Source organism: Triticum urartu, chromosome 2A, assembly GCF_056163025.1.
Source record: "Triticum urartu cultivar PI428250 chromosome 2A, HENAU_Tu73, whole genome shotgun sequence".
NCBI classification, from domain to species: Eukaryota; Viridiplantae; Streptophyta; class Magnoliopsida; order Poales; family Poaceae; genus Triticum; species Triticum urartu.
In genome coordinates, this window is record NC_141874.1 from 101,729,341 (window position 1) to 101,873,519 (window position 144,179).

The 144,179-nt window shown below is 44.7% G+C and overlaps 3 protein-coding genes, 1 non-coding gene and 2 pseudogenes across 6 annotated transcripts in view; 1 reads left to right on the plus strand and 5 right to left on the minus strand.

Annotated features, from left to right (window-relative positions):
- Positions 1 to 560, minus strand: part of LOC125536084 (uncharacterized) — a 3,262-nt pseudogene extending 2,702 nt beyond the window's left edge. Inside the window, exon 1 of the transcript XR_015615032.1 lies at positions 1 to 560. This exon is cut by the window's left edge and continues 1,911 nt beyond it. The product of XR_015615032.1 is annotated as an uncharacterized LOC125536084 (transcript).
- Positions 561 to 1,476: 916 nt separating this feature from the next.
- LOC125536085 (spindle/kinetochore-associated protein) lies at positions 1,477 to 4,075 on the minus strand. Of its 2 annotated transcripts, none has more exons than XM_048699210.2 (6): positions 3,907 to 4,075; positions 2,354 to 2,578; positions 2,180 to 2,275; positions 1,976 to 2,101; positions 1,853 to 1,892; positions 1,477 to 1,771 (listed from the first exon to the last, which is right to left on the minus strand). In XM_048699210.2, the coding sequence occupies exons 2-6, from the start codon at positions 2,477 to 2,479 to the stop codon at positions 1,713 to 1,715; spliced, it is 447 nt and encodes a 148-aa protein (XP_048555167.1). In that variant the 5' UTR covers positions 2,480 to 2,578; positions 3,907 to 4,075; the 3' UTR covers positions 1,477 to 1,712. The 2 variants fall into 2 exon arrangements, with proteins under 2 accessions (XP_048555167.1, XP_048555168.1); XM_048699211.2 differs by having other exon boundaries at positions 2,354 to 2,591; positions 3,907 to 4,073.
- A 4,186-nt stretch (positions 4,076 to 8,261) lies between these two features.
- XK-2 (xylulose kinase-2) lies at positions 8,262 to 12,710 on the minus strand. The gene is made up of 11 exons (XM_048699208.2): positions 12,381 to 12,710; positions 11,022 to 11,673; positions 10,810 to 10,898; positions 10,436 to 10,500; positions 10,222 to 10,277; positions 10,018 to 10,138; positions 9,562 to 9,636; positions 9,265 to 9,318; positions 9,087 to 9,181; positions 8,824 to 8,998; positions 8,262 to 8,698 (listed from the first exon to the last, which is right to left on the minus strand). Exons 1-11 carry the CDS (start codon positions 12,440 to 12,442, stop codon positions 8,457 to 8,459), a joined length of 1,686 nt encoding a protein of 561 aa, XP_048555165.1. The 5' UTR covers positions 12,443 to 12,710; the 3' UTR covers positions 8,262 to 8,456.
- A 7,212-nt stretch (positions 12,711 to 19,922) lies between these two features.
- Positions 19,923 to 67,629, plus strand: LOC147984092 (uncharacterized; annotated as a pseudogene).
- A 63,572-nt stretch (positions 67,630 to 131,201) lies between these two features.
- Positions 131,202 to 131,275, minus strand: TRNAI-UAU (transfer RNA isoleucine (anticodon UAU)). Its single transcript has one exon. It is a non-coding gene; the product is annotated as a tRNA-Ile (tRNA).
- An 8,394-nt stretch (positions 131,276 to 139,669) lies between these two features.
- LOC125541143 (uncharacterized) lies at positions 139,670 to 141,156 on the minus strand. Its single transcript, XM_087539677.1, has 5 exons — positions 140,958 to 141,156; positions 140,692 to 140,865; positions 140,242 to 140,607; positions 139,948 to 140,157; positions 139,670 to 139,858 (listed from the first exon to the last, which is right to left on the minus strand). Exons 1-5 carry the CDS (start codon positions 141,108 to 141,110, stop codon positions 139,670 to 139,672), a joined length of 1,092 nt encoding a protein of 363 aa, XP_087395803.1. The 5' UTR covers positions 141,111 to 141,156.
- Between the last annotated feature and the right edge of the window lie 3,023 nt (positions 141,157 to 144,179).

A 144,179-nucleotide genomic window follows, 5' to 3' on the forward strand; every position in this document is an offset into this window, starting at 1 on the left:
CTGCATCATGATGAATGTTGGTGTTCTTCCTCCTACTATCTCTTTGTCAGCAACCAGCAAACGACCCTCTGGCCTCCCGCTATCTTCCTTGGTTTCTTGCCTTGCCTATCCTTCTACCCATCCACCCAGTGTGTCTAGTCTTCTCCAAGTATTAAGCCGTCGCCAAAAGTGAATGTTGGCGGTTGTCTTCTGTGTCAAAATCCAGTCAGTTTCACCTCAACCTTTGACTGTTGTGATCCTTTGCTACACTCATCCCAGTTCGGGCAGATGTGGCTTTCAGGTAGTTATAAGGATCTGAAATGGCCACCAATACACAAATTTGCAGTTTCGAACAGATATTCACATAGTCCTGAACGTCGAGGATTGGACATGAAAAATCATTTGGATCACAAAATTTAAATATCGTAAACAATGAGCTCTTATTGGATTACCTAGTCTTCTTTGCAGAAAGATAAAACTTCGCTGGAACAGCAAAAGCTGGATGAGGTTGGCCAAAATAGCTTCTGCCCCCATCACCTGCACAGTTATAAGAAGAGAAAATTTTGTTTTTGCCACTCTAGATTTTGCCAATTTTCCTTATGCCACTCTAGATTTTGCCAATTTTCCTTATGCCACTCTAGATTTTGACATTTCACTTTTGCCACTCTTAGTTTTTGATAATTATCACAATTGTCATTCAGTGGCAAAAGCAAAATAATTTTGTTTTGTTTTTGCTACTCTTACCTTTTGACAATTATCACAAATGCCACTCTGAAAATTTTGCTTTTGCCACGGGAATGACAATTGTGATAATTGTCAAAAACTAAGAGTGGCAGAAGTGAAATGTCAAAATCTAGAGTCGCGTAAGGAAAATTGGCAAAATCTAGAGTGGCAAAAGCAAAATTTTCCCTAAGAAGAACACTTCATTAAAACTGAAAACATGCTAAGCTGGTTGATACTATACTAATGAAATGAAGCACAGGCAGCACATGTCTTCCAGCAAAACTAAGGCGATCATTTTTACCGAACATGGAGCAGGCATTCAACAAGCAGGTGCAGGAAGTAGACACAGACATTTGCACGATCATTGTCATTGTATCAGTATCATTAGACCATCCATAATTGATTTTTCCCTAGCAGCACATTATGACATCATGCCACAGCATTGCCGGCTTTCTCCCGCACCACAACAGATGTTCTCACCTCACTTCATCCGCCACAGCCAGGCATCCAATGTATCACCAACTGCCCTTTAACAGTTAAGCCGCATAGGCATGCTCTTTCATCTTTAAAGGACAATTTCTCAAAAAAAAAAGGTTGGAAAATGGTCAGATTCTAAACCATGCCAATGACAACATTATCTTAATCACATTAGGATTCACGCAATTTAGCTTTTGAAAAGGCACAAAGAGAACAAAACATGAATTGCCATGTTTCTTCCATACTCGTAAAAAAGTGAACGACGCTCACAAATCTCTCTTTTTTTGTGATTAGAGCTGATGAGTTAAATATAATGCATGATGAGCCAGCTAGAAAACTGTGTGCAGAACACTGGACGTAAATACATAACAGGAATAGCATCCCAAACCAAGAAATCAACACTGTTTTTCTCATATACACTCAACAAGACGCTAATTGACAAGCCCGTCGCAATCTGCTAAAAACGCACACAAGATGGAAGGAAAAACTTCCAACAGAGAAATTGTTCGATGCTCAAGAAGTTTTCAGTCTCTCTAAAGGATTGCGGAGAAGAGGATCTGGTTGGTGTCTTCATTCTCCCCATCCGGACCCCCTGCAAGTGAAACCACGACCAGTTGGAGTGAGTTCCCCATCACAAAATCCAACGAACTGCTGCAAAGCAAAGAAAACCTACCTGCCATTGGCTTCAGCTGATCAGTCCACTCGTCGATCACCTGCAACGTAAACAAAGAGAACAGATTCATCAGATCTCTCACGACCTGTAGCTAGATTGCGGGTTTTTTGGGTGGGGGGTCACCTGCTTGAGGCTGGCGCAGGCGGCCTCCTCGTCGTCGGTCATGAGGGGCAGCCCGGAGGAGGCGAGAAGCCGTTGTGTGGCGCTCCGCTGCGCAGCCAGGCTCGTGCGCATCATGTCGATCAGCTCCTGCACACGCGCGCAGGATCACGGGATCAGTAAACCTAGAAGAAGGTGTGGAGGATTCGAGAAGGGGATCTGACTGACCTGCTTCTGGGCGAGGAGGTCGCGGCAGAGATCCTTGAGCGCAGCCACCTCCTCTTGCACCCGCTTCACTCGCCCTACCAGTTTCGCCGGGTTTGCCTGAATGAAACCGTCAGCCAGATCCTGTTATGGAAGGAAGCGGCTAGAGAGGAGAGGAAGGGGAGTTTGATTACTAACGTGGTCAGGGTAGGAGGCACGGAACTCGAGGTCGAGGCGGCGCTGGACGTCGGCGAGGGTGTTGCTGGCGCCGACGAGCGTCAGGTACACGTCGTTCACAGCCGGGTGGCGCCGATCAGCAGCCATGATTTGTTTGGGTCAATGGAAGTGAAGGCAGGGATCTCTTCTTCCAGCCACTGCTAGCGCTTGGCTTTTAAACTGGGGATGGAAGGGGATCCCACTATCCTGCAAGGAAAACCTAAGCTATATTAGTTAGTAATGACACAATTATATCATTTCATCTTTAGTTAGAAAAATGAATGAAGTTCGGGCGTTATGATTCTACTGTACCAGAACATAAGGAAATCCCAAGATAGTATTTAGTCGCTGCTAGGTCAAAAATACATTTCTAGCACTACGAAATTGTATATTAGACAGTATCAGGGAATCACAAATAGTACTGATTATAGTAAGCAAATCCAATACCAAAGGTAAGATTTCACAGATGAGCTTTCGCATATATGAACTGAAGAACTATAGCAGAAATTGCTTTTCTTGCAACTGTATGATGTAATGAATATCATAGTTAAAAGAACACATTACATTGCATTAAAACCTAAGGTTGATTGTTAAGCTAAAGCAACACAGCAGCAACTTAGAAGAATTCACTAGCTATCCAAAGGCATTTAATTTGTACCAAATGCATAGCTTCCACAGTGCCCTTTTATGAAGAGAACCTGTAGTAGAGCACCCCAGTTGCATCGCACTAATAATCATCAGCCACAAACCAACAATAAAGTTCCTAGAGGAACCACCGATTGAAAATGTTGGCCAGAATCCAGCCGAGTATCCAAGTCAATTAGAATTGACTGTAAACCAATGATTTGCACAACACAAAAAATACAACAAAGCCACGGCTTGATACAGCAAACAAGAGAAAAGTGGCAAGCAAAGTCACTGAATAATCCAGCAATTGGTAGCTAGATCTGCATGGCTTAAGAGTGGACATTCTGAATTTGGCAATTAGCAGATATCTTATGGAGTTATGAATTTCAAACCAGATGCTCCACTACATCCATTCCTTGTAGATACAACCTATAACTCGATACATATCAGACACTCACTTAGATCTGTCGCCGTACCCAAAAAATGGGACAAAATGACCACCCAAGCTCGGCTGGAATTAATCCACAGAACTAGTTACTTGTATCCCTGAACCAAAACATAACTGTCCAAAGGAATACGCTAATATCGACCACAAACTTCTTACACGAGCCAAACAAACGCGATTAGAAACCTAAACCTGTACAAATCACTTCTCACGGTCACAGGTGCGACTGTTTGAGCATACGTGCATCTGCGGATGGGGCAACCAGTAGCCACCCCGCTCCGACCCCCACCCCCCACCGAATCATCGGCCCGTCTAGCGCGAGACAGCTCCAACTCGGGCCACCGCAAGCCGGTGAATCCCTCGATTCCGTAGCCTAGCTAGGGTTTTCCGGCGAATCCAATTGGAACGGAACTAAGACGAGAATGCAGAGGAGGGGGAGAGGAGGAGGAGGAAGCTCGCTTACCGATGGGGGCGGAGCGGATCCCAGGAGATCGCCGGGGAGAACGTCTTGGTTTAGCCGGGGACTCGGCGGGCGGGAGGAGGGAATTCGCGGCTCTCCGGGGTGCCGTTTGCCTGTGGCGGCTCACAGTGCGCCGCAGAACGAGCACTCGTTTTGAATGGGGGAGAAACACCCAGACAGAAACAAAATATGTTTATAGTCTTTCCGATTTTTCTGAAATATATACTCCTTCCTTCTGTACACTAATACTCCCTCCGTTCCTAAATTAAGTCTTTTTACTCCATTCCTAAATTAAGTCTTTTTAAACATTTCTGTGGTTGGATGGTTAGAAGGACTGTGGTATCCCCAGCCCATCAAGGTTTAAATCTTAGTGCTCGCATTTATTTCAGGATTTCCGGCGATGCACATTCAGTGGAAGGAGATGTTCCCGTCAACGACGAGGTGCCTACGGTGACTTCATAAATTTCAAGATGATATGCCGGTTCAGTCTTTCGGAGGTGCTCATAAGGGTAGGGTGTGCGTGTGTGCATTCATAAAGGTGAGTATATACGCATGTATATGAGCGCGTTTGTATTGTGTTCAAAAAAATGAACTATAACATACGGATGTATGTAGACATATTTTAGAGTGTAGATTCACTTATTTTGCTTCATATGTAGTCATTTGTTGGAATCTTTAAAAAGACTTATATTTGAAATGAAGGGAGTACTTATAAAACTTTTTGCAGTTCAATTTCTAAGCCATTTTTTTCAAGGGTGAAGGAGTTTTTATTCCAGATTTATAGAGTTATAGTGCACTGGCAACAATTCCTCAATGCATGAGGGTCCTTGGTGTAAGAGCATCTATAGCCACATCGGATCAGCCTCACTTTCCTCTTCCTCCTCCTCCTCCTCTGAAGAGTCCGGAGGTAGGCCGGACGCAATTTGAGCGGCGCGCCTGGCTCGGATCTCCTCTAGGAGCTCCAACCCCCGCTCCAGAGTGAGCATGACGTACATGGTGATCCGTTGTCGGGCCATAACTACCGGCGGGCGACGAGTTCGAGCGGATTGGACGGTGGCAGCGTGGATGAGAGGGAGGATGGAAATGAAACTGGATAGGGTTGCGGTTCCGCCATCCGGCTTAAATAGCTGGATTTGGAGTCTTGGGTGGCGCATCGGAGCGGCGGCATGAATGCATCCTCACCGACTGTTGTGTTTAGACATGTGTCTGTGTGGGTCCTGCTCGTCAGTCCGACCTGGCGGATACGACCGAGGGCGACCGGGTCTTCTCATAGTCGTTGTAGATATGGGCTGGATATGAGGATTGTCGGTCAGCTCGAGCATATAGAGACGGTATTTGGAGCCCGGTTCGGGTTGCAATTTTGTGACTGCTCTCTGACTGGGTCATCCACCCAGACATATAGGGGTCGTTTGAGGAGCCTCGCTGTAGATGCTTTAACCACACGGCGGTGGTAATACACTTAGTACGACTATAGTTTGCCAGATGATTGAACACTCTATTTTGTTTTCTCCTAATTCTTTGTGGAATAAACTTCATGTCAACCATCAACGATCTGATCTCCGCGGTAAGATGCCCATATGCCAACCAAGCCAATCCATCGCTTGATATGGATAGAGTCTTCTGAAGAATCCGATTAGACAATGACTGAAAGGCATGTACGTTGGATTTGAAGTAAGAGTCATCCCTTGCATCAACGCATGTATCTCCGCTTCTAAGGCATCATTGCAATTGAACATAAAAGTGATAAGCCACAAATAGCGTCATCCCATCCTGACTCCTAAAGATCATACATGTCGTAGTTGTACTATCCGGCACTGAAAAGGAGCCATCAACTGAAAGAGCAACCTTACCCGCCGGTGGGGAGGCCATGGAACGTTGGGTGCATGGTCTTTCACCATCGGTGCAACCCAATCAAGACATGTAGGCATTTTCCCCTTCAAAATATATTTCGTGCTATATTGTCGCAAAAGACGACCGATCAACATCGCCGCCCATGTGACGCAAGGTCAATGCAATCGATGTGGTCGAACTCTCAAGGTTGCCGCCTCGACCTCCATTGCTCTGTTGCGCCATGCATAGTCCACCAACACACCACCTTTTGGTATCGTCCCGACATATAATCGCTCACCCTCAAGCTGCAACACCGCACGACCTAGTCACCCACAACCCAAGTTGAATAGGGCAACCACCCGCATACCACGACCGTCACACAAACTCTTCCGGGGCCGCCGCCCCGACATAAAGTCAAATTGCCCCCTCTGGAGTGCAACGACCGAGCCGACAACCCCGCCTCACTAGTAGAACAAAATTGACACCCCCACCAATGCAAACCACCACCCTACCTAATAGGGTTGTCGTCACATTACTTCCCGAGATCGCCACCTCGGCGCACAACCACCATCCAGGGCCGCTTCCCCGACATCCACATGCCTCGACGCAAGAGAGGCATCGGGCCACAACCAAGAGCTAGCTCTTCATGGCGACACCCCCAAGAGAGAAACAACGTAGGCATCGTTGTTGCCCGCTTGAGAAAGACTGGAACTTGGGTTTTCAATCAAAGAGCCCAAGCCATTTGTGAACGTGAGGAGGCAAGCACTGGCGGAGCTACGGCAAGGCCGAAGTGGCCGTGGCCCGCCCAGGATCTCTGTGATTTTTCGTTCATATAGGGCTCATTCGGTTTGGAGGAAATCAAAACGTAGGAATTAGGAGTAGTATAGAAATATGATAGGATGGCACTTGCCATCCTAAGAAATTGACTTGCCTCGTTCCTACGCGTAAAATAAGCTTTGAGTGGATGCATCGGTAGGTAGCCCATGAGCCTGGTCTACTATCGGACACTGCCTAGGCCCCTAATCCCTTCTAAGCTCGATTTAGTGGGAGATTCGCACAACCCAGCCATAGAGAAGTACTAATTAACTACTGGCTCCAAGGAGCAGCCGAGCAACAGCGGCATCCCTAAAGCAAAAAACAAAAAAGCACCAGCGGCCGCTTTGTTTACCGGCTGTATATATCTGCTGATCTAGTTAAAAAATTGCTGAGGACTGACTTACGTCTAATGAAATAGCACGATTCATTATATTTTTTCAAAAATGTGCACTTGTTTGTCTGGCCCGCCCAACTATTTCTGTGTAGCTCCGCCACTGGAGGCAAGGTTCCACGATGGTGCCTCTAAGAAGGGGAACAACGCCTAAAGGCACCACTACCGACTCAAGGTCTGAGCATGGCTTTCACCCGGGATTCCTCCTCTCCAGAAGAGCTTGCATATATTGGAACTACCTCCAAGAAGGGGAATAACGCCCAAAGGCGCTGCCCCAGACTCATGGTTAGGGCATGACTTTCACTTGGAACCCTTCGTATCCCATGAGAAGAGCTTACATATATGGGAACTGCATAGAATGCCCCTCATGACCCTGGAGCCGATGGAAGAAGGGTAAACTAAAGTTGTTGCCCGAATGTTGCCATCTAAGGACATCTCCAACGCTGACCCTCAAACCGGACACCGCATCCGTCTGCGCACAGGGGGATTAGTCCGTGAACAGGAATGCGGGAGCCGGCCATTCAAAGCTAGCCGCATACATCCACCCCAATGTTTTTTTTTCAAACCACATACTCTAAATAGCCACATATATAGTTTCAGGTTAGCTAAAAAATGTTCAACTTTTTATATGCAACAGTATGCAAGCATTCGCAATGCGGCTGCGCATTTCTCGCAACCAAAGAACCCAATCCTCTCTACTACATCCTTCTTCAAGATGAAGATTAAAGGAACGGGCGTCATGGTAGAGACGATCAAAGACATTTTTCCGCATCCGGTCAGCAAAAATTATCAACGGATAGGTATCAGGGGCAAAGTATAGGCCCTGTTTGGTTCGGCTGTGGATTTCTAAAAGCAGCTGTGAAAAATCTGCTGTGAAAAAACAGCTATGAAAAATCTCATGTGAAAAAGATGTAGGTCATTTGGCAAATCAGCTGATACAGCTTTTTCAGATTTTGACCCGCAACGGAATCAGATTTTGGAAAGCACGTCCTGGGCTGCTTCCGCTTTTAGTTCAGATTTTGGCAGCGGATTTCTGAAATCGGATTCTGCTAGGTTCGCCCTTTGGTTCAGATTCTGCTGCGCGGTAGCGGAATCCGTTAATAAAAGCTGAACCAAACAGGGCCTTGCCGCCTTGGTCATCTATCAGTGTCAAATGGCCGCTTAAACCTCGAGGCCATCATCTCTCAGACCGAAGAAGCGGGCTCGTCGGAGCACACCATGTCTTCCCATGGCTAACGTCACTACTTAGTTCAAGTGCTGGTGTTGCAAGGCGAGTTGTAGCATATTTTGTGCACTTCAAAGAAAACCGGAAGAACTCATCTGTAGAAACATGTGACAGTTTTTCATAACGAATGCATCACAAATTATCCGTTCACAGGACCACGGCACATTCTTCACGGCTGACGCGCACGACACCAGCGAGCATTAACAGTTGATCCAATGACTTTATTATATGTTTCCTATAATCCCTATGCTCAAATGGCCCCAGCGCCATATGATATGTCCTAGTATATCTCTACGCACGCCCAATCTTCTCCACCAGGCGTCTCTCGATCTCCATCCTCTTCTTCATGAGCAGCGTGTACTTCTTCAGGAGCTCCCTGCCCTCCTCCCCCGGCGCCGGCACCGCCAGCTTTGCGCCCAGCGAGGTCTTCTCCAGGTTGCCCGTGTACATCCGGGAAATGGGAACAAAGCCTCCTTCCTCCTTGCACAGCCACCCGTGGGCAGCTCTCAGGGCTGCGCCCAGCGAAGCCGAATCTGCCACAGTTCCACAAGCACTATCAGTTTTCCTCTGTTCTGTCGCTTTTCTTTTATTGCGTTGGTGGATAGAGTTACGAGTTTGTGTAAATTTTACGCATGAACAACAGAGAGTTTCCACATACCGGGTCTCTCAACTGTGAAGACGGGGCAGCCAAAGATTTGCGCGATCAACTTGAGGATGCTCTCATTGGAGGATGCCCCACCGGTTGCTATGATCCGCTTTGGTGGGTTGGGCATGCCAAACCGCTCGGCATGCCCTCGCATCGACAACATCTGGCCCTCGACGATGGCACGGACCTACGCGCAAGGAATCACAAGTGTGTGACTCATTTGTTTGCCACTAGTATCATACATAGTTAGAGACAGATAAGACCATTAAGCATACCTCAGATCGTGGATCGAATTCTTGCACCTCATGCTCCGTCAGATTGTCAGATGAGGCGTCATTAAAATTCTTGACAATGTATCGGTGGAAACCAACTGCGTCAAACAAGCAAATTTGTGTAAGGTTACAACTTACAAGAGAAACGGATGAAATTTTGATAACACTACTACATGATTACCTGGAAGAGGAGGCAGGATTTCATGGTCTTTGTAGTAGAATCCTAACTTCCCATCTATATGAGAAAATACAGATGGATTTCATGATGTCAGAAACTTAGAATCACACTTCATTCACTGTCAGTTGTGACAATTAGCATGAGGAAGTTTTTAACCCATGATAAACTACAGAAAATTAGCAGGCCTGAAGACAAATCATAGTTGATGATCCATTCAAATTTTTAATTTATACATGCTAAAAATATTGGCAATAACATATTGGAACAGAAACAACCAAGACAACTTCTGCAAGAACTTACCATTCAGAGGGGGTGTTTTCTCTATATAGTTGTTGAAAACATCCCACGATTTTTCTGCGCACTGATTCCGCACATCTGAAATAACATCGGCAGTAGTGTCAGCGAAGTAATAGTAGTAAACCATAAAGTGTGTGGACTTTTGGCTCCCAGGCTAGATGGAGCCCAGAATTTTCAAACATTACAAACCCATATTTAGAACTTCCCATTTTTTGTGAATTCCACATGAACATGCAGAAACTCCCTACATACTTGTAAAGTTTTATCAATAGATATTTTTATTTGTGCGTACATAGCGAGCATCTGCATTTACATGTATTTTTTTCCAGATTTTAACAGAACTCCAAAATGATTTTATTTTTGAATTTTTAAAAGCTGGGCTCAATGGATCCTGGGATCCCATTGTAGTTTCCTGATGCCATACATCGCAATACAGATAGAAGGATAACAGTTTTGTACCTTCCCGGGTCAATGAACCATTTTTGTAACATAGCATCACCATGTAACCATCCGGTTCAACAGGGTTGGGAAAAACATGGCCTTCAAGGCTTGGTTTAGCTTCGGCAGTAATCCCAAAAACCTAAAATACAATTAGGACATAAGTATAACAGCAGCTTGAAAAAGAAAATACAACACAACTGATACAGGATCCTTGCAACTCACTGTGTCACTAGTACCAAGGCTGATTGCAAGATCGCCAGGTGTATTCAGTGTCAAACCTACAATGCAATGGTCCAATGGAACGTTAAGATGAATAGAGGAAAGTAATAATCACTTGCTGCTAATTGGGCTGTGATTGTTAAACGATATAACAGCTGCATTGGAAATGACAACACCAGCAATTTGTGAAAGAATCAAAGAAACGACTGTGAAGTACCTGCAAGGCTATTGGGATTGTCACCTGACCACTGAATAACCAAACAGTTCTTGTCAAACTGATGCCTGCAAATGCATATTGCATCAATAAACTTATGGGATGATACTGCAATAATCTTCATTGCTTCTGCCATTAGGATGGCACTTGTTAAGACCATTAAGCTAGCTTACCTGTTAATAAATTATTTCTATAATCTAGGGTGCCTAAAATACAATTAGTAATAGATTCCCTTCGACAGCAAAAAAGAGGATTGACAGAAAATACTGGAGTTCCAGAGTTGCAGGTGTACACTTAATTGACAAGTAGCATAAAAAGAACATAACCATATTTGTACAGATGCACCACACGAGTGCAGCAGTAAAACAAGAACTCACCTTTCTACAAAATATGAAGAAATCCGACCTGCAGCTGCATATGCCGGTGCCAGATTTCCCAACTTCTGTTCAAGATCAGGAGCAGTAGCCTGGAGGAGGAAGTGCACAATTTGATATTTTATTCTTAGAGAAATGTGAAATTTGTTTAAATACTTTTCATATTTAAGCCATTCAAGAAATCTGGTGTGTAGCTAAACAGACAAGGGGTGAACCTCTAAAACAGCTTTTGACCAGGTCCTCTTGTTTATATCCATCAAATTCATCCCAGCACCATCAGTTTCATCAATACTTGCATAGCATCCAGCAAGGATGGATGCCATGAATGAGCTCACCAAAGATATTCTCTCGGTATTTTCATAAATATGGGGTGCTGTTTGGTAGATCTTCCGTATCTGGGGCCCAGTGAATCTCTCATAGGCACGAGACCCTGTCAGCTTAGATAACTCCAATGCTCCTCCGACAGCATTTTCTATTTCTCTGCATTGCTTGGTAGTGCTACTGTCCATCCATATTGGCGAGTCCATGGTAGAAAAGGCATCCTTAAGCTGGGATGCCAAGCTCTTACCAGGATCCAGGGAAGACAGTACAGCTTGACCGCCCTTCTTCCAGTAAACGCTGCCATGTTGTTGCCCACTCCCTGAAACGGCCACAACCTTACTGAAGTTGATCTTTGGTTTTAGTTTCTCAAGAAGCAGTTCCAAAGCCTCAACCCACATTATGGTTGGTGAATATATACGGCCGTCATCTGTAGGATCTCTGTAAACCCCACCCTCGGTTTTGTAGTGCGGTAATTCAGAGTCAAAATTAACAGTTTCAGAAGCGACTATTATTAACTCATTGCTGAGCACAGTAGCTTTCACAGACCTGTAGCATAAGATTGCAGAATTAGATCCCACAATGGTGGTAAACTGCACAATTATCATGATAAAACAAGAAAAAAAAAGTAAGCACATCTGAAGCAAATGGTGGGTGCATTGTCGGGTAAAGCAAACAAGGCTTTATCAGCATGCGGGATCTAAATGAAAAGAAACAACATGCCCAAAGTACACCCCTCGGTCTGTTGCCTGTGTGTGGTTTAAAAGGAGTGAGGAGCATAGGTGATTAGCATGGACATAGAGCTGAACCCAGAACCTGACACATAAGTGTCTGCATCTATAAAACCTCATATCTCATAATTAGATCTTCACACCAGCTATTCTCATTGACATTTCAGGTTTTTCTGGATTCAATCTAGTGAGGAAACCTTTCAATTACGAACTAAAAAAAAAAAAAAAAGCTCTACCCCTGCGTACCACTGTCTTACATCTAACATCTTCAGTTAGGCACCACAAATACTAGAGAACCAGATAATCTTATCACCAAAGAGTACAATTCTACGCAACAACATTTCTCTTCCACAAAAGGCAGTTGCAATTCAACCTCACACCTCCTCGATCGGCCGCATCATCCCCATCGACCAGAACGAGGATCAACATTCGATCCGCACGAACAAGTTACAGAAGACCTCGCGTCCAAAGCCAAAAGCTACTGAAGAAAAGACGCAAGAAAAGGGGTAAGGAGGGAGGACTCACTGAGTGGAGCTGTCCAGTCCGAGGAAGAGGGCCCCATCCGGGAGGGAGCTCCGCCCGACCATGGCTGCCGGCGACCGGTCCGCCTCGTCGGCGCCCACGCGATCCCCTGCTCCGGGTGGACACGACCCGGGAGGGAAGGAATCAGACGGATCGGGGAGGAGGAGCAGGTAGCGCCGAAGTGGACTGATCGACCAACAAACAAACAAATATAACCCGTAGGACTTGCTGGGATAAGGACGATGTTATCCAGCTAGGATGAGATCAGGGAGCGGCCATGCCGGAGCCATTCCGTTTCGGGTCGCGCGCAAGGATCGCTCGCGTCATCATTATCTACTCATCCCTGCTGCTGCGTTCAGGTTTCAATATTTTCCCGAGGGTGGGCATTTCTTTCTTTTCTTTTTTCTTTTCTGGGCGGGTCTCACGTGTAGGTGACATGTTTTTACTAGGAATTTTCATTTTTCTCGGCTGGGTCCCATTTGTAAGCATATGTATGTAAGAGACTCTAGGAGAGTTGTCTTGTCTGCCTGGTCGCTATAATAACCGCTATTAATAAGACGATTTTGGCCGAAAGGATACTCAGGTATAGTAGAATCGTCATAATTTATGAAGCGTCCTCCATATATGGACTCTCAATCGTCATATATGGCAGCGTATCATGGCGCCTTTTGGTGGTCATGTGTGATCTCGTTTAGCGTGAAGAAGACTTCAGGTGGCCCCAGCTTCACGTAGGATGGCAGAAGATTGAGGAAAAAATGTATCATTGTCGAGCGGATCCCACGATCATGGAGGCAACAAATACCTAATTTTATGTTTGTGCGTTGCCTCCGCAACCTTCATATTCATATGAAACATGTTCCATATGTGATATAAATGTTGTTAATGTGACGACTCTGCTAGAGTTGCACTAAGAGAAGAGAACAAATAATTTTAATTAGATGCCCATCTGTAAGGAGGGGGCAAAATTGCCCTAGAAATGTAATGTGACAATTAAAGGATTTTGAGTGACGGACCGAGACGACAAGAAAAACCATAGGAGCACCTACATTGCATATTTTTTTCTTGCCTCTAAGACTGTCTCTAACAAAAAAAACTTAGCACCAGAAGCTAAGAAGTTGCCTTTAACGAATAAAATATTAACATCTCAACATGTAAACACATACAAGTGGAGAATTTTGCCATCAAATGGCACTACTGCAGAAAGGGCCTAAGATGACACATGTATTGCACATCATTTGATCAAACTATGTGCGATGCACGAATTGCAAATGATATGAAAATAAACTCCTGCGACAAAAAACGAAACGTGTGCGACGACCCATCTATCGGGCAGTTTTTGGTATGCAGACCGTGTGTGACAATGGCACATGGAAAATTGTCCTCGTGCGTGTGCGATATGTCATCACTAGACCATTAAGGTGCGCGTTGCCACGCCAGTCTATTAAAATAGAACTATAAAATATGAAAAAAATATTGATAGTAGAATCTTTTGGTATATTTGGACCATAGCAAGGAAATCAATAAAATTTGAGCAATCCTGCATTTCAGCAAATTATACATAATGCCTCTGGACAAAAAAGTGACAGAAATAAGATGAGGAATCATCTCACATATTAACGGAAGATACCAAGACGAATTGATTTAAGTCAGGCCCTAGCATGCATAATCGCATGATTTATTTAAGTAGCTGAAGTAAGAGGAGTAGGGCGTTTTGGTGCCCATGCTCATCTGCATCCTGTTAGAAAAAAAATTGTAAACAATTCAAAAAAAATCGAAAAATTCCAAAACAAAATTTGTGAGGTAGAAAATTTGATGCGTGAGGCCTGCTCCAAGTTTCAAGTTATTTAGACATCTGAGCAGCTCTCGGTAAAAAAGACAAATCGGACCAAAATAGTACATAAACAATAAACATTTTTACAGACCCCCAATTTATCTCTTTTGCTAAGAACTCGTCAAATGTCCAAATGATTTGAAAATTGGAGCGAACCTCACGCATCAAATTGTCTAACGCACAAAAAAAATGGAATTTTTTGAATTTTTCTAATATTTGTTTCGATTTTGTTCGTCAAGGCGGGTGCAGAGATGGATTTTCCAAGTAAGTGTGGTTTTTTTGGGGGGTAAAACATATGTGAATGGTATTGGCATAGTTGCACACGAGAGGAACAATGTGCAAATTGCTAATATATCTAGGAGGGCTATTAAGTTGATAGATCCAACTGAATGTTTGAGACAACTCATGTACACTAATGCTAATTTTTTAACTGCTGAAGTTGATTGTTGATACATAGTGCAACACGAAAACTACACAAGTAGCGCCAAGCTCACAGTCATATGCCAAAGGAGAATTACAAAGAACGCTAGGGATCAAACATAATGGAAGGTTAAAAGGCAAGGGCTCCCCGTACAAAAGCAATAGAAAAGAAAATCAAGGTTAGAATTCTTACTTGATGATGGGGCACTTGATTCCTACGTCCTAAAAAATAACCCACTGGGCACTGGTCAACCCCGTCACCACTTCCGGTTGCCAGTTGGGAATCTGCTTTTTTTAGGGGGATGTCGGCAATTTGCTGTTGCCAGTTGGTCTCTCTACGGGCAGAGCAAGAATTGCGACCCACTTAGTAATTTCTTGGCCCGGTTGATTAGAACAAGCAGCGGCCCTTACACGTTAGGCAATCGGGATGCACAGTGGAACAATTGAACGATCTGTTCCACTCGTAAGCTAGATCGACGGTTGACGAGGTCAAATCGCTATGAGGCGTCGTAGCTTGCTGAGTTATACGGTTTAGTAATAACACAGACGATTTCTGGATTCGTAATTGTGGGTGTTGATTGGCAAACACTTTGCAAAAACTAAGTGTGTGCAAAGTAGCGCACACGGTCGACTACAAGATTACGTGTGTGTGCGTGATGAGTTCAGAGGTGCAGAGACGAGTTTTGAAGGACACTCGTGTGCGATAATTATAGATAGGCATACGATTGGTTGTTGTGAATTGTGTGCTCTACAGGGAGCACAATCGAAGAAAACCAATTGTGTGCCATAATGTGAAAGATCGTTGTCGATTTAGTATTATTAATCATTTGCGATTAGATCGACAAGAGAAACACATCCCTGATTGGTAATTAAATCAAGTGCATTACATATTAAGGTCCAGATATACAATAGGTAGAGAGTATACAGTCTGCTTTAATCCTTGTTGTCGTCGTCGTTGTTGTTGTTGTTGTTGTTGTTGTTGTTGTTGTTGTTGTTGTTGTTGTTGTTGTTGTTGTTGTTGTTGTTGTTGTTGTTGTTGTTGTTGTTGTTGTTGTTGTTGTTGTTGTTGTCGTCGTCGTTGTTGTCGTTGTCGTCGTTGTTGGATGGCCCCGCGACAAACATGTTGGCGAGGACGCTTCTTACCGCTGACCATTGGCTTTTCGTCACTATCATCATTGTTCCTCGTCCTCCTTGCTCCACCATTCCTTCTCCTCATCATCGTCTTCTTTGTCCTTCAGCGGCTCCTTGTTCATCTGGTCATCGTCCGACGACTCGGGCGGCGGCGTCCCTTCCGTAAACCGGATATAATCAAGGTTAGGACTCGATGCCGGACTCATGGAAGACGAGTGCGATGATTCCGAGGTTGATCTTAGAGTGGGCGCCTACTGGCGGAACTGTCGCTCGCGAAGAACGACATGGCTACACTACGTACAAACCGCGAGAAAGCTAGATTGCAGAGTGTCTGTAAGTGTGTAGTGGCAGGGCGGCCGGCTGGGATGAAGATGGTGGCGACTGAAGTGGGGATGAAGAAAAGAGCAATGACAATTAAAGCAGGGGATTGACGGATTATATGAAGGAAATATGCCCTAGAGGCAATAATAAAGTTGTTATTTATATTTTCTTATATCATGATAAATGTTTATTATTCATGCTAGAATTCTATCAATCGGAAACTTGATACATGTGTGAATACGTAGACAAAACAAAGTGTCCCTACTATGCCTCTACTTGACTAGCTCGTTAATCAATGATGGTTAAGTTTCCTGATCATAGACATGTGTTGCCATTTGATGAACGGGATCACATCATTAGGAGAATGATGTGATGGACAAGACCCATCCGTTAGCTTAGCATAATGATCGTTTAGTTTTATTGCTATTGCTTTCTTCATGACTTATACATGTTCCTCTGACTATGAGATTATACAACTCCCGAATACCGGAGGAACACCTTGTGTGCTATCAAACGTCACAACGTAACTGGGTGATTATAAATATGCTCTACAGGTGTCTCCGATGGTGTTTGTTGAGTTGGCATAGATCGATATTAGGATTTGTCACTCCGTGTATCAGAGAGGTATCTTTGGGCCCTCTCGGTAATGCTCATCACTATAAGCCTTGCAAGCAATGTGACTAATGAGTTAGTTGCGGGATGATGCATTACGGAACGAGTAAAGAGACTTGCCAGTAATGAGATTGAACTAGGTATGATGATACCGACGATCGAATCTCGGGCAAGTAACATACCGATGACAAAGGGAACAACGTATGTTGTCATTACGGTTTGACCGATAAAGATCTTCGTAGAATATGTAGGAACCAATATGAGCATCCAGGTTTCGCTATTGGTTACTGACCGGAGAGGTGTCTCGGTCATGTCTACATAGTTCTCGAACCCGTAGGGTCCGCACGCTTAACGTTCGATGATGATTTGTATTATATGAGTTATGTGATTTGGTGACCGAAGGTTGTTCGGAGTCCCGGATGTGGTCACGGACATGACGAGGAGTCTCGAAATGGTCGAGAGGTAAAGATTCATATATAGGACGATAGTATTCGGACACCGGAAGTGTTCTGGGGGTATCGGGTACGTATCGGATCACCGGAAGGGGTTCCGGGCACCCCCCCGGCCAAGATATGGGCCTTATTGGGCCTAGGGCGGGAAAGACCAGCCCCTTGTGGGATGGTGTGCCCCCATATGGGCTGATCTAAGTGGAGAAAGGAAAATGGGAGGAGGAAAGGAAATAGAGGGAACAGGATTCCCCCTTCCTTTCCCCTATCCCCTCTTTCCTTCCCCCCTCCGGAGATAAGGAAAGGGGGAGGCCGAATTGGAGGAGGCCCCAAGTAGGATTCCTCCTACTTGGGGTGCCCCATGTCTGTCCCCCTCCCCCTCCCACCTATATATATATGTGGGGAGGGAGCGCCTAGAACACACAACAAACATTGTTAGTCATGTGCGGCGCCCCCCTCCACAATTTACGCCTCCGGTCATATTCACGTAGTGCTTAGGCGAAGACCTGCGCGGATCACTTCACCATCACCATCACCACGCCGTCGTGCTGACGAAAATCTCGACCCTCTGCTGGATCAAGAGTTCGAGGGACGTCATCGAGCTGAAAGTGTGCTAAACTCGGATGTGTCGTACGTTCGGTGCTTGATCGGTTGGATCGCGAAGATGTTCGACTACATCAACCGCGTTAAGCTAATGCTTCCGCTTTCGGTCTACGAGGGTACGTGGACACACTCTCCCCCTCTTGTTGCTATGCATCTCCTAGATAGATCTTGCGTGATCATAGGAATTTTTTTGAAATTGCATGCTACGTTCCCCAACAGTGGCATCCGAGCTAGGTCTATGCGTAGATGTTATATGCATGAGTAGACCACAAAGAGTTGTGGTCAATAATAGTCATACTGCTTACCAGCATGTCATACTTTGATTCGGTGGTATTGTTGGATGAAGCGGCTCAGACCGACATTACATGTACGCTTACGCGAGACTGGTTCTACCGACGTGCTTCGCACACAGGTGGCTAGTGGGTGTCTGTTTCTCCAACTTTAGTTGAATCGAGTGTGACTACGCCCGGTCCTTGTTGAAGGTTAAAACAGCAAAATCGTTGTGGTTTTTATGCGTAGGTAAGAACAGTTCTTACTAAAGCCCGTAGCAGCCACGTAAAACTTGCAACAACAAAGTAGAGGACGTCTAACTTGTTTTTGCAGGGCATGTTTGTAAGTGCATCTAGTGCCCCTTAGTGATTTTGGTGTATTGAAGACTTATAGGTTAAGGATCTAATGTGTTTATGAGTGTACACAGGTCTATAAGTCTATGAGGAGTTTGATATTTACAGAGAAAGTCGACCCCTAAAAATGAAGTTCTTCGACTGAAGACTTTGATATTCTGAAGACTTTCTGAAGACTTTGAAAGTGAAGAAATTGGTGTAACCTTGAAGACTTGGTATTCATTCGAGGAACATGAAGCGTGAAGACTTTTGTTTTCGTAGTTTCATTTTCTCTTTCTTGAGTCATAGAAAACACCGTACTGTTAAAGGGGGTCGAGGAAATACTAAGGAGAAAATTTCCATGTGATGCTCAACTCAAATCCTACACCTACCAATCCCTTCGAGTGAAGCCATTGGAAATCTCATACAGTTCGTCAATTTCTTCAGTGACAGAGACGCAGTTCTTCTGGTCACTGAGGACTTTGCTCTGACTAAGGAGTTAGGAATTCGCCAGTGCGAATTGCCTACACTGTGAGGAACATGATAGCCCTGAGGAATTTGAACCTCAAATTTCCGACCGTTCCTGTGCTACGCGCCAGCTGTCCCAAAATATCTTATCCATCCAACGGTCATATCATTGAAGGGCATTTATGTCTTATCATGTCGGGCTGCTCCCTAGGCTATAAATAGCCGCCCCCTACAACCACTAGCTGGTTGGCTGCTCCGCGAGAAACTGACACTTGTCATTTGAGAGCATCCCATCCTCCGAGGACTTTGAGCGAAAATCATCAAGTGAGGAAAATCCAAACCCAAACCCAAACACCTAACAACCCAAAGTGATTGAGCATCACTGAAGAGATTGATCCTGCGTGGATCCGACGCTTGTTACCTTTGAAGACTGTGCTTCTTCCAGACGGTTAGGCGTCATGGTCTGGAGCATCCAAGAGGAATTGTGGATCGCCGAGTGACCGAGTTTGTGAAGGTTCGGAAGTCACCTGAAGACTTACCACGAGTGATTGGGTGAGGACTGTGTGTCCTTAGCTCAAGGAGAATACGGTGAGGACTGTGTGTCCTCGAGTTTAAATACTCAGCCACTCCAACCAGATGTACAACTGAGACAACAGTTGGAACCGGTCTACCAAATCATTGTCTTCACCAAGCCTGCTGGTTCTATTTCCTCAACGCTTTCAATTCCTCATTACTGTGTTGTGTGTTTGTTCATATCTGTGTTTGAAGACTTTGACTGAAGACTTTCTTAATTTCCTTAGTTCAATTTCTTCAGTCTGTTTGTCTTCATCTTGTGCTATCCTGTGTTTACGCTTTCTGTACTCTGTGTTGATCTTCATTTCATCATGATGACCATGCATGTATTCTGCTATGTTTACTTCTGAGTACTTATTCCGCTGCTAGTATTTCTTCGCTAAGGAATTTCCTCACTAGCAAATTCCTCAGTGAAGAATTTCATAAAAATCGCCTATTCACCCCCCCTCTAGTCGATATAACACACTTTCAATTGGTATCAGAGCAAGGTACTCCCTTGTTCTGTGTGATTTTGGTTTAACCGCCTGGAGTTTTAGTTATGTCGACCGCAGGTATGATCAAGGTCTCTGCTGGGTGTCCTACCTTTGATGGGACGGACTACCCCTACTGGAAGAACAAGATGCGCATGCATCCTGAGGCAATTGATAACGATCTCTGGTACGTTGTGGAAGATGGTGTTCCCTCCGTCTCACCCTCACTGAACGCTACTGATGTGAAGAGATTCAAGCAACTCGATTCCCAAGCGAAGAATATCATATGTGGCCATATGAGTAAAGGACAGTATGGTAGAGTGAGTGCTTTGGAAACTGCTAAGCTTATCTGGGATAGGCTGTCCAAGGTCAATGAAGGAGTTTCAACTTAGCGTGACTCTCGAGTTGATGTTCTTAGCAATTTCTTCAACCGCTTCAAAAGACTCGACAATGAAAATGTTCAGCAAACCTTCGATCGCCTCACTGACATCTCAAATGAGCTTCAAGCACTTGGTGCCACTGACATCACCGACCATGAGGTGGTGAAGAAATTGCTGAGATTGCTTGATTCCTCATTTGATACTCTGGCACTGATGATACAAGAGCGTGCTGATTACAAGTCACTTGACCCCGCTGATATCCTCGAGAGGCTAAACACTCATGAGTTCCAGCTTGCTGAAAAGAGAGATCTCTATGGTTCGAGCTATGGCAGATCACGTGCACTGAAGGCCAAGGCAGTATCAGAATCTGAAGATGAAGACTCTGGTAGCAGCCTTGGTGACCCTGAAGAACTGAGTCATGATCTAGCACTGCTTGTGAAGAAATTCCAGAAGTTCTCAAGACATGGTCGTTTTGGAAAACCCTCAAGGAGCAATGATTCCTCATCCAGTGACTATAAGAAGAGGCTTTATCACAAGTGCAAGAAACCAAGACATTACATTCAAGATTGTCCTCAGTGGGAAAAGGAATCAAAGAAGAAGAAATACAAGGATTACAATTCTGATGATGCAAAGAAAAAGAAGAAGTCTTCAAAATCTGCATCGTCAAAATCCTCAAAGTCCTCATCTCACAAGAAGAGCAGCTCCAAGAAGGCTCGGGCATTCATTGGCAAGGAAATGGACTCTGAAGCTGAATCTGAGGAACAAGAGGAAGAGGAGGCTTCTGAGGACTCTGAATCAGGTGTGGCAAGCCTAGCCCTTGCTACCGCATTCGTCAGCAAGTCTATCTTCAACTCTGAAGAAAATGATCTCACCAACAAGGCTGATGAAGGCAACAATGACTACGCTCCCACCTATTGCTTCATGGCAAAGGGTGCCAAGGTACCTAGATATACCTCCTCCGAGTCTAGTGAAGATGAATCAGATGACAATCTTAAACCTAGCTACTCTAAACTTGCTAAGATTTCTGTGAAACAACAAAAGGCTTTTGAAAAGGTTCAAAACATGCTAGACAAAAGTGATGATATGTTGGGTGAAGAAATGGATCGCACTAAAGCCTTGACTGAAATTCTTCAAAGAATTCAGACCAGGTTTGACAACCTTCAAGGTCATCATAACACTCTCTTGTCTGATCATGAGAAGCTTTCTTATGAATTTCTTCAAAGAAAGCAAGATCTTGAGAAGCTAAGAGTGAGTTATGAAGATCTTCAGAAGGAGCGCGATTCATTACTTGCTCAACAAATCAACGCTGCTCAGGAAGAATTTGTTCCTCCATGTTTGAAATGCATTGAAGAGAATCTGCTAATTCTTCACCTGAATGTTCAAATGCTTCTAATGTTACAAATTCTTCACCTGCCTCGGCTATCACTAATTCCTCATCTGAGGACGTTGCTAGTATCACTGACGATGCAGGGCTGAAGGAATTGTACATGACAGGCATGTACAAAAGCCTCAAAGGGCATCAGACTCTTTGTGATGTGCTTAAAAAGCAGATCCTCAACAGGAACCCTAGGAAAGAGGGTATTGCCTTTGAGAGGAAACTCAATGCTGATGGTACATATTGGAAGCCTGAGCAGTACCCCAAAACCTCATGGGTTGCTGCAAAGGGACCTCCAGTTGACCCATCTAATTTATCTGGCTATACATGCGAATCTTCTCATTCTTCTGATGAGTCAATTGACTCCAACTATAAACTGTTCAAAAATCAGAATGGTGAAGTATTTGCTAGATATGTTGGCACTAACTGCAGGAACGGTTCCCCTATGAAGAAAATCTGGGTTCCCAAAAGGTGCCTTGAAAGTCTTCAGGTGAATGTCCTCATGACAACACCTGTAAAAATTAGGAACCCCAGATCAAATTCTTCATATGGATCCAAGTCCTCATACGGACCAAATTCCTCATGTGGATCAAATTCCTCAAAAGGATCAAAGTCCTCATATGAACATCATCATGCTAACAACTCTGTTTCGCAGGGAAGAGCCAAGGGCTATGAATATGAGCATTATTCTTCTAATCATTATGTTCATAAGTCCTCGAAGAATTTCTCTGCTTATTCATATGCTTACCCTAACCTCTCTTATGTGAAACGAAATGGTTTGGCCTCTATGCCACCATTCTCATATGGAGCTCGCAGAGTGATGAACTCTTTGCCACCCCTTCAGATGTGGGTGGTGAAGAAAAGGAACTAATCTCTTATTCAGGGTCAGGTCTCCAGACGTACTTTAACGTCTAAAGAATTTGCTGGGGACCTGACAAATTGCCTGAAAGGACGCAGGCTAATTATGAAGAAATGAATTTTCATTTCTCACGTCCTCACACTGCTTTATCTGTCTTACTGCTTGATGAAATTGATCTGATGAATTGTGATATCATATTCTTCACTGCTGAAGTATATGAGGTTCGTAAGTTGCACTAATTCATCTGCAGGATGATCAACCCAAAGCCACTGAGTGGGTCCTTGATAGTGGATGTACAAATCACATGACTGGTGACAAAAATCTGTTGATGGATGCTCCCTTATCGTCATCACATCTGAAGCATATCATCTTCGCTGACAAGAGCAAAAGTCAGGTATTGGGTCTAGGTAAGGTTGCTATCACAAAGGATCGACACATGGACAAAGTCATGCTTGTTGAGTCCTTATGATACAACCTTATGTCTGTCTCAATGCTTTGTGATCTTGATATGGTTGTTTTCTTTGGCAAGTATCGTTGTGTTGTGATTATGGAAGCTGACAAATCCAAAGTCTTCGAAGGCTTTAGGAGAGGATACTTGTATATTGTTGATTTCTCTGCAGATTCACAACCAGCAGTGTGCCTACTTGCAAAAGCTTCAGAAGGATGGCTATGGCATCGACGACTTGGTCATGCAGGCATGAGGAATTTGCACACTCTTGCGAAGAAGAAGCATGTCATTGGCATTGAGAATGTCAAATTCCTCAAGGATCACTTATGCGGTGCCTGTGAAGCTGGAAAGATGACCAAGGCCAAGCATCCAGCGAAGACTATCATGACCACTACTCGTCCATTCAAATTGCTTCACATGGATCTCTTTGGTCCTAATCATTATTCCTCTGTTTCAAATGAAGCATCTCAATATGGCTTTGTTATTGTTGATGATTACTCTCGTTACACATGGGTACACCTTGTCTCTTACAAACATGAAGTGCAGGAAGTCTTCAAACGATTTTCCTCGAGGGCTTCAACCAACTTTGGTGTGAAGATCAAGCACATCAGAAGTGACAATGGCACTGAGTTCAAGAATTCGGCTCTCAATGAATATCTTGATGAACTTGGTATTACTCATGAGTTATCTGCTCCTTATGCTCCTCAACAGAATGGCGTCGTGGAGCGCAAGAACATGACTCTTGCTAAGATGGCTCGCACCATGCTTGACGAATACAAAACCCCTCGTCGTTTCTGGGTTGATGCAATTGATACTGCGTGCCACATCATCAACAGAGTATATCTTCACAAATTCTTCAAGAAGACTGCCTATGAACTCCTCACTGACAAGAAACCCAATGTGAGTTATTTCAAAGTCTTCGGTGCTAAATGCTGGATTAGAGATCCTCATCACAACTCTAAATTTGCACCGAAAGCACATGAAGGTTTTATGCTTGGTTACGAAAAGGACTCGCACACCTACAGAGTCTTCAACAATGCTCTTCACAAGATTGTTGAAACTGTAGATGTGCGGTTCGACGAAACTAATGGCTCGCAAAGAGAGCACCTACCTTCTGTGTTAGATGAACCAGCACCTGAGGATTCTATCAAGCACAAGGCTACTGAAGATGTTATTCCTACTGAAGAATCTGCTGAAAAATTCATTCCAGAACGTGAAGAACGTCGAGCTGATGCACCTGAAGAAAATGCCGAGGAAATTGATGCTGAAGAAAATGCTGATCAAATTCCTCAACGTCAACCAGCTCATCCTCGTGTTGCAAAAGAAGTGCAAGTGGAGAAGATCATCGATGACATTAGAGCACCAGGTCCTCTCACACGCTCAAAAGCTTCACATCTATCTAACTTTTGTGGGCACTTTGCTTTTGTCTCTATCACAGAGCCCACTAAGGTAGATGAAGCATTTCTGGAGCCTGAGTGGATTCAGGCCATGCGAGAAGAATTACATCAGTTCAAGCTCAACAACGTCTGGTAACTGGTCAATCGTCCCGATCCTCGCAAGCATAACATCATTGGCACAAAGTGGATCTACCGCAACAAGCAAGATGAAAATGGTGTTGTGGTGAGGAATAAGGCACGACTAGTAGCTCAAGGCTACACACAGGTTAAAGGAGTTGATTTCGATGGAACTTTTGCACCTGTTGCTAGACTTGAGGCTATTCGCATATTGCTTGCTTATGCTAACCATCATGATATCATCTTATATCAAATGGATGTGAAAAGTGCATTCCTCAGTGGTAAGCTTGAGGAAGAAGTATATGTTGCTCAACCCCCAGGTTTTGAAGATCCAAAACATCCTGACAAAGTCTTCAGACTTAATAAGGCCCTCTATGGCCTCAAGCAGGCCCCACGGGCGTGGTATGATACATTGAAGGAATTCTTCATGAAGAAAGGCTTCACACCTGGTTCACTCGATCCCACTCTCTTTACTAAATCTTATGATGGTGAACTGTTTGTGTGCCAAATATATGTTGATGATATCATCTTTGGCTGTACTGACCAACGTTATAGTGATGAATTTGCCTATATGATGAGTGAAGAATATCAAATGTCTATGATGGGAGAGTTGAAATTTTTTTTAGGTCTTCAAATTCGTCAACAGCGAAATGGAATATTCATATCTCAGGAGAAATACCTCAAGGATGTCCTGAAGAAATTCGGCATGCAAGATTGCAAAGGCATCAAAATTCCTATGCCCACAAATGGTCATCTATGCACTGATGAAAATGGTATTGACTTCGATCATAAGGTATACCGCTCCATGATTGGCTCTTTATTGTACTTATGTGCATCTAGGCCAGATATAATGCTTAGTGTTTGCATGTGTGCCCGATTTCAAGCTGCACCGAAGGAATCACACCATAAGGCTGTGAAGCATATTCTTCGATATCTAGCTCACACACCAACACTAGGGTTATGGTATCCCAAGGGCTAGGATTTTGATCTCATTGGATATTCTGACTCTGACTATGCTGGTGATCGTGTGGACCGCAAGTCAACATCTGGTACTTGTCATTTCCTCGGACGATCCTTGGTCTGTTGGTCCTCGAAGAAACAGAACTGCGTATCACTGTCTACTGCTGAAGCTGAGTACATTGCTGCTGGTTCTTGCTGTGATCAACTGCTATGGATGAAGCAAACACTCAAGGACTATGGCGTCAACGTGAAGAATGTGCCTCTCCTCTGTGACAATGAGAGTGCCATCAAGATTGCTCACAACCCAGTTTAGCACTCGAAGACAAAGCACATTCAGATTCGTCATCATTTTCTTCGTGATCATGTGTTGAAGGGCGACATTTCTATTGAGCATGTGAAGACTGAAGAACAGCTAGCCGATATCTTCACTAAGCCCTTGGATGAGAAGAGATTTAGCAAGTTGCGGTGTGAGCTAAATATCTTAGAATCTTCGAATGTACTTTGAAAAGGCACTCATCCTAACACTTATGCAAAATTGATGACTTAGATGCGCAACACATGAAGAAACGTTTTTCTTCAATCAATGAAGAATAACACTCTAAGTGTGAAGAAATTAATGAAGAATTTGATTCTCAGAACCCTACGACAATTGTATGCGGTGTCTGAAATCATCATTCTTATACGGTGGGTCACGCCACCACAAAAGTTGAAAATCTTCAATTTGAGTTTTCCTCGGTTTTTGAAATTCCTCAGTTGTTCAAATTCTTCAACTTTGCAAACTCTTCACTTGTTTCATAGTTTTTCTTCATTGGCTATATATATATATATGAGTTTATGTCCTCTACAGCATTCACTTATAGCTATTTCTTCAAGTTGGTTTTTCTGCTAAGTGAATGTGATCGGACCCTTCCCCTCTATGCTATACTCAATCCAATCTGTTCACAAATTCTTCATGTGCGTTCTATTTGAAACTCGTTCAAAATCTTCACTGGTCCTTGTCAGCTGAAGAAATTGCGAACGGAACGTTAAAACTAATCTTATCCAAATTTTCGGTTTTGCCGCTCAAATTGTTCCGCATCCCACGATGCATTATCCTATTCACCCACGATCTTACACGATCTCCACTACACAGTACGTGGGTGACACATGTCGTGAGAAGGAGAAAGGTCAGGGGCACGTTCGTCCCAAATCTTCGGGCGAACAGTTGAAAGCACAAGTGCTCCCCAGGTGGTTTTGGTAATTGATGTCAACATATCTCTTGTTGGACTAACACTTTTATCTAGTATGTTTCAGATAAGTTCAACAATGGAGTGGCATGGACTAAAGGATGTGGGAACTCCTTCAAGATGCTAAGGACAAAGGATTGGCTCAAGCTTCAAGATCAAGACTCTACATTTTACATTTTAGTGATCCAAGATCACATTGAGTCTTTAGGAAAAGCCAATACTATCAAGGAGGGATGAGGTGTTGCTTAATGAGCCTCTTGCTTCATGTGCTTAGTGATATGCTCCAAAACCCTCAGCTACTTTCCCACTTCCACATATGACCTAAACCCAAAGCCAAACTCGGACCTACCGATTCTTTCAATCCGGCGCCACCGAGTTTCACATGTCCTAGCCACTGCCAAACCCTAAGCAAATCGGTTCTACCGACAGGGATCTCGGTCCCACCGAGATGGGATTGTAATCTCTCTGTGTATGTCCATTACCAAAATCGGTCTCACCGAGTTTAGGCAATCGGTACTACCAAGATTACAATGCAAACTCTCTGGTTAACTTATTACCAAAATCGGTCTAACCGAGTTTAGTAATCGGTCCCACCGAGTTTGCCTGACCAACTCTCTGGTTAGCTTATTACCAAATCGGTCTCACCGAGTTTGTGTAATCAGTCTCACCGAGATTATGTTATGCCCTAACCCTAACCATATCGGTCCTACCGAGTTGCATATCGGTCCCACCGAAAACACTAACAGTCGCTAGGTTTACTAAATCGGTTCGACCAAGTTTGTTGATTCGGTCCCACCGAGATTGGTAAATTATGTGTAACGGTTAGATTTTGTGTGGAGGCTATATATACCCCTCCACCTCCTCTTCATTCATGGAGAGAGCCATCAGAACACATCTACACTTCCAACTCACATGTTCTGAGAGAGAACCACCTACCCTTGTGTTGAGCTCAAGATATTCCATTCCTACCATATGAATCTTGATCTCTAGCCTTCCCCAAGTTGCTTTCCACTCAAATATTCTTTCCACCAAATCCAAATCCTGTGAGAGAGAGTTGAGTGTTGGGGAGACTATCATTTGAAGCACAAGAGCAAGGAGTTCATCATCAACACACCATTTGTTACTTCTTGGAGAGTGGTGTCTCCTAGATTGGCTAGGTGTCACTTGGGAGCCTCCGACAAGATTGTGGAGTTGAACCAAGGAGTTTGTAAGGGCAATGAGATCGCCTACTTCGTGAAGATCTACCACTAGTGAGGCAAGTCCTTCATGGGCGACGACCATGGTGGGATAGACAAGGTTGCTTCTTCGTGGACCCTTCGTAGGTGGAGCCCTCCGTGGACTCGCGCAACCGTTACCCTTCGTGGGTTGAAGTCTCCATCAACGTGGATGTAGGATAGCACCACCTATCCGAACCACGCCAAAAACATCCATGTCTCCAATTGCGTTTGAATTCTCCAAACCCTTCCCTTTACATTCTTGCAAGATGCATGCTTTACTTTCCGCTGCTCATATACTCATTGCATGCTTGCTTGATATGTATTATGAATGTTGAAATTGTGCCTAAACTCCACTTAAACCGAAAAAGTTTAAAAAACTGCAACTTTAGCACTTAGTGTCTAATCACCCCCCTCTAGACACCTCTTCTCGATCCCCTCAATTGGTATCAGAGCTTTGGTCTCCATTGCCTTGGTTTAAACACCTTTGGAGGAAGATGGATGTGTCTACTTTAGGGAGTCTTAGACATAGAGTGCCCATTCTTGATGGAGAGTATTTTCATGAGTGGAAAAATGAAATGCTTGATATTTTCAATGAATATCATTTGAACAAGTAAATTGCTAGTCCTTGTGCACCTCATAGTGATCCTTTGCACCCTACCCTAGATGAAGATATTGACATGATTCACAATCTTAGAACTGTTGAGCTCATCATTAGAGGACTGCCCAAAAATTTGATTGCTAGTTTGCCTACTCTTAAGTGTGCCTATGCTATATGGAAATTTCTTGAGGAACGATTTCCCGATTATTCCTTGAAAAATTTAGATGAAATTCTCCATAAATCTATTGCCTTGAGTAAGATGAACTCTAGTGATCCTAGTTTTGGTGATTGTCTATTTGAGCTTACCAATCTCATGCATGCTAAAGGAAATGTTGTAATCATTAGTGATATCATATCCGAAGCTATAAGAATTCATAAAGGTAACCACTTTGATGATCATGTACCTAATGAATTACCCTCTCTAGGAATTGATCAATCACAAGATGATGTTGAACATGGATATTATGATGAAGATGATGATAGTGACTATGATCTTGATGATGCAATGAGACATTTTGGTCTTATGGCAAATCTTTGCGGCTACATGGCTGGAGGAAAGGAGTGGGTCCTTGATAGTGGATGTACTGATCATATGACCGGAGACGAAGATATGTTCAATGAGCTTGCTGAAAATGACGGCCCTCGAAAATATGTCACCTTTGGTGATAATTCAAAGGGTAAGGTGGCCATCTCACATGATAGCTCCATTCAAAATGTCATGCTCGTTGAATCTCTTGGATACAATTTACTTTCAGTTTCTAGACTTGCGGATTTCGGTTTCAATGTCTTATTCACTGAAGTAGATTGCCAAGTGTTTCGTAGAGACAATCATAAAATGGTCTTTACCGGTATACGTAGAGGTGATCTTTACATTGTCGATTTCTCTAAAAAGGCACAACCTAAAACTTGCTTTATTGCTAAATCCTCAAAAGGTTGGTTGTGGCATAGACGACTAGGTCACGTCGGCATGAGAAACCTTGACAAGCTTATTAAAGGAAATCATATCCTTGGAGTTAACGACATCATATTTGATAAGGATAGACTTTGCAGTGCTTGTCAAGCAGGTAAACAGGTTGGAGGAAGGCATCCCGTGAAGAACATCATGACCACAAGGAGGCCACTCGAGCTACTTCATATGGATCTTTTTGGTCCCAACGCCTACAAGAGTCTGTTGGGTTTCGTAGTAATTTCAAAAAATTTCCTACGCACACGCAAGACCATGGTGATGCGTAGCAACGAGAGGGGGAGTATGATCTACATACCTAGTAGATCGACAACGGAAGCGTTTGGTTGATGTAGTCGTACGTCTCCACGATTCGACCGATCAAGCACCGAAACTACGGCACCTCCGAGTTCTAGCACACGTTCAGCTCGATGACGATCCCCGGACTCCGATCTAGCAAAGTGTCGGGGAAGAGTTCCGTTAGCACGACGGCGTGGTGACGATCTTGACATACTACTGCTGCAGGGCTTCGCCTAAGCACCGCTACAATATTATCGAGGACTATGGTGGCTGGGGGCGCCGCACACGGCTAAGGAATAGATCACGTGGATCAAATTGTGTCTCTCTGGGGTGCCCCTGCCTCTGTATATAAAGGACTAAAGGGGGGAAGGCTGGCCGGCCAAGGAGGGCGCGCCAGGAGAGTCCTACTCCCTCTGGGAGTAGGATCCCCCCCCCCCAATCCTAGTTGGAATAGGATTCGCGGAGGGGGGAAAAGAGAGAGAGGGGCCGGCCCCCTCTCCTTGTCCTATTCGGACCAAGGGAGGGGAGGGGCGCGCGGCCCATGTAGGGCTGCCTCTTCTCTTTTCCACTAAGGCCCATCATGGCCCATTTAGCTCCCGGGGGGTTCCGGTAACCTCCCGGTACTCCGGTAAAATCCCGATTTCACTCGGAACACTTCCGGTATCCAAACATAGGCTTCCAATATATTAATCTTTATGTCTCGACCATTTCGAGACTCCTCGTCATTTCCGTGATCACATCCGGGACTCCGAACAAACTTCGGTACATCAAAATGTATAAACTCATAATATAACTGTCATCGTAACCTTAAGCGTGCGGACCCTACGGGTTCGAGAACAATGTAGACATGACCGAGACATGTCTCCGGTCAATAACCAATAGCGGAACCTGGATGCTCATATTGGCTCCTACATATTCTACGAAGATCTTTATCGGTCAGACCGCATAACAACATACGTTGTTCCCGTTGTCATCGGTATGTTACTTGCCCGAGATTCGATCGTTGGTATTCCAAATACCTAGTTCAATCTCGTTGCCGGCAAGTCTCTTTACTCGTTCTGTAATACATCATCCCGCAACTAACTCATTAGTTGCAATGCTTGCAAGGCTTAAGTGATGTGCATTACCGAGAGGGCCCAGAGATACCTCTCCGACAATCGGAGTGACAAATCCTAATCTCGAAATACGCCAACCCAACATGTACCTTTAGAGACACCTGTAGAGCTCCTTTATAATCACCCAGTTACGTTGTGATGTTTGGTAGCACACAAAGTGTTCCTCCGGCAAACGGGAGTTGCATAATCTCATAGTCATAGGAACATGTATAAGTCATGAAGAAAGCAATAGCAACATACTAAACGATCGGGTGCTAAGCTAATGGAATGGGTCATGTCAATCACATCATTCTCCTAATGATGTGATCCCGTTAATCAAATAACAACTCTTTTGTTTATGGTTAGGAAACATAACCATCTTCGATTAACGAGCTAGTCAAGTAGAGGCATACTAGTGACACTATGTTTGTCTATGTATTCACACAAGTATTATGTTTCCGGTTAATACAATTCTAGCATGAATAATAAACATTTATCATGATATAAGGAAATAAATAATAACTTTATTATTGCCTCTAGGGAATATTTCCTTCAGTCTCCCACTTGCACTAGAGTCAATAATCTAGTTCACATCGCCATGTGATTTAACAACAATAGTTCACATCACCATGTGATTAACACCCATAGTTCACATCGATATGTGATCAACACCCAAAGGGTTTACTAGAGTCAGTAATCTAGTTCACATCGCTATGTGATTAACACCCAAAGAGTACTAAGGTGTGATCATGTTTTGCTTTTGAGATAATTTTAGTCAACGTGTCTGTCACATTCAGATCCGTAAGTATTTTGCGAATTTCTATGTCAACAATGCTCTGGACGGAGCTACTCTAGCTTATTGCTCCCACTTTCAATATGTATCTAGATCGAGACTTAGAGTCATCCAGATCTGTGTCAAAACTTGCATCAACGTAACTTTTTACGACGAACCTTTTTGTCACCTCCATAATTGAGAAATATTTCCTTATTCCACTAAGGATAATTTTGACCGCTGTCCAGTGATCTACTCTTAGATCACTATTGTACTCCCTTGCTTAACACAGTGTAGGGTATACAATAGATCTGGTACACAGCATGGCATACTTTATAGAACCTATGGCTGAGGCATAGGGGATGACTTTCATTCTATTTCTATCTTCTGCCGTGGTCGGGCTTTGAGTCTTACTCATTTTCACACCTTGCAACACAGGCAAGAACTCTTTCTTTGACTGTTCCATTTTGAACTACTTCAAAATCTTGTCAAGGTATGTACTCATTGAAAAACTTATCAAGCGTCTTGATCTATCTCTATAGATCTTGATGCTCAATATGTAAGCAGCTTTACCGAGGTCTTTCTTTGAAAAACTCCTTTCAAACACTCCTTTATGCTTTGCAGAATAATTCTACATTATTTCCGATCAACAATATGTTGTTCACATATACTTATCAGAAATGTTGTAGTGCTCCCACTCACTTTCTTGTAAATACAGGCTTCACCGTAAGTCTGTATAAAACTATATGCTTTGATCAATTTATCAAAGCGTATATTCCAACTCCGAGATGCTTGCACTAGTCCATAGATGGAACCTTGGAGCTTGCATATTTTGTTAACACCTTTAGGATTGACAAAACCTTCTGGTTGCATCATATACAACTCTTCTTTAAGAAATCCATTAAGGAATGCAGTTTTGTTTATCCATTTGCCAGATTTCATAAAATGCGGCAATTGCTAACATGATTCGGACAGACTTAAGCATATATACGAGTGAGAAAATCTCATCGTAGTCAACACCTTGAACTTGTCGAAAACCTTTTGCGACAATTCTAGCTTTGTAGATAGTAACACTACTATCAGTGTCCGTCTTCCTCTTGAAGATCCATTTATTTTCTATGGCTTGCCGATCATCGGGCAAATCCATCAAAGTCCATACTTTGTTCTCATACATGGATCATATCTCAGATTTCATGGCCTCAAACCATTTCGCGGAATCTGGGCTCATCATCGCTTCCTCATAGTTCGCAAGTTCGTCATGTTCTAGTAACATGACTTCCAGAACAGGATTACCGTACCACTCTGGTGCGGATCTCACTCTGGTTTACCTACGAGATTTGGTAGTAACTTGATCTGAAGTTACATGATCATCATCATTAGCTTCCTCACTAATTGGTGTAGTAGTCACAGGAACAGATTTCTGTGATGAACTACTTTCTAATAAGGGAGCAGGTACAGTTACCTCATCAAGTTCTACTTTCCTCCCACTCACTTCTTTCGAGAGAAACTCCTTCTCCAGAAAGTTTCCGAATTTAGCAACAAAAGTCTTGCCTTCGGATCTGTGATAGAAGGTGTATCCAATAGTCTCCTTTGGATATCCTATGAAGACACATTTCTCCGATTTGGGTTTGAGCTTATCAGGTTGAAACTTTTTCACATAAGCATTGCAACCTCAAACTTTAAGAAACAACAGCTTAGGTTTCTTGCCAAACCATAGTTCATACGGTGTCGTCTCAACGGATTTAGATGGTGCCCTATTTAACGTGAATGCAGCTGTCTCTAATGCATAACCCCAAAATGATAGTGGTAGATCGGTAAGAGACATCATAGATCGCACCATATCTAATAAAGTACGGTTATGATGTTCGGACACACCATTACATTGTGGTGTTCCAGGTGGCGTGAGTAGTGAAACTATTTCACATTGTTTTTAACTGAAAGCCAAACTCGTAACTCAAATACTCTTCTCTACGATCAGATCGTAGAAACTTTATTTTCTTGTTACGATGATTTTTCACTTCACTCTGAAATTCTTTGAACTTTTCAAATGTTTCAGACTTATGTTTCATCAAGTAGATATACTCATATCTGCTCAAATCATCTGTGAAGATCAGAAAATAATGATACCTGTCGCGAGCCTCAATATTCATCGGACCACATACATCAGTATGTATGATTTCCAACAAATCTGTTGCTCGCTCCATTGTTCCGAAGAACGGAGTCTTAGTCACCTTGCCCATGAGGCATGGTTCGCAAGCATCAACTGATTCATAATCAAGTGATTCCATAAGCCCATCAACATGGAGTTTCTTCATGCGCTTTACACCAATATGACCTAAACGGCAGTGCCACAAATAAGTTGCACTATCATTATTAACTTTGCATCTTTTGGTTTCAATATTATGATTATGTGTATCACTACGATCGAGATCCAACGAACTATTTTCATTGGGTGTGTAACCATATAAGGTTTTATTCATGTAAACATAACAAAAATTTATTCTCTGACTTAAATGAATAACCGTATTACAATAAACATGATCAAATCATATTCATGCTGAACGCAAACACCAAATAACACTTATTTAGGTTCAACACTAATCCCAAAATTATAGGGAGTGAGCGATGATGATCATATCAATCTTGGAACCACTTCCAACACACATCGTCACTTCACCCTTAACTAGTCTCTATTTATTCTGCAACTCCCGTTTCGAGTTACTAATCTTAGCAATTGAACTAGTATCAAATACTGAGGGGTTGCTATAAACACTAGTAAAGTACACATCAATAAGATGTATATCAAATATACTTATGTTCACTTTGCCATCCTTCTCATCCGCCAATCACTTGGGGTAGTTCCGCTTCTAGTGACCAGTCCCTTTGCAGTAGAAGCACTTAGTCTCAGGCTTAGGACCAGACTTGGGCTTCTTCACTTGAGCAGCAACTTGCTTGCCGTTTTTCTTGAAGTTCCCCTTCTTCCCTTTGCCCTTTTCTTGAAACTAGTGGTCTTGTTAACCATCAACACTTGATGTTTTTCTTGATTTCTACCTTCGTCGATTTCAGCATCACGAAGAGCTTGGGAATTATTTTTGTCATCCCTTGCATATTATAGTTCATCACGAAGTTCTACTATCTTGGTGATGGTGACTAGAGAATTCTGTCAATCACTATCTTATCTGGAAGATTAACTCCCACTTGATTCAAGCGATTGTAGTACTCAGACAATCTGGGTACATGCTCACTAGTTGAGCGATTCTCCTCCATCTTTTAGCTATTGAACTTGTTGGAGACTTCATATCTCTCAACTCAGGTATTTGCTTGAAATATTAACTTCAACTCCTGGAACATCTCATATGCTCCATGACGTTCAAAACGTCTTTGAAGTCCCAATTCTAAGCCATTAAGCATGGTGCACTAAACTATCAAGTAGTCATCATATTGAGCTAGCCAAACGTTCATAACGTCTGCATCTGCTCCTGCAATAGGTCTGTCACCTAGCGGTGCATCAAGGACATAATTCTTCTGTGCAGCAATGAGGATAAACCTCAGATTATGGATCCAATCCGCATCATTGCTACTAACATCTTTCAACACAATTTTCTCTAGGAACATATCAAAATAAACACAGGGAAGCAACAACGCGAGCTATTGATCTACAACATAATTTGCAAAATACTACCAGGACTAAGTTCATGATAAATTTAAGTTCAATTTAATCATATTACTTAAGAACTCCCACTTAGATAGACATCCCTCTAATCCTCTAAGTGATCACGTGATCCAAATCAACTAAACCATGTCCGATCATCACGTGAGATGGAGTAGTTTCATTGGTGAACATCACTATGTTGATCATATCTACTATATGATTCACGCTCGACCTTTCAGTCTCCGTGTTCCGAGGCCATATCTGTATATGCTTGGCTCGTCAAGTATAACCTGAGTATTCCGCGTGTGCAACTATTTTGCACCCGTTGTATTTGAACGTAGAACCTATCACACCCGATCATCACGTGGTGTCTCAGCACGAAGAACTTCCGCAACGGTGCATACTCAGGGAGAACACTTCTTGATAATTAGTGAGAGATCATCTTATAATGCTACCGTCAATCAAAGCAAGATAAGATGCACAAAAGATAAACATCACATGCAATCAATATAAGTGATATGATATGGCCATCATCATCTTGTGCTTGTGATCTCCATCTTCGAAGCACCGTCGTGATCACCATCGTCACCGGCGCGACACCTTGATCTCCATCGTAGCATCGTTGTCGTCTCGCCAATATTATGCTTCCACGACTATCGCTACCGGTTAGTGATAAAGTAAAGCATTACAGCGCGATTGCATTGCATACAATAAAGCGACAACCATATGGCTCCTGCCTGTTGCCGATAACTCGGTTACAACACATGATCATCTCATACAATAAAATTTAGCATCATGTCTTGACCATATCACATCACAACATGCCCTGCAAAAACAAGTTAGACGTCCTCTACTTTGTTGTTGCAAGTTTTACGTGGCTGCTATGGGCTTAAGCAAGAACCAATCTTACCTACGCATCAAAACCACAACGATAGTTTGTCAAGTTGGTGCTGTTTTAACCTTCGCAAGGACCGGGCGTAGCCACACTCGGTTCAACTAAAGTTGGAGAAACTGTCACCCGCAAGCCACCTCTGTGCAAAGCACGTCGGGAGAACCGGTCTCGCGTAAGCGTACGCGTAATGTTGGTCCGGGCCGCTTCATCCAACAATACCGCCGAACCAAAGTATGACATGCTGGTAAGCAGTATGACTTATATCGCCCACAACTCACTTGTGTTCTACTCGTGCATATAACATCAACATATAAAACCTAGGCTCGGATGCCACTGTTGGGTTTCGTAGTAATTTCAAAAACTTTCCTACGCACACGCAAGACCATGGTGATGCATAGCAACGAGAGGGGGAGTATGATCTACATACCTAGTAGATCGACAACGGAAGCGTTTGGTTGATGTAGTCGTACGTCTCCACGATTCGACCGATCAAGCACCGAAACTACGGCACCTCCGAGTTCTAGCACACGTTCAGCTCGATGACGATCCCCGGACTCCGATCCAGCAAAGTGTCGGGGAAGAGTTCCGTCAGCACGACGGTGTGGTGACGATCTTGACGTACTACTGCTGCAGGGCTTCGCCTAAGCACCGCTACAATATTATCGAGGACTATGGTGGCTGGGGCGCCGCACACGGCTAAGGAATAGATCATGTGGATCAACTTGTGTCTCTCTGGGGTGCCCCTGCCTCTGTATATAAAGGACTAAAGGGGGGAGGGCTGGCCGGCCAAGGAGGGCACGCCAGGAGAGTCCTACTCCCTCTGGGAGTAGGATTCCCCCCCAATCCTAGTTGGAATAGGATTCGCGGAGGGGGGAAAAGAGAGAGAGGGGCTGGCCCCCTCTCCTTGTCCTATTCGGACCAAGGGAGGGGAGGGGCGCGCGGCCCATGTAGGGCTGCCTCTTCTCTTTTCCACTAAGGCCCATCATGGCCCATTTAGCTCCCGGGGGGTTCCGGTAACCTCCCGGTACTCCGGTAAAATCCCGATTTCACTCGGAACACTTCCGGTATCCAAACATAGGCTTCCAATATATCAATCTTTATGTCTCGACCATTTCGAGACTCCTCGTCATTTCCGTGATCACATCCGGGACTCCGAACAAACTTCGGTACATCAAAATGTATAAACTCATAATATAACTGTCATCGTAACCTTAAGCGTGCGGACCCTACGGGTTCGAGAACAATGTAGACATGACCGAGACATGTCTCCGGTCAATAACCAATAGCGGAACCTGGATGCTCATATTGGCTCCTACATATTCTACGAAGATCTTTATCGGTCAGACCGCATAACAACATACGTTGTTCCCGTTGTCATCGGTATGTTACTTGCCCGAGATTCGATCGTTGGTATTCCAAATACCTAGTTCAATCTCGTTGCCGGCAAGTCTCTTTACTCGTTCTGTAATACATCATCCCGCAACTAACTCATTAGTTGCAATGCTTGCAAGGCTTAAGTGATGTGCATTACCGAGAGGGCCCAGAGATACCTCTCCGACAATCGGAGTGACAAATCCTAATCTCGAAATACGCCAACCCAACATGTACCTTTAGAGACACCCGTAGAGCTCCTTTATAATCACCCAGTTACGTTGTGACGTTTGGTAGCACACAAAGTGTTCCTCCGGCAAACGGGAGTTGCATAATCTCATAGTCATAGGAACATGTATAAGTCATGAAGAAAGCAATAGCAACATACTAAACGATCGGGTGCTAAGCTAATGGAATGGGTCATGTCAATCACATCATTCTCCTAATGATGTGATCCCGTTAATCAAATAACAACTCTTTTGTTTATGGTTAGGAAACATAACCATCTTCGATTAACGAGCTAGTCAAGTAGAGGCATACTAGTGACACTATGTTTGTCTATGTATTCACACAAGTATTATGTTTCCGGTTAATACAATTCTAGCATGAATAATAAACATTTATCATGATATAAGGAAATAAATAATAACTTTATTATTGCCTCTAGGGCATATTTCCTTCAGAGTATCGGTGGAAATTCTTTTGGTCTAGTTATAGTTGATGATTTTTCAAGATTTACGTGGGTGTTCTTTCTTGATGACAAATCGCAGGTCCAAAAGATCTTCAAAAACTTCGCTAGGAAGGCCCAAAATCAATTTGAAGTGAAGATCAAGAAGGTTCGCAGCGACAACGAAATGGAGTTCAAGAATGCAAATGTGGACACCTTTCTTGACGAAGAAGGGATTTCACACGAGTTCTCGGCTACGTACACACCTCAACAAAATGGAGTTGTTGAGAGGAAGAACCGGACGCTCATTGAAATGGCAAGAACAATGCTTGATGAGTATAAGATGCCAAAGCACTTTTGGGCAGAAGCGGTTGAGACAGCTTGTCATGCAACAAATCGCTTGTATCTTCACAAGCTACTCGGCAAGACGGCATACGAGCTCCTCACCGGAGACAAAGACCCTTCGGAAGCAATTCAAGACTTGTCCGTTGGCAAGATTCGTCCAAAGGAAATGAAGGAGAGTACCTCGTCCGTCCAAGTGGAAGCTTCTACATCACGTCAAGGTGAACCAAGAGTTGATACGGAAGCATCCACAAGTGGGACACGTCAAGATGAAGAAAACGAGGAAGTACACCAAGATGAACATCAACAACCTCCTTCTCCACCACGACAAGAGAACAACAACGTCAACAATGAAGAAGGCCAAGAAGAAGAAGAACAAGATGAAGAGGATGTTCCACCCCGACCCAAGCAAAAGCTTACACGAGTTCGAGCAAGAATTGCCAAAGATCATCCCGTCGAGCAAATCTACAAAGATATCCAAACCGGGAGAATCACTCGCTCTAAAACTCGTTTAGCTAACTTTTGTGAACATTACTCATTCATTTCCAAAATTGAACCTATGAAGGTTGAAGAGGCATTGAAGGATCCAGATTGGATAAACGCTATGCATGAAGAGCTACACAACTTCGAGAGAAATCAAGTGTGGACATTGGTCGAGAAGCCCGACAACAACCACAACATCATTGGTACCAAATGGGTGTTTCGCAACAAGCAAGATGAAGATGGACAAGTGGTTCGCAACAAAGCACGTCTCGTCGCCCAAGGCTATACACAAGTTGAAGGTATGGACTATGGTGAGACATATGCTCCAGTTTCTAGACTTGAGTCCATTCGCATCTTACTTGCCTATGCTAATCACCATGATATCACCTTATACCAAATGGACATTAAAAGTGCTTTTCTAAATGGCAAAATTGAGGAGGAATTTTATGTTAAGCAACCTCCTGGCTTTGTTAATCCTAAGAAACCTAATCATGTTTACAAACTTCACAAAGCCCTTTATGGTCTTAAACAAGCTCCTAGAGCATGGTATAAATGCTTGACCACGTTCCTTACTGAAAAAGGCTTTGAAATTGGTAAAATTGATTCTACTCTTTTTACTAAAAGGGTTGATGGAGAACTATTTGTGTGCCAAATTTATGTTGATGATATCATATTTGGTTCTACTAACCCTCATTTTAGTGAAAAGTTTGGAAAGCTAATGTCGGAGAAGTTTGAGATGTCTATGATGAGTGAACTCAAATTCTTTCTCGGTTTTCAAATCAAGCAAACTAAGGAAGGTACATTTGTCTCTCAAACGAAGTACACCAAAGACTTATTCAAGAAGTTCAATATGCAAGAATGCAAAGGTATGCCTACACCCATGCCTACTAGTGGACATCTTGATTTGACCAAAGATGGTGAACCGGTTGATCAAAAGGTTTATCGCTCTATGATCGGTTCATTGTTATATCTATGTTCCTCACGTCCCGATATTATGCTAAGTGTGTGCATGTGTGCACGATACCAAGGTGCTCCTAAAGAATGTCAACTTAAGGCTGTGAAAAGGATAGTGAGATACTTAATTCATACACCAAATTTTGGCATTTGGTATCCTAAGAGGTCCTCTTTTGATCTTGTTGGCTATTCTGACTCGGATTATGCCGGAGACAAGATTGATAGAAAGTCCACTTCGGGTACTTGTCAATTCCTTGGTAGATCTCTTGTGTCTTGGTCTTCCAAGAAACAAAACTCAGTATCCTTATCCACCGCCGAAGCGGAATACATTGTCGCTGGTTCATGTTGTGCTCAATTACTTTGGATGGCCCAAACTCTTAAAGATTATGGGATCTATGTGAAACATGTTCCGTTGCTATGTGACAATGAAAGTGCTATTAAGATTGCTCACAATCCCGTGCAACATTCTCGAACTAAGCATATTGAAGTTCGTCATCATTTCATTCGAGATCATGTTGCCAAAGGGGACATTAACCTTAAGCATGTTCGCACCGATAAGCAATTGGCGGATATATTCACTAAACCACTTGATGAGAAAGTGTTTTGCAGGTTAAGAGGGGAATTGAACATCATTGATGCTTCAAACTTGGAGTAGGAACTCCATTTGATACATGCGAGGCATGAGCCTATGACTAATCCTTGATATTTCTCTTATGGTGCTATTCATATGTCTTGGATATATTTGCACCTTGCATGTTATCTAACCCGTGTAGGTACTTGGTTGAATCCAATTCTATGAGATTGCAACTCACTCACATCTTGAGCAATCTCTACATCACCAAGTCTCTACACAATGGTGGTTAGAGACAAGGAAGCACGAAACCATTCAAACATATCCTTTGGCAAATTCTATGTTGAGTCTCATGATTGTCATTTTGGATACACAAGTGCTCTTCCTTGCAAGACTAACCCATGTAGGTAGATGAACTCAAACTCTAAGTGGTGCTCCCAACTCTTGATGAACTACATCAACCTTGAGCAACCCACACAAGTTCAACTACATGAGCAAGATCCACACCACCAACCAAGGTATGTTATTCCATCTTAGAGGAGCTTTACTCCAAGTCATGAGTCAAAGCAACTCGACAAGATGTGAATACATCAAGATGCTTAAACGAAAAATGGTAACCCCATTTTGAGCTTAAACGATGAGTATGACCTATGATCAAGTGCTCTCACTTGACTCCTAAGTCAATATACTCTAACATAGGTGACTATGTCACCGCCCAACTCTAGATGAAGTTCTCTTGTGTCCTTTTCTGTGTCATTGCATTTTTCCCTTGCACATTTGTTTCCCCTTTCAAAAAAAACTTCATCTAGATCTTTTATTTTCTTTTCTTTTTGTTTTTGTTCTGCATTTTCTGCATCCAATTCATTGCAAATCTTTCAGATGATTCATTGCAAATCTTTGTGAGATCTTACTTGTTTAGTGAGCTGAGGTGACAAGTGTTTTTCTCTGTGATGAACTCGGTTTCACCGACTTGTAGTTTTCAGTCCAACCGAATCCTTTCGGTACCACCGAAACATGCCACTCGGTGCCACCGATTTCACAACAGGAAAAACAGTTTGCCACTTGTTCTATATTTCTTCTGATCCAGCTCCACTCAATGAATCTTGTCCTCTACAAGCATCACAGTTTTATCCATTGCTTTGTGCTGAGTCTCAAGGACCAAACCCATTCGACAGATTCCAGAAAGCCATTCTTGGAAATTGATGTCAAAGGGGGAGAAAGAGATCACATCAAAGCTTATCACCTATCAGGGAGAGAGTATTAAGGGGGAGAAAGAGATCTCCAGGGGGAGAGAATACTCAAGGATCCCAGATGCTTGATGTTCAGAGAGATGCCACATGTCTTTTTGGGGGAAAGACATGTTCATATGTGCTTATTTGCATTAATCTCTATCCATTTGTATCTTTTAGCTCTGATTCTCTGTTCCCTATCTTCTCCCAATATCCCATACCAGATTCAGGGGGAGCAAGACATCTAAGGGACATGAATCATTCAAATTCATTGCATATCTTTACTCTTGGGGACATGTCTAATCCAATGTGGTCCCTTGTACTCACTCTCTACATGTCATCCCAGTCTTGGTATTCTTGTGGTTTCTTTTGTTTGCTCTGGCTAGTGGATGTACCTGTGTTATCTAACCTTGTTTGTGCAGGTTCATTCCATCCTAAGCCAACTCAAGACTACAAGGTAAGTATATGCATCAGAATCATGAGTATGAGGAATTCCTGCTTATGTACATATTGTTTGCAAGAAGGACTCATGAGCATGAAGGCATTTTCCTTAATTATCTTTTGCTCTGATGCACATGGCCAAGATACATGTAACACATTGCCTACTCTGTCATGGTTATGCTCTCACATGCTTCTATATTTCATATTCACATGATTGCATACATGTAGGGGGATCCTATGTTTGTTACATGTCCTTCCAAAGCTTTACTTGCTATTCTTTATATCTTTATCTAAAGCTTTGATGTATGTTGCCATCAATTACCAAAAAGGGGGAGATTGAAAGCACAAGTGCTCCCCAGGTGGTTTTGGTAATTGATGTCAACATATCTCTTGTTGGACTAACACTTTTATCTAGTATGTTTCAGATAAGTTCAACAATGGAGTGGCATGGACTAAAGGATGTGGGAACTCCTTCAAGATGCTAAGGACAAAGGATTGGCTCAAGCTTCAAGATCAAGACTCTACATTTTACATTTTAGTGATCCAAGATCACATTGAGTCTTTAGGAAAAGCCAATGCTATCAAGGAGGGATGAGGTGTTGCTTAATGAGCCTCTTGCTTCATGTGCTTAGTGATATGCTCCAAAACCCTCAGCTACTTTCCCACTTCCACATATGACCTAAACCCAAAGCCAAACTCGGACCTACCGATTCTTTCAATCCGGCGCCACCGAGTTTCACATGTCATAGCCACTGCCAAACCCTAAGCAAATCGGTTCTACCGACAGGGATCTCGGTCCCACCGAGATGGGATTGTAATCTCTCTGTGTATGTCCATTACCAAAATCGGTCTCACCGAGTTTAGGCAATCGGTACTACCGAGATTACAATGCAAACTCTCTGGTTAACTTATTACCAAAATCGGTCCAACCGAGTTTAGTAATCGGTCCCACCGAGTTTGCCTGACCAACTCTCTGGTTAGCTTATTACCAAATCGGTCTCACCGAGTTTGTGTAATCGGTCTCACCGAGATTACGTTATGCCCTAACCCTAACCATATCGGTCCTACCGAGTTGCATATCGGTCCCACCGAAAATCACTAACGGTCACTAGGTTTACTAAATCGGTCCGACCGAGTTTGTTGATTCGGTCCCACCGAGATTGGTAAATTGTGTGTAACGGTTAGATTTTGTGTGGAGGCTATATATACCCCTCCACCTCCTCTTCATTCGTGGAGAGAGCCATCAGAACACATCTACACTTCCAACTCACATGTTCTGAGAGAGAACCACCTACCCTTGTGTTGAGCTCAAGATATTCCATTCCTACCATATGAATCTTGATCTCTAGCCTTACCCAAGTTGCTTTCCACTCAAATCTTCTTTCCACCAAATCCAAATCCTGTGAGAGAGAGTTGAGTGTTGGGGAGACTATCATTTGAAGCACAAGAGCAAGGAGTTCATCATCAACACACCATTTGTTACTTCTTGGAGAGTGGTGTCTCCTAGATTGGCTAGGTGTCACTTGGGAGCCTCCGACAAGATTGTGGAGTTGAACCAAGGAGTTTGTAAGGGCAAGGAGATCGCCTACTTCGTGAAGATCTACCGCTAGTGAGGCAAGTCCTTCATGGGCGACGACCATGGTGGGATAGACAAGGTTGCTTCTTCGTGGACACTTCGTGGGTGGAGCCCTCCGTGGACTCGCGCAACCGTTACCCTTCATGGGTTGAAGTCTCCATCAACGTGGATGTAGGATAGCACCACCTATCCGAACCACGCCAAAAACATCCGTGTCTCCAGTTGCGTTTGAATTCTCCAAACCCTTCCCTTTACATTCTTGCAAGATGCATGCTTTACTTTCCGCTGCTCATATACTCATTGCATGCTTGCTTGATATGTATTATGAATGTTGAAATTGTGCCTAAACTCCACTTAAACCAAAAAAGTTTAAAAAACTGCAACTTTAGCACTTAGTGTCTAATCACCCCCCTCTAGACACCTCTTCTCGATCCCCTCAACAGTTTTTCACTGCCTCTATAAATACCCCTCGCCCCTTCCTCACTTCTTTTACTCCGCTCGATCTCTCTCCCGCTCGAGCTTCTCAAACCCTAGCACCGTCGCTACTCCATCGTTGCCGGTGAGGAAGAGCTTCACTGCCTCGACCTCGTCGCCGTCATACTCGCGCCGACCGCGGAAATCTTCACCTCCACCGCCGCCGTAGCCGTCTTCCTCCGCCAAGTTAGGGCGTGGAAGATCTACACCGACGAACTCCACTGTTTCACCTCTCTGTTCGTCGTGTTGTTCATTCAGGGTAATTAAAAGTTACTTTTATTGCCCTCTTTGATTCAAAAGTTTTCTACAAAATCTTCAAAGGTGTTTTATTTCTCAAATCCTCACACACGAAACACCTCACAAATCTTCTGTTCTTGATTCATTTCTCTAAGCATCATTTTCTTCAAGATTCCTCAATTGTGTGGATCTTCGGTCTATACAACTCTGGAACCTAAGACAAAACGCTTAGTGAAGTTTCTCAAGACTCATCTGGTTAAATTCCTCAAACTTGTTATTTTTGAAAAACCTTCTGAGAACGCATATGACCTCTCCAAATTCCTCGCAACTATACTCTGTTCACAGGTACTCATGTCCGCTGCTGAATCACTAGGTTCTCATCAACTTAACTCATTTGCAGCGTTCCTCGAAGAAAAACTGCATACTTCTTCAGAGAATTCGATTGTTCAAATTCCTCAGCTGAAGAACATGGCAGATGGTAAGAAGCCGCAGAAAGGAGGAAAGAAACCTGAAGTTATGACTGCGTTTGAAATCCCTGAGGATATATATACTGAGTACTGCACACCTGATGAAGCCAAGTTTGGCAAAGAGAACAAAAATCAGCGCAAGGTGCGCATTCAGAGGATAGAACGGAGATGGGCACGTGAATGGAGGGAGTACAGATATGTCACTCCAAAGTACATGAAGAAATTTGCTCTCAACCCTCCATGCCCAAGACTACCACTGGCACCTGGCCAAGTGGCTGATCCCACTAGCGTCAAACGCGGTGAGGACTTTCCTGAAGAATGGGCCAGGCGTCAAGCCAAATTGGCAAGACAAGCCAAAGAAGCAGTGAGGAAGTTCAATGAAGATTCTGCTGCTGCTGCCACTGAGGCCTCTGTCAAGCCGAGGAAATCAATGGCAAAGAAGCCTGCTCGTAAGCCAAGTGCTTCACCAACAGTGCCCTCACGGCCAAGTTCCTCTGCTATGCCCTCACGGCCAGGAACTTCAAAATCTTCAAAGCAAATTCCTCATGCTTCTCCTGCTCCACCAAAGTCCTCAGCACCTCCTCCACAATCCTCAGCTGTTCCGACAAAGTCCTCAGCACCTGTGCATCTGGCCTCGTGCCAAAGGACTGTAGGCATCTCTATTGCCTCTGGTGTCTCAGCAAGTTCCTCAGCTGCGCCAAATTCTTCATCTGGCCCAACTCTGCTGAAGACTAAAGCAACTACTGGACGAGGTCCTCGGCCAAGTCCTAAGAAGAAATAGGTCACCTTCCAAGAGCCACCTGAAGATGATGAGGCTGATGATGATGAACTTGCAGAAATCACCAGAGACCGACAAGTTAGGGCCGCTAGAGCCAAAGGCACACCTGTGCCGCTGCTGTTGGATCCAAGAGCGATCCTAGACTACATTGATCTCTGGCACAAGGACCCAAACACTCCTATGCCTGACTTCAAGTTGACACCTGGCCAAAGTCACATGCTGACTCATTTGTAACACCCTCTATGCGACTATATCTCCCACGTGTCGAGGCACGACTTAGAGGCATAATCGCATTGAAGGCATATGTTGCAAGTTAGGCAATCTTCACAACATCCCATGTAATATAATAATGAAAGGGTAGATAACATAGTTGGCTTACACTCGCCACGTCAATCAAGTACATAAATAACATTACATCATCCAAACACTCATGGCCCGACTATGGCGCCAAAATAAAAGAGAACCCAACATGCGACACGGTCCCAATCACCACCAACTGGGCGCCACTACTGATCATCGGGAAAGGAAACATAGTAACATTGAGAGTCTTCGTCGAACTCCCACTTGAGCTCATACGCGTCTCCTGGAGCAGAATCATCAGGCCCTGCATCTGGTGTAATAGTAATCTGTGAGCCACAGGGACTCAGCAATCTCGCACCCTCGCGATCAAGACTATTTAATCTTGTAGGTAAGGCAAGGTAAATATAAGGTGGAGCTGCAGCAAGCGACTAGCAAGTATGGTGGCTAACTTATTCGCAAAAGAGAGCAAGAAGAGGAGGCAAAGCACGAGTGAGAAACTAGAGAACAACCTGCGCAAACATTACTCCAACACCGTGTCCACCTCCCGGACTCCGCCGAGAAGAGGCCATCACGGTAACACACTCAGTTGATTCATTTTAATTAAGTTAAGGTTCAATTTATCTACAACCGGACATTAACAAATTCCCATCTGCCCATAACCGCGGGCACGGCTTTCGAAAGTTCAATCCCTACAGGGGAGTCCCAACTTAGCCCATGACAAGCTCTCACGGTCAACGAAGGAATAGACCTCCTCCCAAGACGTTCCAATCAGACTCGGTATCTCGGTTACTCAAGACACTTTGACAGGTTAAAACAAATCCAGCAACACCGCCCGAATGTGCCGACAAATCCCGATAGGAGCTGCACATATCTCTTTCTCAGGGCACACTCAGATGAACACTACGTACAACTAAAACCAGCCCTCAAGTTGCCCCGAGGTGGCGCTGCAAGTGGCTCTATTTGGACCAACACTCGGAGGAGCACTGGCCCGGGGGGGGGGGGGTTTAAAATAAGATGACCCTCGGGCTCCGGAAACCCAAGGGAAAAAGGGATAGGTGGCAAATGGTAAGACCAAGGTTGGGCATTGCTGGAAAATCTTTAATCAAGGCGAAATATGAAGGGGTTCCCATTATAACCCAATCGCGTAAGGAACGCAAAAACCGGGAACATAACACTGATATGACGGAAACTAGGGCGGCAAGAGTGGAACAAAACACTAGGCGAGAGGCCGAGCCTTCCACCCTTTACCAAGTATATAGATGCATTAAGATAACAAGATAATATAATGATATCCCAACAAGTAAAATAAATGTTCCAACAAGGAACGGCCTCCAATCTTCACCTGCAACTAGCAACGCTATAAGAGGGGCTGAGCAAAGCGGTAACATAGCCAATCAACGGTTTGCTAGGACATGGTGGGTTAGAGGTTTGACATGGCAATTTGGGAGGCTTGAAAACAAGTGGTAGGCATCGTAGCATTGGCATAGCAAAAGAGCGAGCAAACTAGCATAGCAAAGATAGTAGTGATTTCGAGGGTATGATCATCTTGCCTGCACAGTTGTCAGAGTTGACCGGATCCTCAAAAGCAAACTCAACGGGCTCCTCGTTAGCGAACTCATCTCCCGGCTCTACCCAAACAATACAAACAAGCAACAAGGATACAATCAACCACGTGCAAACTCAAACAACACAATGCAAAGATGATATGCTATGCGGGATGCGATCCGGGATGCAAAATGCAAGATATGACAGGAAATGCATGAACCTGGCCTCAACTTGTAAATCTAAGTGTGCCACTGGAAAGATGATATGAAATCGCTTGAAAACGATATAAAGAACGCCGGAATCGGAGTTACGGTTTGGAAATGGCAAGCGATTCAAAAATGACACCGGTCTGCGATTTACAGCAAGTAGGCATCTAAATGCAATGAGATGAACATGCTACAGCACCCAAACATGACAACAAAATACATGGCAGGGATGCATACAAGATGCTTAGCAAAAGTCTAGGACTGAGCTACGTCCAATTCACCCATTAACAGGTTCAAACAAGCATGGCAAAAATGCATATGACAAACAGATCTCAGACTTGGTGAAATTAACACTTGTCTGGAATTTCAGATCAGGTAGCCCTCTTCGGAGCAACAAAACTACATGCTACAGGATCTGAACATGGCAAAGTAAAGCATGGCATGGAGCTAATCAAAGAGCTTAACAAAAGTCCCTTAGTGACCTTGAGCCAAAAGGGATCAGAAAATACAATTGCAAGCATGTGAACATAGCAAAAACATAATCAGTTTTCATACTTAGTGAAAACTGGCACATGCTGAAATATAATTCAAGTAGGCATGTTTACGAGCTCGATGCACTCACTACGGTGCAAGTCATGGCAAGACAAGCATACACCCATCAAGAAGGCACAAAATGAAATCTAGACATGGCAATAACAATAGCATAGCATGCATGGATCAACTACAACATCACCGGCAAAATTGCAAACAAGTTGCCAATCTGCCCAGATTCACAAAGTAGCAAAAGTAGAGCTCGGTTGACTCAAGCTAGGGTGCTCCATAATTGCAAACAAAGACATGGATGGATAGAGCACTACAATATTAACAAAACTCCCTTAATGATCATCCTCAAAAGAGGTACGGATCACTAGGAAACAACAAGAACATATGACATCATGAGATAAACAGCTCCAGGACTTAGTGAAATCTCTAAGTCCCTGAAAACATAATTAGCAAGTGCACCACTTTGCAAGCTTGCACTAGACACCACACACATCACAAAAATACATGGGTTGCACCTCTGGAGAGATGACAAAACCCTAAACAAAACACATGTAGAGCATCAGGGCATATCATGCACACATTAATCATGGCAAAAATGACAAAAGTACTAAACGGAGTAGCAGACCTGACAATTAACTCAAGTAGCCCTCTTCTAACAGCATTTCGGGCATCAAGATGAACTCAAATGAAAATGATGCAATGGAATGAAATGATGTACTCTCTGAGATGAACATTTTGATATGCTATATGCATGAATCGGAGCTACGTATGCAAAGTTACGGAGCCGTGAACATGAACACTTGAACTGAAAATTTCGGGACTTAGAGAAAAAAAACGACCTAGGGTTTCACTGTTCACAGATCTGGGATCCGGGCACGGATCACGAAGTTCGCCGGAATCCTCAGAGCTCGCCGGAGAGGACCGGCCGGAGCTTGGCGGCGAGGAGAAGATGGCGGGGCGGCGCGCTCGGTCACCGGAGCGCGGCACGGTGGCTGGGCGGCGGAAGCGGCGCGGGGAGGCGGCGCCGGCGCGAGGAGGCGGTGTCCGGCGGCGATGGCGCCACGGCGGCGCGCAGGGCGCCGGTGATGAGGTCGCTCGGGAGCTCCTCTCCCTCGAGCTTGGCGCGGAGGGGCGGCGGGGGAACGGGCCCCGCGGGCCGGCTGCGGAGGGAGGCGGTGAAGTGGGCACGGCGGCGGCGGCGAATGAGGAGGCGACACGTGGCGGCGGCGGGGAGGATCTGGACAATGTCCGTCGGTGCAGTTTTGTCCGGCGGCACGCGATGAGGTGGATCTAGGGTTTTTCGGGAGGAAGGGGAAGGAGATTTCGGAGAGGGTCTATTTATAGGCCTAGAGGGAGCTAGGAGAGTCCAAATGAGGTGCGGTTTTCGGCCACGCGATCGTGATCGAACGCTCTAGATGGTGGAGCAGAGTTAGGTGGGTTTTGGGCCAAATTGGAGGGGTGTTGGGCTGCAACACACACGAGGCCTTTTCGGTCCCTCGGTTAACCGTTGGAGTATCAAACGAAGTCCGAATGATACGAAACTTGACAGGCGGCCTACCGGTAGTAAACCAAGGCCGCTTGGCAAGTCTCGGTCCAATCCGGAAATGTTTAATCCCCACACACGAAAGAAAGCTAGAAATGACCAACGGAGGAGAACAAAGCGCCAGAATGCAAAACGGACAACGGGGAAAATGCTCGAATGCATGAGACGAACACGTATGCAAATGCAATGCACATGATGACATGATATGAGATGCATGACAACGACAAAAACACACGGAGACAAAGACCCAAACCCGAGGAAATAAATATAACTTAACGCCGGAAACGACAAGAGTTGGAGTACAAATTGGGAAAGTTACATCCGGGGTGTTACAACACTCCACCACTACAAAAGGATCTCGTCCCAAGATCTAGGACTGAAAGAACGCCGGGTACTCAGAACAGAGGTGATCCTCGCATTCCCAGGTAGCTTCACGATCGGAATGGTGTGACCACTTGACTTTGAGAAATTTGATTGACTTGTTGCGAGTCTTGCGTTTAGTCTCTTCAAGAATAGCAACTGGGTGCTCACGATAGGAGAGATCTTCTTGGAGCTCAATGTCCTTGAAGTTGACGGTGCGGTCAGGAGTCTTGAAGCACTTTCGAAGCTGAGAGACATGGAACACGTCATGAACATTTGCAAAGTTTGAAGGAAGCTCGAGTTGATAGGCGAGGTCGCCTCTCTTGCTGACAATCTTGAAAGGTCCCACGTATCTGGGGGCAAGCTTCCCTTTGATACCGAAGCGATGAGTACCTTTCATAGGAGAGACACGGAGGTAAACATGATCTCCGATCTCAAAAGCCAAATCACGGTGCTTACTATCATAGTAGCTCTTCTGGCGGGATTGGGCTGCTATGAGGTTATCTCGAATGACTTTGCACATTTCTTCTGCCTCTGTGATTAAGTCATTACCCAAAAGCTGACGTTCACCGGTTTCAGACCAGTTGAGAGGGGTACGGCACTTTCTGCCATACAGAATTTCAAATGGGGCCTTGCCCGAACTTGCTTGAAAACTATTGTTGTAGGAGAATTCAACATAAGAAAGACAATCCTCCCACTTCATGCTGAAGGAGATCACACAAGCCCTGAGCATATCTTCAAGAATCTGGTTGACACGCTCGACTTGACCGCTAGTTTGAGGATGGAAAGCTGTGCTGAAGCGGATGTTAGTGCCCATGGCCTTCTGAAAAGAATCCCAAAACTTCGAGGTAAAGATGCTGCCACGGTCTGAAGAGATCACTTGTGGAATACCGTGCAGAGAGACAATACGAGAGGTATAGAGTTCTGCCAATTGAGCTGCATGATCGACTCTTTGATAGGCAGAAAATGAGCCACTTTGGTGAGTTTATCGATGACAACGAATATAGCATCATTGCCACGCTTGGACTTTGGAAACCCAGTCACGAAGTCCATTTCAATGTGGTCAAACTTCCATTCTGGAATGGCAAGAGGTTGGAGGAGACCAGCTGGCCTTTGGTGTTCTGGCTTCACTCTTCTGCAGACATCACATTCATTCATGAATTGAGCAATCTCGCGCTTCATTCGAGTCCACCAATAAGCTTGCTTGAGGTCCTGATACATCTTCGTGCTCCCAGGGTGGATGGAGAGGAGAGAATTGTGAGCCTCGTTCATGATCACTTTACGGAGGTCACCTTTGGGTACCACAATACGATCCTCGAAGAAGAGAGTGTCCTTGTCATCAAGGCGGTAGCACTTGTACTTGGACTGATTCTTGGCAATCCCAATCTTCACCTTTTTCACCATAGCATCAAGAAGTTGAGCTTGGCGAATCTGGTCTTCTAAGGTAGGAGAGACTTGCAGGTTGGCGAGGAAACCTTGAGGAACAACTTGCAGATTAAGTTTGCGGAAAGCTTCGCAAAGCTCGGGTTGATAAGGCTTGAGAATCAGACTGTTGCAGTAAGCTTTCCTGCTCAAAGCGTCAGCAATCACATTGGCCTTGCCTGGAGTATACTCAATACTCGGATTATACTCTTGAATCATTTCGACCCATCGAGTTTGCCTGAGGTTGAGATTAGGCTGAGTGAAGATGTACTTGAGACTCTTGTGATCAGTGAAAATGTCCACTTTTCTTCCCAATAGAAGATGTCTCCAAGTCAAAAGAGCATGCACAACTGCCGCCAACTCGAGATCATGAGTGGGGTAGTTCTTCTCATTAGGCTTCAACAGGCGAGATGTATAAGCAACAACTTTCTTCTCTTGCATCAATACTGCGCCGAGACCTTGGAGAGAGGCATCACAAAAGACCTCGTACGGCTTGGATTCATCAGGCGGAGTGAGAACTGGAGCAGTGATCAATTTCTCTTTCAAAGTGTTGAAAGCACTATCACACTCCGGAGACCAAACGTACTTTACGTGCTTCTGGAGAAGATTAGAGAGAGGCTTCGCGATCTTAGAAAAGTTTTCAACGAATCTTCGGCAATAGCTTGCGAGACCGAGGAAGCTATGGAGTTGCTTTACGTTCTGAGGAGGTTCCCAATTCACAATTGCAGACACCTTCTCAGGATTCACGGCAATGCCCTTGGCAGAGATGATATGACCAAGATAAAGAACCTCATCAAGCCAAAATTCACACTTGGAGAACTTGGCGTAGAACTGATGTTCTCTGAGCTTATCAAGAACCAAACGCAAGTGCTTGGCATGATCTTCCTTATTCTTGGAGAAAACCAGAATGTCGTCGAGATAGACCAAAACAAAGTCATTGGTGTAGGCATTGAAGATGAAGTGTTGGAAATATGCCCTAGAGGCAATAATAAAAGTATTATTATTATATTTCTTTGATCATGATAATTGTCTTTATTCATGCTATAACTGTATTATCCGGAAATCGTAATACACGTGTGAATACATAGACCATAATATGTCCCTAGTAAGCCTCTAGTTGACTAGCTCATTGATCAACAGATAGTCATGGTTTCCTGGCTATGGACATTGGATGTCATTGATAACGGGATCACATCATTAGGAGAATGATGTGATGGACAAGACCTAATCCTAAGCATAGCACAAGATCGTGTAGTTCGTTTGCTAGAGCTTTTCCAATGTCAAGTATCTTTTCCTTTGACCATGAGATCATGTAACTCCCGGATACCGTAAGAATGCTTTGGGTGTATCAAACGTCACAACGTAACTGGGTGACTATAAAGGTGCATTACAGGTATTTCCGAAAGTGTCTGTTGGGTTGACACGGATCGAGACTGGGATTTGTCACTCCATATAACGGAGAGGTATCACTGGGCCCACTCGGTAATGCATCATCATTATGAGCTCAAGGTGACCAAGTGGTTGATCACGGGATCATGCATTACGGTACGAGTAAAGTGACTTGCCGGTAACGAGACTGAACAAGGTATTGGGATACCGACGATCGAGTCTCGGGCAAGTAACATACCGATTGACAAAGGGAATTGTATACGGGGTTGTTTAATCCTCGACATCGTGGTTCATACGATGAGATCATCGTGGAGCATGTGGGAGCCAACATGGGTATCCAGATCCCGCTGTTGGTTATTGACCGGAGAGTCGTCCCGGTCATGTCTGCATGTCTCCTGAACCCGTAGGGTCTACACACTTAAGGTTCGGTGACGCTAGGGTTATGAAGATATGTATGTGCAGTAACCCGAATGTTGTTCGGAGTCCCGGATGAGATCCCGGACATCACGAGGAGTTCCGGAATGGTCCGGAGGTAAGGAATTATATATAGGAAGTGCTGTTTCGGCCATCGGGACAAGTTTCGGGGTTATCGGTATTGTACCGGGACCACCGGAGGGGTCCCGGGGCCCCACCGGGTGGGGCCACCTGTCCCGGGGGGCCACATGGGCTGTAGGGGGTGCGCCTTGGCCTATATGGGCCAAGGGCACCAGCCCCTATAGGCCCATGCGCCTAGGGTTTCCATGGGGGAGGAGTCCCACTAGTGGAAGGCACCCCTAAGTGCCTTGGGGGGGGAGGGAAACCTCCCCTTGGCCGCCGCACCTAGGAGATTGGATCTCCTAGGCTGCGCACCACCCCCCTTGGCCCTCCTATATATAGTTGAAGAGAGGAGGGATTTCATACCTCAGCCTTTGGTGCTTTCCCCTCTCCCCGTTACGTCTCTCCCTCGTAGTATAGGCGAAGCCCTGCTACTGTGACGCCCTGCATCCACCACCACGCCGTCGTGCTGCTGGATCTTCATCAACCTCTCCTCCCCCCTTGCTGGATCAAGAAAGGAGGAGACATCATCCGTTCCGTACGTGTGTTGAACGCGGAGGCACCGTCCGTTCGGTGCTTGATCATCGGTGATTTGAATCACGTCGTGTTCGACTACATCATCCCCGTTCTTTGAACGCTTACGCTCGCCATCAATAAGGTACGTAGATGCATCTAATCACTCGTTGCTAGATGAACTCCTAGATGGATCTTGGTGAAGCTGTAGGAAATTTTTTTGTTTTCTGCAACGTTCCCCAACAGTGGCATCATGAGCTAGGTCTATGCGTAGTTCTCTTGCACGAGTAGAACACAAAGTAGTTGTGGGCGTTGATTTTGGTTCAATATGCTTGCCGTTACTAGTCTTATCTTGATTCGGCGGCATCGTGGGATGAAGCGGCCCGGACCGACCTTACACGTACTCTTACATGAGACTGGTTCCACTGACTGACATGCACTAGTTGCATAAGGTGGCTAGCGGGTGCCTGTCTCTCCTACTTTAGTCGGATCGGATTCGATGAAAAGGGTCCTTATGAAGGGTAAATAGCAATTGGCATATCACGTTGTGGTCTTTGCGTAGGTAAGAAATGTTCTTGCTAGAAACCCATAGCAGCCACGTAAAACATGCAAACAACAATTAGAGGACGTCTAACTTGTTTTTGCAGGGTATGCTATGTGATGTGATATGGCCAAAAGGATGTGATGAATGATATATGTGATGTATGAGATTGATCATGTTCTTGTAATAGGAATCACGACTTACATGTCGATGAGTATGACGGTGACAGGATGATCATGGAGCCCCAAGATGGAGATCAAAGGAGCTATATGATATTGGCCATATCATGTCACTATTATTATTTGATTGCATGTGATGTTTATCATGTTTTGCATCTTGTTTACTTAGAACGACGGTAGTGAATAAGATGATCCCTTACAACAATTTCAAGAAGTGTTCTCCCCTAACTGTGCACCGTTGCTACAGTTCGTCGTTTCGAAGCATCACGTGTTAATCGGGTGTGATAGATCCTTACGTTCACATACAACGGGTGTAAGACAGTTTTACACAGCAAAAACACTTAGGGTTAACTTGACGAGCCTAGCATGTGAAGACATGGCCTCGGAACACAGAGACCGAAAGGTCGAACACGAGTCGTATGGAAGATACGATCAACATGAAGATGTTCACCGACGATGACTAGTCCGTCTCACGTGTTAATCGGACACGGCTTAGTCGACTTGGATCGTGTAATACTTAGATGACTAGAGGGATGTCTAATCTGAGTGGGAGTTCATTAATAATTTGATTAGATGAACTTAATTATCATGAACTTAGTCTGAAATCTTTACAATATGTCCTGTAGATCAAATGGCCAACGTTGTATTCAATTTCAACGCGTTCCTAGAGAAAACCAAGCTGAAAGACGATGGCAGCAACTATACGGACTGGGTCCGGAACCTGAGGATCATCCTCATAGCTGCCAAGAAAGATTATGTCCTACAAGCACCGTTAGGTGGTCCACCCGTCCCACAGAACCAAGACGCTATGAACGCTTGGCAGACACGTACTGATGACTACTCCCTCGTTCAGTGCGGCATGCTTTACAGCTTAGAGCCGGGGCTCCAAAAGCGTTTTGAGAGACATGGAGCATATGAGATGTTCGAAGAGCTGAAAATGGTTTTTCAAGCTCATGCCCGGATCGAGAGATATGAAGTCTCCGATAAGTTCTTCAGCTGTAAGATGGAGGAAAATAGTTCTGTCAGTGAGCACATACTCACTATGTCTGGGTTACATAACCGCTTGACTCAGCTGGGAGTTAATATCCCGGATGACGCGGTCATTGACAGAATCCTCCAGTCGCTTCCACCAAGCTACAAGAGCTTTGTGATGAACTTCAATATGCAGGGGATGGTAAAGACCATTCCTGAAGTATTTGCTATGCTGAAATCAGCAGAGGTAGAAGTCAAGAAGGAACATCAAGTGTTGATGATGAATAAAACCACTAAGTTCAAAAAGGGCAAGGGTAAAAAGAACTTCAAGAAGGACGGCAAGGAAGTTGCTGCGCCCGGCAAGCAAGCTGTCGGGAAGAAGTCAAAGAATGGACCCAAGCCTGAGACAGAGTGCTTTTATTGCAAAGGGAAGGGTCACTGGAAGCGGAACTGCCCCAAATACTTAGCGGACAAGAAGGCCGGCAACACCAAAGGTATATTTGATATACATGTAATTGATGTGTACCTTACCAGTACTCGTAGTAACTCCTGGGTATTTGATACCGGTGCCGTTACTCATATTTGTAACTCACCGCAGGAGCTGCGGAATAAACAGAAACTGGCGAAGGACGAGGTGACGATGCGCGTCGGGAATGGTTCCAAGGTCGATGTGATCGCCGTCGGCACGCTACCTCTACATTTACCTACGGGATTAGTTATAAACCTTAATAATTGTTATTTAGTGCCATGTTTGAGCATGAACACTATATCAGGATCTCGTTTAATATGAGATGGCTACTCATTTAAATCCGAGAATAATGGTTGTTCTATTTATATGAGAGATATGTTTTATGGTCATGCTCCGATAGTCAATGGTTTATTCTTAATGAATCTCGAGCGTATTACTACACATGTTCATAGTGTGAGTACCAAAAGATGTAAGGTTGATAATGATAGTCCCACATACTTGTGGCACTGCCGCCTTGGTCACATAGGTGTCAAACGCATGAAGAAGCTCCATGCAGATGGACTTTTAGAGTCTCTTGATTATGAATCATTTGACACGTGCGAACCATGCCTCATGGGAAAAATGACCAAGACCCCGTTCTCAGGAACAATGGAGCGAGCAACCAACTTATTGGAAATCATACATACTGATGTGTGCGGTCCAATGAGTGTTGAGGCTCGCGGTGGCTATCGTTATGTTCTCACCCTCACTGATGACTTGAGTAGATATGGGTATGTCTACTTAATGAAACACAAGTCTGAAACCTTTGAAAAGTTCAAGGAATTTCAGAGTGAGGTTGAAAATCAACGTGACAGGAAAATCAAGTTTCTACGATCAGATCGTGGAGGAGAATACTTGAGTCACGAATTTGGCACACACTTAAGAAAATGTGGAATAGTTTCACAACTCACGCCGCCTAGAACACCTCAGCGTAACGGTGTGTCCGAACGTCGTAATCGCACTCTATTAGATATGGTGCGATCTATGATGTCTCTTACCGATTTACCGCTATCTTTTTGGGGCTATGCTTTAGAGACTGCCGCATTCACTTTAAATAGGGCTCGTCGAAATCCGTTGAGACGACACCGTATGAATTATGGTTTGGGAAGAAACCTAAGCTGTCGTTTCTAAAAGTTTGGGGATGTGATGCTTATGTCAAGAAACTTCAACCTGAAAAGCTCGAACCCAAGTCGGAAAAATGCGTCTTCATAGGATACCCTAAAGAAACTTATGGGTGTATCTTCTACCTCAGATCCGAAGGCAAGATCTTTGTTGCCAGGAATGGATCCTTTCTAGAGAAAGAGTTTCTCTCGAAAGAAGTAGGTGGGAGGAAAGTGGAACTTGATGAAGTATTGCCTCTTGAACCGGTAAATGGCGCAACTCAAGAAAATGTTCCTGAGGTGCCTGCACCGACTAGAGAGGAAGTTGTTCATGATGATCAAGATACTTCTGATCAAGCTCCTACTGAAATTCGAAGGTCCACAAGAACACGTTCCGCACCAGAGTGGTACGGCAACCCTGTCTTGGAAATCATGTTGTTAGACAACGGTGAACCTTCGAACTATGAAGAAGCGATGGCGGGACCGGATTCCAACAAATGGCTAGAAGCCATGAAATCCGAGATAGGATCCAGGTATGAAAACGAAGTATGGACTTTGACTGACTTGCCCGTTGAACGGCGAGCCATAGAAAATAAATGGATCTTTAAGAAGAAGACAGATGCGGATGGTAATGTGACCATCTATAAAGCTCGGCTTGTCGCTAAGGGTTATCGACAAGTTCAAGGGGTTGACTACGATGAGACTTTCTCACCGGTAGCGAAGCTAAAGTCCGTCCGAATCATGTTAGCGATTGCCGCATTCTATGATTATGAAATATGGCAAATGGACGTCAAAACGGCATTCCTTAATGGTTTCCTTAAGGAAGAATTGTATATGATGCAGCCGGAAGGTTTTGTCGATCCTAAGAATGCTAACAAGGTGTGCAAGCTCCAACGCTCGATTTATGGGCTGGTGCAAGCATCTCGGAGTTGGAACATTCGCTTTGATGAGATGATCAAAGCGTTTTGGTTTACGCAGACTTATGGAGAAGCCTGCGTTTACAAGAAAGTGAGTGGGAGCTCTGTAGCATTTCTCATACTATATGTAGATGACATACTTTTGATGGGAAATGATATAGAACTCTTGGACAGCATCAAGGCCTACTTGAATAAAAGTTTTTCAATGAAGGACCTTGGAGAAGCTGCTTATATATTAGGCATCAAGATCTACAGAGATAGATCAAGACGCCTCATAGGTCTTTCACAAAGCACATACCTTGATAAGATTTTGAAGAAGTTCAAAATGGATCAGTCCAAGAAAGGGTTCTTGCCTGTTTTGCAAGGTATGAAATTGAGCTCAGCTCAATGTCCGACCACGGCAGAAGAGATAGAAGAGATGAGTGTCATCCCCTATGCCTCAGCCATAGGTTCTATTATGTATGCCATGCTGTGTACCAGACCTGATGTAAACCTTGCCGTTAGTTTGGTAGGAAGGTAGCAAAGTAATCCCGGCAAGGAACACCGGACAGCGGTCAAGAATATCCTGAAGTACCTGAAAAGTACTAGGGAAATGTTTCTCGTTTATGGAGGTGACGAAGAGCTCGTCCTAAAGGGTTACGTCGACGCTAGCTTCGACACAGATCTGGATGACTCTAAGTCACAAACCGGATACGTGTATATGTTGAATGGTGGAGCAGTGAGCTGGTGCAGCTGCAAACAGAGCGTCGTGGCGGGATCTACATGTGAAGCGGAGTACATGGCAGCCTCGAAGGCAGCACATGAAGCAATATGGGTGAAGGAGTTCATCACCGACCTAGGAGTCATACCCAATGCGTCGGGGCCAATCAAACTCTTTTGTGACAACACTGGAGCTATTGCACTTGCCAAGGAGCCCAGGTTTCACAAGAAGACAAGGCACATCAAGCGTCGCTTCAACTCCATTTGTGAAAATGTTCAAGATGGAGACATAGAGATTTGTAAAGTACATACGGACCTGAATATAGCAGATCCGTTGACTAAACCTCTCCCTAGGGCAAAACATGATCAACACCAGAATTCCATGGGTGTTCGATTCATCACAATGTAACTAGATTATTGACTCTAGTGCAAGTGGGAGACTATTGGAAATATGCCCTAGAGGCAATAATAGAAGTATTATTATTATATTTCTTTGATCATGATAATTGTCTTTATTCATGCTATAACTGTATTATCCGGAAATCGTAATACACGTGTGAATACATAGACCATAATATGTCCCTAGTAAGCCTCTAGTTGACTAGCTCGTTGATCAACAGATAGTCATGGTTTCCTGGCTATGGACATTGGATGTCATTGATAACGGGATCACATCATTAGGAGAATGATGTGATGGACAAGACCTAATCCTAAGCATAGCACAAGATCGTGTAGTTCGTTTGCTAGAGCTTTTCCAATGTCAAGTATCTTTTCCTTTGACCATGAGATCGTGTAACTCCCGGATACCGTAAGAATGCTTTGGGTGTAGCAAACGTCACAACGTAACTGGGTGACTATAAAGGTGCATTACAGGTATTTCCGAAAGTGTCTGTTGGGTTGACACGGATCGAGACTGGGATTTGTCACTCCATATAACGGAGAGGTATCACTGGGCCCACTCGGTAATGCATCATCATTATGAGCTCAAGGTGACCAAGTGGTTGATCACGGGATCATGCATTACGGTACGAGTAAAGTGACTTGCCGGTAACGAGACTGAACAAGGTATTGGGATACCGACGATCGAGTCTCGGGCAAGTAACATACCGATTGACAAAGGGAATTGTATACGGGGTTGTTTAATCCTCGACATCGTGGTTCATACGATGAGATCATCGTGGAGCATGTGGGAGCCAACATGGGTATCCAGATCCCGCTGTTGGTTATTGACTGGAGAGTCGTCCCGGTCATGTCTGCATGTCTCCTGAACCCGTAGGGTCTACACACTTAAGGTTCGGTGACGCTAGGGTTATGAAGATATGTATGTGCAGTAACCCGAATGTTGTTCGGAGTCCCGGATGAGATCCCGGACGTCACGAGGAGTTCCGGAATGGTCCGGAGGTAAAGAATTATATATAGGAAGTGCTGTTTCGGCCATCGGGACAAGTTTCGGGGTTATCGGTATTGTACCGGGACCACCGGAGGGGTCCCGGGGCCCCACCGGGTGGGGCCACCTGTCCCGGGGGGCCACATGGGCTGTAGGGGGTGCGCCTTGGCCTATATGGGCCAAGGGCACCAGCCCCTATAGGCCCATGCGCCTAGGGTTTCCATGGGGGAGGAGTCCCACTAGTGGAAGGCACCCCTAAGTGCCTTGGGGGGGAGGGAAACCTCCCCTTGGCCGCCGCACCTAGGAGATTGGATCTCCTAGGCTGCGCACCACCCCCCCTTGGCCCTCCTATATATAGTTGAAGAGAGGAGGGATTTCATACCTCAGCCTTTGGTGCTTTCCCCTCTCCCCGTTACGCCTCTCCCTCGTAGTATAGGCGAAGCCCTGCTACTGTGACGCCCTGCATCCACCACCACGCCGTCGTGCTGCTGGATCTTCATCAACCTCTCCTCCCCCCTTGCTGGATCAAGAAAGGAGGAGACGTCATTCGTTCCGTACGTGTGTTGAACGCGGAGGCACCGTCCGTTCGGTGCTTGATCATCGGTGATTTGAATCACGTCGTGTTCGACTACATCATCCCCGTTCTTTGAACGCTTACGCTCGCCATCTATAAGGTACGTAGATGCATCTAATCACTCGTTGCTAGATGAACTCCTAGATGGATCTTGGTGAAACCGTAGGAAATTTTTTTGTTTTCTGCAATGTTCCCCAACATGAAGTTCATCATGCGAGAGAACGTCGGAGGAGCGTTGACGAGACCAAAAGACATGACAGTGTATTCATGTGAACCAAAGCTTGTCCTGAAAGCCGTCTTGGGAATATCTTGCTCACGGATTCGAATCTGATGATAACCCATACGGAGATCAAGCTTGGAGAATACTCGAGCACCTTTGAGTTGTTCGAACAGCTCATTGATGTTGGGAAGTGGGTATTTGTTCTTGATGGTCTTCTTGTTCACTGGACGGTAATCAACACAAATTCGGTCCATTCCATCCTTCTTCTTCACAAAAAGAACACCACAACCCCACGGAGAAGAACTAGGCCGGATGAGACCCATTTTCTCTTGAATATCGAGTTGCTTCTTCAGCTCCTTCAACTCTTCAGGTCCGAGCTTGTAAGGACGCTTGCACACAGGTTCCGTACCAGGCTCAAGATCAATAACGAATTCAACTGGCCGGTGTGGAGGCATTCCTGGAAGCTCTTCTGGGAAAACGTCTTGATATTCGCAAACGACTGGAATTTGCGAAATAGCGTCCAATTCACCCTTCTCATTGAGAGAAAACAGACGGATAGTATCATCACGAGCGGCAAAGACAATTACATCCTCAGACGAATGAGTCAATTGAATCTGCCTGGCTGCACAATCAAGATGAGCCTTGTGCTTAGTAAGCCAATCCATTCCGAGAATAAGATCAATATCCGAGTTGCCAAGAACCACCGGAGAAGAGAGAAACTTGTAATCGCCCAACATGATAGAGACATCCGGGACGCAATTGTTAGAAGTCATTTGCTTGCCTGGAGACACAATCTTCAACGGAAAAGGAATCCTTTCAGTCACAAAATCATGCTTGGCCACAAATTGCGTTGAAATAAAACAAAGCGATGCACCAGTGTCAAAAAGAACTTTTGCAGGAACATCATTAACAGGAAGGTTACCCATGATCACATCTGGTGAGTCCTCTGCCTGAGCTGCATTCAGCAAATTGACCTTGGCGTGCTTGGGGTTATGCTTGACCACAACTGTACTTGCTGATCTGACAGGAGGAGGAGTAGGAAGACGCCTCTGGTTGAAACACTTGTTGGCATAGTGACCCTTCTGTTGGCACTTGTTGCACGTGACCTCTGAAAGCGGACGATGATACGGAGGACTCGATCTTGGAGCTTGAGACGAAGTCTTGTTCTGAAAGCCAGGGTTGGGTGGGTGGGAAGAACCACTGCCACCTTTGCTCTTTTGCTGATACGGCTGACGAAACGGAGGAGGAGGAAGCCAATACTTCTGCTGCTTGGCCACTTGAGTAGAGGAAGAAGGAGTAACATCTCTGACTCGCTTCTTGGAAGCATCACACCTCAACTGAGCAGCCTCTTGCTTTAGTGCCATGTTGTAGAACTCATCGTACCTCAAGGGCTCAAAGAGAACAAGAGCTAGCTGAATTTCTTCTCTGAGACCACCCCTGAACTGATATATCATGTTCTTCTCATCAGGGACGTCCTGCTTGGCAAAGCGGGCGAGCTTCTGAAACAACTTGTTGTAGTCATAGACAGACAAAGAGCCTTGCTTCAGGTTGCGGAATTCCTCACGCTTGCTTTCAACCATGCTCTGGGGAATATCATGAGCTCGGAAATCTCGACGAAAATCATTCCAAGTGATAACACGTCCACCTCTGGAATCCTTGTACTGCTGGAACCATTCTGCAGCTTGATCTTTGAGTTGGAGGGAAGCGAACTTGACAATGTCCTCAGGCCTGACGTTACTGCACTCGAAATGCTTACACAGATCCACAAGCCAATCGTCAGCATCGGTTGCCTCAACACAATTGCTGAAAGTCTTTGGCCCGTTAGCAAGGAACTGGTTGAGTGTAGCAAAGTGATTCTGATTGCTGCCTTGATTCCCTTGACTGCCTTGATTGCGCTCTTGAAGAATTTGCATGATCAACTGTGTGTTTGCATTGGTTGCGGCCATCACAGCTTGCCATGCCTCCGGAGGAGGTGGAGGTGGTGGCGGATCAGGATTCGGAGTCGTGCGCGTTGGAGGAGCCATCCTGAAGAGGTTGACCACCATTAGCACATTGACAGATAAATATTGAAGCTGAATCCAACGGAATGAAAATTGCAACATATAGTCTTCACATCCGAACAAAATGAACGAATGCATTCCTCTTGAAATGGTCACATATCCATAAATTGAGAAGCCACGTAGAATTAAGGTAGAGAAATAATTCAACAAGGTACGGATCAAGAACGAATAATCGGTAAGAAATCCCAATCTCAAACCAATATCCGTGGAAGAAGAACTAGAGCTACTAGAATTCGCACCTATGAAACTCCCGAACCTTTCCGGTTATGCAATCAGGTGTTGGGGATACAGGGGAAGCATAATATCTCACCCAAACTAGCAAATCCTACATCCAGCTGTATCCATCCTTCAACACATAACCAAGAAACCTTCGGAAACCATCTACCTCAACCATAGAAAAGCACCCGTTATACAAGTTATGGCGATACTCCCGAACTCCCGCCCCAGTACTGGGTGGCGTCGAGGTTATCTCACCAACGAACTGCATAAAAGAGATTTTCGATGTCGGCGTACTAAACTCAGGTATTCCAGAACTGCAACGATAAAATTATGATGACAACACCTCAGAGCTCAACTCCCCGGGACACTTCCACTAAACCCCTGACAGGAGGCACCAATACAATGTTCTCATCATAAAACCATCGGAACTATTCCAAGATACCCGCGTGATCCTAAATTTTTTTTAGTGAAATTTGAGAAGAGAAGAGTCAAAACTCTACGTCAGGATGCCTTACCAGAGCGATGAGGAGACTGGGAAGTAAAAAGAATTCCTAAACTCTCCGATATATAATTCCTAAAGACTCAAAACATTTTTCTAGACACAACTCGGCCGCTAATAACGATCAAGCAATGGGGCTCCTAAGGTCGGGGAAGGCTCTGATTACCAACTTGTAACACCCTCGATGCGACTATATCTCCCACGTGTCGAGGCACGACTTAGAGGCATAATCGCATTGAAGGCATATGTCGCAAGTTAGGCAATCTTCACAACATCCCATGTAATATAATAATGAAAGGGTAGATAACATAGTTGGCTTACACTCGCCACGTCAATCAAGTACATAAATAACATTACATCATCCAAACACTCATGGCCCGACTACGGCGCCAAAATAAAAGAGAACCCAACATGCGACACGATCCCAATCACCCCCAACTGGGCGCCACTACTGATCATCGGGAAAGGAAACATAGTAACGTTGAGAGTCTTCGTCGAACTCCCACTTGAGATCATACGCGTCTCCTGGAGCGGAATCATCAGGCCCTGCATCTGGTGTAATAGTAATCTGTGAGCCACAGGGACTCAGCAATCTCGCACCCTCGCGATCAAGACTATTTAAGCTTGTAGGTAAGGCAAGGTAAATATAAGGTGGAGCTGCAGCAAGCGACTAGCAAGTATGGTGGCTAACTTATTCGCAAAAGAGAGCGAGAAGAGGAGGCAAAGCACGAGCGAGAAACTAGAGAACAACCTGCGCAAACATTACTCCAACACCGTGTCCACCTCCCGGACTCCACCGAGAAGAGGCCATCACAGTAACACACTCAGTTGATTCATTTTAATTAAGTTAAGGTTCAAGTTATCTACAATCGGACATTAACAAATTCCCATCTTCCCATAACCGCGGGCACGGCTTTCGAAAGTTCAATCCCTGCAGGGGAGTCCCAACTTAGCCCATGACAAGCTCTCACGGTCAACGAAGGAATAGACCTCCTCCCAAGACGTTCTGACCAGACTCGGTATCTCGGTTACTCAAGACACTTCGACAGGTTAAAACAAATCCAGCAACACCGCCCGAATGTGCCGACAAATCCCGATAGGAGCTGCACATATCTCTTTCTCAGGGCACACTCAGATGAACACTATGTACAACTAAAACCAACCCTCAAGTTGCCCTGAGGTGGCGCTGCAAGTGGCTCTATTTGGACCAACACTCAGAGGAGCACTGGCCCGGGGGGGGGGGTTTAAAATAAGATGACCCTCGGGCTCCGGAAACCCAGGGGAAAAAGGGCAAGGTGGCAAATGGTAAGACCAAGGTTGGGCATTGCTGGAAAAGCTTTAATCAAGGTGAAATATCAAGGGGTTCCCATTATAACCCAACCGCGTAAGGAACGCAAAAACCGGGAACATAACACCGATATGACGGAAACTAGGGCGGCAAGAGTGGAACAAAACACTAGGCGAGAGGCCGAGCCTTCCACCCTTTACCAAATATATAGATGCATTAAGATAACAAGATAATATAATGATATCCCAACAAGTAAAATAAATGTTCCAACAAGGAACGGCCTCCAATCTTCACCTGCAACTAGCAACGCTATAAGAGGGGCTAAGCAAAGCGGTAACATAGCCAATCAACGGTTTGTTAGGACATGGTGGGTTAGAGGTTTGACATGGCAATTTAGGAGGCTTGAAAATAAGTGGTAGGCATCATAGCATTGGCATAGCAAAAGAGCGAGCAAACTAGCATAGCAAGGATAGTAGTGATTTTGAGGGTATGATCATCTTGCCTGCACAGTTGTCAGAGTTGACTGGATCCTCAAAAGCAAACTCAACGGGCTCCTCATTAGCGAACTCGTCTCCCGGATCTACCCAAACAAGACAAACAAGCAACAAGGATACAATCAACCACGTGCAAACTCAAACAACACAATGCAAAGATGATATGCTATGCGGGATGCGATGCGGGATGCAAAATGCAAGATATGACAGTAAATGCATGAACCTGGCCTCAACTTGGAAATCTAAGTGTGCCACTGGAAAGATGAGATGAAATCTCTTGAAAACGATATAAAGAACACCGGAATCGGAGTTACGGTTTGGAAATGGCAAGCGATTCAAAAATGACACCGGTCTGCGATTTACAGCAAGTAGGCATCTAAATGCAATGAGATGAACATGCTACAACACCCAAACATGACAAAAAAATACATGGCAGGGATGCATACAAGATGCTTAGAAAAAGTCTAGCACTGAGCTACGGCCAATTCACCCATTAACAGGTTCAAACAAGCATGGCAAAAATGCATATGACAAACAGATCTCAGACTTGGTGAAATTAACACTTGTCTGGAATTTCAGATCAGGTAGCCCTCTTCGGAGCAACAAAACTACATGCTACAGGATCTGAACATGGCAAAGTAAAGCATGGCATGGAGCTAATCAAAGAGCTTAACAAAAGTCCCTTAGTGACCTTGAGCCAAAAGGGATCAGAAAATACAATTGCAAGCATGTGAACATAGCAAAAACATAATCAGTTTTCATACTTAGTGAAAACTGGCACATGCTGAAATATAACTCAAGTAGGCATGTTTACGAGCTCGATGCACTCACTACGGTGCAAGTCATGGCAAGACAAGCAGACACCCATCAATAAGGCACAAAATGCAATCTAGACATGGCAAGAACAATAGCATAGCATGCATGCTTCAACTACAACATTACCGGCAAAATTGCAAACAAGTTGCCAATCTGCCCAGATTCACAAAGTAGAAAAAGTAGAGCTCGATTGACTCAAGCTAGGGTGCTCCATAATTGCAAACAAAGACATGGATGGATAGAGCACTACAATATTAACAAAACTCTCTTACTGATCATCCTCAAAAGAGGCACGGATCACTAGGAAACAACAAGAACATATGACATCATGAGATAAACAACTCCATGTAGTGAAATCTCTAAGTCCCTGAAAACAGAATTAGCAAGTGCACCACTTTGCAAGCTTGCACTAGACACCACACACATCACAAAAATACATGGGTTGCACCTCTGGAGATATGACAAAACCCTAAACAAAACACATGTAGAGCATCAGGGCATATCATGCACACATTAATCATGGCAAAAATGACAAAAGTGCTAAACGGAGTAGCAGACCTGACAATTAACTCAAGTAGCCCTCTTCTCACAGCATTTCGGGCATCAAGATGAACTTAAATGAAAATGATGCAATGGAATGAAATGATGTACTCTCTGAGATGAACATTTTGATATGCTATATGCATGAATTGGAGTTAAGGATGCAAAGTTACGGAGCCGTGAACATGAGCACTTGAACACGACCTAGGGTTTCACTGTTCACAGATCTGGGATCCGGGCACGGATCATGAAGTTCGCCGGAATCCTCGGAGCTCGCCGGAGAGGACCGGCCGGAGCTTGGCGGCGAGGAGAAGACGGCGGGGCGGCGCGCTCGGTCACCGGAGCGCGGCGCGGTGGCCGGGCGGCGGAAGCGGCGCGGGGAGGCGGCGCCGGCGCGAGGAGGCGGTGTCCGGCGGCGATGGCGCCACGGCGGCACGCAGGGCACCGACGACGAGGTCGCTCGGGAGCTCCTCTCCCTGGAGCTTGGCACGGAGGGGCGGCGGGGGAACGGGCCCCGCGGGCCTGACGCGGGCCCCGCGGGCCAGCTGCGGCGGGAGGCGGTGAAGTGGGCACGGCGGCGGCGGTGAATGAGGAGGCGAAACGTGGCAGCGGCGGGGAGGATCCGGACAATGTCCGTCGGTGCAGTTTTGTCCGGTGGTGCGCGATGAGGTGGATCTAGGGTTTTTCGGGAGGAAGGGGAAGGAGATTTCGGAGAGGGTCTATTTATAGGCCTAGAGGGAGCTAGGAGAGTCCAAATGAGGTGCAGTTTTCGGCCATGCGATCGTGATCGAACGCTCTAGATGATGGAGCAGAGTTAAGTGGGTTTTGGGCCAAATTGGAGGGGTGTTGGGCTGCAACACACACGAGGCCTTTTCGGTCCCTCGGTTAACCGTTGGAGTATCAAACGAAGTCCAAATGATACGAAACTTTACAGGCGGCCTACCGGTAGTAAACCAAGGCCGCTTGGCAAGTCTCGGTCCAATCCGGAAATGTTTAATCCCCACACACGAAAGAAAGCTAGAAATGACCACCGGAGGAGAACGAAGCGTCGGAATGCAAAACGGACAACGGGGAAAATGCTCGAATGCATGAGACGAACACGTATGCAAATGCAATGCACATGATGACATGATATGAGATGCATGACAACGACAACAACACACGGAGACAAAGACCCGAACCCGAGGAAATAAATATAACTTAACGCCGGAAACGGCAAGAGTTGGAGTACAAATTGGGAAAGTTACATCCGGGGTGTTACATCATTTCATCCAAGAGGAGAAATGGAAATATGATAGGGCCAGAGAGATCAAGAAATCGCAGTACAGAAAAGAGAAAGTACTGAAGAAAAATATTGTCCAGATGACAACTGAAGAACTTGTCAAGATGCAGGCTGACATCAAAGCCCTGAGCGACAAATTTGACTCATACTATGCTGATTGGTAGGGAGCCAAAGTCAGGTTTGTGAAACTGACTGAAAAGTTCACAAATGTTGCAGCCCCATCGCAACAAGAAGTTCCTCAAGCTGAAGCTTCTGTTCAGCCAACTAAAGAACATGCCAGCACCGCTGATGATTTTCAGGCTACTGAAGAAAATGCTAGTTCCAGGGCTGATGACTCCATTCCAGCCGCTGAAGAAATTGCCAGGGCATCCACTAGTGGTGCGCCTGAAGAAACTGAAGAAGTCAGGGCAACTGCATCAGTTGTGCCTGAGGAAATTCAACCAGATTCCTCAGCTCCACCTGCGCCTACACCAACTCCTATCCTTTCATCTGCATTAGATGTGAAGAAAACGAAGGCTGCAGAGCGAGCTGCAGTGAAGAAAAGGAAAGCATCAAGTGCTCCAGAATCTTCAGCTCCAAAAAAGATGAAGCCTATGACCAGCTCATATGAAAATCTGATCGATGCTGTTCCGATTTCCACCATGCCATCAAAGGACCTTGTTCCATTTGATGAAGAATATGCGATCCCAAGCGGATCTGATGAAGAAACTCAATCTGCTGCTTCGTCAGAGCAGATTGATGAAGAAATTGAAGTGGATGCAATCCCTTCAACCCTAGTGGTATCATCACCAATGCCTCAGTTTACTGCTGAAGAGGCTGGTGTTGAAGAAATTGATGATGAAGATGTGGACATTGGAAGCACAACTCCAGTGATGAATGATGACTTTTGGGAAAGTCAGCATCCCAATTCTCCACTCTTCACCCCGCTGCAGCAAATCCCTCACTCCCCTGCACCAACAGTTCAATTGGGCTCTGAAGAAAATCATCCCACCTCATCTGTCCATGAAGAAATTCTAGCCACTAGTGCTGAAGAAACTGCTGCTGCTGAAAATGTGACAACTCAGACTGCACCTGAGGAAGAACCAGAAATTCCTCAGACCGATGAACCTGAGATCGCGATTCCTGAGGTAGTGATGCAACTCACTGACACTCCTCTGCCCAAGCCAAAGGATCCGTTCTCAAGGAAGCAAAAGTTCAAGGCTGAAGACTTCTTTGGCGAGCATGTATTCTTCACAGATTACAACCCCTATGACTCTACTCGCATAAGGAAGAGGCGTTTCTGGACTGCCAGTCAAGCCAACTTCTATTCCTCAGTGCTGTTCAACAAAGATAAAGTCTTTGACCATGCACATATTCCTCATGTAGACATGGAGTCTTTGTCGTGCTTCACACCAGTCCTCAGTGTTCTTCACGACGCTGGGCTGCTGAATTTCTGCACTGACATATGTGATTGGAATGAAGAACTCATTCTCCAGTTCTACGCAAGACTGCACATCACATGCGATTCTGAAGATGTTAATTCATGGGTTCTGGACTGGATGACAGAAAACACTCACTACAAGGCACCAGCGTCTGAATTGCTTCGTGCCCTACCACTAAGTCCTCCCATTGAAGATGCACGTTGTGTTTACAACGAACCTGAGCTTTCAAATCACTATATGCAAGTGCTGATGAAGCCTTTGAAGCCAGGGCAGGCCCCTCGAACCAATTTCCTCGTCAAGGCATTATTGTATGTGCCTCGGACTGTCTATCGCATTCTGTCGAAGACAATGAGTCCTATCAAAGGCCACAACTCAAATGATGAAGAAGTCATTGGCATCATGAAGAATATGCTTTTCAACATCATTCATGGTGTTTCCGTCAACTTCCATGATTTCTTCATGAGGACTCTGGCCAATATTGCTATGTCACCATTTGAGCTGAAGCCTTATGCGCCATGGATTATGAGATTCATCAGGACAAGGTCTTCACTCAACTACAAAGCTGACACTCTGAACCACTGCAGCTACTTGCCTCCTATTGAAGTCCTCAAAAGGACATTTTCCTCAGCTGATGAAAAGGGCAAGGCAACTGCTGTGATAGATGAAGGCATTCATCCATTGGATGGTCAATTTTGCAAGGCCGCATCTTACTCCACCAATGATGACTCTGCCACACATGACTCTGCCGCCAACACTGCCAAGACAAATCCTCAAGCCACAGCACCCAGGGTAATGACTGATCGTGAGTTACTCCTCAGTCTTCACCAGAAGGTTGATCGCAATCACAAATGGGTCAAGCGTCAGTTTGGTTCAATTCTTCACAACATGACTTCAACACACAATGCAGTGAAGAAAAACCACTACTACCTCCATGAAACCCTCAACCGCACCTGGGCTGTTCTGTCTCAAGTTTACAGCGCTGACGATCTGAAGAAAATGGGTCTCAAAGAAGAGTTTGACTGGTCTGCACCTCCTCCGAAGAAATACAAGAAGGTCAAGGTTCCTTCTTTGGTGGCCAGCTCCTATTATTCATCGCGTGAGACTGATGAAAATGAAGACTTGGACGACACTGCGGCAGGCCCTACTTCAACAACCGACCCCAACAACGCTGGCGCTCCTTCATCATCTTGATTAACTTAAGGGGAGTTAGTCCTCAGTTTCGATCCTTTTGGTCATTCGATGACAAAGGGGGAGAAATCTGAGTTAGTCTTCAAGCGGGTCTATTATAAGGGCGTTTTTTGCTAAGTTACAACTCTCGTTCTTCTGAAACTGTATTGGATCGAGTTGTAATCTTAAACCCGATGGTGCTCTGATACTTTTGATGCACTGTGCTCTGATACTTTTGATGCACTATTCTGCATGCTTATTCCTCGTTAATATTATTGCACGCATGCTGAATATCATCAGGCACCATATCTCATCATGCATTTCAAATTCTTCATATTATATATCAAATGCGTGTATGAATTACAAGATATAGGGGGAGATCTCCATGATTCAACTCTTCAAGTGTGCATTGCTTCAAAAGCAAATTCCTCACTATGCACATCTTCAGGGGGAGTTCTTCTATATCTTGCAATCAAATTCCGCAATATCAGTATTTACACTTCAAATGTTTATCCCCGTTGAAAACCTAACCTATATTGTCATCAATCACCAAAAAGGGGGAGATTGTAAGTGCATCTAGTGCCCCTTAGTTATTTTGGTGTATTGAAGACTTATAGGTTAAGGATCTAATGTGTTTATGAGTGTACACAGGTCTATAAGTCTATGAGGAGTTTGATATTTATAGAGAAAGTCGACCCCTAAAAATGAAGTTCTTCGACTGAAGACTTTGATATTCTGAAGACTTTCTGAAGACTTTGAAAGTGAAGAAATTGGTGTAACCTTGAAGACTTGGTATTCATTCGAGGAACATGAAGCGTGAAGACTTTTGTTTTTGTAGTTTCATTTTCTCTTTCTTGAGTCATAGGAAACACCGTACTGTTAAAGGGGGTCGAGGAAATACTAAGGAGAAAATTTCCATGTGATGCTCAACTCAAATCCTACACCTACCAATCCCTTCGAGTGAAGCCATTGGAAATCTCATACAGTTCAGTCAATTTCTTCAGTGAGAGAGACGCAGTTCTTCTGGTCACTGAGGACTTTGCTCTGACTGAGGAGTTAGGAATTCGCCAGTGCGAATTGCCTACACTGTGAGGAACATGATAGCCTTGAGGAATTTGAACCTCAAATTTCCGACCGTTGCTGTGCTATGCGCCAGCTATCCCAAAATATCTTATCCATCCAACGGTCATATCATTGAAGGGCATTTATGTCTTATCATGTCGGGCTACTCCCTAGGCTATAAATAGCCGCCCCCTACAACCACTAGCTGGTTGGCTTCTCCGCGAGAAACTGACACTTGTCATTTGAGAGCATCCCATCCTCCGAGGACTTTGAGCGAAAATCATCAAGTGAGGAAAATCCAAACCCAAACCCAAACACCTACAAACCCAAAGTGATTGAGCATCACTGAAGAGATTGATCCTGCATGGATCCGACGCTTGTTACCTTTGAAGACTGTGCTTCTTCCAGACGGTTAGGCGTCATGGTCTAGAGCATCCAAGAGGAATTGTGGATCGCCGAGTGACCGAGTTTGTGAAGGTTCGGAAGTCACCTGAAGACTTACCACGAGTGATTGGGCGAGGACTGTGTGTCCTTAGCTCAAGGAGAATACGGTGAGGACTGTGTGTCCGGGACTGTGTGTCCTCGAGTTTCAATACTCAGCCGCTCCAACCAGATGTACAACTGAGACAGCAGTTGTAACTGGTCTACCAAATCATTGTCTTCACCAAGCCTACTGGTTCTATTTCCTGAACGCTTTCAATTCCTCACTACTATGTTGTGTGTTTGTTCATATCTGTGTTCGAAGACTTTGACTGAAGACTTTCTCAATTTCCTCAGTTCAATTTCTTCAGTCTGTTTGTCTTCATCTTGTGCTATCCTGTGTTTACGCTTTCTGTACTCTGTGTTGATCTTCATTTCATCATGATGACCATGCATGTATTCTGCTATGTTTACTTCTGAGTACTTATTCTGCTGCTAGTAGTTCTTCGCTAAGGAATTTCCTCACTAGCAAATTCCTCAGTGAAGAATTTCATAAAAATTGCCTATTCACCCCCTCTAGTCGATATAACGCACTTTCAATGTTGTGATGTGATATGGTCAAGATGTGATTATATAAATTGTTGTATGAGATGATCATGTTTTGTAACATAGTTATCGGCAACTGGCAGGAGCCATATGGTTGTCGCTTTATTTTAAGAAATGCAATTTCCATGTAATTGCTTTACTTTATCACTAAGCGGTAGCGATAGTAGTAGAAGCAATAGTTGGCGAGACGACAATGATGCTTCGATGGAGATCAAGGTGTCAAGCCGGTGACGATGGTGATCATGACGGTGCTTTGGAGATGGAGATCAAAGGCACAAGATGATGATGGCCATATCATATCACTTATATTGATTGCATGTGATGTTTATCCTTTATGCATCTTATTTTGCTTAGTATGTCGTTAGCATTATAAGATGATCTCTCACTAAATTTCATGGTATAGGTGTTCTCCCTGAGTATGCGCCGTTGCTACAGTTCGTCGTGCCGAGACACCACGTGATGATCGGGTGTGATAAGCTCTACGTTCACATACAACGGGTGCAAGCCAGTTTTGCACACGCAGAATACTCGGGTTAAAGTTGACGAGCCTAGCATATGCAGATATGGCCTCAGAACACTAAGACCGAAAGGTCGAGTGTGAATCATATAGTAGATATGATCAACATAGTGATGTTCACCATTGAAAACTACTCCATCTCACGTGATGATCGGACATGGTTTAGTTGATATGGATCACGTGATCACTTAGATGATTAGAGGGATGTCTATCTAAGTGGGAGTTCTTAAGTAATATGATTAATTGAACTTTAATTTATCATGAACTTAGTCCTGATAGTATTTGCATATCTATGTTGTAGATCAATAGCTTGCGATGTAGCTTCCAGTTTATTTTTGATATGTTCCTACAGAAAATAAGTTGAAAGATGATAGTAGCAATGATGAGGACTTGGTCCGTGATCTGAGGATTATCCTCATTGCTGCATAGAAGAATTGTGTCCTTGATGCATCGCTAGGTGACAGACCTATTGCAGGAGCAGATACAGACGTTATGAACGTTTGGCAAGCTTGGTATGATAACTACTTGATAGTTTAGTGTGCCATGCTTTACGGCTTAGAACCGGGACTTCAAAAACGTTTTGAACGCCACGGAGCATATAAGATGTTCCAAGAGCTAAAATTGGTATTCCAGACTCATGCCCGAGTCGAGAGGTATGAGACCTCTGACAAGTACTTTGCCTACAAGATGGAGGAGAATAGCTCAACCAGTGAGCATGTGCTCAGATTGTTTGAGTACTACAATTGCTTGAATCGAGTGGGAGTTTTTCCAGATAAAATATTGATCGAAAGAGCTCTCTAGTCACTATCACCAGAACTTCATGATGAACTATAATATGCAAGGGATGACGAAAATGATTCCCGAGCTCTTCGTGATGCTGAAATCGACGAAGGTAGAAATCAAGAAAAGCATCAAATGTTGATGGTTGACAAGACCACTAGTTTCAAGTAAAAGGGCAATGGAAAGAGAGGGAACTTTAAAGAAGAATAGCAAGCAAGTTGCTGCTCCCATGAAGAAGCCCAAAGCTAGACCCAAGCCTGGAACTGAGTGCTTCTACTGCAATGATCTAAGGCCATGGACATTGCCGATTGCCGTAGACGTCGACGCCATGCCGAGATCTGGGTATTCGCCGCCACTGCCATCGACATCCATGTGGCATGTGGATTCGTCGGCGGGCACCGCATTGACGCGCGCCGGGGAGTGCATCGCTGTTGCTGTCGGGCTATGCTTCGTGTGGAGGTGGGATGGCTCAAGCCGTGGACGTCGTGTCGAACTGGGGCACCAGTGTTGTTTGCTGGTCTTGTGTGATGGAGAATCGCTGTGGGAGGGGAGGAGACGCTGATGCATTGGAGCTTTGGGTAGGGAGCAGTGGGGAATAGACGATGAGATATTAATGGATGTATACCGGAGGTGGAAACTAAAAGATGGTTAAGATGTCGTAATTGCTTCGTAAGAGATGCGAAGAGATGAAGCGATGTGCTCCTGTTGGGCTTCTTCTTATCGGTTGACGAAAGAGGCCTTTTCACTTCTCAGAGAGTCGAATCACCTGGAAAAACATGTTTTTGTTAAGAAAAATGCTGACGTGGTGAGGTGCATGATCAAAATAATTAAGAGTAATTGATGACGTGGCAAGCCGCTGAGGTGGATAGGCTGCATGTCAAGAGAAACTCCATGCTGATGGGCTTTTGGAATCACTTGATTATGAATCACTTTATGCTTGCGAACCATGCCTCATGGGTAAGACGACTAAGACTCCATTCTCCGGAACAATGGAGCGAGCAACAGGCTTGTTGGAAATAATACATACTGATGTATGCGGTCCGATGAGTGTTGAGGCTTGCGGCGGGTATAGTTATTTTCTAACCTTCACAGATGATTTGAGCAGATATGGATATATCTACTTGATGAAACATAAAGTCTGGAATATTTGAAAAGTTCAAAGAATTTCAGAGTGAAGTGGAAAATCATTGTAATAAGAAAATAAATTTTCTACGATCTAATTGTGCAGGCGAATATTTGAGTTACGAGTTTGGTCTTCATTAGAAACAATATGAAATAGTTTCGCAACTCACGCCACCTGGAACACCACAGCATAATGGTGTGTCCGAACATCGTAACTGTGCTTTATTCGATATGGTGCGATCTATGATGTCTCTTACCGATATACCACTATTGTTTTGGGGTTATGCATTAGAGACAATTGTATTCACGTTAAATAGGGCACCATCTAAATCCGTTGAGACGACACCGTATGAACTATGGTTTGGCAAGAAACCTAAGCTATCGTTTCTTGTAGTTTGGGGTTGCGATGCTTATGTGAAAAAGTTTCAACATGATAACCTCGAACCCAAATCGGAGAAGTGTGTCTTCATAGGATACCCAAAGTAAAATGCTGGGTACACCTTCTATCACAGATCCGAAGAAACGACATTTATTGCTAAGAATGGATTCTTTCTGAAGAAGGAGTTTCTCTCAAAAGAAGTGAGTGGGAGGAAAGTAGAACTTCATGAGGTAATTGTATCTGCTCTGGAATTGGAAAGAAGTTCATCACAGAAATCAGTTCTAGTGATGACTACACCAATTAATGAGGAAGTTAATGATGATGATCATGAAACTTCAGATCAAGTTACTACCGAACCTCGTAGGTCAGCCAGAGTAAGGTCCGCACCAGACACTACTGGAATTTGCTTATTTGCCGTCTGCCAATTCTTTGTCGTCTGCTGGCGGACGGCAAAGAAGGTCTTTGCCGTCCGCTTACAAAAAATGGATGGCAAAGAACTGGCTGATGGCACAGAAGGTCTTTGCCATCAGCCAGTTCTTTTTCGTCTGCAGGCGGACGACAAAGATGGAGGTGGGCCCCACTAACGAGCCGCTCAGAAAAACCTAATGGAGCAAAAAAGTAGATGGCAACGGGGGCGGACGGCAAAGAGATAACCTAACTAACGGCTACCCACCCCGCCCTTCCCCGCCCTCTCTTTCTGTCCTCTCTCCCCGACGAGACCACCGCCAACCGCCGCCGCCCCCGCCACCAGCCACCCGCCGCCGCCCCGACCACCCGCCGCCCCCCTTGCCCTGTCGCCCCACTGTTGGGGAACGTAGTAATTTCAATACTTTCCTACGCACACACAGGATCACGGTGATGCAGAGCAATGAGAGGGGAGAGTGTGTCCACGTACCCTCGTAGACCGAAAGCAGAAGCGTTAGCACAACGCGGTTGATGTAGTCGTACGTCTTCACGATCCGACCGATCAAGTACCGAACGCACGGCACCTCTGAGTTCAGCACACGTTTGCCCGATGACGTCCCTCGAACTCCGATCTAGCCAAGTGTTGAGGGAGAGTTTCGTCAGCACGACGGCATGGTGACAATGTTGATGTTCTACCGACGCAGGGCTTCGCCTAAGCATCGCTACAGTATTATCAAGGTGGACTATGGTGGAGGGGGGCACCGCACACGGCTAAAAGATCAAACAGATCAATTGTTGTGTCTATGGGGTGCCCCCTGCCCCCGTATATAAAGGAGTGGAGGAGGGGGAGGGCCGGCCCTCTCTATGGCGCGCCCTAGGGGAGTCCTACTCCCACCGGGAGTAGGATTCCCTCTTTCCTAGTAGAACTAGGAGCCCTTCCAAGTAGTAGGAGTAGAAGGGAAGGAAAGGGAAGGGAAAAGGAGAAGGAAGGAAGGGGGCACCCCCCCTAGTCCAATTCGGACCAGCCCATGGGGAGGGGTGCGGACAACCTTTGAGGCCTTTCTCTCCTTTCCCGTATGGCCCATTAAGGCCCAATACGAATTTCCGTAACTCCCCGGTACTCCTGAAAATAGCCGAATCACTCGGAACCTTTCCAATGTCCGAATATAGTCGTCCAATATATCGATCTTTACGTCTGGACCATTTCGAGACTCCTCGTCATGTCCCCGATCTCATCTAGGACTCCGAACTACCTTCGGTACATCAAATCACATAAACTCATAATACAATTGTCACCGAAACTTTAAGCGTGCGGACCCTACGGGTTCGAGAACTATGTAGACATGACCGAGACACGTCTCCGGCCAATAACCAATAGCGGAACCTGGATGCTCATATTGGCTCCCACATATTCTACGAAGATCTTTATCGGTCAAACCGCATAACAACATACATTGTTCCCTTTGTCATTGTTATGTTACTTGCCCAAGATTCGATCGTCGGTATCTCAATACCTAGTTCAATCTCGTTACCGGCAATTCTCTTTACTCGTTCCGTAATACATCATCCCGCAACTAACTCATTAGTTGCAATGCTTGCAAGGCTTATAGTGATGTGCGTTACCGAGTGGGCCCAGAGATACCTCTCCGACAATCGGAGTCACAAATCCTAATCTCGAAATACGCCAACCCAACAAGTACCTTCGGAGACACCTGTAGAGCACCTTTATAATCACCCAGTTACGTTGTGACGTTTGGTAGCACACAAAGTGTTCCTCTAGTAAATGGGAGTTGCATAATCTCAGAGTCATAGGAACAAGTATAAGTCATGAAGAAAGCAATAGCAACATACTAAATGGTCAAGTGCTAAGTTAACAGAATGGGTCAAGTCAATCACATCATTCTCCTAATGATATGATCCCGTTAATCAAATGACAACTCATGTCTATGGTTAGGAAACTTAACCATCTTTGATTAACGAGCTAGTCAAGTAGAGGCATACTAGTGACACTCTTTTTGTCTATATATTCACACAGGTATTATGTTTCCGGTTAATACAATTCTAGCATGAATAATAAACATTTATCATGATATAAGGAAATAAATAATAACTTTATTATTGCCTCTAGGGCATATTTCCTTCAGTCTCCCACTTGCACTAGAGTTAATAATCTAGTTCACATTGCCATGTGATTTAACATCAACAGTTCACATCTTTATGTGGTTAACACCCATAGTTCACATCGATATGTGACCAACACCCAAAGGGTTTACTAGAGTCAGTAATCTAGTTCACATCGCTATGTGATTAACATCCAAAGAGTACTAACGTGTGATCATGTTTTGCTTGCGAGAGAAGTTTTAGTCAACGGGTCTGCCATATTCAGATCCGTATGTATTTTGCAAATTTCTATGTCTACAATGCTCTGCACGGAGCTACTTTAGCTAATTGCTCCCACTTTCAATATGTATCCAGATGAAGACTTAGAGTCATCTGGATCAATGCCAAAACTTGTATTGACGTAACGCTTTACAACGAACCTTTTGTCACCTCCATAATCGAGAAACATATCCTTATTCCACTAAGGATAATTTTGACCGCTGTCCAGTGATCTACTCCTAGATCACTATTGTACTCCCTTGCCAAAATCAGTGTAGGGTATACAATAGATCTGGTACACAGCATGTCATACTTAATAGAACCTATGGCTGAGGCATAGGGAATGACTTTCATTCTCTTTCTATCTTCTGCCGTGGTCGGGCTTTGAGTCTTACTCAATTTCACACCTTGTAACACAGACAAGAACTCTTTCTTTGACTGTTCCATTTTGAACTACTTCAAAATCTTGTCAAGGTATGTACTCATTGAAAAAACTTATCAAGCATCTTGATCTATCTCTATAGATCTTGATGCTCAATATGTAAGCAGCTTCACCGAGGTCTTTCTTTAAAAAAAACTCCTTTCAAACACTCCTTTATGCTTTGCAGAATAATTCTACATTATTTCTGATCAACAATATGTCATTCACATATACTTATCAGAAATGTTGTAGTGCTCCCACTCATTTTCTTGTAAATACAGGCTTCACCGCAAGTCTGTATAAAACTATATGCTTTGATTAACTTATCAAAGCGTATATTCCAACTCCGAGATGCTTGCACCAGTCCATAGATGGATCGCTGGAGCTTGCATATTTTGTTAGCACCTTTAGGATTAACAAAACCTTCTGGTTGCATCATATACAACTCTTATTTAATAAGTCCATTAAGGATTGCAGTTTTGTTATCCACTTGCCAGATTTCATAAAATGCGGCAACTGCTAACATGATTCGGACAGACTTTAAGAATCGATACGAGTGAGAAAATCTCATCATAGTCAACACCTTGAACTTTGTCAAAAAAAAGCTTTTTCGACAAGTCTAGCTTTGTAGATAGTAACACTACTATCAACGTCCGCCTTCCTCTTGAAGATCCATTTATTTTCTATGGCTTTCCAATCATCGGGCAAGTCAACCAAAGTCCACACTTTGTTCTCATACATGGATCTCATATCAGATTTCACGGCCTCAAGCCATTTTGCGGAATCTGGGCTCATCATCGCTTCCTCATAGTTCGTAGGTTTGTCATGGTCAAGTAACATGACCTCCAGAATAGGATTACCGTACCACTCTGGCGCGGATCTCACTCTGTTTTACCTACGAGGTTCAGTAGTAACTTGATCTGAAGTTACATGATCATCATCATTAGCTTCCTCACTAATTGGTGTAGTAGTCACAGAAACAGATTTCTGTGATGAACTACTTTTCAATAAGGGAGCAGGTACAGTTACCTCATCTAGTTTTACTTTCCTCCCACTCACTTCTTTCGAGAGAAACTCCTTCTCTAGAAAGGATCCATTCTCAGCAATTAATATCTTGCATTCGGATCTGTGATAGAAGGTATACCCAACATTTTCTTTTGGGTAATCTATGAAGACGCACTTCTCCGATTTGGGTTTGAGCTTATCAGGTTGAAACTTTTTCACATAAGCATTGCAACCTCAAACTTTAAGAAACGACAGCTTAGGTTTCTTGCCAAACCATAGTTCATACGGTGTCGTCTCAACGGATTTAGATGGTGCCCTATTTAACGTGAATGTAGCTGTCTCTAATGCATAACCCCAAAACGAGACCCCGACCCCGACACCCGATCGACACCCCGACACCTCGGCACGACACCCCGACACCGACCCCGACCCCCGACACCACACCCCGACCCCCGACCAACCGACACCCGGACAACACACCCCGACCCCGACCCCGAACCCGACACCCTGACACCCCGGCCCGACCCCGACACGACACCCCGACACGACGCCCCGACCCCGACACCCTGACAACACACCCCGACCCCGACCACCGACACCCTGACCACCTGACACCACACCCACCCTTACCCCCTGACGCCCGACACCCTAACACCACACCCCGACCCCGACCCTGACACCTTGATACCCCGACTCCGACACGACACCCCGACACGACACCCTGACACCACACCCCGACCCCGACACGACACCCCGACACGACACCCTGACACCACACCCCGACCCTGACACCCTGACACCCCGACCCCGACACGACACCCCGGCACGACACCCCGACCCCGACACCCTAACACCACACCCCGACCCAGACCCTGACACTCTGACACACCGACCCTGACACGACACCCCGGCACGAGACCCCGACCCCGACACCCCGACACCCTGACACCACACCCCGACCCAGACTCTGACACCCCGACCCCGACACAACACTCCGGAACGACACCCCGACCCCGACACCGCGACACCACGACACCACACCCTGACCCCATATATATTTGTGTTGATCGGGTCTATTTTTATTATGGTCATGGTTATGATACACTTAAATTATATACATATTATTATGTTCATGTCAGGTATCCAAATTTTTTATGTTGTACTAATTTCGTTTACTTTTTGTCATTGTAGGTGTTGACAGGATGGTGGGCAAGGGTCCAGAGCGCCCCGATCCTCCTGCGAGTGCTACTGGGAGGGGTTCCATTATTCCACCCCTGCCCCTCCGAAGAGCGCTGGTAGACAGTATGCAGACAACTGTGGCAGGCGCTTCTTCTTCGGCTGGGAGAGGTCGGGGGAGGACAAAGAAGCCTGCTAGAGGTGGACGTGGCAGCGGGAGAGGTAGGAAGGCTGTTACGCCTTCCTCGCCGCCACCCTCAGCTGATTCACCCGACCACAGGAGTCCTCCGTCTGATGTGGACCCGTCTCGGACTCCGGTCCATGAGCCTCCGGTCGCTGATCCTTCCCCCTACCAGACTCGGGTCGCCGATCCTTCGCCCCACATGAGTCCGGGCCCAGAGTCTTTGTATCAGAAGACTCCGGTCACGGGGTCTTCGTCCCAGAAGACTCTGGTCACGGGGTCTTCGTCCCAGTAGACTCCGGTCACGGAGTCTTCGACCCACGAGACTCCGGAGACTAGTGGCCCGGAGGATGGTAGCGAGGACACATTTTCAGATGATAGCTACAACGACGACGAGCTGGTTGAGAAAGGCAAGAAGGTCTACAAGCGTGGCTGTACAAAGCTCCCGCCCGTGCCGACGACCCCCGACCAGAGGTGGTTGATTGCGCCTACAGGGTTGAAGTAAGTGCATTTACTATTTTTTAACCTTTTGCCTTCATGTTCCTTCAAATTAATATCTAATGCGTTGGCCTTGTCATACTGCAGGGGCTAGGTACGCCCCCTGGTGCCCGTAGGCCCAACCAGGTCCTTGGTGTGCTTTGCAGGCAGCACTTCCCTGGGTGGGTCACGTTGCCCCGTGAGGGTCAGGTTCCACAGCTAGCACTGACCTGGGAGCTGTACTCGGTTGCCCAGGCCCAGCCGGAGGAGAGGGTCGACGGTGTCTTGTGCGAGACGGTGGCTGACATTGTGTTCCGTCGGTTTTGGGTAATTTCTCCTTTACGGAATTAAAAATCAACACTACCTAGTGATTGTACTAATCATTGTTGCCTTGTTTGATTGCAGGCCTTCTACAGGGTTTCAGAGGGAGAGCAGTAGGCCACGTCTATGGTTGTCGAAAACGAGTGCAAGCGCCTACTTCAGAACTTAAGGCACGAGGCTCGGGTGCAGGCCATTCGAGACTACTACGCCTCAAAGGGTATTAGGAGGGGCAAGCAGAAGTGTCGCGGCAAGTTTCTGAGTAAGGAGAAGTTGTTGGGGAACGTAGTAATTTCAAAAAAATTCCTATGCAAGATCATGGTGATGCATAGCAATGAGAGGGGAGAGTGTTGTCTACGTACCCTCGTAGACCGATAGCGGAAGCGTTATAACAACGCGGTTGATGTAGTCGTACGTCTTCACGATCTGACCGATCCAAGTACCGAACGCACGGCACCTCCAAGTTCTGCACACGTTCAGCTCGATGACGTCCCTCGAACTCCGATCCAGCCGAGCTTTGAGGGAGAGTTTCGTCAGCACAACGGCGTGTTGACGATGATGATGTTCTACCACTATGATATTATCGAGGTGAACTATGGTGGAAGGGGGCACCGCACACGGCTAATAGATCTCAAGGATCAATTGTTGTGTCTATGGGGTGCCCCCTGCCCCCGTATATAAAGGAGTGGAGGAGGGGGAGGGCCGGCCCTCTCTATGGCGCGCCCTAGGGGAGTCCTACTCCCACCGGGAGTAGGATTCCCCTTTTCCTAATAGAACTAGGACCCTTCCAAGTAGTAGGAGTAGGAGCGAAGGAAAGGGAAGGGAAAAGGAGAAGGAAGGAAGGGGGCGCCCCCCTCCCTAGTCCAATTCGGACTAGCCCATGGGGAGGGGTGCGGACACCCTTTGAGGCCTTTCTCTCCTTTCCCGTATGGCCCATTAAGGCCCAATACGAATTCCCGTAACTCCCCGATACTCCCGAAAATACCCGAATCACTCGGAACCTTTCCGATGTCCGAATATAGTCGTCCAATATATCGATCTTTACGTCTCGACCATTTCGAGACTCCTCGTCATGTCCCCAATCTCATCCGGGACTCCGAACTCCTTAGGTACATCAAAACTCATAAACTCATAATATAACTGTCGTCAAAACTTTAAGCGTGCGGACCCTACGGTTTCGAGAACTATGTACACATGACCGAGACACGTCTCCGGTCAATAACCAATAGCGGAACCTGGATGCTCATATTGGCTCCCACATATTCTACAAAGATCTTTATCGGTCAGACCACATAACAACATACGTTGTTCCCTTTGTCATCGGTATGTTACTTGCCTGAGATTCGATCGTCGGTATATCAATACCTAGTTCAATCTCGTTACCGTCAAGTCTCTTTACTCGTTTCATAATACATCATCCCGCAACTAACTCATTAGTTGGAATGCTTGCAAGGCTTAAGTGATGTGCATTACCGAGAGGGCCCAGAGATACCTCTCCGACAATCGGAGTGACAAATCCTAATCTCGAAATATGCCAACCCAACATGTACCTTTGGAGACACCTGTAGAGCTCCTTTATAATCACCCAGTTATGTTGTGACGTTTGGTAGCACACAAAGTGTTCCTCCGGCAAACGGGAGTTGCATAATCTCATAGTCATAGGAACATGTATAAGTCATGAAGAAAGCAATAGCAACATACTAAACGATCAAGTGCTAAGCTAACGAAATGGGTCAAGTCAATCACATCATTCTCCTAATGATGTGATCCCGTTAATCAAATGACAACTCATGTCTTTGGTTAGGAAACTTAACCATCTTTAATTAACGAGCTAGTCAAGTAGAGGCATACTAGTGACACTCTCTTTGTCTATGTATTCACACATGTATTATGTTTCCGGTTAATACAATTCTAGCATGAATAATAAACATTTATCATGATATAAGGAAATAAATAATAACTTTATTATTGCCTCTAGGGCATATTTCCTTCAGTCTCCCACTTGCACTAGAGTCAATAATCTAGATCACATCGACATGTGATTTAACATCAATAGTTCACATCACCATGTGATTAACACCCATAGTTCGCATCGTTATGTGATTAATACCCAAAGAGTGCGAAGGTGTGATCATGTTTTGCTTGTGAGATAATTTTAGTCAATGGGTCTGTCACATTCAGATCCGTAAGTATTTTGCAAATTTCTATATCAACAATGCTCTGCACGGAGCTACTCTAGCTAATTACTCCCACTTTCAATATGTATCCAGATTGAGACTTAGAGTCATCTGGATTAGTGTCAAAACTTGCATCGACGTAACCCTTTACGACGAACCTTTTGTCACCTCCATAATCGAGAAATATATCCTTATTCCACTGAGGATAATTTTGACCACTGTCCAGTGATCTAATCCTAGATCACTATTGTACTCCCTTGCTAAACACAGTGTAGGGTATACAATAGTTCTGGTACACAGCATGGCATACTTTATAGAACCTATGACTGAGGCATAGGGAATGACTTTCATTCTCTTTCTATCTTCTGCCTTGGTCGGGCTTTGAGTCTTTACTCAACTTCACACCTTGTAACACGGGCAAGAACTCTTTCTTTGACTGTTCCATTTTGAACTACTTCAAAATCTTGTCAAGGTATGTGCTCATTAAAAAAAACTTATCAAGCGTTTTGATCTATCTCTATAGATCTTGATGGTCCATATGTAAGCAGCTTCACCGAGGTCTTTCTTTGAAAAACTCCTTTCAAACACTCCTTTATGCTTTGCAGAATAATTCTACATTATTTCCGATCAACAATATGCCATTCACATATACTTATCAGAAATGTTGTAGTGCTCCCACTCACTTTCTTGTAAACACAGGCTTCACCGCAAGTCTGTATAAAACTGTATGCTTTGATCAACTTATCAAAGCGTTTATTCCAACTCCGAGATGCTTGCACCAGTCCATAGATGGATCGCTGGAGCTTGCACATTTTGTTAACACCTTTAGGATCAACAAAACCTTCTGGTTGCATCATATACAACTCTTCTTTAATAACTCCATTAAGGAATGCAATTTTGTTTATCCATTTGCCAGATTTCATAAAATGCGGCAATTGTTAACATGATTCGGACAGACTTAAATATAGATACGAGTGAGAAACTCTCATCGTAGTCAACACCTTGAACTTGTCGAAAACCTTTTGGAATAATTCTAGCTTTGTAGATAGTAACACTACTATCAGCGTCCGTCTTCCTCTTGAAGATCCATTTAATCTCAATTGCTTGCCGATCATTGGGTAAGTCAACCAAAGTCCACACTTTGTTCTCATACATGGATCCCATCTCAGATTTCATGGCTTCAAGCCATTTTGCGGAATCTAGGCTCACCATCGCATCTTCATAGTTCGTAGGTTCATCATGATCTAGTAGCATGACTTCCAGAACAGGATTACCGTACCACTCTGGTGCGGATCTTACTCTGGTTGATCTACGAGGTTCAGTAGCAACTTGATCTGAAGTTTCATGATTATCATCATTAACTTCCTCACTATTTGGTGTAGGTGTCGCAGAAACCGATTTCTGCGATGAACTACTTTCCAATAGAGGAGCAGGTACAGTTACCTCATCAAGTTCTACTTTCCTCCCACTCACTTCTTTCGAGAGAAACTCCTTCTCTAGAAAAACTCCGAATTTAGCAACAAAAGTCTTGCCTTCAGATTTGTGATAGAAGGTGTACCCAACAGTCTCCTTTGGGTATCCTATGAAGACACATTTCTCCGATTTGGGTTTGAGCTTATTAGGATGAAACTTTTTCACATAAGCATTGTAGCCCCGAACTTTAAGAAACGACAACTTTGGTTTCTTGCCAAACCACAGTTCATACGGCGTCGTCTCAAAGAATTTAGATGGTGCCCTATTTAACGTGAATTCAGCTGTCTCTAATGCATAACCCCAAAACGATAGTGGTAGATCGGTAAGAGACATCATAGATCGCACCATATCTAATAAAGTACGGTTATGACGTTCGGACACACCATTACACTGTGGTGTTCCAGGTGGCGTGAGTAGTGAAACTATTTCACATTGTTTTAACTGAAGGCCAAACTCGTAACTCAAATATTTTACCTCTGCGATCATATCGTAGAAACTTTTATTTTCTTGTTACGATGATTCTCCACTTCATTCTGAAATTCTTTGAACTTTTCAAATGTTTCAGACTTGTGTTTCATCAAGTAGATATACCCATATCTGCTCAAATCATCTGTGAAGGTCAGAAAATAACGATACTTGCCGTGAGCCTTAACACTCATCGGATCGCATACATCAGTATGTATTATTTCCAATAAGCCAGTTGCTTGCTCCATTGTTCCAGAGAACAGAGTTTTTAGTCATCTTGCCCATAAGGCATGGTTCGCAAGCATCAAGTGATTCATAATCAAGTGATTCCAAAATCCCATCAGCATGGAGTTTCTTCATGTGCTTTACACCAGTATGACCTAAACGGTAGTGCCATAAATGAGTTGCACTATCATTATTTAACTTTCCATCTTTTGGTTTCAATATTATTAATATGTGTATCACTATGATCGAGATCCAACAAACCATTTTCGTTGGTGTGTATGACCATAGAAGGTTTTATTCATGTAAACAGAAGAACAATTATTCTCTAATTTAAATGAATAACCGTATTGCAACAAACATGATCAAATCATATTCATGCTCAACACAAACACCAAATAACACTTATTTAGTTTCAACACTAATCCCGAAAGTATAGGGAGTGTGCGATGATGATCATATCAATCTTGGAACTACTTCCAACACTCATCGTTACTTCCCCTTCAACTAGTCTTTGTTTATTCTGTAACTCCTGTTTTGAGTTACTAATCTTAGCAACCGAACAAGTATCAAATACTTAGGGGCTACTATAAACACTAGTAAGGCACACATCAATAACCTGTATATCAAATATACCCTTATTCACTTTGCCATCCTTCTTATCCACCAAAAATTCAGGGCATTTCCACTTCCAGTGACCATTTCCTTTGCAGTGTAAGCACTTAGTTTCTGGCTTTGGTCCAGCTTTGGGCTTCTTCGCAGGAGTGACAACTTGCTTGGCATTCTACTTGAAGTTCCCTTTCTTTCCCTTTGCCCTTTTCTTGAAACTAGTGGTCTTGTCGATCATCAACACTTGATGCTCTTTTCTTGATTTCTACCTTCGTCGATTTCAACATCACGAAGAGCTCGGGAATTGTTTTCGTCATCCCTTGCATACTATAGTTCATCACGAAGTTCTACTAACTTGGTGATGGTGACTAGAGAACTCTGTCAATCACTATCTTATCTGGAAGATTAACTCCCACTTGATTCAAGCGATTGTAGTACCCAGACAATCTGAGCACATGCTCACTAGTTGAGCGATTCTCCTCCATCTTTTAGCTAAAGAACTTGTTGGAGACTTCATATCTCTCAACTCGGGTATTTGCTTGAAATATTAACTTCAACTCCTGGAACATCTCATATGGTCCATGACGTTAAAAACATCTTTGAAGTCCCGATTCTAAGCCGTTAAGCATGGTGCACTTAACTATCAAGTAGTCATCATATTGAGCTAGCCAAACGTTCATAACGTCTGCATCTGCTCCTGCAATAGGTCCGTCACCTAGCGGTGCATCAAGGACATAATTCTTCTGTGCAGCAATGAGGACAATCCTCAGATCACGGATCCAATCCGCATCATTGCTACTAATATCTTTCAACACAATTTTCTATAGGAACATATCAAAATAAACGGGGAGCAACATTGCGAGCTATTGATCTACAACATAAATATGCTAATACTAACATGACTAAGTTCATGATAAATTTAAGTTCAATTAATCATATTACTTAAGAACTCCCACTTAGATAGACATCCCTCTAATCCTCTAAGTGATCACGTGATCCAAATCAACTAAACCATGTCCGATCATCACGTGAGATGGAGTAGTTTCATTGGTGAACATCAATATGTTGATCATATCTACTATATGATTCACGGTGGACTTTTCGGTCTCCGTGTTCCGAGGCCATATCTGTTATATGCTAGGCTCGTCAAGTTTAACCTGAGTATTCTACGTGTGCAACTGTTTTGCACCCGTTGTATTTGAACGTAGAGCCTATCACACCCGATCATCACGTGGTGTCTCAGCACGAAGAACTTTCGCAACGGTGCATACTCAGGGAGAACACATTTACTATGATAATTTAGTGAGGGATCATCTTATAATGCTACCGTCAATCAAAGCAAGATAAGATGCATAAAAGATAAACATCACATGCAATCAATATAAGTGATATGATATGGCCATCATCATCTTGTGCTTGTGATCTCCATCTTCGAAGCACCATCATGATCACCATCATCACCGGCGCGACACCTTGATCTCCATCGTAGCATCATTGTCGTCTCGCCAATCTTATGCTTCTACGACTATCGCTACCGCTTAGTGATAAAGTAAAGCATTACAGGGCGATTGCATTGCATACAATAAACCGACAACCATATGGCTCCTGCCAGTTGGCGATAACTCGGTTACAAAACGTGATCATCTCATACAATAAAATATAGCATCACGTCTTGACCATATCACATCACAACATGCCCTGCAAAAACAAGTTAGACGTCCTCTACTTTGTTGTTGCAAGTTTTACGTGGCTGCTACGGGCTTAGCAAGAACCGTTCTTACCTACGCATCAAAACCACAACGATAGTTTGTCAAGTTGGTGCTGTTTTAACCTTCGCAAGGACCGGGCGTAGCCACACTCGGTTCAACTAAAGTTGGAGAAACTGACACCCACCAGCCACCTGTGTGCAAAGCATGTCGGTAGAACCAGTCTCGCGTAAGCGTACGCGTAATGTCGGTCCGGGCCGCTTCATCCAACAATACCGCCGAACCAAAGTATGACATGCTGGTAAGCAGTATGACTTATATCGCCCACAACTCACTTGTGTTCTACTCGTGCATATGACATCATCGCATAAAACCTGGCTCGGATGCCACTGTTGGGGAACGTAGTAATTTCAAAAAAAATCCTACGCAAGATCATGGTGATGCATAGCAACGAGAGGGGAGAGTGTTGTCTACGTACCCTCATAGACCGATAGCGGAAGCGTTATAACAACGCGGTTGATGTAGTCGTACGTCTTCATGATACGACCGATCCAAGTACCGAATGCACGTCACCTCCGAGTTCTGCACACGTTCCGCTCGATGACGTCCCTCGAACTCCGATCCAGCCAAACTTTGAGTGAGAGTTCCGTCAGCACGACGGCGTGGTGACGATGATGATGTTCTACCGATGCAGGGCTTCGCCTAAGCACCGCTACGATATTATCGAGGTGAACTATGGTGGAAGGGGGCACCGCACATGGCTAATAGATCTCAAGGATCAATTGTTGTGTCTATGGGGTGCCCCCTGCCCCCGTATATAAAGGAGTGGAGGAGGGGGAGGGCCGGCCCTCTCTATGGCGCGCCCTAGGGGAGTCCTACTCCCACCGGGAGTAGGATTCCCCTTTTCCTAATAGAACTAGGACCCTTCCAAGTAGTAGGAGTAGGAGGGAAGGAAAGGGAAGGGAAAAGGAGAAGGAAGGAAGCGGGCGCCCCACTCCCTAGTCCAATTCGGACTAGCCCATGGGGAGGGGTGCGGCCACCCTTTGAGGCCTTTCTCTCCTTTCCCGTATGGCACATTAAGGCCCAATACGAATTCCCGTAACTCCCCGGTACTCCCAAAAATACCCGAATCACTCGGAACCTTTCCGATGTCCGAATATAGTCGTCCAATATATTGATCTTTACGCCTTGACCATTTCGAGACTCCTCGTCATGTCCCCAATCTCATCCGGGACTCCGAACTCCTTCGGTACATCAAAACTCATAAACTCATAATATAACTGTCATCGAAACTTTAAGCGTGCGGACCCTACGGGTTCGAGAACTATGTAGACATGACTGAGACACGTCTCCGGTCAATAACCAATAGCGGAACCTGGATGCTCATATTGGCTCCCACATATTCAACGAAGATCTTTATCGGTCAGACCGCATAACAACATACGTTGTTCCCTTTGTCATCGGTATGTTACTTGCCCGAGATTCGACCGTCGGTATCTCAATACCTAGTTCAATCTCGTTACCGTCAAGTCTCTTTACTCGTTCCTTAATACATCATCCCGCAACTAACTCATTAGTTGCAATGCTTGCAAGGCTTAAGTGATGTGCATTACCGAGAGGGCCCAGAGATACCTCTCCAACAATCGGAGTGACAAATCCTAATCTCGAAATATGCCAACCCAACATGTTGTTGGGTTTCATAGTAATTTCAAAAAATTTCCTACGCTCACGCAAGATCATGGTGATGCATAGCATTGAGAGGGGAGAGTATGATCTTCGTACCCTGGTAGATCGACAACGGAAGCGTTTGGTTGATGTAGTCGTACGTCTTCACGGCCCGACCGATCAAGCACCGAAACTACGGCACCTCCGAGTTCTAGCACACGTTCAGCTCGATGACGATCCCCGGACTCCGATCCAGCAAAGTGTCGGGGAAGTGTTCCGTCAGCACGACGGCGTGGTGACGATCTTGATGTACTACTGTCGCAGGGCTTCGCGTAAGCACCGCTACAATATTATCAAGGACTATGGTGGCAGGGGGCGCCGCACACGGCTAAGAATAAGATCACGTGGATCAACTTGTCTCTCTGGGGTGCCCCTGCCTCCGTATATAAAGGTTCAAGAGGGGGAGGCCGGCCGGCCATCATAGGGCGTGCCAGGAGGAGTCCTACTCCCTCCGGGAGTAGGACTTCTCCCCCAATCCTAGTTGGAATAGGATTCGCGAGGTGGGAAAAGAGAGAGAGAGAAGGAGGGGGGCGCCGGCCCCCTCTCTCCTTGTCCTATACGGACTAGGGGGGAGGGGCGCGCGGCCCAGCCCTGGCTGCCTCTCCTCTTCTTCCACTAAGGCCCATTAAGGCCCATATAGCTCCCGAGGGGTTCCGGTAACCTCGCGGTACTCCGGTAAAATCCCGATTTCACCCGGAACACTTCCAATATCCAAACATAGGCTTCCAATATATCAATCTTTATGTCTCGACCATTTCGAGACTCCTCTTCATGTCCGTGATCACATCTAGGACTCCGAACAACCTTCGGTACATCAAAATGCATAAACTCATAATATAACTGTCATCGTAACCTTAAGCATGCGGACCCTACGGGTTCGAGAACAATGTAGACATGACCGAGACACGTCTCCGGTCAATAACCAATAGCGGAACCTGGATGCTCATATTGGTTCCTACATATTCTATGAAGATCTTTTATCGGTCAGACCGCATAACAACATACGTTGTTCCCTTTGTCATCGGTATGTTACTTGCCCGAGATTCGATCGTCGGTATCCCATACCTAGTTCAATCTCGTTACCGGCAAGTCTCTTTACTCGTTCTGTAATACATCATCCCGCAACTAACTCATTAGTTGCAATGCTTGCAAGGCTTAAGTGATGTGCACTACCGAGAGGGCCCTGAGATACCTCTCCGACAATCGGAGTGACAAATCCTAATCTTGAAATACGCCAACCCAACATGTACCTTTGGAGACACCTGTAGAGCTCCTTTATAATCACCCAGTTACGTTGTGACGTTTGGTAGCACACAAAGTGTTCCTCTGGTAAACGGGAGTTGCATAATCTCATAGTCATAGGAACATGTATAAGTCATGAAGAAAGCAATAGCAACATACTAAACGATCGGGTGCTAAGCTAATGGAATGGGTCATGTCAATCAGATCATTCAACTAATGATGTGATCCCGTTAATCAAATAACAACTCTTTGTCCATGGTTAGGAAACATAACCATCTTAGATTAACGAGCTAGTCAGGTAGAGGCATACTAGTGACACTCTGTTTGTCTATGTATTCACACATGTATTATGTTTCCGGTTAATACAATTCTAGCATGAATAATAAACTTTTATCATGATATAAGGAAATAAATAATAACTTTATTATTGCCTCTAGGGCATATTTCCTTCAGTCTCCCACTTGCACTAGAGTCAATAATCTAGATTACATAGTAATGATTCTAACACCCATGGAGCCTTGGTGCTGATCATGTTTTGCTCGTGGAAGAGGCTTAGTCAACGGGTCTGCAACATTCAGATCCGTATGTATCTTGCAAATCTCTATGTCTCCCACCTGGACTAGATCCCGGATGGAATTGAAGCGTCTCTTGATGTGCTTGGTTCTCTTGTGAAATCTGGATTCCTTCGCCAAGGCAATTGCACCAGTATTGTCACAGAAGATTTTCATTGGACCCGATGCACTAGGTACGACACCTAGATCAGATATGAACTCCTTCATCCAGACTCCTTCATTTGCTGCTTCCGAAGCAGCTATGTATTCCGCTTCACACGTAGATCCCGCCACGACACTTTGTTTAGAACTGCACCAACTGACAGCTCCACCGTTTAATGTAAACACGTATCCGGTTTGCGATTTAGAATCGTCCGGATCAGTGTCAAAGCTTGCATCAACGTAACCGTTTACGATGAGCTCTTTGTCACCTCCATATACGAGAAACATATCCTTAGTCCCTTTCAGGTACTTTAGGATGTTCTTGACCGCTCTCCAGTGATCCACTCCTGGATTACTTTGGTACCTCCCTGCTAGACTTATAGCAAGGCACACATCAGGTCTGGTACACAGCATTGCATACATGATAGAGCCTATGGCTGAAGCATAGGGAACATCTTTCATCTTCTCTCTATCTTCTGCAGTGGTCGGGCATTGAGTCCCACTCAACTTCACACCTTGTAACACAGGCAAGAACCCTTTCATTGCTTGATCCATTTTGAACTTCTTCAAAATCTTGTCAAGGTATGTGCTTTGTGAAAGTCCAATTAAACGTCTCGGTCTATCTCTATACATCTTTATGCCTAATATGTAAGTAGCTTCACCGAGGTCTTTCATTGAAAAACTCTTATTCAAGTATCCCTTTATGCTATCCAGAAATTCTATATCATTTCCAATCAGTAATATGTCATCCACATATAACATCAGAAATGCTACAAAGCTCCCACTCACTTTCTTGTAAATACAGGCTTCTCCGAAAGTCTGTATAAAACCAAATGCTTTGATCACAGTATCAAAGCGTTTATTCCAACTCCGAGAGGCTTGCACCAGTCCATAAATGGATCGCTGGAGCTTGCACACTTTGTTAGCTCCCTTTGGATCGACAAAACCTTCCGGTTGCATCATATACAACTCTTCTTCCAGAAATCCATTCAGGAATGCAGTTTTGACATCCATCTGCCAAATTTCATAATCATAAAATGCGGCAATTGCTAACATGATTCGGACAGACTTAAGCATCGCTACGGGTGACAAGGTCTCATCGTAGTCAATCCCTTGAACTTGCCGATACCCTTTTGCGACAAGTCGAGCTTTGTAGACAGTAATATTACCATCGGTGTCAGTCTTCTTCTTGAAGATCCATTTATTCTCAATTGCTTGCCGATCATTGGCAAGTCAACCAAAGTCCACACTTTGTTCTCATACATGGATCCCATCTCAGATTTCATGGCTTCAAGCCATTTTTCGGAATCTGGGCTCACCATCGCTTCTTCATAGTTCGTAGGTTCATCATGATCTAGTAGCATGACTTCTAGAACAGGATTACCGTACCACTCTGGTGCGGATCTTACTCTGGTTGATCTACGAGGTTCAGTAGTATCTTGTTCTGAAGTTTCATGATCATTATCATTAGCTTCCTCACTAATTGGTGTAGGTGTCATAGAAACAGTTTTCTGTGATGCACTACTTTCCAATAAGGGAGCAGGTATAGTTACCTCGTCAAGTTCTACTTTCCTCCCACTCACTTCTTTCGAGAGAAACTCCTTCTCTAGAAAGTTTCCGAACTTAGCAACAAAAGTCTTGCCTTCGGATCTGTGATAGAAGGTGTATCCAATAGTCTCCTTTGGATATCCTATGAAGACACATTTCTCCGATTTGGGTTCGAGCTTATCAGGTTGAAGCTTTTTCACATAAGCATCGCAGCCCCAAACTTTCAGAAACGACAACTTTGGTTTCTTGCCAAACCATAGTTCATAAGGCGTCGTCTCAACGGATTTTGATGGTACCCTATTTAACGTGAATGCAGCCGTCTCCAAAGCATAACCCCAAAACGATAGCGGTAAATCAGTAAGAGACATCATAGATCGCACCATATCTAGTAAAGTATGATTACGACGTTCGGACACACCATTACGCTGTGGTGTTCCGGGTGGTGTGAGTTGCGAAACTATTCCGCATTGTTTCAAATGTACACCAAACTCGTAACTCAAATATTCTCCTCCACGATTAGATCGTAGAAACTTTATTTTCTTGTTACGATGATTTTCAACTTCACTCTGAAATTCTTTGAACTTTTCAAATGTTTTAGACTTATGTTTCATTAAGTAGATATACCCATATCTGCTTAAATCATCTGTGAAGGTGAGAAAATAACGATATCTGCCACGAGCCTCAATATTCATTGGACCACATACATCTGTATGTATGATTTCCAACAAATCTGTTGCTCTCTCCATAGTACCGGAGAATGGCATTTTAGTCATCTTGCCCATGAGGCACGGTTCGCAAGTACTAAGTGATTCATAATCAAGTGGTTCCAAAAGTCCATCAGTATGGAGTTTCTTCATGCGCTTTACACCGATATGACCTAAACGGCAGTGCCACAAATAAGTTGCACTATCATTATCAACTCTGCATCTTTTGGCTTCAACATTATGAATATGTGTGTTACTACTATCGAGATTCAATAAGAATAGACCACTCTTCAAGGGTGCATGACCATAAAAGATATTACTCATATAAATAGAACAACCATTATTCTCTGATTTAAATGAATAACCGTCTCGCATCAAACAAGATCCAGATATAATGTTCATGCTTAACGCTGGCACCAAATAACAATTATTTAGGTCTAATATTAATCCCGAAGGTAGATGTAGAGGTAGCGTGCCGACCGCGATCACATCGACTTTGGAACCGTTTCCCATGCGCATCGTCACCTCGTCCTTAGCCAATCTTCGCTTAATCCGTAGTCCCTGTTTCGAGTTGCAAATATTAGCAACAGAACCAGTATCAAATATCCAGGTGCTACTGCGAGCATTAGTAAGGTACACATCAATAATATGTATATCACATATACCTTTGTTCACCTTGCCATCCTTCTTATCCGCCAAATACTTGGGGCAGTTCCGCTTCCAGTGACCAGTCTGCTTGCAGTAGAAGCACTGAGTTTCAGGCTTAGGTCCAGACTTGGGTTTCTTCTCTTGAGCAGCAACTTGCTTGCTGTTCTTCTTGAAGTTCCCCTTCTTCTTCCCTTTGCCCTTCTTCTTGAAACTAGTGGTCTTGTTGACCGTCAACACTTGATGCTCCTTTTTGATTTCTACCTCCGCAGCTTTTAGCATTGCGAAGAGCTCGGGAATAGTCTTATTCATCCCTTGCATATTATAGTTCATCATGAAGCTCTTGTAGCTTGGTGGTAGTGATTGGAGAATTCTGTCAATGACGCAATCATCTGGAAGATTAACTCCCATCTGAATCAAGTGATTATTATACCCAGACATTTTGAGTATATGCTCACTGACAGAACTGTTCTCCTCCATCTTGCAGCTATAGAACTTATTGGAGACTTCATATCTCTCAATCCGGGCATTTGCTTGAAATATTAACTTCAACTCCTGGAACATCTCATATGCTCCATGACGTTCAAAACGTCGTTGAAGTCCCGGTTCTAAGCCGTAAAGCATGGCACACCGAACTATCGAGTAGTCATCAGCTTTGCTCTGCCAGACGTTCACAACATCTGGTGTTGCTCCAGCAGCAGGCCTGGCACCCAGCGATGCTTCCAGGACGTAATTCTTCTGTGCAGCAATGAGGATAATCCTCAAGTTACGGACCCAGTCCGTGTAATTGCTACCATCATCTTTCAACTTTGCTTTCTCAAGGAACGCATTAAAATTCAACGGAACAACAACACGGGCCATTTATCTACAATCATACATAATCAAGCAAGATACTATCAGGTACTAAGTTCATGATAAATTTAAGTTCAATTAATCATATTACTTAAAGAACTCCCAATTAGATAGACATCCCTCTAATCCTCTAAGTGATTACGTGATCCAAATCAACTAAACCATGTCCGATCATCACGTGAGATGGAGTAGTTTCATTGGTGAACATCACTATGTTGATCATATCTACTATATGATTCACGCTCGACCTTTCGGTCTCCTTGTTCCGAGGCCATATCTGTATATGCTTGGCTCGTCAAGTATAACCTGAGTATTCCGTGTGTGCAACTGTTTTGCACCCGTTGTATTTGAACGTAGAGCCTATCACACCCTATCATCACGTGGTGTCTCAGCACGAAGAACTTTCGCAACGGTGCATACTCAGGGAGAACACTTCTTGATAATTTAGTGAGAGATCACCTTATAATGCTACCATCAAACAAAGCAAGATAAGATGCATAAAAGATAAACATCACATGCAATCAATATAAGTGATATGATATGGCCATCATCATCTTGTGCTTGTGATCTCCATCTCCGAAGCACCGTCGTGATCACCATCGTCACCGGCGCGACACCTTGATCTCCATCGTAGCATCGTTGTCATCGCGCCAATCTTATGCTTCCACGACTATCGCTACCGCTTAGTGATAAAGTAAAGCATTACAGCGCGATTGCATTGCATACAATAAAGTGACAACCATATGGCTCCTGCCAGTTGCCGATAACTCGGTTACAAAACATGATCATCTTATACAATAAAATTTAGCATCATGTCTTGACCATATCACATCACAACATGCCCTGCAAAAACAAGTTAGACGTCCTCTACTTTGTTGTTGCATGTTTTACGTGGCTGCTACGGGCTTAAGCAAAAACCAATCTTACCTACGCATCAAAACCACAACGATAGTTTGTCAAGTTGGTGCTGTTTTAACCTTTGCAAGGACCGGGCGTAGCCACACTCGGTTAAACTAAAGTTGGAGCAAGCCACCTATGTGCAAAGCACGTCGGGAGAACCGGTCTCGCGTAAGCGTACGCGTAATGTCGGTCCGGGCCGCTTCGTCCAACAATACCGCCAAACCAAAGTATGACATGCTGGTAAGCAGTATGACTTATATCGCCCACAACTCACTCGTGTTCTACTCGTGCATATAACATCAACATAAAAAAAACCTAGGCTCGGATGCCACTGTTGGGTTTCGTAGTAATTTCAAAAAATTTCCTACGCTCACGCAAGATCATGGTGATGCATAGCAACGAGAGGGGAGAGTATGATCTACGTACCCTGGTAGACCGACAACGGAAGCATTTGGTTGATGTAGTCGTACGTCTTCACGACCCGACCGATCAAGCACCGAAACTACGACACCTCCGAGTTCTAGCACACGTTCAGCTCGATGACGATCCCCAGACTCCGATCCAGCAAAGTGTCGGGGAAGAGTTCCATCAGCACGACGGTGTGGTGACGATCTTGATGTACTACTATCGCAGGGCTTCGCCTAAGCACCGCTACAATATTATCGAGGACTATGGTGGCAGGGGGCGCCGCACACGGCTAAGAATAAGATCACGTGGATCAACTTGTCTCTCTGGGGTGCCCCTGCCTCCGTATATAAAGGTTCAAGAGGGGGAGGCCGGCCGGCCATCATAGGGCGCGCCAGGAGGAGTCCTACTCCCTCCGGGAGTAGGACTTCTCCCCCAATCCTAGTTGGAATAGGATTCGCGAGGTGGGAAAAGAGAGAGAGAGAAGGAGGGGGGTGCCGGCCCCCTCTCTCCTTGTCCTATTCGGACTAGAGGCGAGGGGCGCGCCGCCCAGCCCTGGCTGCCTCTCCTCTTCTTCCACTAAGGCCCATTAAGGCCCATATAGCTCCCGGGGGGTTCCGGTAACCTCCCGGTACTCCGGTAAAATCCCGATTTCACCCGGAACACTTCCGATATCCAAACATAGGCTTCCAATATATCAATCTTTATGTCTCGACCATTTCGAGACTCCTCGTCATGTCCGTGATCACATCTGGGACTCCGAACAACCTTCGGTACATCAAAATGCATATACTCATAATATAACTGTCATCGTAACCTTAAGCGTGCGGACCCTACGGGTTTGAGAACAATGTAGACATGACCGAGACACGTCTCCGGTCAATAACCAATAGCGGAACCTGGATGCTCATATTGGTTCCTACATATTCTATGAAGATCTTTTATCGGTCAGACCGCATAACAACATACGTTGTTCCCTTTGTCATCGGTATGTTACTTGCCCGAGATTCGATCGTCGGTATCCCATACCTAGTTCAATCTCGTTACCGGCAAGTCTCTTTACTCGTTCTGTAATACATCATCCCGCAACTAACTCATTAGTTGCAATGCTTGCAAGGCTTAAGTGATGTGCATTACCGAGAGGGCCCAGAGATACCTCTCCGACAATCGGAGTGACAAATCCTAATCTCGAAATACGCCAACCCAACATGTACCTTTGGAGACACCTGTAGATCTCCTTTATAATCACCCAGTTACGTTGTGACATTTGGTAGCACACAAAGTGTTCCTCTGGTAAATGGGAGTTGCATAATCTCATAGTCATAGGAACATGTATAAGTCATGAAGAAAGCAATAGCAACATACTAAATGATCGGGTGCTAAGCTAATGGAATGGGTCATGTCAATCAGATCATTCAACTAATGATGTGATCCCGTTAACCAAATAACAACTCTTTGTCCATGGTTAGGAAACATAACCATCTTTGATTAACGAGCTAGTCAGGTAGAGGCATACTAGTGACACTCTGTTTGTCTATGTATTCACACATGTATTATGTTTCCGGTTAATACAATTCTAGCATGAATAATAAACTTTTATCATGATATAAGGAAATAAATAATAACTTTATTATTGCCTCTAGGGCATATTTCCTTCACATGTACCTTTGGAGACACCTGTAGAGCTCCTTTATAATCACCCAGTTACGTTGTGACGTTTGGTAGCACACAAAGTGTTCCTCCGGCAAACGGGAGGTGCATAATCTCATAGTCATAGGAACATGTATAAGTCATGAAGAAAGCAATAGCAACATACTAAACGATCAAGTGCTAAGCTAACGGAATGGGTCAAGTCAATCACATCATTCTCCTAATGATGTGATCCCGTTAATCAAAGGACAACTCATGTCTATGGTTAGGAAACATAACCGTCTTTAATTAACGATCTAGTCAAGTAGAGGCATACTAGTGACACTTTGTTTGTCTATGTATTCACACATGTATTATGTTTCCGGTTAATACAATTCTAGCATGAATAATAAACATTTATCATGATATAAGGAAATAAATAATAACTTTATTATTACCTCTAGGGCATATTTCCTTCAGAGGTACATGCAGGTAATTACCTATTCTTAAGGCCTTGAACTTAGTTTTCTTGATTTGATTCATAGGCGTAGCGCTGAAATTTCTCTTAACTCACTTAGGTGCCCCCGAGATGGTGTGTGGATAAGATGGACTATTGCGTGGCATTGGTGGATGTGTGGTGCTCTAACCAATGGAAAGTCGAACACCAAAAGGCCAAGGATAAGCGCGACCAAATGGAAGGTGTGCCACACCATCAAGGGAGCTCCAACCTGTTTGAGTACGGGGATAACTGGGTATGTGGTTTGCTACATGATTCATGCAATTCATTCTTCATGCTAGCATTTATCCCTTCCAAAAGGACTTAATTAATATGCTTAGTTAGTTAAAAAAATGGCATAACTACCTTGGATAGTTCATTTATGCCATATTTAGCTCTAAAATGACATAATAACCTTAGATAGCTCTATAAAATGACTTAATATGCTATAGTTAGCTCTAAAATGACATAATAACCTTGGATAGCTCAATAATGACATAATTAGCATACTTTGGTAAAAATGGCATAATAATCTTGGTTACCTCTAAAATGACCTAAACTTAGCTTATTTTCCTCGAAAATGACATAACTAATACTTTGGTCAAAAATGGCATAATAACCTTTCTTAGCTCCAAAAAGACCTATTTACATAGCAATATCATTCTTCATGCTAGCTTGAGCCCTTAACTAATATTTTGTTCCTCTCTCTCTCAGGCGCACCACCACAAGAAGCCTGTGCCAGGTCTGTTCGACCTCTATGACATGGCCCATATGGACCCGTACAAGAAGGCCAAGCCATTCACGGAGTCTGACCTAGATGATCCAGGGAACTTCACCAACAAGACCTCCCACCACAAGCTTGTGTGTTACAGAGACAAGGGGAAGGCGATGAAAGGGGAGGACTTTAACCCGAGCCAAGATCCTTTTGATACAGAGCTGGTGATGATATCTGGTGGCGGGAGGTCCCATGGCTCTCAAGCCATTGGTGATGGACTGATACGTTGTCCTAAGACTCTCCCGCAGATCAAGAAGCGCCTGAGTAGCTCTGATCCTGAGATTACGCCTCGTGCACGGCCCGTGGAGATCGCCATGGCGGTTAGTTATACGGACTCTCTCACCTTTCCTCCATTACATTGTGTGTGCGTCCGTCGATGATTACATGATGCTAACGAGGAGTGGTGTGTTGCAGATTATTGTTGAGAAAGAGAGACTGAAGACAAAGGCGCTTGTGGAGGAGGCAAAAAGGGAGGCACAAAGGGAGGCAGAGGAGAAGCAGAGGGAGATGGAGGAGAAGACGGCTAAGCTGTTGGAGGAGGAGAGGAACCGGAACGACATCGCTAACCGGGCCCTATACGAGCTCATCGTGGTACGTTTCTCGTGCATATTAATAAGCCCAATCATGCACGTAATGTTCGCATTACTATCTAATATGACTGACTCGTGAGAACCAAATGTGTAGACCATGTATGAGAAAAACGGCCAGGCCCCTTCGCCGATGCCCCAGATTGCTCCGCGACCACGGTGAGTTTGATTTGAATGGTCGTTTCTTACTACTATTCACATTTCAGTTTGCGAACTTGCTAACGAGACATTATTGGAAATGATCTTTGGTGCAGCATGGCTCCCGACAAGCATCGACCACTCCTTCTGCCAATGCCGGAACCCCGACCGGTCCTTCACCTCCGTCTGGCACTCGCGCAGCCCCGAACATTCCTACACCTCTGTGATAACTGTATTTTCCATTTATGACATAATTTAGCCTATTCAGTCCCCAAATGACATAATAATATGAAGAAAATCAAGGAAGAGGAAGGAAAGAAGGAATAGGAAGAAAAGAAGAAGAAGAAGGAGAAGAAGAAGAAGACTAGAAGAAGAAGATCTTCTTCTTCTTCTAGTCTTCTTCTTCTCCTCCTTCTCCTTCTTCTAGTCTTCTTCTTCTTCTTCTTCTTCTCCTCCAAAATGAAGTTAGCTCTAAGTTATATAAAAATGGCATAATATGCTTAGTTAGGTCAAAAATGGCATAATTAGCTAGGTAAGCTAAAAAATGGCATTTTTCTTCTTATTTAACCTATTTAGTCCGTTTATGACATAATTTAGCCTATTTAGTCCACAAATGACATAATAAGATGAAGAAAATCAAGGAAGAAAGAAGGAGAAGAAAAGAAGAATAACTTCTTCTTCTAGTCTTCTTCTTCTTCTTCTTCTAGTTTTCTTCTTCTTCTCCAAAATGAAGTTAGCTCTAAGTTATATCTCATAATATGCTTAGTTAGGTAAAAAATGACATAATTAGCTAGGTAAGCTCAAAAATGACATTTTTCTTCTTATGTAGCCTATTTAGTCCATTTATGACATAATTTAGCCTATTTAGTCCACAAATGACATAATAAGATGAAGAAAATCCAGGAAGAGGAAGAAAAGAAGGAATAGGAAGAAAAGAAGAAGAAGAAAAAGAAGAGAAGAAGAAGAAGAAGAAGAAGACTTCTTCTTCTGACTTCTTCTTCTTCTTCTTCTAGTTTTCTTCTTCTCCAAAATGAAGTTAGCTCTAAGTTATATCAAAAATGGCATAATATGCTTAGTTCACTCAAAAATGGCACAATTAGCTAGGTTAGCTCCATTTTATCTAAGTATGCTTACTTCTTCTTCTTCATTTTCTTCTTCTTCTTCTGATTCTAGTCTTCTTCTTTTCTAACTTTCTTGTTTCCATTTTGCAGATTTAATTCACTATATGGAAGCTTGCATGGATGGAGTGCTTGTTTACCTTATCTTTTTTCGTTTCTATCGATGAAAAGCATGGAACTTGTTATATGGATGCATGGAACAATGTGTTGGATGAACATTGTGATATGTAATATGTATATATGGATGGAACTATGTTTATTATGTATATATGTATGTTATCATGGATGCAGATAGATATGTATATGTATATCTGTGTGTTGGATACATCATATATGTATATCTATGTGTGCCTGCGAACAAAATATATATATGTATATCTGTGTGTGAATTCCTGTGAAATTAAATGGATTCAAATAAAAATAGGGGATATATAACCTCTTTGTCGTCTGCTAGCGGACGGCAAAGCTATTTTCCGACTGCTAGCAGACGGCAAAGAGGACACGTGGTAGCTACCTGTGAAACCAGGGAACACTGGCTGCCTATTTGGTCACTTTGTCGTCAGCCAGCGGACGGCAAAGATTCAAATCACTTTGCCGTCTGCCAGCAGACGGCATAGCTGGCCACGTGGCAGCCTCACAGTACTGCCTAGCTGAGCTCTTTGCCGTGTGCCAGCGGATGGCAAAGTGATTTGAATCTTTGCTGTCCGCTGGCGGACGGCAAAGAGCGCCGTTAACCCCCTAACGGCTCTCACGCCACCGCACTGTCGTCCGTTGTCTTTGTCGTCTGCTGGCATCGGATGGCGGACGTGTAAGTGCATCTAGTGCCACCCCTAGTTGGTTTTGGAGTATTGACGACAAACCTAGTTGAGGGACTAATGTGTTTGTGAGAATTGCAGGATAACACAGGTAGAAGTCCCTCATTGATTCGGTTTTACTACCAGAGATGACCCCTAAAATTGTATGAAGACATTGAAGTCAAAGGTGGTATATGAAGATATTCACATTGAAGACTATGACAAGAGAAGACACGATATGAAGCCAATGGAGCTCGAAGACTTAGATCTTTCGTAATTCTTTTTCTCTTGGGTTGAGTCATAGGAACCATCATACTGTTAAGTGGGGTCTAGGAGAATCAGTCAGAATGACTGAAGTGATGCCTAAACCAAAAAACCTATGTCTTCGAGTAAAGACAATGAGAGCGAATCTTTTCTAGAGCCGGACAAGTCAGCTTTGCTTGTAGCCCAAGTAAAGTTGTCGCGTGAGTTTGAAATCTGACCGTTGGAACACATGTCAGTTCCTTAGTGACCCAGGGTCATTTCGAACAAATCAGGTCGGGTTGCCAAGTGGCTATAGATAGCCCACCCCCTACAACCATCAATGGTTGGCTGCTCAGATTTCAGTGCGCGGCTTTTGTCGTTTGAGAGCAACCCACCTCGAAGCCTTTGAGAGGAAATTCCTAGCGAGGAGAAAGCCCTAACCACCCAGAGCCAGGGTAAATTGGGCATCACTTAAGTCTTCTTGTCTGAGTGATCTGAAGACTTATTACACTTGAGGACTGTGCATCCTCCAGACGGTTAGGCGTCGCGTTCTGAGCATCCAAGAGACATTGTGGATTGCCAGTGAACGAAGTTTGTGAAGGTTTGGGAGTCTACCTTGAAGACTTACCTGAGTGATTGGGCGAGGACTATGTGACCTTAGCTCAAGGAGAATACGGTGAGGACTTGGTGTCCTGAGCTGCGTGTTCAGGACTGGGTGTCCGGGACTGTGTGTCCTAAGGTTTAAATACCTAGCCGCTCCAACCAGACGTACAGTTGTCACAACAACTGGAACTGGTCCAACACATCATTGTCTTCAACGAGTCACTGGTTTCATCTTCACTTCCTTTTACTTACTGTTACTCATTGTGAAGCCATTGCATGCTTGCTATATCTTTTGTCTTCACAACGTAACTGTATGATTTGTTTGGCTTCATAACTTCTTCCTACCTGATCCTTATTACACTGCAGCTACTTGTCATTGTGCTTTCACTCTATTGAATACTTGACCATGGCTCGCCTAGTGTAATCTAACTTCCGCTGCATAGTGATAGGCATATCTCTACTGTTTGTCTTCATAACTTCCACATTTTGAAGACTTTCATAAAAATCGCCTATTCACCCCCCTCTAGTCGATATAACGCACTTTCAATTGGTATCAGAGCAAGGTGCTCCCTTGTTCTGTGTGATTCGGTTTAACCACCTGGAGTTTTAGCTATGTCGACTGCAGGGATAATTAAAGTCTCCGCTGCGTGCCCCGTCTTTGATGGAACTGAATATCCCTACTGGAAGAATAATATGCGTATGCATCTTGAAGCCATTGACGTCGACCTATGGTATGTCGTCGAGAACGGCGTTCCCAAGGCTGGAGAAGGTGTCACTGCTGCTGATGTCAAGAAATTTGTTCAACTGGACTCTACTGCCAAGAACATCATCTGTGGTCATCTGACCAAAGGACAGTATGGCCGTGTGAGTGCTTTGAAGACATCCAAGCTAGTCTGGGACTGGCTCTCCAAGGTCAATGAAGGCATCTCAACCCAGAGAGATCAGAGAATCAGTGTCCTTCGCAACCTCTTCAACCGCTTCAAGCGAAATGACAATGAGAATGTCCAGCACACATTTGATCGACTCACTGACATCACAAATGAGCTTCAAGCCCTCGGCGCTACTGAGATTACCAAACATGAAGTCGTCAAGACGCTACTGAGATCACTTGATAGTTCGTTTGACATCCTAGCCCTGATGATTCAAGAACGTCCTGATTTCAAGACACTCGATCCATCTGACATACTTGAGAGGCTCAACACACATGAGTTTCAGCTTTCTGAGAAAAGAGATATCTACGGTCCAAACTATGGGCGAACTCGTGCCTTGAAGGCAAAAGCTCTTTCCTCATCTGAAGAAGAATCTGATAGCAGTTCTGATGATCCTGAAGACATTGGAAGGGAACTTGCAATGCTAGTGAAGAAGTTCCAAAAATTCACCAAGAAGAAAGGCTTCAGAAAGTCTTCACGATCAAGCTCAAGGAATGATGAAGCTTCTGCTCATGACTACAAGAAGAAAACATGCCACAAGTGCAAGAAAACTGGACACTTCATCTCTGAGTGTCCACAGTGGGACAATGAGAACAGAAAGAAGAGGAAGAGCAAGGAATATGACTCTGACGACAAGAAGAAGAAGAAATACACAAAGTCTTCTTCCAAGTCTTCCTCAAAGTCTTCATCACACAAGAAGAGCTCATCTGGCAAGGCACGTGCGTTTGTTGGCAAGGAAATGGATTCAGAGGAGGAGTCCGCTTCTGAGGCGGCAGAGGTGGAGTCTGAGGAGGAGTCTGATTCTGGCATTGTAAGTCTGGCTACAGCATACGTCGCCAAGTCCATCTTCAACACTGAAGACAATGACTTCATCACCGACACCGATGCAAATAACAAGGACTACTCCACTTCTACCTACTGCTTCATGGCACGCGGTGCCAAGGTAAACAAACGCACTACTCACTATCAAACATCTAGTGACGATGACTCTGATTGTGATTCAAAACCCAGTTACAAAACACTTGCTAAAATTACAACTGAACAACAGAAAGCCATGGAACATATTCAAAAACTGTTAGACAGAAGCGATGATCTGTTGGGTGCTGAAATGACTCGATCTGAATCCTTAATTGAAGACATAAAAAATCTTCACGTTAAGTATCAGGAACTTGAAGATCGTCATGATACTCTCTCAACAACTCATGAAAAGCTTTCCTATGATTATCTTCAAAGGAAGCAAGAACTTGAGAAATTGAGAGCGGCTCATGAAGATCTTCAAAAGGAAAACGAGTCACTTCGCGCCGAACAGATCAGTTACGCTCAGGAAGGATTTGAACCACCATGTCTTAAATGCATTGAGCGTGATAATGCTACTTCTGTTGCTGAATGTTCCACTGCTACTGTTGTTGCAATATCTTCAACTGTTGATGTGGTAACTAACCCCTCTGCTGAGGATACCACTGCTATTGCTGATGAGAATGCTAGGTTGAAGACATTGCTTGAAACAGGGATGTACAAAAGGCTTAAAGGGCATCAGACGCTATGTGATGTCCTGAAAAGCAGATTTTGAACCGAAACCCTAGGAAAGAGGGTATAGGGTTCGTAAGGAAAATAAATGCAGATGGCTCTTACTGGAAACCTGAGCAGTACCCCAAAACCAAGTGGGTTGCTGCAAAGGAACCTTCAGCAGATCCATCCAATTTATCTGGCTTCACCTGTGCTAACCCCATTATCATTAATGAATCCTTTGATGCAAACTATGTACTGTTTAAAAATCAGAATGGTGTAGTGTTTGCCAGGTACATTGGTACTAACTGCAGGAATGGACCGCCTATGAAGAAGATCTGGGTTCCGAAAAAGTGTCTGGAAAATCTTCCTGTGAATGTCTTCATGACACCTCACATTAAGAAGACAAACCTCAGACCAAAGGCTTCATACGGTCCAAAGGCTTCATACAGACAGAGGACTCACCTGAGTCGCACTAACGCAAATGTTTTGCAGGGAAACCATACTCAGGCATATGAATATGAGAGCGGTTTATCAAACCGTCATGTTCATATGACCAAAACTATTCTGCCTATTCTTATGAGTACTATTGTCCGCCTGCTAGACTGTTTGCTAGGGCTCCAAAACCAAAATTCTCAGATGCTGCACTTAGACTTATTGCTTCTAAGCCACCCTTGAAGATGTGGGTGGTTAAGAAAGCTTAACTCTCTTTTGCAGGGAAAGGTCTCCAGCAGAAAAACAAAATCTTCTGACGCTATTGCTGGGGACCTTAAAAATCTTGTAGGGTGCAAGATAAAATGCCCGAATGGCATCATTATGTACTTCGTTCCTAAAACGCATGCTACTCTCCCTATTAGTCCTAATCTGGATCTAAGTTTTCATAACCCACTGGTTCGTCAAATGTTTTTGCTTCACAATTCTCTTCGTGAAGCCTATCCCCCTAACTGCACTGTAGGGTACGACACCAGCGTCTTCAAAGTCTTCAGAATGGATTATTGACAGTGGGTGTACAAATCACATGACTGGCAAAACAAGCCTTCTTATGGACTCAACCTTACGACCATCCGACCAGAGCCACATCACATTTGCTGACGCTGGTAAAAGTAAGGTATTGGGTCTAGGTAGAGTTGCAATCTCAAAGGAACAACACATGGATAAAGTCATGCTTGTTGAATCCCTTGGTTTCAACTTAATGTCTGTTTCAATGCTTTGTGATTTGAACATGATCGTAATGTTTAGAAAATATCGTTGCCTTGTACTAATGGAATCTGACAAGTCTCTAGTGTTTGAAGGGTATCGAAAAGATGATCTGTACGTGGTAGATTTCTCATCAGGGCCACAACTTGCAGTATGTCTTCTTGCAAAAGCTTCAGAATGCTGGCTTTGGCATCGGAGGCTTGGGCATGCTGGCATGAGGAACCTCCACACCCTTGCGAAGAAGAAACATGTCATAGGCATCGAGGGCGTCAAGTTCAAGAAAGATCACTTATGTGGTGCCTGTGAATCAGGGAACATGACGAGGGCAAAACATCCCTCGAAGACAATCATGACCACTACTCGACCCTTCGAACTACTTCACATGGATCTTTTTGGTCCCACTCACTACTCAACTTTTACCACTACTGCTTGCCTCTATGGCTTTGTCATTGTTGATGATTACTCTAGATATACTTGGGTGCACATAATCCTTTACAAGACTGAAGTGCAGGATGTCTTCAGACGCTTCGCCAATCGAGCTATGAACAATTACGGCTCCAAGATAAAGCACATCAGAAGTGACAATGGCACCGAATTCAAGAACACTGGCCTTGATACATATCTTGATACCTTGGGCATCACACATGAATTCTCAGCTCCGTACACGCCACAGCAGAATGGCGTCGTCGAACGCAAGAACAGAACACTCATTGAGATGGCCAGAACGATGCTAGATGAATACAAGACTCCAAGAAAATTGTGGACTGAAGCCATTGATACTGCATGTCATACAATAAATCGTGTTTATCTTCACAAGCTACTGAACAAGACATCTTATGAGCTACTTACTGGCAAAAAGCCAAATGTCAGTTACTTCAGAGTATTTGGCGCAAGGTGCTGGATCAAGGACCCACATCACTCCTCAAAATTTGCACCAAAAGCACATGAGGGTTTTATGCTTGGATATGGAAAGGATTCGCACTCCTACAGAGTCTTCAATCTCTTTCATTACAAAGTGGTTGAAACAGTGGATGTGCGGTTCGATGAGACCAACGGATCACAAAGAGAGCAGCTGCCAAGTGTGCTAGATGAAGTTCCATCCAGTGAATCAATCAAGCTAATGGGAACTGGAGAAATTATACCTTCTGAAGCTCATCCTGAAGAAGAACTTATCATTTCAGCACCTGATCAACATGAAGACAATGCTCAGCCTGAAGACATTCCTTCCAACAACGACAATGAACGGCAAGAGCAAAGTCTTCGCCCTGTACATCCTCGCATTGCCAATGAAGTGCAGATTGAAAGAATAATTGATAGCATCAATGCACCTGGTCCACTCACTCGTTCAAGGGCAACTCGGCTAGAAAATTTTTGTGGGCACTTCGCATTCGTCTCAATATCAGAACCCAAGAAAGTTGAAGAAGCCTTCATGGAACCTGAATGGATTCAAGCTATGCAAGAAGAGCTTCAACAGTTTGAGCTGAATAATGTATGGGAACTAGTTAAGCGTCCTGATCCACGGAAGCACAACATAATAGGCACCAAATGGATATATCGCAACAAGCAAGATGAGCATGGTCAAGTTGTCAGAAACAAAGCTCGTCTCGTTGCTCAAGGATATACTCAAGTGGAAGGCATTGACTTCGATGAAACATTTGCTCCTATGGCTAGGCTTGAAGCCATACGCATACTGCTGGCCTATGCAAATCATCATAACATACTTCTATATCAAATGGATGTAAAGAGTGCCTTTCTCAATGGCAAGATTGAAGAAGAAGTGTATGTTGCACAACCGCCTGGCTTTGAAAATCCAAAACATCCTGACATGGTATACAAGCTCAACAAGGCACTGTATGGCCTCAAACAAGCCCCTAGGGCCTGGTATGACACACTCAAATACTTCCTGAAGAGCAAAGGCTTCATACCTGGTTCCCTAGATCCCACTCTTTTCACGAAGACATATGATGGTGAACTGTTTGTGTGCCAAATATATGTGGATGACATTATCTTCGGCTACACCAATCAGAAGTACAGTGAAGAGTTTGGCTATATGATGCAAGAGCAATATCAGATGTCTATGATGGGGGAGCTGAAGTTCTTCCTTAGTCTTCAAATACGACAACAACGCAATGGCATCTTCATATCTCAAGAGAAGTATCTCAAAGATTGCCTGAAGAAGTTCGGTATGCAGGACTGCAAAGGCTTCACAACACCAATGCCAGCCAAACATCATCTGGGTCCTGACGACAATGGTAAAGAGTTCGATCAAAAGGTATACCGCTCCATGATTGGTTCTTTACTTTATCTATGTGCATCTAGGCCAGATATCATGCTTAGTGTTTGCATGTGTGCTCGATTTCAAGCGGCACCAAAGGACTCGCATCACTTAGCTGTGAAGCGAATTCTTCGATATTTGGCTCACACCCCAACTCTAGGATTATGGTATCCAAAGGGCTCAGAGTTTGATTTGGTTGGATTCTCGGATGCCGATTATGCTGTTGACAAAGTTGATCGCAAGTCTACATCAGGCACATGTCACTTTCTGGGACGATCACTTGTATGTTGGTCTTCAAAGAAGCAGAACTGTGTATCTCTCTCCACTGCTGAATCTGAATACATTGCTGTTGGATCTTGCTGCGCTCAGCTTCTATGGATGAAGCAAACACTCAAGGACTATGGCATTCATCTGAAGCAGGTGCCACTTTACTGCGACAACGAAAGCGCCATCAAGATTGCCAACAACCCAGTTCAACACTCGAAGACAAAGCACATTGAAATTCGTCATCACTTTCTCAGAGATCATGTTGTGAAGGAAGACATTGATATCATACACGTCAACACTAAAGAGCAATTGGCAGATATCTTCACCAAGCCCTTGGATAAGAAGAGATTTTGCAAGTTACGGTGTGAGCTAAATATCCTGGAATCCTCAAATGTCCTATGGTCAGGCACACATCCTAACCCTTATGCATATTGATGACTTAGATGTGCAACACACAAAGTGAAGTATATCTTCAATCAATGAAGACATACATTCTAAGTGTGAATACATTAATGTGGAATTTGACTTCGGAGCGCCACGATAATTGTGCGCCGTGTCTGGGTCTAATACTTCCTATACGGTGGGTAACGCCACCACCAAACGTTCTATTTTGAAGTGTTTCTCTCATGGCGTTACCTTGCAATGTCTTCACATTTGGTTTGGCTTCGAACTCAACATATATTCATGATTATCTTCACTATGTTGATTATAGATATATATATATATATATATACTAGTGTTCTGTCCTCTACAACATTCACTTATAGCTATGTCTTCGTGTTGAATCTTTTGAACTAAGTGAATGTGATTGGACCCCAACTTCTCTATGCTTACTATCTCAAAATTTTATCTCTCCAAGTCATATGCATTCTATTGAAACTGTCGAATGTCTTCTCTGTGTCCTTGTCAGCAGAAGACACAGAGACAACATTTAAGTTCATTTTCAATGCTCATTTATCCACATGAAATCCGGAGAAGTAGGAACGACCACCCGACAATCCAGGCGTGCGTGGGACATGGAACTGCCCCCAAAATACCGCATGATGGCCACGTATTACTCAAATGCAAATCGTCAGGGGCACCTGTGCAATAGCACAGTGCCGCCCCTGTGCCTATAAACACACAATTACAGCGGTAACTATCTCTTCTTCCACCCTCGCACAAACCCTAGCGCCACTGCTAGCTCTCGATGACGCCGGCGACGAAGCGCTTCGCTGCCGCAACCTCTCCGACGCCGTCTTCACGCCGACCGCGGACATCGTCCTCTCCGCCGTCGCCGTAGGTCTCCTCCGTCGCCAAGTTAGGGCACGAACGAGTGAACTGCTCGGCCTCATCTCCCACTCCGTCTAGCAGTTCTCAGTGTGGTAAATAAAACTCCCTTTTTACAGCACCGTTGATCCTATTGATCTGTCACATTCTACCACAAGCAGTTTCTGCTCACACAAACTAGATCTCTCTCAAACTGCATCTCATAACATGCCTAGAATATTCACTTGTGCTTCAAAAGGTAGTTAGATTCCTCACTTGTACTGATCTGTGGATTCGTACAAATCTGGAACCAACTTCTTATCTATGAGTGAATGTCTTCGCACGATGAGGTCAATGTCTTCTAAACTGATTTATCTTCAAAATCTTCTGAGAATGCATATGACCTCTTCCCCTTCCCTCGCACCTTAATGCTGTCACAGGTACATGTCCGTGGGAGAATCCTTTGGTTCTCATAGTCTGCATTCATTTGCAGAATTCTTACAACATCACATAAATTCTCCTGTAGCCAGTTCCTGTTGGGCCAGCAAGAAAAAGCCTTTGAAGCCTTTGAACATCTTGAAGCCTTTCAGGTTAAAGTTTATGGCTTCAGAAACAGCAGCAAGGAAGGGGGGCAGACAGAGACGTGGAGGAACATCCAAAGATCTGCCTGATGAACTGGCAGAAATGTACAAAACAGATCCTGAAGAGAATTATGGTTAGCGCAAGACCCGAATCCAATGGATTCGACGCTATTGGGCAGAACAATGGTTCCAATACCGCTTCGTCACCCAGGAGTATGCTGAGAATGTTGGGGAACGTAGCAGAAATTCAAAATTTTCCTACGTGTCACCAAGATCTATCTATGGAGTCATCTAGCAACGAGGGAGGAGTGGATCTACATACCCTTGTAGATCGCGCGCGGAAGCGTTCAAGAGAACGGGGTTGATGGAGTCGTACTCGTCGTGATCCAAATCACCGATGATCCTAGCGCCGAACAGACGGCACCTCCGCGTTCAACACACGTACAGAGCAGCGACGTCTCCTCCTTCTTGATCCAGCAAGGGGGAAGGAGAGGTTGATGGAGATCCAGCAGCACGACGGCGTGGTGGTGGAAGTAGCGGGATTCCAACAGGGCTTCGCCAAGCGCTGAGGGAGGAGGGAGATGTGTCATGGGAGGGAGAGGGAGGCGCCAGGGCTTAGGTATGGTTGCCCTCCCTTCCCCCCACTATATATAGGGGCAAGGGAGAGGGGAAGGGCGCAGCCTTGCCCCTTCCTCCAAGGAAGGGTGCGGCCAAGGGGGGGGAGGAGTCCATCCTCCCCAAGGCACCTCGGAGGTGCCTTCCCCCTTTAGGACTCTCCCCTCCTCTTGTCCCTTTGGCGCATGGGCCTCTAGGGGCTGGTGCCCTTGGCCCATGTAGGCCAAGGCGCACCCCCTACAGCCCATGTGGCCCCCCCGGGGCAGGTGGCCCCACCCCGTGGACCCCCGGGACCCTTCCGGTGGTCCCGGTACAATACCGATGACCCCGAAACTTGTCCCGATGGCCGAAATAGCACTTCCTATATATAATTCTTTACCTCCGGACCATTCCGGAACTCCTCGTGACGTCCGAGATCTCATCCGGGACTCCGAACAACTTTCAGGTTACCGCATACTAATATCTCTATAACCCTAGCGTCACCGAACCTTAAGTGTGTAGACCCTACGGGTTCGGGAGACATGCAGACATGACCGAGATGACTCTCCGGTCAATAACCAACAGCGGGATCTGGATACCCATGTTGGCTCCCACATGTTCCACGATGATCTCATCGGATAAACCACAATGTCAAGGACTTAATCAATCCCGTATACAATTCCCTTTGTCTATCGGTACGATACTTGCCCGAGATTCGATCGTCGGTATCCCGATACCTTGTTCAATCTCGTTACCGGCAAGTCTCTTTACTCATTCCATAACACATCATCCCGTGATCAACTCCTTGATCACATTGTGCACATTATGATGATGTCCTACCGAGTGGGCCCAGAGATACCTCTCCGTCACACGGAGTGACAAATCCCAGTCTCGATTCGTGCCAACCCAATAGACACTTTCGGAGATACCCGTAGTGCACCTTTATAGTCACCCAGTTACGTTGTGACGTTTGGTACACCCAAAGCACTCCTACGGTATCCGGGAGTTGCACAATCTCATGGTCTAAGGAAATGATACTTGACATTAGAAAAGCTTTAGCATACGAACTACACGATCTTTGTGCTAGGCTTAGGATTGGGTCTTTGTCCATCACATCATTCTCCTAATGATGTGATCCCGTTATCAATGACATCCAATGTCCATGGTCAGGAAACCATAACCATCTATTGATCAACGAGCTAGTCAACTAGAGGCTTACTAGGGACATGGTGTTGTCTATGTATCCACACATGTATCTGAGTTTCCTATCAATACAATTCTAGCATGGATAATAAATGATTATCATGAACAAGGAAATATAATAATAACTAATTTATTATTGCCTCTAGGGCATATTTCCAACAGTCTCCCACTTGCACTAGAGTCAATAATCCAGTTCACATCGATATGTGATTAACACTCAAGGTCACATCCCCATGTGACTAACACCCAAAGAGTTTACTAGAGTCAATAATCTAGTTCACATTACCATGTGATTAACACTTGATGAGTTCTGGGTTTGATCATGTTATGCTTGTGAGAGATGTTATAGTCAACGAGTCTGAATCTTTTCAGATCCGTATGTACTTCGCAAATTTCTTATGTCATCTTGTAGATGCAACTACTACGCTACATTTGGAGCTATTCCAAATAACTGTTCTACTATACGAATCCAGTTTACTACTCAGAATAATCTGGATTAGTGTCAAAGTTTGCATCGGCATAACCCTTTACGACGAACTCTTTTACCACCTCCATAATCGAGAAAATTCCTTAGTCCACTAGTTACTAAGGATAACTTTGACCGTTGTCCTGTGATCCATTCTTAGATCACTCTTGTACCCCTTGACTGACTCATGGCAAGGCACATTTCAGGTGCGGTACACAGCATAGCATACTGTAGAGCCTATGTCTTAAGCATAGGGGACGACCTTCGTCCTTTCTCTCTATTCTGCCGTGGTCGAGCTTTAAGTCTTAACTTCATACCTTACAACTCAGGCAAGAACTCCTTCTTTGACTGATCCATCTTGAACACCTTCAAGATCATGTCAAGGTATGTGCTCATTTGAATGTACCATTAAGTGTTTTGATCTATCCTTATAGATCTTGATGCTCAATGTTCAAGTAGCTTAATCCAGGCTTTCCATTGAAAAACACTTTCCAAATAACCCTATATGCTTTCCAGAAATTCTACGTCATTTCTGATCAACAATATGTCAACAATATATATTTATCAGAAATTCTATAGTGCTCCCACTCACTTCTTTGGTAATACAAGTTTCTCATAAACTTTGTATAAACCCAAAATCTTTGATCATCTCATCAAAGCGTACATTCCAACTCCGAGATGCTTACTCCAGTCCCTAGAAGGATTGCTGGAGCTTTGCATACTTATTAGCATCTTTCAGGATTGACAAAACCTTCCGGATTGTATCACATACAACCTTTCCTCAAAAAAACGTCGAGGAAACAATGTTTTGACATCCTATCTGCAAGATTTCATAAATAATGTAGTAATCGCTAATATAATTCCAACAGACTCTTAGCATCGCTACGAGTGAGAAAGTCTCATCGTAGTCAACTCCTTGAACTTGTCGGAAAACATCTTAACGACAAGTCGAGCTTTCTTAATGGTGACATTTACCATCATTGTCCTTCTTCCTTTTAAAATCCATCTGCACTCAACAGCCTTACGACCATCGAGCTGTTCTGCCAAAGTCTACACTTTGTTTTCATACATGGATCCTCTCTCGGATTTTATGGCCTCGAGCCATTTATCGGAATCCGGGCCCACCATCGCTTCTCCATAGCTCGTAGGTTCATTGTTGTCTAGCAACATGACTTTCAAGACAGGATCACGTACCACTCTGAAGTAGTACGCATCCTTGTCATCCCACGAGGTTTGGTAGTGACTTGATCTGAAGTTTCATGATCACTATCATAAGCTTCCACTTCAATTGTTGTAGGTGCCACAGGAACAACTTCCTGTGCCCTGCCACACACTAGTTGAAGAGACGGTTCAATAACCTCATAAAGTCTCCAGCATCCTCCCACTCAATTCTTTCGAGAGAAACTTTTCCTCGAGAAAGGACCCGATTCTAGAAACAAACACTTATTGCTTTCGAATCTGAGACAGGAGGTATACCCAACTGTCTTGGCTGTCCTATGAAGATGCATTTATCCGCTTTGGGTTCGAGCTTATCAGCCTGAAACTTTTTCACATAAGCGTCGCAGCCCCAAACTTTTAAGAAATGACAGCTTAGGTTTCTCTAAACCATAGTTCATACGGTGTCATCTCATCGGAATTACGTGGTGCCCCTTTTAAAGTGAATGTGGTTGTCTCTAATGCCTAACCCATAAACTATTGTGGTAATTCGATAAGAGACATCATGGTATGCATCATATCCAATAGGGTGCAGTTATGATGTTCGGACACACCATCACACTATGGTGTTCCAAGCTGTATTAGTTGTGAAACAATTTCCACAATGTCTTAATTCTGTGCCAAACTCGTAATTCAGATATTCATCTCTATGATCATATCATAGATATTTTATCCTCTTGTCACGACGATCTTTCAACTTCACCCTGAAATTACTTGAACCTTTCAATAATTCAGGCTCGTGATTCATCAAGTAAATATACTCAACATCTACTCAGATCATCTGTGAAGTAAGAACATAACGATATCCACTACACGCCTCAGCACTCATTGGACTGCACACATCAAAATGTATTACTTCCAACAAGTTGCTTTCTAGTTCCATTTTACTGAAAACGAGGCTTTCAGTCATCTTGCCCATGTGGTATGATTTGCATGTCTCAAGTGATTCAAAATCAAGTGAGTCCAAAACGGTCCATTTGGATGGAGTTTCTTCATGCATATACACCAATAGACATGGTTCGCATGTCTCAAACTTTTCAAAAATGAGTGAGTCCAAAGATCCATCAACATAGAGCTTCTTCATGCGTTTTTATAACGATATGACTTAAGTGGCAGTGCCACAAGTAGGTGGTACTATCATTACTATCTTATATCTTTTGGCATGAACATGTGTATCACTACGATCGAGATTCAATGAACCATTCATTTTAGGTGCAAGACCATTGAAGGTATTATTTAAATAAACAGAGTAACCATTATTCTCTTTAAATGAATAACCGTATTGCGATAGACATAATCCAATCATGTCTATGCTCAACGCAAACACCAATCTCGATGGTAGAGGGAGCGTACGATATTTGATCAACCTTGGAAATACTTCCAACACATATCGTCATCTCACCTTTAGCTAGTCTCCGTTTATTCCGTAGCTTTTATTTCGAGTTACTAACACTTAGCAACCGAACCAGTATCTAATACCCTGGTGCTACTAGGAGTACTATTAAAGTACACATTAACACAATGTATATCCAATATACTTCTATCGACCTTGCCAGCCTTCTCATCTACCAAGTATCTAGGGTAATTCTGCTCCAGTGGCTGTTCCCCTTATTACAGAAGCACTTAGTCTCGGGTTTGGGTTCAACCTTGGGTTTCTTCACTAGAGCAGCAGCTGATTTGCCGTTTCATGAAGTATCCCTTCTTGCCCTTGCCCTTCTTGAAACTAGTAGTTTCACTAACCATCAACAATTGATGCTCCTTCTTGATTTCTACTTTTGTGGTGTCAAACATCACGAATATCTCAAGGATCATCATATATGTCCCTGATATATTATAGTTCATCACGAAGCTCTAGCAGCTTGGTGGTAATGACTTCGGAGAACCATCACTATTTCATCTGGAAGATCAACTCCCACTCGATTCAAGCGATTGTTGTACTCAGACAATCCGAGCACAAGTTCAACAATTGAGCTTTTCTCCCTTAGTTTGCAGGCTAAGAAAATCGTCGGAGGTCTTATACCTCTTGACGTGGGCACGAGCCTGAAATCCCAATTTCAACCCTCGAAACATCTCATATGTTTCGCGACGTTTCAAAAACGTTTTCGGTGCCTCAACTCTAAACCGGTTAACTGAACTATCACGTAGTTATCAAAATGTGTATGTCAGATGTTCGCAACATCCACAGACAACGTTCGAGGTTCAGCACACTGAGTGGTGCATTAAGGACATAAGCCTTCTATGAAGCAATGAGGACAATCCTCAGTTTACGGACCTAGTCCGCATAATTGCTACTATCAACTTTCAACTAAATTTTCTCTAGGAACATATCTAAATAGTAGAACTATAGCGCGAGCTACGACATAATTTGCGAAGACCTTTTGACTATGTTCAGGATAATTAAGTTCATCTTATGAACTCCTACTCAGATAGACATCCCTCCAGTCATCTAAGTGATTACATGATCCGAGTCAACTAGGCCGTGTCCGATCATCACGTGAGACGGACTAGTCAACATCGGTGAACATCTTCATGTTGATCGTATCTACCATACGACTCATGCTCGACCTTTTGGTCTTCTTGTGTTCCGAGGCCATGTCTGTACATGCTAGGCTCGTCAAGTCAACCTAAGTGTTTCACGTGTGTAAATCTGTCTTACACCCGTTGTATGTGAACGTTAGAATCTATCACACCCGATCATCATGTGGTGCTTCGAAACAATGAACTGTCGCAACGGTGCACAGTTAGGGGGAACACTTTCTTGAAATTTTAATGAGGTATCATCTTATTTACTACCGTCTTTCTAAGCAAATAAGATGTATAAACATGATAAACATCACATGCAATCAAATAGTGACATGATATGGCCAATATCATATTGCTCCTTTTGATCTCCATCTTCGGGGCTCCATGATCATCATTGTCACCGGCATGACACCATGATCTCCATCATCATGATCTCCATCATCGTGTCTCCATGAAGTTGCCTCGCCAACTATTACTTCTACTACTACAGCTAACGGTTAGCAATAAAGTAAAGTAATTACATGACGTTTATGTTGACACGCAGGTCATAAATAAATTAAGACAACTCCTATGGCTCCTGCAGGTTGTCATACTCATCGACATGCAAGTCGTGATTCCTATTACAAGAACATGATCAATCTCATACATCACATATATCATTCATTACATCCTTTTGGCCATATCACATCACATAGCATACCCTGCAAAAACAAGTTAGACGTCCTCTAATTGTTGTTTGCATGTTTTACGTGGCTGCTATGGGTTTCTAGCAAGAACGTTTCTTACCTACACAAAACCCACAATGTGATATGCCAATTGCTATTTACCCTTCATAAGGACCCTTTTCATCGAATCTGATCCGACTAAAGTGGGAGAGACAGACACCCGCCAGCCACCTAATGCAACTAGTGCATGTCAGTCGGTGGAACCGGTCTCACGTAAGCATACGTGTAAGGTTGGTCCGGGCCGCTTCATCCCACGATGCCGCCGAATCAAGATAAGACTAGTAACGGCAAGCATATTGAACAAAATCAACGCCCACAACTACTTTGTGTTCTACTCGTGCATAGAAACTACGCATAGACCTAGCTCATGATGCCACTGTTGGGGAACGTAGCAGAAATTCAAAATTTTCCTACGTGTCACCAAGATCTATCTATGGAGTCATCTAGCAATGAGGGAGGAGTGGATCTACATACCCTTGTAGATCGCGCGCGGAAGCGTTCAAGAGAACGGGGTTGATGGAGTCGTACTCGTCGTGATCCAAATCACCGATGATCCTAGCGCCGAACGGATGGCACCTCCGCGTTCAACACACGTACGGAGCAGCGACGTCTCCTCCTTCTTGATCCAGCAAGGGGGGAGGAGAGGTTGATGGAGATCCAGCAGCACGACAGCGTGGTGGTGGAAGTAGCGGGATTCCAACAGGGCTTCGCCAAGCGCTGAGGGAGGAGGGAGATGTGTCATGGGAGGGAGAGGGAGGCGCCAGGGCTTAGGTATGGTTGCCCTCCCTTCCCCCCACTATATATAGGGGCAAGGGAGAGGGGGAGGGCGCAGCCTTGCCCCTTCCTCCAAGGAAGGGTGCGGCCAAGGGGGGGGGGAGTCCATCCTCCCCAAGGCACCTCGGAGGTGCCTTCCCCCTTTAGGACTCTCCCCTCCTCTTGTCCCTTTGGCGCATGGGCCTCTAGGGGCTGGTGCCCTTGGCCCATGTAGGCCAAGGCGCACCCCCTACAGCCCATGTGCCCCCCCGGGCAGGTGGCCCCACCCGGTGGACCCCCGGGACCCTTCCGGTGGTCCCGGTACAATACCGATGACCCCGAAACTTGTCCCGATGGCCGAAATAGCACTTCCTATATATAATTCTTTACGTTCGGACCATTCCGGAACTCCTCGTGATGTCCGGGATCTCATCCAGGACTCCGAACAACTTTCGGGTTACCGCATACTAATATCTCTATAACCCTAGCGTCACCGAACCTTAAGTGTGTAGACCCTACGGGTTCGGGAGACATGCAGACATGACCGAGATGACTCTCCGGTCAATAACCAACAGCGGGATCTGGATACCCATGTTGGCTCCCACATGTTCCACGATGATCTCATCGGATGAACTACGATGTCAAGGACTTAATCAATCCCGTATACAATTCCCTTTGTCTATCGGTACGATACTTGCCCGAGATTCGATCGTCGGTATCCCGATACCTTGTTCAATCTCGTTACCGGCAAGTCTCTTTACTCGTTCCTTAACACATCATCCCGTGATCAACTCCTTCATCACATTGTGCACATTATGATGATGTCCTACCGAGTGGGCCCAGAGATACCTCTCCGTCACACGGAGTGACAAATCCCAGTCTCGATTCGTGCCAACCCAACAGACACTTTCGGAGATACCCGTAGTGCACCTTTATAGTCACCCAGTTACGTTGTGACGTTTGGTACACCCAAAGCACTCCTACGGTATCCGCGAGTTGCACAATCTCATGGTCTAAGGAAATGATACTTGACATTAGAAAAGCTTTAGCATACGAACTACACGATCTTTGTGCTAGGCTTAGGATTGGGTCTTTGTCCATCACATCATTCTCCTAATGATGTGATCCCGTTATCAATGACATCCAATGTCCATGGTCAGGAAACCGTAACCATCTATTGATCAACGAGCTAGTCAACTAGAGGCTTACTAGGGACATGGTGTTGTCTATGTATCCACACATGTATCTGAGTTTCCTATCAATACAATTCTAGCATGGATAATAAACGATTATCATGAACAAGGAAATATAATAATAACTAATTTATTATTGCCTCTAGGGCATATTTCCAACAGAGAAAAGTGCCATCAAGAGATCGTGGGGGGACATCCTTTACAAGAACCTCATACCCAGGACCAGAGATGAAGCCATTGCTCAAGGCTTCTACCCATGCATGGTCCGAGGACCACAGCCTGCTGAAGCACATCCGTCGTCACTACTCTGGTGTCGTGACGACAATCTGTTCAAGCGCAACTTCCAGTTTGCCCAAAACTCAGCGAAGCAGAACAAGAAGAAATTTGGGTTAGATTTCAACCCTGGTCCCTCAGCACCAAGGGCAGATGGCATGCGAGAAGCAGAACCCAATGTCATCGGTCCGTATGCCAACCTTGAAGGCCTCATCACCTACATCTTGGTTCAAGGGACTGCAGTGAATGAGCCTGCAGCTGATACTGAGTCTGATGAAGAGCCTGTAGTGCATGCAGTGCCGAAGCCAAGGCAGTTGAAGAAGCCAAAAGCTTCAAAGCCGGCCCCTTCACCAAAAATCTCAAAGGCGAAGCCATTGGCGACTGCACCTCCTGAAGACAGTGTGAAGTCTGAAGACTTATCACGCATCTCAAGGCACCAGAAAGAGAAGATGCCTCTGTCTCACACTGGCAAAGAGCTCACAGCTGCTGCCATCCTGCGCAGTGAAGCCATTGATCTGTTAAGTGATGAAGATCTTGGAGATGAATCTCTCGAGCAGCTCATCAAGAGCAAAGAAGAAGCTGAAATCTTCAACAATTTGCCTCTCTTTGATGTCGCCATCATCCACAACTTCATCGACAAATGGTTTGCCACACCAAACATCAGCTTCGAAGATCTGCAGCTGCCCATTGGCCTCAGCGTCGCCTTCCAAGGCGCTATTGCTTCAGAACTTGCAATTGCCTAGCGCATTGTTGAACTGAAGCAGAAAATTGATCATGAAAAGGCTTAGTTCAAGAAGCATATGGCCAAGCTCAGCGTGCAAGAAGTGAAGAGCTTCAAGATCATGTTGCACGAACTAAAGGAAAACTTTCTGAAGAAGCGTGCAGAAGCTCAAGGTTCGCGGGAGCGAATGAAGACTCTGGCAGACAGATGTGTGCAGGCCTACAATGAGGCTGAGAAGCGCAAGGCACTTGGGCGTCCTGGCATCGACCCCAAGATGGCCGCAAAGAAAAAGAAGAAGACTGTTCCAGCTGAACAAGAGGCACCAAGGCAGGAAGCAGTTCCGCTTGTCTTCCCAACTCCAACGACTGGCTCGAAGCCAAAGAGCCGGTCAACAGCTTCAGAGCTCAAGAAGACAAGAACTGCTGAGGCTGAAGCCAGGAAGAGGAAAAGCTCTGAAGCCTCTCCTACTGCCCCCAGCAAGAAAAAGAGAAAGACCAAGAAATCTCGGGCTGCTCCCACAGAGCCCTTGATAGTTGAACCTCTTTCTATGGTTCACCCTGACGCAGAATGTCAACTGACGGTGCATGAGCCTGCTTCCACAGAGGCTCCTGTTCCTGAAGACATTCCAGCAGCTGATCCCATCGCTGCTGAAGACATTGGTCATCATGACAATGTAGAAGACGTTGCAGCCCTTCCTCAATTAGAACACAGCGAACTCATCAGCATTGGTCGTCCACTGACGCCAATTGCACAGGATGCTTCATGGGCGGATCGCCCTCAAGAGGAAGAAGACAATGAGGCCCAACCCACTCCAACCCCACAGGCGTCGTCTGCATTCCGCAGGCTTCGCAAAGGTCCAAGGCCTCAAGTCTATACTGAAGACATTCCGGCTGCATCAGCCGCAGAAGAAGCACCACAAGAGCCCACTCCTATGCTCCACCAAGAAGCAGTTCTCCAGGAGAACGTGCTTGTGACCGACCCTCCAGCTAGTCAAGTGGAGGCTGAAAATATTGAGGCTCCCACAACCAACACTGAAGCCAATGTGGAGCCCTCCCCACCAAAAGCTTCAGAAGACAGCGAAGCTACTGATCCAGACACTTCTATTCCTGAGTCTGCTGCAGGTCCTCAATTTGATTACCATGTTGAGCACAGGCCTCATGTTCAGAAGCCAGTCCCAAGGCTGCCGAGGTTCCCAGGTCCTGCATCAGCACCTGGCTCCTTTAACATCAATAGCTTCAAGGCAGATAATACGTTCTTCAACAGCTCCAAGAACCCCTATTCAAGGGAAAGGATTTCATCAGATAGGTTCTGGAGCTATCCTCAGCGCAGCTACTATTCATGCATCCTATACAACCAAGGTCGCATCTTCCCGCACAAGCGCCTTGATGTTGAAGCCATTGCTGGTCTGCCCTGTTTAGAGGAAGCGTTGGATTGCTTCAAGCAAGTGGGTCTGCTGCAGTTTGTAACTGATGAAGAGCACTGGAATGAAGAGCTTCTGCTGCAATTCTATGCCACCCTCCATATCAAAGGATACAACAGAGATCCGAAGACTTGGGCCCTGGAGTGGATGACCGGCAATGTCCATCACGAAGCCAATGCATTTGATATCATTGAGCTCACCGGCCTGCCCACTCCTGGCGAATTCTTCGAGGAAGGCTGTCCACTACACACTGAAGCTCTTGAGAGCATATTCCAGAGGACTGAACCGAATATGAGTCAGATGCTCTCCATGATGAAGCCATTGCCCCACGATGCTCCTTATCCAACAGAGTTCTTCGTTGAAGACTTTGAGTACCTACCCAGAACCATCTATCACATTATCCGGCGGAATCTCTGGCCTATCAAAGGGCACTCTCCAAATGCCAAGATCGAGGGTGCAATGAAGACTCTGATATTTTGTATCCTTCATGGCAAATGCTTCAACGCACAGGATTTCTTCATACGCCAACTTGCTGCATCAGGCTCAGATTTACTTGGTTTGAAGTTCTATGCTCCTTGGGTAATGAGACTGATCAAGCTTCACTCTGCGATCTCATATCAGCCCTCAGCCCGCAACCATCGGATCTTCTTGCCAGATGTGGATACCTCTGCTGAAGCTATATATCCTGAGCCTGCCAAGCAACCTTTGAGTCTTCAGAATGCAGAACACCAGAGCTTCACTCAGAACGTTGAAGGTGTTGAAGCCATCTCCAGGGTGTATCCTTTGGCTGGCACTACACGTGCACCACACCCTGCTTTAACTAAATCCACTGACAGTGCCACTGCTTCAAGACCCAAGAAGCGCACTCGTGTTCTCAACAACCGAGAGCTTCTTATGGCCCTTCATCAAAAGCAGGATAGGCATCATGACTGGTTGAAGAGACAGATGAAGAGCCTCTTGGTGGATGTAAATCGCATCCGAAATCTTGCCACCAAGAACGCTTTCGTTGCCCATGAAACCTGTCGCCGCACATGGAAAGGGCTAACGATGATGCTTTCTGAAGCTGATCTTCAAGAGGATGGCTTCACTAAGAGATTCAAGTTTGACTCCACACCTCCTCAAAGAGCTGTGCTGCTGGGGACCCCATCTCTTGAAGACTCTGAGTTTTCTTCCTCTGCTGCCACAGTCACTGCCAGAATCATTGAGGAGGAAGACGATGCTACCTCACCGCCACCTGCTTCAGCACCTCCAAGATCTTCTGCACTGCTAAACAACGCCAACAACCCTGCTACTTCATCTACTCCTAATGGGAACGAGTAGAGGCTCTATGTCTTCAAACCTTTTCGGTCATTACTGACAAAAGGGGGAGAAGCATATGACAATGATAGTCTTCAAGCGGGTTCATATGGGCAGGTGCCTTATATTTTGCTTCGTGCTTACAACTCTCGTTTTTGCTACATTTGGTTCTTATGAGTTGTAACACTTAGACCAGATGGTCGTCTGCTACTTGTTTGCCACCTTGTTTTGCGAAGATAAATTCCGCATGTGCGACGATAAATTCCGCACTTAGCTCATTCTGCAGACGTCCATTTTCCATTATGCATGTCATTATCTTCATATACTTTCACATGCATAGTGGATTGTCATCATAAGCTGAAGTGGATCTCCACAAGTACAACCTGCCATGTGCATTTGCATTCCAAAAGCAAACTAACTTATATGCACATCTTCAGGCGGAGCCCCTACAACTTATGAAGACAATTCCTTATTCTTTACAATTTCACAGATTATATTCCCCGTTGAAAACTTCAACTAGTTTGTCATCAATCACCAAAAAGGGGGAGATTGTAAGTGCATCTAGTGCCACCCCTAGTTGGTTTTGGAGTATTGACGACAAACCTAGTTGAGGGATTAATGTGTTTGTGAGAATTGCAGGATAACACAGGTAGAAGTCCCTCATTGATTCGGTTTTACTACCAGAGATGACCCCTAAAATTGTATGAAGACATTGAAGTCAAAGGTGGTATATGAAGATATTCACATTGAAGACTATGACAAGAGAAGACACGATATGAAGCCAATGGAGCTCGAAGACTTAGATCTTTCGTAATTCTTTTTCTCTTGTGTTGAGTCATAGGAACCACCGTACTGTTAAGTGGGTCCAGGAGAATCAGTCAGAATGACTGAAGTGATGCCTAAACCAAAAAACCTATGTCTTCGAGTGAAGACAATGAGAGCGATCTTGTCCAGAGCCGGACAAGTCAGCTTTGCTTGTAGCCCAAGTAAAGTTGCCGCGTGAGTTTGAAATCTGACCGTTGGAACACGTGTCAGTTCCTTAGTGACCCAGGGTCATTTCAGACAAATCAGGTCGGGTTGCCAAGTGGCTATAGATAGCCCACCCCCTACAACCATCAATGGTTGGCTGCTCAGATTTCAGTGCACGGCTTTTGTCGTTTGAGAGCAACCCACCTCGAAGCCTTTGAGAGAAAATTCCTAGCGAGGAGAAAGCCCTAACCACCCAGAGCCAGAGTAAATTGGGCATCACTTAAGTCTTCTTGTCTGAGTGATCTGAAGACTTATTACACTTGAGGACTGTGCATCCTCCAGACGGTTAGGAGTCGCGTTCTGAGCATCCAAGAGACATTGTGGATTGCCAGTGAACAAAGTCTGTGAAGGTTTGGGAGTCTACCTTGAAGACTTACCTGAGTGATTGGGCGAGGACTATGTGACCTTAGCTCAAGGAGAATACAGTGAGGACTTGGTGTCCTGAGCTGCGTGTTCAGGACTGGGTGTCCGGGACTGTGTGTCCTAAGGTTTAAATACCTAGCCGCTCCAACCAGACGTACAGTTGTCACAGCAACTGGAACTGGTCCAACACATCATTGTCTTCAACGAGTCACTGGTTTCATCTTCACTTCCTTTTACTTACTGTTACTCATTGTGAAGCCATTGCATGCTTGCTATATCTTTTGTCTTCACAACGTAACTGTATGATTTGTTTGGCTTCATAACTTCTTCCTACCTGATCCTTATTACACTGCAACTACTTGTCATTGTGCTTTCACTCTATTGAATACTTGACCATGGCTCGCCTAGTGTAATCTAACTTCCAATGCATAGTGATAGGCATATCTCTACTGCTTGTCTTCATAACTTCCACGTTTTGATGACTTTCATAAAAATCGCCTATTCACCCCCCCTCTAGTCGATATAACGCACTTTCAGGACGGCACAATCCTTAGCCGTCCGTTTCTAAAAAGCGGACGATAAAGAAGACCTTTGCTGGCACCCTTTCATCTGGAAAGTTTGTCGTCTGCTGGCGGACGACAAAGGGGTTTGCGGTCCGTGAACCATGCCTTTGCCGTCAGCCATGGCGGACGGCAAAGAAGCTGATTCCAGTAGTGAGAGTGGTACGGTAATCCTGTTCTGGAGGTCATGTTACTTGACCATGACGAACCTACAAACTATGAGGAAGCGATGATGAGCTTAGATTCTGTGAAATGGCTTGAGGCCATGAAATCTGAGATGGGATCCATGTATGAGAACAAAGTGTGGACTTTGGATCGACTTGCCCGATGATCGTCAAGCCATTAAGAATAAATGGATCTTAAAGAGGAAGACAGACGCTGATAGTAGTTTTACTACCTATAAAGCTTGAATTGTCGCAAAAAGTTTTTGACAAGTTCAAGGTGTCGACTACGATGAGATTTTCTCACTCGTAGCGATTCTTAAGTCTGTCCGAATCATGTTAGCAATTGCCACATTTTATGAAATTTGGCAAATGGATATCAAAACTGCATTCCTTAATGGATTTATTAAAGAAGAGTTGTATATGATACAACCAAAAGGTTTTCTCAATCCTAAAGGTACTAACAAAATGTGCAAGCTCCAGCGATCCATCTATGGACTAGTGCAAGCATCTCGGAGTTGGAATATACACTTTGATAAGTTGATCAAAGCATATAGTTTTATACAGACTTGCGGTGAAGCCTGTATTTACAAGAAAGTGAGTGGGAGCACTACAGCCTTTCTGATAAGTATATGTGAATGACATATTGTTGATCGGAAATGATGTAGAATTTTCTGGATGGCATAAAAAGATACTTGAATAAGAATTTTTCAAAAGAAATACCTCGGTGAAGCTACTTACATATTGGGCATCAAGATCTATAGATATAGATCAAGATGCTTGATAAGATTTTCAATGAGTACATACCTTGACAAGATTTTGAAGTAGTTCAAAATGGAACAGTCAAAGAAAGAGTTCTTGCTTGTGTTGCAAAGGTTTAAAGTTGAGTAAGACTCAAAACACGACCACGACAGAAAATAGAAAGAGAATGAAAGTCATTCCCTATGCCTCAGCCATAGGTTCTATAAAGTATGCTATGCCGTGTACCAAACCTATTGTGTACCTTGCCATGAATTTGGCAAGGGGGTACGATATTGATCCAGGAGTGGATCACTGAACAGCGGTCAAAATTATCCTTAGAAGACTAAGGAAACATTTCTCGGTTATGGAGGTGATAAAGAGTTCGTCGTAAAGAGTTGCGTCGATGCAAGCTTTTACACCGATCTAGATGACTCTGAGTCTCAATCTGGATACATATTGAAAGTGGGAGCAATTAGCTAGAGTAGCTCCATGTAGGGCATTGTAGACATAGAAAATTTGCAAAATACATATGGTTCTATATGTGACAGACCCATTGACTAAACTTCTCTCACAAGCAAAACATGATCACACCTTAGTACTCTTTGGGTATTAATCACATAGCGATGTGAACTAGATTATTGACTCTAGTAAACCCTTTGGGTGTTGGTCACATGGCGATGTGAACTATGGGTGTTAATCACATGGTTATGTGAACTATTGGTGTTAATCACATGGTGATGTGATATAGATTATTGACTAGCTCATTAATCAATGATGGTTAAGTTTCCTGACCATAGACATGTGTTGCCATTTGATGAATGGGATCACATCATTAGGAGAATGATGTGATGGACAAGACCCATCCGTTAGCTTAGCATAATGACCGTTTAGTTTTATTGCTATTGCTTTCTTCATGACTTATACATGTTCCTCTGACTATGACATTATGCAACTCCTGAATACCGGAGGAACACCTTGTGTGCTATCAAACGTCACAACGTAACTGGGTGATTATAAAGATGCTCTACAGGTGTCTCCGATGGTGTTTGCTGAGTTGGTATAGATCGATATTAGGAATTGTCACTCCGTGTATCAGAGAGGTATCTCTGGGCCCTCTCGGTAATGCTCATCACTATAAGCCTTGCAAGCAATATGATTAATGAGTTAGTTGCGGGATGATGCATTACGGAACGAGTAAAGAGACTTGCCAGTAACGAGATTGAACTAGGTATGATGATACCGACAATCGAATCTCGGGCAAGTAACATACCGATGACAAAGGGAACAACGTATGTTGTCATTACGGTTTGACCGATAAAGATCTTCGTAGAATATGTAGGAACCAATATAAGCATCCAGGTTCTGCTATTGGCTATTGACCGGAGAGGTGTCTCGGTCATGTATACATAGTTCTCGAACCCGTAGGGTCCGCACGCTTAACGTTCGATGATGATTTGTATTATATGAGTTATGTGATTTGGTGACCGAATGTTGTTCGGAGTCCCGGATGAGATCACGAACATGACGAGGAGTCTCAAAATTGTCGAGAGGTAAAGATTCATATATAGGACGATAGTATTGGAACACCGGAAGTGTTCTGGGGGTACCGGGTACGTATCGGGTCACCGGAAGGGGTTCCGGGCACTCCCCGGCCAAGATATGGGCCTTATTGGGCCTAGGGCGGGACAGACCAGCCCCTTGTGGGCTGGTGCGCCCCCGTATGGGCTGATCTAAGTGGATAAAGGAAAAGGGGAGGAGGAAAGGAAATAGAGGGAATAGGATTCCCCCTTCCTTTCCCCTCTCCCCTCTTTCCTTTCCCCCTCCGGAGATAAGGTAAGGGGGAGGCCAAATTGGAGGAGGCCCCCAAGTAGGATTCCTCCTACTTGGGGCGCTCCATCGCTGTCCCCTCCCCCTCCCACCTATATATATATGGGGAGGGAGCGCCTAGAACACACAACAAACATTGTTCGCCGTGTGCGGCGCCCCCCTCCATAGTTTACGCCTCCGGTCATATTCATGTAGTACTTAGGCGAAGACCTGTGCGGATCACTTCACCATCACTGTCACCACGTCGTCCTGCTGACGAAACTCTCCCTCGACCCTCTGCTGGATCAAGAGTTCGAGGGACGTAATTGAGCTGAACGTGTGCTGAACTCGGAGGTGCCGTACGTTCGGTGCTTGATCGGTTGGATCGCGAAGACGTTCGACTACATCAACCGCGTTAAGCTAATGCTTCCGTTTTTAGTCTACGACGATACATGGACACACTCTCCCCTTCTCGTTGCTATGCATCTCCTAGATAGATCTTGCGTGATCGTAGGAATTTTTTTGAAATTGCATGCTACGTTCCCCAATATTATATTAGCGCCTTGAAAGGTGGTTAGAATTCTGATACAATCAACAACAATTATTAGTACTCCATCGCTCTAAATTCCCGCGGTTGAACAATTCTTGATGTGATAATTACGCATACGGGTTGGAGTGTCCAAAAGTGTGCAATATGTCAACTGTTTCACATGGTACATTTTAGCAATTCACACCGGTCGCTAAATGCATTGTTTCAACTGTGCACATGCTTATATGAAACACAACATGTGCGAAACTAGCACCATATATTTGGAGTTGTTCGCTTGATTTCCCAGATGCAAAGATTTGAATATTTTAGTATTTCACTTTATGATAAAAAAAGTTGTACAACTGAGTCATATTTTGTATGTCTTCATCCGAAAAAAATGTTTTGTATGTCTTCACGTGATCTTTTAAAGGTAGTTATAGGCGCTAAAAGTTCTCTTTGGCGGATTTTTTTCTTTTGGCCCAAGGTTTGCTCCATTCATTGCTCTTCTACACATCCTTGACAAAGACATATTTCTGCACCTGACACGAATTTGCTTTGTCAAAAGACGCTTGTTAGCAAATCAATTTGTGGTTTAATTGTTAGGAGAAAAATGGTATCCCCAGCCCACCAAGATTTAAGTCCTAGACTTGACACCGTTGGTCGTATCCCCAGCCCACCAAGCCTTCCCATGATGCGCGTTCAGTGGGAGGAGACGTTTCCTTCGACCACGAACGTCAATCTCAAGATGACGTGCTGACTCAGTCTTTCGAAGGTGTTCATATGAGTAGGGCATGTGTGTGTGCGTTTATAGGGATGAGTGTATGTGCCTATGTATGAGTGTTTGCATCTATACCGTTTAAAAAAAGACGCTAGTTAGTAGCCTTTTGCAAAGCGATGACGAAATTACAGGTACAAGCTCTTTCAAATTGATGTTCCAATATCTTGTCATTTTTTCACACTTTTTTCTTTTCTTTTTTCCATCATACCATTCTATTTCATATTTTTTAAGAATAAGAAAGATCCAAAATAGCTTAAAGTAAATAATATTTGTTCCGAGGGAACCTTGTACTAAGGGCAATGTAAAAAAACTTACTTGCATAATTATTTATAAACGAAAAGAAAAAGATTTGTCTACGGCATAAAAGGATGCTCTAAGCAGTTGAGCAACAAAACCACAGCAATAGCGTCTATTACAAGCCTTTTGCAAAGCGATGCCGGAATTACACGTACAAGCTCTTTCAAATTGATGTTCCAACTTCTTGTCATTTTTTCCACACTTTCTCTTTTTGCTCTTTCCTTTTTTTTCCATCCTACTATTCCATTAAGATTTTTTAAGAATAAAAATGATTCAAAATAGCTTGAAATATAAATAATATTTTGTTCCGAGGGAACCTTGTACTAAATGCAATGTAAAAAAGAACTTATGTGCATACTATTTTTTTAAGATTTGTCTACGGCATATAAGGATGCTCTAAGCAGTTGAGCAACGAAACCTCAGCAATAAATAACGTGCGTGATTGTTTCTTTCTGAAAAAAGTTTGGTCTCGGATGGGGCTGGACCCTCAACCTGCGGTTGATAAGACCGACGCTCTAACCAATTGAGCTACAAGACCTAAACAATTATGAATATTATTTAACTTTTAAATATTGAAATTAATATGTATTGCAAGCTTATTATGTGCATAATTTTAAAAATATTGGTCCCGGAGGGGCTTGAACCCTCAACCTGCGGCATATAAGACCGATGCTCTAACCAATTGAACTACAAGACCTCAACAATTACATTCATTTTTTAATTATTAAATATTGAATATTTACTGGGTCAGCATACGTGGAAGAAAACGGATTATAGAGAACATGCATGGCGAACCTTTGATTAACACAATTATGTAGAGCAATCTCCACACCGCACAAGTAGCTATCACGGTACGTAAAATCTCAACACCACACTGTTCTTGATTGCGAGCATATGAAAAAATCGAAGTATTTCATTCTGCAATTTTGTTATTAATGGATCGTTCGTGATTGAATTTTTTTGGCGGGAAAATGTGGGAATGTATATATTACTCAGGACAAAACATCATTAGTACACACCTTCGTATGGGGAGAAGTCGAACGTATCAGCGTTGACAAAGAGCATTATACACAACAGCTATGAGATATACTAGCTCGAAAGAAATCTGCATGATGCTTCATTTGTTAAGGTGCGTCCTTCCCGTGTGTGATGTCATTCCAAACATGCCAGGATGCCAAAGGGTCATGAGCAGCACCATTCTCATCATCTCAGGTAGATCAGCAAGGACGTCTAGCTGCCACTCCGGCCCTGTGTTACGGACGGAATCAACATCCGGCAGGGGCTAGTTTTCTGCCTTGACCCGCCAAAGAGCTCTCGCACGAGGGTACCATCGGAATGTATGAAAGGTGTCCTCGCCTTCCACAACACATAGAGACAAATATTAGAGGGCTCAACATGATGAGAAAGATTACTATCCCATGTGGCAAGTCTCCATGCAAATACATGTATCTTAGGGGGAGCAGGGCACCCCCATATAGTCTTGCAGACGGCGCAATATTCATCTGTTGCCCTGCTCGTAGAGGAAGCTGATGGATGCTCACACAAGTCCAAGGGTAGGCAGACCGCACCATGAAGTTGCCGATTTTCTCGTATGCCCATGCCAGAACATCCTCACTTGTGCGTGGGGAAGGCCGGATGCAAGAGATTGTGTCGATCTCGGCCGCAAGAAGTGTTGATGTAGTAGCGTTGCCATCTAGGAGCTCCGCCACACGTCACAACCGGCATGGACCATGCCGAGTGATCGGCTTGCCAGAGTGCTCTCTCGGCAACCAACGACAATCCCTTCATATGTGGATCATCTTGCCATTCCCGACACACCACACAAGCCCTTGTTTCAGCAGGCCGTATTGAATTGCTTGCCAGATGGAAGAGGCATTGTCGGAGAAGACTGTATCCTTGAGTCGCTTGCCCTGGCAGTATCGCGTCTTTAGAACCCGTTCACACAAGCTGTATGGTTTAGTTAGGAGTTGCCAAGCGTATCGGGGCGAGCAAGGCCTGGTTAAGGACATGAAAATCTTTGAACCCCATGCCACCTCTCATCTTGGTGTGAAGTCTGCAAGGCCACACTTTCCTTTTACAAATTTTATGTTGTATACCTCTTCATTCGTGAGGGTATTATTTGCGCAACAAAAAAAACATAATTATGCCCTTTGTGGGATTAGCACTGCTAAAAAAACACTGCTTAGTTAGAATAGGGTTTACCATCTGCGCCGCCGCCTAATCTCGTCCGGACGCCATGGCCGCCGCCTTGAGTCCTCCTCCACTACCCGAGGGCGAAGGCCGCGACGCCCCTAACTGGGTCCTCCTCGATACCCTGGGCTACATCGCCAGATGCCCCAACGCCACCTTAGCCGAGAGCTCCACCGGCACCGGCTACCGCGTCGAGGTGTCCTTCTGCACCGCCCGCCCGCCCCACGTCTCCCACTTCTGCGTCCACATCCCGGGTGTTGAACCATCCAACTACCTGATGGCTCCCAGGGTCATCAGCGCCGAGGCCAATCTCATCCTCTTATGCCTTTCTGTGTATCCGCGTTACCGGGACTACTTCCTCTACCAGGCGCACCCCCGGAACCCATCGTTGGAGCTTCTTCCACATCCCTACCCCAACTCCTTCGGCAACCAGGAGGTCGCCCTCCTGAGCTTCATCTACGACGACGAAGATGACGACGGGTACGCCGTGGCCGCTCTCACAAGCAGGTGCGACGAGGAGGACGACGACACGGTCATAAACGAGACGGAGTTCGACCTCCACCTGTACCGCTCCTCCAAAGCTCATGATGGGTGGACCTCCAAGGTGCTGTCGGTGGCGGAGCCACTGAGGGACAGCGTGTGCCCCGTGGGCTGTTAGATAATAACGAGAATAAACGAGACACGAGAGACACGGATTTTTACGTGGAAACCCTTGTGGGAGAAAACCACGGATGCACGAAGGCGCAATCACTATGATGGAGGAGTATTACAAGCACGAGACGACAGACCGTCTGAGGTGCGACTACATGGGGTATATATGAGGGGCAACACATAAGAGTCCTTGTAGGACAAGTAAACGAGTTGTACTCGTATGCGTCGGTACCAACGCAAAGCCCACACCGTATGTACTATATCTAGTCCAATACGATAGAATTTGGACCATAATTTAACAATCTCCACCTTGAGCCAAATTCTCTCCAGTAGTCGAAGAAAGTGAATAACTCCATCCAAATCAGCATAAACACCTTGTGCGTCAAAGTCCATAGGACTAATGAGAAATACCAACTAAGCCTGAGCAAAGCTCAAACTTATTGGTCGGAACTGGCTTTGTCATCATATCAGCAGGATTATCATGAGTACTTATCTTGCATACCTTCAAATCACCTTCAGCAACAACATCTCGAATATAGTAATATCTGACATCAATGTGCTTTATTCTCTCATGGTACATTGGATTCTTGGTAAGATATATAGCACTTTGACTGTCACTAAATATGGTAGGGCAAGATGAATCTCCACAAAACTCAGTGTACAAACCTTTCAACTAGATAGCTTCTTTGCATGCCTCAGAAATAGCCATATACTAGGCATCAGTAGTGGAACAAGCCACAATAGACTGCAAAGTTGCTCTCCAACTCGCAGCACAACCACCAATGGTGAAAACATAACCTGTGAGTGATCTTCTCTTAGCCAAATCACTAGCAAAGTCAGAATCAACAAAACCAACAAGTCCATCTCAAGTTTTCCCAAACTGTAAATAAACATTAGAAGTACCTCGCAGGTATCGGAAAATCCACTGAACTGCTTTCCAATTCTCTTTTCCAGGATTAGCCATGTATCTACTGACAATACTCAATGCATATGATAAGCCAGGATGAAAACAAACCATGGAATATATAAGTGAACCAACCGCACTTGAATAGAGAACTCGAGACATGTACTCAATATCAAAATCTGACTTAGGACATAAAGCTGATGACAATTTGAAGTGTGCAACTAATGGTGTACTCACCGGCTTGGCATTATGCATATTAAAACGATGAAGAACTTTATCAATATATCCCTTCTGACTTAGATATACTTTTCCAGACGGTCTATCTCTGGATATTTCCATGCCAAGAATTTTCTTTGCTGCACCCAAACCCTTCATCTCAAATTCATTACTCAATTGCTTCTTTAGTTCATTAATCTTTGACATACTCTTTGCAGCAATAAGCATATCATCAACATAAAGGAGCAAATAAATAGTTGAACCATTAACAGTTTTCAAATAAACACAACTATCATAATTAGACCTATTGAAACCTTGAGAGAGCATAAAGGTGTCAAATCTCTTGTACCACTGTCTAGGGGATTGCTTCAATCCATAAAGAGATTTCTCTAACTTACAGACAAGCTTTTCTTTTCCAGGGATAACAAAACTTTTAGGTTGTTCCATATAAATATCCTCTTCTAATTCTCCATGTAAAAATGCAATTTTAACATCCAATTGTTCAAGCTCAAGATCATGCATGGCAACAATACTAAGTAAAGTGCGAATAGAGCTATGCTTTACAACAGGAGAAAAGACTTCATTATAGTCAATACCTGGAATCTGACTGTAACCTTTAGCAACTAACCTTGCTTTATATCTTGTCTCATCATTAGGAGAAACACCTTCTTTCCTCTTGAAAACCCACTTGCAACGAATAGGTTTCTTCTCTCTAGGCAATTTTACTAAATCCCAAGTGCCATTCTTTTCAAGTGATTCCATCTCATCATGCATAGCGGTCATCCACTTATTACTATCACCAGAAATAATAGCCTCAGAATATGAAGAAGGCTCAGCATTACCTTCAATTTCTTCTGCAACAGATAAAGCAAAAGAAACAATATTGCACTCTTCAATTAACCTGTCAGGTTTATTAATACCCCGCCTAACTCTGTCACGTGCAAGATTCCAACTGGGTGGAACAATAGGCTGATTTGGACTGGAAGTGACATGATCATCATTAACGACGGGTTCATCATGTGCATCAACAATTTCATTACCAGATGTATCACCTGTTTCAATAACATGCTCCACCTGAACAGTAGGCTGCTGAATAGTAGGCTGCTGTTCACTCTCAACAGGAATATTAGTAGATGGAACATCATGTAACATAGCATATTCATTAAAGATAACATTTCTGCTAATAACCACCTTCTGGGTTTCAGGATTCCACAATTAAAAACCTTTAACACCAGACTTATAACCAAGAAAGATGCACTTAATAGCCCTAGCCTCCAACTTTCCGTTATCAACATGAGCATAAGCAGTGCAACCAAAAACTTTCAACTGTGAATAATCAGCACGTGAACCAGACCATACCTCAATTGGAGTTTTCTTATTAAGAGCAATAGATGGTGAACGGTTAATAAGATAACAAGCAGTGGAAGCGGTCTCAGCCCAAAAATGCCTATGCAAACCTACATTAGACAACATGCAATGGGCTCTAAAAATAATGGTCCTGTTCATGCGCTCAGCAACACCGTTTTGTTGAGGGGTATAAGGAACGGTGTAGTGTCTGACAATGCCTTCAGACTTGCAATAATTCTTAAATTGCTTAGAACAGAATTCCATACCATTATCAGTGCGAAGTATCTTTACCTTCTTTTCAGTTTGTCTTTCAATCATAATCTTCCACTGCTTAAATGCTGAGAATGCTTCATGTTTATGCTTCAAGAAATAAGGCCAAACTTTTCTCGAATAATCATCAATAATAGTCAGCATGTAACGCACCACCTAGTGACTTTCTGCGAGATGGTCCCCATAAATCAGAATGGACATAATCAAGAATACCTTCGGTTGTATGAGTCGAAGTGTTGAACCTCACCCTCTTGTGCTTGCCGAAGATACAATGCTCACAAAATTTCAATTTTCCAGGTTCATATCCATCAAGAAGACCTCTCTTATTGAACTCTGCTAAACCAAGTTCACTCATATGTCCAAGACACATATGCCAAAGGTTAGCATCATCACAATCAGAATTGTTTGAAATAACTGGAGTAGCGTTACCTGAAACGGTAGAACCTCGAAGGTAATAAAGACCATTGGTCGAACTTAAGTCACCTTTCATCACAACAAGGGAGCCTTTGGTGACCTTCAAAACACTATCTCCACCTGAATACTTGTACCCCTTTGCATCAAGGGCACTAACAGAGATAAGATTTCTTTTCATCTTCGGAATATACCGAACATCTGTCAAGTTCTGATTGTGCCATCAAACATCTTGATTCGAACGGAACCTATGCCTTCAATCGTGCATGGTGAATTATCAAAACCCAAAACGAAACCAGCAGAAGTAGTGTAATCAAAAGTATTAAACCAATCTCTATGTGGACTCATAGAAAAGTGCATGCAGTGTCAAGTACCCACTCATCATTGGTCTCAGCACATCCAGCAATAACAACAAGAGCATCATCGGAACTATCATCACGAGCAACATTAGCAGAATTTTCACCTTGATTGTTACCTTTCCTCTTTTCCTTGTTCTGCAACTTGAAACACTCTGAGATGTCATGCCCGTCTCTCTTGCAATATCTGCAATATTTCTTGTCTCTGGATTGCGCCCGGCCCCTGTAGCCGTTCTTACTTTTGCCTCTGTTTCCATTATGTGTGTTCTTCTCCTTTGTCCTACCACGAACAGATAATCCCTCGGCTTGGGATGAACTTGAACAATCATGAGGCATCATTAATTTCATCTTCTCCTTAGAGTTCAAAGCTTCATAAACTTCATTAAGCGTGAGAGTATCATGACTGTATAATATGGTGTCTCTAAAATTGGTATAAGAACTTGGCAGTGAACAAAGTAACATTAAAGCAGTATCTTCCTCTTCATACTTAACCTCCATTGCAGCTAGATCAGATATGATCTCTTTAAATTCCGAAATATGATTCAAAACATTACCTCCCTCGGGTAACCTGTGCAGGAATAATTTTTGCTTCAGATGCATCTTACTGGTGATATCTTTTGTCATGCAAATCCCTTCCAGCTTTAACCATAAAGCGGTGGCAGTTTTCTCGCTCAAAACTTCCTGCAAAATATTATTATGCAAATGGAGTTGAATTTTTAACAAAGCCTTACAATCAATTCTTTTCTCTCAGCAGTCCAGTCCTGAATTCGGTTCTTCCCAAAACTATCCAGTGCTTCATCATAGTCGGGCTATGCCAACAACACCCGCATCTTGACTTGCCATAGGGTAAACCTTGTGTCACGATCCAACAGCGGAAAATCGTACTTCATGGAAGCCATGAGTCGATCAAATCTGTGCACACAAAGTAGTACAAGCCGGTAGAAAAAATTCTTGATAGAATTAATATGTGGAGCAAACAAAAAACAGAGTAAATAGCACCTGGCATGCCTTTGGATGGATATAGCAATCAGCGGTGAAAGAGCAAACTAGTACAGAGTACTAGCCGATCAGGTACGTAGCTTCAGGTGAGTAGCACTCCAAAAATCAATCGGACCACGTAACCTGTGAAGCAGTACAAGTAGTACCACCGATGGATCTTGTCTTCACGTGAGTAGTATTCAACTAATACTCGATGAAGTGGCTTCGGTCTTCACGCCGGAAAAGTAGTACTAGCAGCAGCAACGATGGTTGATTTCTCAGGAGCAGCACACGGGGCGCTGCGTACTGGATCAGTAGCGACAGCAGGTCGCGTTGGGACTTGGAGTAGACGGAAGACGTGGCAGCGAGGAACTCCTGTCGCCTGTCGGTTTCGGCGACGTGCGGCGGCAGTAGAAATTGATGCGGCTTCGTATTGGCGGATCGCCTGGTCGCGCGCAGCGGCGACACGGACCTGCAACCCTAATTCTCTCGATCTCAAATCTTGTATCTGAAACTTGGCTTTGTATACCACTTGTTAAATAATAACGAGAATAAACGAGACACGAGAGACACGGATTTTTATGTGGAAACCATTGTGGGAGAAAACCACGGACGTACGAAGATGCAATCACTATGATGGAGGAGTATTACAAGCACGAGACGACAGACCGTCTGAGGTGCGACTACATGAGGTATATATGAGGGGCAACACATAAGAGTCCTTGTAGGACAAGTAAACGAGTTGTACTCGTACGCATCGGTACCAATGCAAATCCCACACCGTATGTACTACGTCTAGTCCAATACGGTAGAATTTGAACCACAATTTAACAAGGGCCGTGGCCGGTAGCACAAGACGGCGAAGGTGATCACGCTCGGGCGCGGCATGGTCGGCTGGGTCGACCTCTGGCGAGGCATCCTCGTATGCAACGTGCTGCAGGAGGACCCCGTCCTCCACGACGTGTCGCTGCCGCTGCCAGCGCCACTACCGGAATCGCACCCTATGCCGACGGCCCTGGCCGTCGGCATAGCCCTGATTGGCCGTCGAGACAGGCCTATGCCGACGGGCCCCATCGGCATAGGGCCGTCGGCAACATATCCGTCGGCGTAGCCCGAGAGGCCGTCGGCATAGGCCCTATCCCGACGGTGTCCATACATTTATGCCGACGGCCCTGGCCGTCGGCAACGTTACCTCCTAACGGCGGCCGCCGTCAAGTGCTGACCAATGCCTGCTCGCCACGTGGCAGGTCTATGCCGACGGCCTGGCCGTCGGCTTAGTTTGAAACTATGCTGACGGCTAGGCCGTCGGCATAGACGTGCCATGTGTCGAGCAGGCGTCACCCCTGGGGCAGGTCTATGCTGACGGCCTGGCCGTCGGCTTAGTTTGGAACTATGCCGACGGCTAGGCCGTCGGCATAGACCTGCCACGTGCCAGCCACTGGGAGCTCACGCCAGCTCTATGCCGACGGCCTAGCCGTCGGCATAGTTTCTGTCTGCTTTTTTTTTTCTTTTTTCTGTTTTGTCTCAGCTCAATTCATTTGAATATATACATCATATATAAGGATCATACAACAATATATGCATCACATAACAATAAGGAGCAGCATCACACAACAAATTCATCATCACACATCATAAGAAGCATCGCAAAGCATAAACATATAAGTATCATCACCACCAAAGCATATAAGAATCTCACAACAATAAGAAACATCACTAGCATATAAGTATCATCACCACCAAGACCGCCACAATGTGACCCAAAGGCTTAAGCGCCAGGACGTCGAGCACCGTGGAGGTTGTCACCGCCAAGACCGCCGAAGCCCAGGTCATCACTGCTAGCGGCAGCGCTACCGCCAAGACCGCCTCCACCTCCGCCTCCGTGGATCGGAGTGGTCGGGCTCCATGACTCGGGAGTGCTGCGAAGACCACCGCCAACGGTAGATCCACATGTTCCCTGGATGTTGAAAAGACATATTAACGGGATATATGAATGTGTTGAAAGGCATGACATTCTTTGGGTGAATAGATTGGGGATGAACTAACCGGCGAGGGGCCAGTGTTCTGTGCCACAAACTCCTCAAAGGTCAGCAGCACTGGTTGTGCTGGAGGACATTGTGCTGGCTGCAACTGAGGACACCTGCCGGCCGCCATTTCCTGAAAAGCATGTTGCATCTGGCGATCCCTCTGCACCTGGTGTGCATAAAGCCTCTCATGCCACGCCTTGGTCTCCTGGCGTGTGTACTCTAGGTAGGCCTACGGTATGACATGATGGAACTCATAAAACTAATAAATGCGGAAAATAAAGTGAGCAATGAAGATAAGAGGGAAAATACTTACATATTGTTGCTCCTGAAAGAGGGACTGTGACTGTGAAGTGGTCACTGGCTGGCTCGTGCGCTGGCTCAGGCTCGGGTCGATCCGACGGAGCTGTGTGTAGGAGATAGTAGGAGTGATCACAGCATCGGGAGCCGCCTCCCGACCGTGCTCCTTGGGCCCCATGCCCACCACCACCCTCTCGTCCAGATCCGCCGCAATGGAGTCAGGTGTGTCAGGATGTAACTTCAGATACCCTTCGGAGTAGGCCTTCTTCCTCCCCGCGGTCTTCTTGCCGTAGTACTTTGGCTCGCCAGGCTTGGGGTCCTTCAGCGTATGGGCTATCTCCCACGCCTGCATGTGTGAGAGCGGCCGCTTCAATTTCTCCTCCTGCACCACCAAACAGAGGTTAGTCATACATAAGAAAGTGATGGTAAATAGAAGAAGAAGAATGTTTAATGGGGTTAGTCATACATTAACTGCCTTGTGGAGATAGTGGTTTCGGTTTCCCTGAGCATGTACTCCCTCCTTCCCTCGGTTAGCCTTGTTTTTTATTCTCATAGCCGCCCAGGCTCCAGCCTCATCACACCAAAGATCCACCAATGCCGCCCAGGACTCGTCTTTTCCATAACACCAATTTGGACACACCTACATAATAAAAGCATAATGGCATGTCAACATGAAACGGTGAAATGTACCACAAGGTAATGAAAGCATAATGAAAAATCTTTTATACTTACCGCCAAGAACTCGTCCCTCTCCAAGGTAATGCCCATCCTCCGCGCTTCTTCCTTGGTCATCTTCACACTAAGATAGTCGTGGTAGTATGTCGAGATGGCCACATAGCGCACCTCGTACTGCATCTGGCGGGCCTTCTTCTTGCATTGGCGCATCACGATCTGGTCCGCTCTGGCCCTGTGCTCCGGAAGAACTCGATAGAATTTCTATAATCATGCATGAAACAAGAATGGAAGAAGCCATGAGTTAAATCATTCATGAAACTAGAATGGACTTGTGCTTCTGAAGAGAACTCACCCAGAAAGTAGTGATCACGGCCTTGGCATGGGTCTCATGGTCTGCGTGGAGGGCCGCTTCCTAGTGGTCCCAGCTCGTGGCCAAAACCCGACGGTCCGGGTGCCTGACTGGATCCAGACAGTACAACCCCGGCCAGTATAACTTCAGCAAGACGGTGATGAGGCCGTTGGGAATACGGGCCCCTTTAGAATATATCCAGTTGCTGCAAAAGAATGAACTATTAGCATGTGACAAGCAAAATAAATAACAACCGAAATAAGCATGTGACAAGCAAAATAATGAAATTATTATAAAGTGGCACTTACTCTTTCCCCGTGGGCTCAATGAGCCACTTCTGCTCCTCAGTAGCAGGAACCTGATTTGGTAGCTTTGCGTTACCACGCAGCCACCCCTTGTTGTCAACCCCCTTCCCGTCACCACCATCATCCCTGCCACCACCCTCCTCATCGCCTGCCTCCCCCTCCCCAACCTCCTCCTCCTCCTCCTCCTCGCCTGCTGCTACCTCTTGAGCTTGCATTGGTTTTCCCCGAAGAGGAGAGGATGATGCAGCAGAGTAGCGTAAGTATTTCCCTCAGTTTTTGAGAACCAAGGTATCAATCCAGTAGGAGGCCACGCTCAAGTCCCTCGTACCTGCACAAAACGATAGCTACTCGCTGTTGGGGAGCGTTGCAGAAAACAAAAATTTTCCTACGGTTTCACCAAGATCCATCTAGGAGTTCATCTAGCAACGAGTGATTGGATTGCATCTACATACCTTTGTAGTCACGCGCGGAAGCGTTCAAAGAACGGGGATGAGGAAGGCGTACTCGACGTGATCCAAATCACCGAAGATCCTAGCACCGAACGGACGGCACCTCCGCGTTCAACACACGTACGGTCAGCGTAACGTCTCCTCCTTCTTGATCCAGCAAGGGGAAGGAGAGGTTGAGGAAGATGGCTCCAGCAGCAGCATGACGGCGTGGTGGGGATGGAGCTGCAGTACTCCGGCAGGGCTTCGCCAAGCTCTATGGAGGAGGAGGATGTGTTGGAGAGGGAGAGGGAGGCACCAAAGGCGTGGTGTGAGAGGCCCTCCTTTCCCCACTATATATAGGGAGTCCAAGGGGGGGCGCCGGCTCCTAGGGGGGTGCAGCCAAGGGAGGAATCCCTCCTCCCTAAGGCACCTAGGAGGTGCCTTCCCCCTTTGGGACTCTTCCCTTCCTTGAACCCTAGGCGCATGGGCCTCTTGGGGCTGGTGCCCTTGGCCCATGTAGGCCAAGGCGCACCCCCTACAGCCCATGTGGCCCCCCGGGGCAGGTGGCCCCACCCGGTGGACCCCCGGGACCCTTCCGGTGGTCCCGGTACAATACCGGTGACTCCGAAACTTGTCCCGATGGCCGAAATAGCACTTCCTATATATAATTCTTTACCTCCGGACCATTCCGGAACTCCTCGTGACGTCCGGGATCTCATCCGGGACTCCGAAAAACATTCGGGTTACTGCATATACATATCCCTACAACCCTAGCGTCACCGAACCTTATGTGTGTAGACCCTACGGGTTCGGGAGACACGTAGACATGACCGAGACGACTCTCCGGCCAATAACCAACAGCGGGATCTGGATACCCATGTTGGCTCCCACATGTTCCTAGATGATCTCATCGGATGAACCACGATGTCGAGGATTCAAGCAACCCCGTATACAATTCCCTTTGTCAATCGGTATGTTCCTTGCCCGAGATTCGATCATCGGTATCCCAATACCTCGTTCAATCTCGTTACCGGCAAGTCACTTTACTTGTACCGTAATGCATGATCCCGTGACCAGACACTTGGTCACTTTGAGCTCATTATGATGATGCATTACCGAGTGGGCCCAGTGATACCTCTCCGTCATACGGAGTGACAAATCCCAGTCTTGATCCGTGTCAACCCAACAGACACTTTCGGAGATACCCGTAGTATACCTTTATAGTCACCCAGTTACGTTGTGACGTTTGGCACACCCAAAGCACTCCTACGGTATCCGGGAGTTACACGATCTCATGGTCTAAGGAAAAGATACTTGACATTGGAAAACTCTGGCAAACGAACTATACGATCTTATGCTATGTTTAGGATTGGGTCTTGTCCATCACATCATTCTCCTAATGATGTGATCTCGTTATCAATGACATCCAGTGTCCATAGTCAGGAAACCATGACTATCTGTTGATCAACGAGCTAGTCAACTAGAGGCTTACTAGGGACATGTTGGTGTCTTTTATTCACACATGTATTACGATTTCCGGATAACACAATTATAGCATGAATAAAGACAATTATCATGAACAAGGAAATATAATAATAATGCTTTTATTATTGCCTCTAGGGCATATTTCCAACAGTCTCCCACTTGCACTAGAGTCAATAATCTAGTTACATTGTGATGAATTGAACACCCATGGAATTCTGGTGTTGATCATGTTTTGCTCTAGGGAGAGGTTTAGTCAACGGATCTGCTACATTCAGGTCCGTATGTACTTTACAAATATCTATGTCTCCATCTTGAACATTTTCACGAATGGAGTTGAAGCAACGCTTGATGTGCCTTGTCTTCTTGTGAAACCTAGGCTCCTTGGCAAGTGCAATAGCTCCAGTGTTGTCACAGAAGAGTTTGATTGGCCCCGACGCATTGGGTATGACTCCTAGGTCGGTGATGAACTCCTTCACCCAAATTGCTTCATGTGCTGCCTCCGAGGCTGCCATGTACTCCGCTTGACATGTAGATCCCGCCACGACGCTCTGCCTGCAACTGCACCAGCTTACTGCCCCACCATTCAAAATATACACGTATCCGGTTTGTGACTTAGAGTCATCCAGATCTGTGTCGAAGCTAGCGTCGACATAACCTTTTACGATGAGTTCTTCGTCACCTCCATAAACGAGAAACATTTCCTTAGTCCTTT

Excerpts from the sequence above, each read along its gene's own strand:
- LOC125536085 (XM_048699210.2), bottom strand. The coding sequence starts at position 2,479 with ATGGCTGCTGATCGGCGCCACCCGGCTGTGAACGACGTGTACCTGACG. Across the intron at positions 2,102-2,179 it reads ACCTCCTCGCCCAGAAGCAG|GAGCTGATCGACATGATGCG; the intron begins GTCAGTCAGATC and ends GCGCGTGTGCAG. Across the intron at positions 1,772-1,852 it reads TCAGCTGAAGCCAATGGCAG|GGGGTCCGGATGGGGAGAAT; the intron begins GTAGGTTTTCTT and ends TTTCACTTGCAG.
- XK-2 (XM_048699208.2), bottom strand. The coding sequence starts at position 12,442 with ATGGTCGGGCGGAGCTCCCTCCCGGATGGGGCCCTCTTCCTCGGACTG. Across the intron at positions 10,278-10,435 it reads CAATCCCAATAGCCTTGCAG|GTTTGACACTGAATACACCT; the intron begins GTACTTCACAGT and ends ATTGCATTGTAG. Across the intron at positions 9,319-9,561 it reads GAAAACACCCCCTCTGAATG|ATGGGAAGTTAGGATTCTAC; the intron begins GTAAGTTCTTGC and ends TTTCTCATATAG.
- LOC125541143 (XM_087539677.1), bottom strand. The coding sequence starts at position 141,110 with ATGCGCCAATGCAAGAAGAAGGCCCGCCAGATGCAGTACGAGGTGCGC. Across the intron at positions 140,158-140,241 it reads TCTTTCAGGAGCAACAATAT|GCCTACCTAGAGTACACACG; the intron begins GTAAGTATTTTC and ends GTCATACCGTAG. Across the intron at positions 139,859-139,947 it reads AGAACACTGGCCCCTCGCCG|GGAACATGTGGATCTACCGT; the intron begins GTTAGTTCATCC and ends TTCAACATCCAG.